Source organism: Polyodon spathula, chromosome 6, assembly GCF_017654505.1.
Source record: "Polyodon spathula isolate WHYD16114869_AA chromosome 6, ASM1765450v1, whole genome shotgun sequence".
Classification (NCBI taxonomy): Eukaryota; Metazoa; Chordata; class Actinopteri; order Acipenseriformes; family Polyodontidae; genus Polyodon; species Polyodon spathula.
The window spans coordinates 77000057-77129788 of NC_054539.1; the positions used below are offsets into that span (position 1 = coordinate 77000057).

Here is a 129732-nt window from a genome sequence, read left to right on the forward strand (position 1 = left end):
CTTTGCCACATTTGGTTTCTGCATAAAATAAAAACTATTTGTCTATGGCTGACCGGTGGAACAATCACTTTCTAGCAAGAAATGAATCAACGATGATGGAAATGAAACCATGTATTCATGTTTAATAAATTCAGTAATTCACTGATTTATGGTTGCCCATGGTGGGCTGATCTTAATGCTGTTCTCTTGCCCTGGGAATAAAGTGAAAAAATGTTTAATTAACAAATTGTTGGCAAAGATCACTTGAAAAAATAAAGTAAGGAACATGAAGCTTTATAAAATGTGATACAGCACGAGAAAATACTAGAGGAAGGTACTTTAAAATATGTGATACAGCACGACAAAATACTAGAGGAAAGTAATTTATAAAATGTGATACAGCACGACAAAATACTACAGGAAAGTAAATGTCCTATAGATCAGACAAACAGCTCATTTTTACATGACAGTGAGATCTGTGGATTAGAACACTTTTCTGCATTTCCTTTTCATAAATCAATCTTTGCACACTGAATTACACGCTGTTAGAGCCAACATCGTGCTATAATCTCAGAACACAAGCGGTTACTCAGATCACCGCACGCTTCATTCAGACATAGGGGTTCTGTCAGTAAGCAACACTCAATCCCACTATGTTAAGTACGTTGGTCTTTGTGCAGCAGGACAGGCTCAATGACCTTGCTCTCTCGTCAGTGAGACGGGAAAGTGGGAATTTTAATGGAAGGTTAGCAATTCCCAAGTGGTATAGATAAGGTCAACCCGTGTGCAGTACTATTTCAAATTCAGCACAAAGAGTAGGACAAGCAGCAAACATAGAAGATGAGGGAATGAAAAAAACTAAATAGCCAGAAGATGAATCCCTGGAGTTATGTAATAGCAATCTTGTGTGAATTAACATCTAGGATTCAGGAGGAAAATAGATGCGGTATTCAGAAGAGAGACCACGAATTGCAGTGATTTATGTACATGCAGCAATGTGTTACAGTAAACAATCTTTCTTAAACACACATTTTTAAACTAAACCGTTCTAAAATAGACACCCTGGTGTAAATGTTAGTATTATTTATACACTGTATGCAACAGTACATGTATTTAATAATATTAACAGCATAGCTGAATTCATTTTAGAAATGTAACATAAGCCCTTCACTTGTTCATTTTATAAGCACTCAAGGGAAAACACCAAAAACAATACATTATTCAATAAAGAGTTACAAACATAAACAATATTGTTTAACATCCATTCCATTCATACGTTTTACAATAAGCATTCATATATTTTACATTAAACCTGTTTCCTCTTCACAGGTTTGCAGTTAACCTGCATGAATACTGTCTTTGTTTAAAACATGATCGTTAAACTATTCCATTATCCTGTGTGTTACTATTATCACTGTCATTAGTATTCTCTAGTCCCTAATTCTTACCAGTAGGATTACCGAACACGATATGGCTATATATAACAAAACACTGATCCCACATGTAAACGACTACTTCATGAAAGGAATGGTCCTAATCTAAACACAGCAATACACCTGTAGGACCATAAGAGTATTTAAAAGGTTAACCTTTGCTGTAATGATGTAGCACAAGAAAGAAAATGAGAAGTTTGTAAGGAGTGTAGCTTGTAAAGAAACAGGTCCCTGGTCACCACAGTAACATCTCATACATTCATACGGCAAGCAAGGATGCACCTGGTTCTCAAAGTCAGATGTGACAAATGGCATAATTGTAATTAAGGGAGAAGCTGTTTTGTACAAGAGCTTTACACAGTCAGTCAAGAAAGAAGAGAGCAGCAGACAACAGCCTAACCGATTAGCTCTTCGTGTATTTAAAATGACCACCCCAGAATCGAGAAACTTGAAGAATACAAACAGGACGTAACGAGAAATGATATGACCTGCCGGCACCGGTCACATTTACAGCAAGAGATTCCCATCAGACACTGTGCGAGACTGGGTGTGTCTGACCAGGAACACAGACAAACTCTACTGCAAGTCGGCCTTCTGACACAAGTGGAACCACAGAAGACCTTGCATCGGCTCTGAAAGGCAAACATTGAGAATTCCCAGTTCAACTAAAAGAGATTTAACAGAATCTATGTGGGACTGTAATACAGAGGAGACAGAGACATAGAGAGAGACAGAGAGAGTGAGCGAGAGAGAGGAGAGAGACATAGAGAGAGGAATAGAGATAGAGAGACATAGAGAGATACAGAGGCATAGAGAGAGAGACAGAGACATAGAGAGACAGAGAAAGAGACAGAGATAGACAGACAGAGAGAGGAGAGGAGAGAGAGAGAGAGTGTGACAGTGTGACCTTAGGTCGCCGTACTGTAGAAACCAGGGGCCAGTGTAATAGCTGATGGAAATAATTTAACAGTCAGACAGTGAAAATAATTGAAGCCATCTACTTAATTGAAATTGTTGCTAAAATAAAAATAGATGGAATAAGAACAAACATAAGTGATGTTAAGTTTAGGTGCCGTGAATTCTATATTAAGGGATATATATAATTAAACAGACAGACAGACAGACAATCAATAAATATGGACTAGAGAGGAGAAGATTATTGCCCAGAGGGAAGACTATTGTTAACGACAGGACTGGAGGTAACAGTAGTCTTCCCGAGGGGCATTTCATTTTCCACTATGGCTGAGTCTGCAGTACATATTTAATATATGAAACAGTCAAGATAATAAGTGAGGCAAGGTTGGATAGTAAATATGACTTTAAATATTTGTTTTAAATATAGCTGATACAGCATAAGAAAATAAAGAAATAAAGAAATAAATAAAATGTTTTTGAAGTTCATTTTTTGTATGCTCTGTGTATTAAATATTTTTGACAGCTTTGTGGATGACAAACACACTGTATTTTGAAAGGGATTACAGTAACTGCTTATGATGAGACAGAAATAAATATATTATTAACTTTAGACCTGCCATATAACATGTAAACATGCATTAGTCTAGCGCTAACACTCCAACCTTATAGGTTCATTCATCTGAATAAGGACGTTTTCCACGAGCGAGATCCATACTTGCCATATAAAGCTCACTGGAGTTGTTAAATCAGCTTCTTTAATGAATGCTGAAAGCAGCACCTGCCTTCAGTCTGATCTAGTAAAATATTCAGATGAAAATGTGTGATTTGTTTCATAATGACGTTTGAGTTTGCCCACCTGACAGATACAGGTTTCCCCACTGTTTTCAGTGAAAGCAAACTTTTTCTTCCAGTCTGGTTTAAAGCCTCATACTTTCATTTATTACTCTTGGAGGGTTTGCTCAATGCCAATGCCAAGTGATGAAATATCCTTGCAGTGAACCTTCAGGCTCAAAGAAACAGGAGAGAGAAAAGGGGAGAGAAGATCAGGCAGCGTGTCTCCTCATCATGGTACAACGGACCCTAGAGGCCAGTAAGATCATCAGGGAGCGTGTCTCCTCATCACGGTACAGCGGACCCTAGAGGCCAGTAAGATCATCAGGGAGCGTGTCTCCTCATCACAGTACAGCGGACCCTAGAGGCCAGTAAGATCATCAGGGAGAGTGTCTCCTCATCACTGTACAGCGGACCCTAGTGGCCAGTAAGATCATCAGGGAGTGTGTCTCCTCATCACTGTACAGCGGACCCTAGTGGCCAGTAAGATCATCAGGGAGTGTGTCTCCTCATCACTGTACAGCGGACCCTAGTGGCCAGTAAGATCATCAGGGAGTGTGTCTCCTCATCACTGTACAGCGGACCCTAGAGGCCAGTAAGATCATCAGGGAGTGTGTCTCCTCATCACTGTACAGCGGACCCTAGTGGCCAGTAAGATCATCAGGGAGCGTGTCTCCTCATCACAGTACAGCGGACCCTAGTGGCCAGTAAGATCATCAGGGAGTGTGTCTCCTCATCACGGTACAGCAGACCCTAGAGGCCAGGCTCACGTGCTGGTATTTCTCCTCAGAGGCCAGTAGCTCGCCCACATCCACTCTAACCCTTCTGTGTGTACCAGGCAATTGACTTGTTGACGTGGTTTCCAAGCACATTCCCCTTGTCCTCGTGCTGGAGCAAGGGGGCAATTACTGCATGTGAAATGAAAAAAATCTAAATCACCCCAACAGTCAGCTAATTTTATACTAATGACAATTTAAATCCATACAACAAACAATGCAGCTGAAAGGAAAAACTGAAATTTGAAGACAGAAGGAATGGTTCAAGCGGGTCCTTTCTCATCCATTGCTAATTAGACAGATGATGTTTTTGTATCTGGCTGGCTGCTAGGACTTCTAAACTGCTTCAGAACTGCCTCAACAATTGGATGATGTCATTAAGCTAAGCTGCTGTTAAGCCAATTACAGCGGAACCAATGGAATTGTATCCATTGGAATTCCATGCAGGCAGATCATGTGGATGGGATTCAGAAATCCCCCTCAGCAAGCCCGGCACTCTGCTGATAGTTTCTCTCAAATTCATTTCTGACTTTGCACCCTTGGGGAACACCGTCTCTTTCTGCACCCAGACTCAGAAATTCTTTCCCTTCTCTGCATGTCTTATTGCTGAGCTGTCACAACAGCTGTAACTGTGCTCTCATCTACACTCCACAAGGATCTCTGAAGAGCAACCTTCATTTTCACCCAGCAAGCTAGTTTATGATGCATTCAGGATCTGTAGCTGCAAGTCTCTTGATACAGGTATGAATTTTCAGCATCATATACAAGCAGAACAGGTGTAATTCAGAACAGCAGAAAGCAGTCATGCTACACATCTTCAACTAAATCTGAAACCGCACGCTTCACAATTTCCTTCTGTTTCAATTCAAACAGCCAAATTAAAATACTGACATTGCCAGTTTGTTACTAGTCCACACTTTAAACATATAACATGACTACTGTTGTTAAGAGAGTCGTTCTGCTAGTAGGAAATGCTGCTCTGAGACCGACGGGTGCGATCAGTCGAATCACTTTGTGCATAGTGGTCAGGTGACCTGATTGACCCCCGCCCCTTATTTTTTGAAGGCATAATACATGACAAAGCTGAAGAACATGGCACAAATAACAAAAGAAAGCTAATTGAGATGCTACACAACTACGCCCAGCAACAAAAGGGTTAAAGTCCAGAAGTGGCCTGTTCATTATTTGATATATTTATCTTCCAGCCAGCACATTAATACAAATCTCAGGCTCATTGTATTAAGCATCCAAGCTGCATACCCTGAGGCACACAGGATCAAGAGAGACCACGTCAGGGTACTGAAACAACACAATGGCATTGCTTTTGCTACTATGATTAAAAAAAAAAAGAGTTTTCAAAAGAATTAAAATGGAGGTGCATACCTGCACAACTGCATGGCATGTAAGGGATCTTGTAAAAGATCTAGTTCATTAAGAGTTCCTGTTGTAAAGAGGATCATTATGTTTTGTTGCCGATCTTCATGTTTGGTTTCGTCTTCAGGAGAGGGTTACCATGGCAACAGCCCACGGCTTGAGATCATGATAAACGAGATCCTCAGTAATGCTGCAGCTTCACTTGGCTATACAGCTTCCTTATCAGCAGAATTTGCAAACGGAAGAATGAACAGAACTAATTGAGGCTGCTTACCCAAGAGGCGGCCTGACAGAAGGTGTATTCAGAGAAATGATTAGAGGCTGCCCCAAAGGTCGGGACATCTGGCTCATCTGCAAAAAGAATCGCATTTTTAAAACGGTGACACTAATTTTGACTGACGTCAAAAGGCCTTAAAAATACATATTTGTAGATGATTAAATTAAAAATGAATAAATAAAATAAACAAATATTCAATCAATCATTTTTTGTCTTGTATTGCAATGTGTTTTTATTTTAAGGAAAATAACAAATAAATAAATACAAAACTATACACAGAAGAGACGATTGAAACAGTTCACACTTCTTCCTTATGTATTCAGTACCAGTTATCACTGGTTGTTTAGGTAACTAATGCATAAATCATTAAATATATATATATATATATATATATATATATATATATATATATATATATATATATATATATATATATATATATATATATATACACACACACACACACACACACACACACACACACACACACACACACACACACACTCTATTGGGGATTGCCATTAACAACATGATCTGGATTGGTACAGGTAATTACGAAACTCTTCAGATAGAAGTACCATTGTATCAGCTGTACTGCTTTCTAAAGAGATAGCTTCATCTTAATGAACAAACAGCTGACAGCACTCCAGCCGTCTTACAAAGAAATATCTCTCTCCATGAATGGAAAGAAAAGGAAACTTTAGCAGGGAAGTGACCCGAGGCACAGAGCCCCATGGCTGAAAGCTTACACATTCTCATGGTATCTTCAGGGCAAGCAGCGCTGCAGAAATCCCTTCAGTACTGTGCAACATGGGTTTACAGAAACAACCCAGAGGTTGTGTCTTGCTGTAAAATGGTCACATACTTGCTTTTTATTCAAAGGAACAGAATAAGGAGAGTCTTAAAATACATTTCCAGAGTTCACATTTCCCTTAAGAGATTAAATGCAAGAAGACAACCACACAATTTTCTCATGTGCATGAGAAGGTTCGTTAGGGACTGTTTTTCTATTTTATCTCCATGAACTGTTTAAGAATTTCCACCTTTTGAGGGCTGGTGTGTAACTGTAGTTTGTTATTCCTGTAATAAATCACAAAGTACTTTCTGAACTTCGTGCTGTATTGTTAGTGACCATAAGGACCTCAGGATTGATGTCAGTTTGAGATAACAACAAACCTTTATTTATGAAGGCTCACACACTTCTGTAACGTAAAAATACCATTGTACGAGTTTAGAATAATTCGCATTTTTAAAGACGAAGATTACCTGTGAAATGGTTTCTTCGTACATTGATGAACTCCACACACCGAGTAAACTCCCAGCCTCCATGTTGCTTCGGTCAGGAGAACAAACTGATCTCTTTACCAGAGAACCTTGATATAATTCTGGGGATGTGGTGGGTGGTCTCTGTCTTGCGCATGTTAAGAACATAAGAACATAAGAAAGTTTACAAACGAGAGGAGGCCATTCGGCCCATCTTGCTCGTTTGGTTGTTAGTAGCTTATTGATCCCAAAAATCTCATCAAGCAGCTTCTTGAAGGATCCCAGGGTGTCAGCTTCAACAACATTACTGGGGAGTTGATTCCAGACCCTCACAATTCTCTGTGTAAAAAAGTGTCTCCTATTTTCTGTTCTGAATGCCCCTTTTTCTAATCTCCATTTGTGACCCCTGGTCCTTGTTTCTTTTTTCAGGATGAAAAAGTCCCTTGCGTCGACACTGTCAATACCTTTTAGAATTTTGAATGCTTGAATTAGGTCGCCACGTAGTCTTCTTTGTTCAAGACTGAACAGATTCAATTCTTTTAGCCTGTCTGCATATGACATGCCTTTTAAGCCCGGAATAATTCTGGTCGCTCTTCTTTGCACTCTTTCTAGAGCAGCAATATCTTTTTTATAGCGAGGTGACCAGAACTGCACACAATATTCAAGATGAGGTCTTACAAGTGCATTGTACAGTTTTAACATTACTTCCCTTGATTTAAATTCAACACTTTTCACAATGTATCCGAGCATCTTGTTAGCCTTTTTTATAGCTTCCCCACATTGCCTAGATGAAGACATTTCTGAGTCAACAAAAACTCCTAGGTCTTTTTCATAGATTCCTTCTCCAATTTCAATATCTCCCATATGATATTTATAATGTACATTTTTATTTCCTGCGTGCAGTACCTTACACTTTTCTCTATTAAATGTCATTTGCCATGTGTCTGCCCAGTTCTGAATCTTGTCTAGATCATTTTGAATGACCTTTGCTGCTGCAACAGTGTTTGCCACTCCTCCTACTTTTGTGTCGTCTGCAAATTTAACAAGTTTGCTTACTATACCAGAATCTAAATCATTAATGTAGATTAGGAATAGCAGAGGACCTAATACTGATCCCTGTGGTACACCGCTGGTTACCACACTCCATTCTGAGGTTTTTCCTCTAATCAGTACTTTCTGTTTTCTACATGTTAACCACTCCCTAATCCATGTACATGTGTTTCCTTGAATCCCAACTGCGTTCAGTTTGAGAATTAATCTTTTGTGCGGGACTTTGTCAAAAGCTTTCTGGAAATCTAAATAAACCATGTCATATGCTTTGCAATTATCCATTATCGATGTTGCATCCTCAAAAAAATCAAGCAAGTTAGTTAGACACGATCTCCCTTTCCTAAAACCATGTTGACTGTCTCCCAGTACCCTGTTACCATATAGGTAATTTTCCATTTTGGATCTTATTATAGTTTCCATAAGTTTGCATATAATAGAAGTCAGGCTTACTGGTCTGTAGTTACCTGGTTCAGTTTTGTTTCCCTTTTTGTGGATCGGTATTACGTTTGCAATTTTCCAGTCTGTCGGTACCACCCCTGTGTCAAGAGACTGCTGCATGATCTTGGTTAGCGGTTTGTAAATGACTTCTTTCATTTCTTTGAGTACTATTGGGAGGATCTCATCCGGCCCAGGGGATTTGTTTATTTTAAGAGCTCCTAGTCCCTTTAACACTTCTGCCTCAGTTATGCTAAAGTTATTTAAAACTGGATAGGAACTGGATGACATGTGGGGCATGTTGTCAGTATCTTCCTTTGTAAAAACTTGTGAAAAGTAATCATTTAACATATTTGCTATTTTTTTTTCTTCCTCTATGATTTTGCCATTTGTATCTCTTAAACATTTAATCTCCTCTTTGAATGTTCTCTTGCTGTTGTAATATTGGAAAAACATTTTGGAATTGGTTTTAGCTCCCTTAGCAATGTTCATTTCTATTTCTCTCTTGGCCTTTCTAACTTCCTTTTTGACTTGCATTTGCAGTTCTGTGTACTCTTTCTGTGTACTTTCTTTTTGGTCCTTTTTTAATGCTCTGTAAAGTGCCTTTTTTCGCTGAATATTTTTTTTAATTGATCTATTAAACCATTTTGGCAATTTAGTTTTACATTTAGATTTGTCTACTTTAGGGATATAATTGTTTTGCGCCTCTAGTACTACATTTTTGAAGAACAACCATCCTTCTTCTGTGGGTGTTTTCTCTATTTTACTCCAATCTACTTCTGTTAGTCTCTGTTTCATGCCTTCATAGTTTGCTTTTCTAAAATTGTAAACCTTAGCTTTAGTCTTTACTTTTGAGGATTTAAAAAACACTTCAAATGAGACCATGTTGTGGTCTGAGTTTGCCAGTGGTTCTCTGACCTCTGTTTTAGTTATTCTATCTTCGTTATTTGAAAAGACTAAATCAAGGCATGCCTCCCCTCTAGTCGGTGCCTTGACAAATTGTGTTAGGAAGCAGTCATTTGTCATTTCCACCATTTCTATTTCATCCTTCGTGCTACCCACCGGGTTTTCCCATTTTATTTGGGGGAAGTTGAAATCCCCCATTAGTATGGCTTCTCCTTTGCTACACACATTTCTAATGTCATTGTATAACAGATTATTGTGCTCACCGTCTGAATCTGGCGGTCTATAGCATGCTCCTATTATTATGCCTTTTGAATTTTTGTCTGTTATTCTGACCCATATTGATTCGGTTTTATTTTCTTTGTCCAGGTTTAACACCTGGGCTTCAAGACTGTTTCTTATGTATAGCGCTACCCCTCCTCCTCTTCTGTCCTGCCTGTCTTTCCTATACAGTGTATACCCACAAATATTATATTCGTCCCCATCACTCTCAGATAACCACGTTTCTGTAACACCTATCACATCATAGTTACCTGTTAGTGCAGTAGCTTCAAGTTCTAGAATTTTGTTTCTGATACTTCTAGCATTTAGATAAATACATTTAATGGTTGTCTTACCTGAGTTGTTGTTCTTGTTTTGATGCGGTCTCCCTTCTGTTTTTTTGTTGATTTCTCCCCCCTTCCTTTCTAGTTTAAATGCTTCCGAACCTGCTCGAGGATCTTTTCTCCAAGTAGATTAATTATAATTCCGTTTTCCATAGCCCAACTGTAACTGGTAACTATCCAGGTCTACCTAGCATTAGCATTCTTTTATTCATATAGTAGACATTGGGTTGTGTGTTTGTTGAACTGGGATGGAACCAGTAACCCCAGTCCATACGGCCCTCACTGTGCTTCCCAGCCAAACCCGCGGGCTGGAATGCAGAACAAAGCCTACTACCTGAACCAAGTACATTGTGTGGAGCCAATGCTGTTCAAAAACAATGCTTTAGTCTTCATACCGCACTTTATAATTTCTTTTTGTTGTTGTAAAACAGTATAGTTCCTGGTCTTTCTGAGAATTGTGTTAGCATGCAAGCTGCTGGAATGGATGCTTCTTCCAACTCCTGAACATTCTGGCATGCAAGCTGCTGGAATGGATGCACCTCTGTGCTCCTGAACATTCCAGAACTGTGTTGGCATGCAAGCTGCTGGAATGGATGCTTCTTCATGCTCCTGAACATTCCAGAATTGTGTTAGTATCATTGCAGCATTGAATCAATCATGAGTCAATAAACACGCAGCCTGAGTGTGTCTGGAGGAGTCAACAGAGCCTCAAATTTTCTGAGTCATTACAGTTGCTGGGGTTTAGTTTCACCACTGGCTCTGCAGTGCTGCATGACATGTTTTTAAATAACCCATGCACATAAATGAATAGTGAAACAAACCAGTCTTTGTTAATTAAGCCAGCATGTAGAGACTCACCAGAATCATGTTAAATATCTGCAGATACTAAGTGGCTAATGAATACTTCTTTCGAAAACTACTGATTTATGTTAAACTGATCTTCAGCAATAAATGTTTAGTTTATATTTTTCAAAGATCTATCCCATACAGTACAAGATTTAAGATGTTTATTATGCTGCATTTTAGTAACATGTACACTATTGTACATGCATATAAAAGGCACAAACTGTCACATGTATATTACTGAATACAAATGCACACATAGTGCCACACAGAATACAAATTGTGCTGAAAAGGTATTTTTTTTATGTACAGTGAGAAGTGCTGCAGTCCATTACTCATCTAGCCTGGAATATATGTATGTGACAGAAAGGTGTGGGCTGCTGAATGTTAGACAACACAGGACAGACTCGCAGTGAGAGAAGGGAAGGATCTGTTTGGGAAAACAGGACAGACTCGCAGTGAATGTAGGGAAGGATCTGTTTGGGAACACAGGACAGACTCGCAGTGAGTTTAGGGGCAAGGTCTGTTTGGGACACATTTCAGTTAGCATTTTTTATATAAAACTATTCTTTAAATAGACTAATCCAGATACAAGTAGCTCTGTTCCAAGGTGTGCATTATTTCTTATGGCTGAAATCACTTCTTATACCTTGAGCAAGGTGAGAATAATATCTGAATCCTTCACAGTCACCCCACATGCCATGCCATTGCAGACTGAATGCTTGGAAGTGATTGCATGTTAATGAAAGACACAACAGTAAATCAAAAGACGAAGGGCATAAACGGCTGCTACTGCCGAGGCACCTCTTACATATGTTGCTCTTCAGTACAGTAACTAGCATGATGCATCTAGCAGATTAGTACTCCTGCTTATTACATCTCATTTATTGTAAAGGCAATTCATTTAGCAAAGCCTCTTTTCACACTTCATTGCTTAATTGATAATTAACAGTTCATTGTCTGCAGACCCCAGCAATGCAGTATGCTGATCCTAATGGGGTATGATTAGATCTACTTTCTCCGCGGCTGTATGGATGAGAAAAGGACTTTTGTTTAAAAATTGCACAATACCTTTCTACAAGGGCAAGGCGCTGGCACAGATCACAGCTTCCGCTCCTTCAGCACTTCACTCTCTGCAGCAAGTCTCCTGTTTCATCACTATACCCTTCCACAAGGGCAAGGCGCTGGCACAGATCACAGCTTCCGCTCCTTCAGCACTTCACTCTCTGCAGCAAGTCTCCTGTTTCATCACTATACCCTTCCAAGCTCCTGAGAATTATTAACACTGACTTGGAAAGAGCATGAGTCATTTTTGACTTGGGTGCTAAAAGGAAAATGTAATGAACTTTTACAACAGCAAAGCTGTAAATACTTCTGATGTTGGCAGCTACCCGCAGAGATTCGCAGTGACATTGAAAGACGTTGGCACATATTCTACAGCACTGATTGTTACATCATGAACGGGGGATTTTCAAAAGAAAACATTGTCTATTTCTTTTACCATTATTGACACTGTGTACTGTTTTGCATGTTAAACTTTGTTAATCTGAAATAGTTACATTGGAAAATAATATAACTACATTGATGTAATATGCAGATGTTATGGTTGATAATGCAGATTGAGATGGTATGCTTTTTACAAATACACATTTTTAGAGGCTAACACGACCTCTACTGAATGCTGTATATTATTAGTTTTACTTTTTATTATTATTATTCCTTGCCATTGCCATTTCTTCACAGTAAAAAGCGGCCAGACACGTTTACATAAAGTAATAATGAGGTTTACTTGTGCCTTATTGTAGCGGAACGAACCAAACAAAAACTGAAATTTAACTTAACACTAACTTAGCATTTTAGAATGACATCCCTTATGAAATTGTTCTACAGAATTCTATAGAGGTTCCATAGAATTTATGGAAAATGTGAAATCTCTATAGAGGTCTATAGAAATCTCTATAGAGCATTCTGGATTCTCTATAGTTCTAATGACGTTGAGAAAACCGCTGTAGAATTCTATAGGGAGTTCTGGAGTCTCTATAAAGTTATATGGATGTTCAGGAAATCTCTATAAAATTCTATAGAGCACAACATAATTTATGGAGTTCTATAAAGAATGATCTCCATAGACTTTTTTTATAGATTGCAGTTTGATTAAATATTAATGAAGCAGGGAATATGTGTACAGTTGCTTGCAATAATTCACCCTCCCTCCCTCTTTCCAATAGTGTAGCACAATGAAAACCTGAATATTTAAACATACTAAAAACAATAATTCACCCACCCACCCGCCGTCCCTCTTCCCACTAGCAAGAAAGTTGGATTGGACTCGAAAGAATTGCTTAAGAGAAGTTCTTTTTCAGTTATACCTGCACTCAGAATACTAAAGCATTGGAGTTCCAAATTCACTGAAGGCACAAACGTTAAATTAAAAAGTGGACTCCATGTTTCTCTCTCCCTAATTTATTTATTCAATAGAGCAAATATAAAAAGACATCATGTACAGCGATGACCATCACAGTTTTATAATATCGAATGATATATATATTTTATATAATATAGACCATCTTATATATATATCTATATATATATATTATTATAATGATATATAAATATAAATTTATCCTAATTTTGTGTCAAATGAAACTTGCTGAAATTACGCTCATATATATAATTAATTATGTCTCAATCCTAAAATTATAGGACGATGCAAAACATCTGGCTATAGAGGAAATAAAAACACAGGAAGATCCACATTTGCTGATAATTAATAACAATGCCAATATGTAGCATTACTACAAATTCAAATGTCTGTTTCAATTGTATTTGGTATCTTGCACAAATACTGCTTCCCATGCATCTCCATGTAGAAACATTGTCATAAGAAACCCGAAGGCCTTCTAGCTACCAGGACATCACTTTGTACTACTTCATAAATGAAAGTAGTTGACATTTTCAGTTGTCTATCTCAAACTAACGGATAACGGTTTCTTCTTTTTAGGATGTTTACAAAAGCAAAGCTTTCATCTGCTGTCGTGAAAGAACACACACAGGAGCACTGACACACTGACTTTACAACAACGAAATCAACTATATGCCCAACTTTACCATCACTCATCTCAATAGTGTAACAGTTTCTTTTCTTTGGACGCAAATACTGACTGGATGTGTACAACTGTTTGTTAATTACAGCTCTTTTACAAAATCTGCCAGCTGTTTTGTGCAGTCTGTGCCCCTGTAGTTCTTCTATTGCAGTAACTTAGAGTCAAATGATCTTTTATAACTGAACCACCCAGAAAAGTATTATTGTCATGAGACCATGAAGCTTGAACATTTCGGTTTGTTTCTTGTAAAAAGAAATAAGGGTCTCATTACATTCAGACAAATCTAGTGCCGCAAATTTTGGTAGCTGTTTGAAAAGATACATTTTTCTAACTATTTGTAGTGGCATCCTTGTGCACCATGTATAAATGATATAAGTTTACCATGGCTATTTTCAAATGGGAAAGTGAATGTCGCTCATAAGGGTCCCCATGTTTTAACAGAGGAACTTCAACATTAAATGTACATTGTAGCTGCAAAATTATTTTCTGTATAAAACCTCATTGAATAGCACAGATTTAGTCAAGGCAAGCTCACAAGCAGCAGGTCTGCTGGTGACACTGACTTTCCTAATAAAAGATGAACACTGCACACAAACAAGCTGAAATGTTCCCGATATACGCAAGGGAGCTAATCTAGCAGTAGAAGTAAGCTGTAGTATAGAAGTCAGTTTCGCCACTCAGATGCCTTCCAGTATTTTCTGGTTGTTATTGACTGTGGTCTTCAAGAAACTGTGTTTGGTAGCTTTATAGATTTTAAACAACTATCAGCTAGCTCAGAATTTCTGCCAATATTCCAATCTCTGTCATGGTATTCTGGGATCTGTTCAGTTTGTTCTTCCTTATTGAAAGGATAAACTGACATGTCCGTGTCCTTTTACAACCACTTCTCCCTCATGAAGACACCAACCACAGCCATGCTTACCATTAAACTGACTTAAATTCTGCAACAGGGTACGGGCCACAGAGTCACAAGAACACACGCTACTTGCAACCTTAGTGATAGGACTAATTCCATCAACGTCACTCCAGATTGTACCTTCATTATGCAGCTTTTCACATTCATCTACAAATGGTTGTAAACATGTGGACACAACTGGTTTTGAATTGCCAAACCATAATGCTGTTACTAATACATTATTCCACCTCTCCCAACGTGGTCGCTCATTAACTATACATTGCACTGGCCATACAGATTATTGCGAGGATATAAGGACAGCCACACCATCTGTATTCCACAAGAGAGAGAGAGAGACATTATCCTTGTTTTTTAGAAAACCATTCTGTATATATTTAATATAACATGTGCCATCGTAAATATCCTTAACATTATCAGTAGGCTCTCTAGAGGATCTATCTAACAGCAGTTTATAGAGATGTTGATTTTGTAACAACTGTTTGCTAATGGCAACACAATGAAAAAGTTCCCATTCTGCAAAGTATCATCTTTAAAGAAATGTTCCCTACAGACTGGACAATTTTTCAATGCCTCTTTTCCTATATATGTGTTACAGTGCACACAATAAAAATGATACTCAATTACATTGCTCTCTGACCCACAGGCTTTGTTAAATAGATATTTTGTGGCTGGTAGTTTATTCGGTAAAGACAGAAGACCTTCTAAATGTACACCATTTATGTTGTGTCTGAATATACCAAAACAGCAAACAGGCTCTGATTTTTTGTAATTGTTGCTCCCTCAAATAACCGCTCATCTCCTGCGTTGATATCTTCTTCATCTGTGAAATCATAGACCTGATTGATAGATAACAATAGATTTTATGTTGCAAGATTTGTATATCTCCTAAAATTGTGGATTTTACAGTTCTACATTAAATGCAGTTACACCTTCAAATGGCAGGAGGACATTACCTAGTATCTTTTTATTTTTAAGTCTACTATTAAATTCTTAATTTTCCCTGATCTATTACTCAGCATTAATAATTAATAAAGTATCTAGATCAGTACATTTTAATTAGTATTTATGTAGCAAGAATAGTTAACAGTATTTTCCTCCAAAAAAGTTCAAGCCTACAAAAAATGATTACTTACTCTGGCCAATTTCTTCAATGAGAATGAAATAAGACTGAGCTGTAAAGGTTTTAGCACTCCTATGTTGAAAAGAGTAAGGCCTACTATTCACACAGGACTAAAAAACAGGGGGGCCTCTGCTTTGGCCCAACTCTGAGCACCACTTGTTTTTTATAGCTGTGCAAGTAGTAGACTACTTCAGTCAAACACTTTGTGTTGAACAGAGTTACTTGCACAAGGTTCCTCGTCCAATGAATCGAACTCAGGCTCTTCCTGTTCGTTAAGGCACCAACGTTTTAAAGTGTTTCTTGGAACATCAATGCTTGGATCCGTAAGGTATCGCTTATATGGGCCGCGTTTATTTGAAAATGTATTTCTCTGTTCTTGCAGAAGGCTATCATTTTCAAGAGATAAAGAATCCACAGTGGGGGGCATACTGAAATAAACATGAATGTAAATTGTAAAAGACCGTCAGTTAGGACTATTATAACTATAAAACGATGAATGTTTACTACCAAGGCAGTTGTATTGTATTGCCAAATATTAGAAATACATATAATATTTTTCCTTATATTTTCATCAGAAATACCAGTTCAAAACATTGTCTTGTGAGCTAATTAAAAAATATGTCAGAAATGTCAAATGGGATGAATATTGCAGTCACTGTGGTTTAAATTGATATTGATGCATAGCAATGAAATCTACTTTCCAATTAAGCTCACTGGGGCTGTGCATGTCAGACTCTGCTCAGGCAAGCTGTTAGAAGCTAGCAGCTGAGTGTGAGACTAGTTTCCTGTTTTCAGCTGCAGTTCGTTGTTCAGAGACAGAGCGTGAGAGCTATGATGTGATAAATTGTACTTTTGAAGATGAAGTTCTGACTGTTTCGTTTATATTTTTGTATTTCAATAAACTGCTACTATTGATTACGTTTAGTTGTCTGGGGTTTGTGTTGGTGTGCATAGTAATTCCTTGACCTTTACATGTAAATAATATTTTTAATTAGAACTAATCAAGTTAAACAAAACTAAAAAAACTCTAAATTATATGTATTATTTAATTGTTCCTACAACAGTAAAAGAAAATGACCTGTTCTGCTTTTTACATTATTCCCATGGCAGCTTTGCTCTGAACAAGTTTACAGAAATGAAAGAAAATATTACTTTGATACTATGCAGTGTGGGTCTGAGCCTGGCATAAATTCTCTCCTCACCCTTGGAGCATGCAGATAAACACATCATTTAAAAGCAGCTTTGTATTACACTAGGAATCAGCATGCTGAAACACACAGCACTGTATACAGGCTTTCCACAACACAGGCAACCTTGTTGTTGTTCCTTTTCTCTCCTGCAATTACACTGTCAGCCTGCTCTCTTCCACGGTTATCACTGCTTGTTACAACAAAGTATTTACCACACTGTGGTTGGAACACTGAAACAGGACTAGCAAGCCTAGAGCAATGGTAATACAGTTTGCATGCATAAACAGAGATACATTTAACACTGACTACACACAAATGTGCCAGGCAACACAAAACAGAAAAGCGGAACTGAAAGAATTCAAGACATACACCGCATGGAAGTTTGCATGGTTCCATCAAAGACATTCATGCTTTATGCATTTCAATTTAAACAATAACTAACAGGCTCAAGATCTGGAAGGCCTGGTTGGTTTTAGCTCTTGACCCCTTTGTCGCTGCAAACCTGTGTCACATGACCCCAAGTGGGACACACTATGTTTAGAAGATGGGTCTAGGCTGATACATTCCAACACCTTGTAAAATCTGATCACAGGTACATCCAGGCTGGTACAGCAAAGACACAAAGTAAAAATGAAGCTGATCACAAAGGGGGCTGATTTGAAGGCAGGGCAGTGTATGTTACACACACCCAATGCAAGTTTTAATATTAGCGAGATATACTGTTCCAAAACTGAATAAGTTCTCTGTAAAACAAGCTGTCATGTCTTACACATTGGGCTACAAGCTCAGAGGATTTAAATGATCTCAACAGAAAACAGATGCCGTTGGAAGATTAACTGGTCCTTGGTATGACAGTGATCGTCAATCTTCTCTATCCTCTTGCATCTCTCCCATCTCCTTATGCACAACACAGTATCATTTCTAATGATTTAAGGGAAGCCACTGCTGATAAAATGACTTTTACAGAGTTTATGTAAAGGCAATATTTTAAAGTTTCTCTAAATGAGGTGCCAAAAGCTATAGTGGGATAAACATAACTTCCAATAGGTTTATATAAGATGCATCACTCCTTAAGATACATGAATCTGTGTTTAAAACAAACAGTTACTCCATTACCACCATAGAGAGAGATGCCAGGTGCTCACAGTCCTAGATGCCTTGCACTGTAATGAGCAGCAGTATGAGCTTGTAAATGAGCAGCAACATGAGCTTGCATTGGCTTGCAATGTAATGAGCAGCAATATGAGCTTGTAATGTACTGAGCAGCACTATGAGCTTGTAAATGAGCAATAGTATGAGTTGCACTAGTTTGTAATATAATGAGCAGCAGTATGAGTTGCACTAGCTTGCAATGTACTGAGCAGCAGTATGAGTTGCACTAGTTTGTAATGTACTGAGCAGCAGTATGAGTTCCACTAGTTTGTAATGTAGTGAGCAGCAGTATGAGCTTGCACTGGATAGCAACGAGCAACAGTATGAGTTTCACTGGCTTGCAATGTACTGAGCAGCAGTATGAGCTTGTAAATAAGCAGCAGTATGAGTTTGTAATGTAATGAGCAGCATTATTAGTTGCAGTGGCTTGTAAATGAGCAGCAGTATGAGCTTGCACTGGCTTACAATGTACTGAGCATTGTAAGCCAGTACTGAACATTGCTAAGGGAGCTAAAACCAATTCCAAAATGTTTTTCCAATATTACAACAGCAAGAGAACATTCAAAGAGGAGATTAAATGTTTAAGAGATACAAATGGCAAAATCGTAGAGGAAGAAAAAAAAATAGCAAATATGTTAAATGATTACTTTTCACAAGTTTTTACAAAGGAAGATACTGACAACATGCCCCACATGTCATCCAGTTCCTATCCAGTTTTAAATAACTTTAGCATAACTGAGGCAGAAGTGTTAAAGGGACTAGGAGCTCTTAAAATAAACAAATCCCCTGGGCCGGACGAGATCCTCCCAGTAGTACTCAAAGAAATGAAAGAAGTAATTTACAAACCGCTAACCAAGATCATGCAGCAGTCTCTTGACACAGGGGTGGTACCGACAGACTGGAAAATTGCAAACGTAATACCGATCCACAAAAAGGGAAACAAAACTGAACCAGGTAACTACAGACCAGTAAGCCTGACTTCTATTATATGCAAACTTATGGAAACTATAATAAGATCCAAAATGGAAAATTACCTATATGGTAACAGGGTACTGGGAGATAGTCAACATGGTTTTAGGAAAGGGAGATCGTGCCTAACTAACTTGCTTGATTTTTTTGAGGATGCAACATCGATAATGGATAATTGCAAAGCATATGACATGGTTTATTTAGATTTCCAGAAAGCTTTTGACAAAGTCCCACACAAAAGATTAATTCTCAAACTGAACGCAGTTGGGATTCAAGGAAACACATGTACATGGATTAGGGAGTGGTTAACATGTAGAAAACAGAAAGTACTGATTAGAGGAAAAACCTCAGAATGGAGTGTGGTAACCAGCGGTGTACCACAGGGATCAGTATTAGGTCCTCTGCTATTCCTAATCTACATTAATGATTTAGATTCTGGTATAGTAAGCAAACTTGTTAAATTTGCAGACGACACAAAAGTAGGAGGAGTGGCAAACACTGTTGCAGCAGCAAAGGTCATTCAAAATGATCTAGACAAGATTCAGAACTGGGCAGATACATGGCAAATGACATTTAATAGAGAAAAGTGTAAGGTACTGCACGCAGGAAATAAAAATGTACATTATAAATATCATATGGGAGATATTGAAATTGGAGAAGGAATCTATGAAAAAGACCTAGGAGTTTTTGTTGACTCAGAAATGTCTTCATCTAGACAATGTGGGGAAGCTATAAAAAAAGGCCAACAAGATGCTCGGATACATTGTGAAAAGTGTTGAATTTAAATCAAGGGAAGTAATGTTAAAACTGTACAATGCACTAGTAAGACCTCATCTTGAATATTGTGTTCAGTTCTGGTCACCTCGCTATAAAAAAGATATTGCTGCTCTAGAAAGAGTGCAAAGAAGAGCGACCAGAATTATTCCGGGCTTAAAAGGCATGTCATATGCAGACAGGCTAAAGGAATTGAATCTGTTCAGTCTTGAACAAAGAAGACTACGTGGCGACCTAATTCAAGCATTCAAAATTCTAAAAGGTATTGACAGTGTCGACCCAAGGGACTTTTTCAGCCTGAAAAAAGAAACAAGGACCAGGGGTCACAAATGGAGTTTAGAAAAAGGGGCATTCAGAACAGAAAATAGGAGGCACTTTTTTACACAGAGAATTGTGAGGGTCTGGAATCAACTCCCCAGTAATGTTGTTGAAGCTGACACCCTGGGATCCTTCAAGAAGCTGCTTGATGAGATTTTGGGATCAATAAGCTACTAACAACCAAACGAGCAAGATGGGCCGAATGGCCTCCTCTCGTTTGTAAACTTTCTTATGTTCTTATGTTCTTATGAGCATCAGTATGAGTTGCACTAGTTTGTAATGTAATGAGCAGCAGTATGAGCTTGTAAATGAGCAGCAGTATGAGTTTGTAATGTAATGAGCAGCAGTATGAGCTTGTAATGTAATGAGCAGCAGTATGAGCTTGTAATGTAATGAGCAGCAGTATGAGCTTGTAATGTACTGAGCAGCAGTATGAGCTTGTAAATGAGCAGCAGTATGAGTTTGTAAATGAGCAGCAGTATGAGTTTGTAATGTAATGAGCAGCAGTATGAGCTTGTAAATGAGCAGTAGTATGAGTTTGTAAAATGAGCAGCAGTATGAGCTTGCACTGGCTTGCAATGTACTGAGCATCAGTACGAGTTGCACTAGTTTGTAATGTAATGAGCAGCAGTATGAGTTTGTAATGTACTGAGCAGCAGTATGAGCTTGTAAATGAGCAGTAGTATAAGTTTGTAATGTACTGAGCAGCGGTATGAGCTTGTAAATGAGCAGCAGTATGAGCTTGCACTGGCTTGTGTAATGAGCAGCAGTATGAGTTTGCACTAGCTTGTAATGTAATGAGCAGCAGTATGAGCTTGTAAATGAGCAGTAGTATGAGTTTGTACTGTAATGAGCAGTGGTATGAGTTTCTAATGTAATGAGCAGCAGTATGAGCTTGTAAATGAGCAGCAGTATGAGCTTGTAATGTAATGAGCAGCAGTATGAGCTTGTAAATGAGCAGTAGTATGAGTATGAGCCAGTATGAGTTGCACTGGCTTGCAATGTAATGGCCAGGAGAATATTCAGATGATCCACGTGCTCTCAGGGGAGTTCTTTAACATCTTCACCACTGAACTGCTATCACTATGAACTTGAAACAAAATAACTGCATCTTTCCTAAATGACATTACAATAAGTTCTTCAAAAACGTAGTACTAGAGGCGCAAAACAATTATATCCCTAAAGTAGACAAATCTAAATGTAAAACTAAATTGCCAAAATGGTTTAATAGATCAATTAAAAAAAATATTCAGCGAAAAAAGGCACTTTACAGAGCATTAAAAAAGGACCAAAAAGAAAGTACACAGAAAGAGTACACAGAACTGCAAATGCAAGTCAAAAAGGAAGTTAGAAAGGCCAAGAGAGAAATAGAAATGAACATTGCTAAGGGGGCTAAAACCAATTCCAAAATGTTTTTCCAATATTACAACAGCAAGAGAACATTCAAAGAGGAGATTAAATGTTTAAGAGATACAAATGGCAAAATCGTAGAGGAAGAAAAAAAAATAGCAAATATGTTAAATGATTACTTTTCACAAGTTTTTACAAAGGAAGATACTGACAACATGCCCCACATGTCATCCAGTTCCTATCCAGTTTTAAATAACTTTAGCATAACTGAGGCAGAAGTGTTAAAGGGACTAGGAGCTCTTAAAATAAACAAATCCCCTGGGCCGGATGAGATCCTCCCAGTAGTACTCAAAGAAATGAAAGAAGTAATTTACAAACCGCTAACCAAGATCATGCAGCAGTCTCTTGACACAGGGGTGGTACCGACAGACTGGAAAATTGCAAACGTAATACCGATCCACAAAAAGGGAAACAAAACTGAACCAGGTAACTACAGACCAGTAAGCCTGACTTCTATTATATGCAAACTTATGGAAACTATAATAAGATCCAAAATGGAAAATTACCTATATGGTAACAGGGTACTGGGAGACAGTCAACATGGTTTTAGGAAAGGGAGATCGTGCCTAACTAACTTGCTTGATTTTTTTGAGGATGCAACATCGATAATGGATAATTGCAAAGCATATGACATGGTTTATTTAGATTTCCAGAAAGCTTTTGACAAAGTCCCGCACAAAAGATTAATTCTCAAACTGAACGCAGTTGGGATTCAAGGAAACACATGTACATGGATTAGGGAGTGGTTAACATGTAGAAAACAGAAAGTACTGATTAGAGGAAAAACCTCAGAATGGAGTGTGGTAACCAGCGGTGTACCACAGGGATCAGTATTAGGTCCTCTGCTATTCCTAATCTACATTAATGATTTAGATTCTGGTATAGTAAGCAAACTTGTTAAATTTGCAGACGACACAAAAGTAGGAGGAGTGGCAAACACTGTTGCAGCAGCAAAGGTCATTCAAAATGATCTAGACAAGATTCAGAACTGGGCAGATACATGGCAAATGACATTTAATAGAGAAAAGTGTAAGGTACTGCACGCAGGAAATAAAAATGTACATTATAAATATCATATGGGAGATATTGAAATTGGAGAAGGAATCTATGAAAAAGACCTAGGAGTTTTTGTTGACTCAGAAATGTCTTCATCTAGGCAATGTGGGGAAGCTATAAAAAAGGCTAACAAGATACTCGGATACATTGTGAAAAGTGTTGAATTTAAATCAAGGGAAGTAATGTTAAAACTGTACAATGCACTTGTAAGACCTCATCTTGAATATTGTGTGCAGTTCTGGTCACCTCGCTATAAAAAAGATATTGCTGCTCTAGAAAGAGTGCAAAGAAGAGCGACCAGAATTATTCCGGGCTTAAAAGGCATGTCATATGCAGACAGGCTAAAAGAATTGAATCTGTTCAGTCTTGAACAAAGAAGACTACGTGGCGACCTAATTCAAGCATTCAAAATTCTAAAAGGTATTGACAGTGTCGACCCAAGGGACTTTTTCAGCCTGAAAAAAGAAACAAGGACCAGGGGTCACAAATGGAGATTAGAAAAAGGGGCATTCAGAACAGAAAATAGGAGACACTTTTTTACACAGAGAATTGTGAGGGTCTGGAATCAACTCCCCAGTAATGTTGTTGAAGCTGACACCCTGGGATCCTTCAAGAAGCTGCTTGATGAGATTTTGGGATCAATAAGCTACTAACAACCAAACGAGCAAGATGGGCCGAATGGCCTCCTCTCGTTTGTAAACTTTCTTATGTTCTTATGTTCTTAAGTTCTTAATTTACCATTTTAACTTCATATAATATATAATAAATAAAGTTATATAAAAACATTATTTAAAGCAAGCATGGATTTTTATTTCAATGATAAAAACAGCATTACTGTTTTATATAGCGCATTTTTAAACTACATGTGAATGTTTTACTCTATTTACATGGTTTACTGTAAGATAATAGGATTTTCAATCAAATATAAAGTGGTAGCTATGCTGACTTTACCATTAAATGATGCAAAGGAGCACTATTGAAGGTTCAAACCTTCGTCTGTAATGTGTTCTGAATCTTCAAAGGTCAGAATGTACCCTTCGTTGCAGCCCTACCGCATATTAAGGTCTATTAAAGTTTCACTTTCTCAGCTTCAGGTCTGAAGGGACACACTGCACTACAGGCTGAAACTCCTCTAAATAAGAGCGCTAGAAAGAACAAGGAAGAGGATGTGTGACTAGAGGAGACTAAAATGTTAAAGCCTTTCATAAACTGGGCTAGTGCACCAACGTGTTTATCCATACGGTGCTGCTTTCCTTTACTGTGCTCATTTTGTTCAAAAAGCGTCTTTCCAATATATTTCCATAGTAAACTGAAAACCATAAAAAAGTTAAGGAAATCCTTTGCACAGTGCGAGTTCCAGTTGAACCATTTCTGTTGCAGTACATGCATCATGCATGGATACAGGCATCGCAGAATAGTGTTTTGGACAAGCGGAATACTGGAATGCATGACAGGAATGACAGCAAAGATCAAACCAGCAAAACATGTACATACATACACACACACATACATCAGTGTGTATTATAAAATTTCAACGGTTTGTATTTACAGTAAAATCACCAGCCTTCTGCAAACATTACATTAGGAAATTTACACCAGAAAGTCGACTGACTTTTGTTGGACCTCGTTGAGACCGCCTTGACACATTTCCTTGACATATGGTACATCTACATCAGGGCTGCACAACATCCGGCCCGCGGGCCAGACAAAGCCCGCTGGCTGCTTTAGTATGGCCCGGAAGGACTTTTACATTATAAATGAAAAACGGCCCGCGCCTTTAAGAAAATACATACTGTCAAAAAAACCCCTAAAATCCTAAATTCTACGTCAGCCACCGCTCGGTGGAAACAAGTAGCCTTCGAAAGACAGAACAAACACGTGACTCGCTCCTAGTCTAATAACAGTGAGTGAGAGTGGTAGAGGCCTCAAAATGCCTTATATCCTGGCAGCCAATACAACTACAGCATAACTTGACAGACAGAGGTGATTCAAGTTTAGAAGTGCTTGGAATACACAAGTCCAGTCCATTTAGGTGGAATTCTGTCATGTTAGCCAATAGTAATACAGTGCAATAGACCTTGGAAAATATGAGGAAAGAGTTGGAAACAGATGCCAGTGGGAGGCTAAATGGAAGACAGCGGTTCACGCTTATGGTTGTTGCTCTGCGATTATTTGACGTAAAATATTTTTACACTTTCACAAAATTACGGTAGGCTGCCACCGTAGCTTCTGAAAACAAGTAAAAAAAAAGAAAAATTGATCTTGAACACAGAAAATTGAACCCAGAGTGGACAGAATTTTTTTTTTGCCGAGTCCAAACCCAACGTCCATAAGTGCCTCGTTTGCCTTGAATGTGTCGCAGTTGCCAAAGAATACACTATACGGCGCCATTGACACAAAACATCCCAAATACAAAGAATACACTATACGGCGCCATTGAGACAAAACATCCCAAATACAAAGAATACACTATACGGCGCCATTGAGACAAAACATCCCAAATACAAAGAATTGCTGGGAGAAGCATGAACAAAAAAAATGGAGTCTCTCAAAATACAGCTAGTGCTGTGTAGGTGAATGCAAGTACTGTTATTCATTGTGAAAAATTACCATAGCTTAAAACTGGTGTTTTATTTATTGATAACTTGCAAAAGTATTCAGACCCCTGACCAATTCTCTCATATTACTGAATTACAAAAGGTACATTGAAATTTCGTTCTGTTCGATATTTCTTTTTAAAATATTGAAACTCAAAATCAATTATTGTAAGGTGACATTGGTTTTATGTTGGGAAATATTTTTAAGAAAAATAAAAAACTGAAATATCTTGCTTGCATAAGTATTCAACCCCCACACATTAATATTTGGTAGACCCACCGTTCGCTCCAATAACAGCTTTAAGTCTTTTGGGGTAAATATGTACCAGCTTTGCACACAGTGTTGGAGTAATTTTGCCCCATTCTTCTTGGCAGATTTGCTCCAGGTTGTTCAGGTTGGTTGGACGACGCTTGTGGACCGCAATTTTCAAATAGTACCATAGATTCCACTATGTAACACAATTTTTGTTCCTGGGTAGTAAGTGTTATTTCCTAATTGCTTATGCCTCAAAAGTATAGAAAATGGTTATTATTCCCCACAAACTTTGCTTTTGTGATCAGGACAGTGATATTTCAAAATAAATACAGTATAATTGTAAATCTCGAAAAACTACTCACTTCTAAATCTTTTGTAGTCATCTTTGTATTACTTTAGTATAAATACATGTTAATTTGGATTCATATGTTGTTTTTTTCTGACTTTATGTGAACGAAAAGACACACATTTGCCCGTTTTCCCATTGGAAATAGTGATATTTTGAAATCTCACTGTCCTGGTCACAAAAGCAAAGTTTGTGGGGAATAATAGCCATGTTCTATACTTTTGAGGCATAAGCAATTAGGAAATAACACTTACTACCCAGGAACACATTTTTTTTTTTTTTTTTTGTTACACAGTGCTCTCAATGGGATTGAGATCAGGACTTTGACTGGGCCACTGTAGGACATTCACCTTTTTGATCTTGAGCCACTCCAATGTTGCTTTAGCCTTGTGCTTGGGGGATCATTGTCCTGCTGAAAGGTGAATTTCCTCCCAAGCTTCAGTTTTTTAGCAGACTGAAGCAGATTCTCTTGCAGTATTTTCCTATATTTTGATCCATCCATTCTTCCTTCAATTGTAACAAGATGCTCAGCCTCTGCTGATGAGAAGCATCCCCACAGCATGATGCTGCCACCACCATACTTCACTGTAGGGATGGTGTGTCTTGAGGCATGGGCAGTGTTAGGTTTGCACCACACATAGCGCTTTGAGTTTTGGCCAAAAAGCTCTATCTTGGTCTCATCTGACCACAAAACCTTTTCCCACATCGCAGCTGGGTCACTCTCATGCTTTCTGACAAACTCCAGACGTGCTTTCAGATGGTACTTTTTGAGTAACAGCTTTTTTCTTGCCACCCTCCCATACAGGCCAGTGTTATGCAGAGCTCTTGATATGGTTGACTGGTGCACCATTACTCCACTCCCAGCCACTGAACTCTGTAGCTCCTTAATGGTTCACAGGTGGAGGCCAATGTGTGTGTGTGTGTGTGTGTGTGTGTGTGTGTGTGTGTGTGTGTGTGTGTGTGTGTGTATATATATATATATATATATATATATATATATATATATATATATATATATATATATATATATATATATATATATATAAAGTGAAAAAACTCTGCTGACAAAGACTGCCACCTTTAAAATGTGAAAAACCCCTTTGTTTAGTGTGCTGCTATTTTACATTTCAATTGCATACTGACTGAATGATTTCGCACGATTTCGCGTCTGCTCACATTATTCAGTCAACGTGCTTGTTATGTGGACGTGTGCTGTCTCTGCTCAACCAATATAATTTATTATGTATTTACTTAGCTGACACTCTTAATTCATTGATTTTGAAGTTAAATTTATGAATTGACAAATTGCAGTGACATTAAAGACTTAATTTTGACCCTTATTACGCTCCATAGGGGGATTCTGGTAAGTCCCGGCTCTTCTGGTTCTCCAGATGAAAGCAGTAAAGGCAGATTCAGAGAAGAATGAGCAACTAGAGCAACCGAACCCAGAGCCACTTGCAATGAGGGGAAACAATGCAAAATAAATAATACAAAACAATGAATCATAGATTCAGAGAAGAATGAGCAACCGAACCCAGAGCCACTTGCAATGAGGGGAAACAATGCAAAATAAATTAAAAACAATGAATCATATTTGAAGCAACTTTCTCTTCAATGGGGAAAATACTGCAGCGCTCCTGGACTGTATAGTATGAACCGTATATAAAACAACACAGAACACTATGGCCTTCCATTAACATGTAGGACTGGTGCCTATAGCTTTAATATGAAATCTCACTCAACCAACAATCACATCAAGCTTGCATGTCTGATCTTGCCTAATTCTGTCACAACTGCAACTCACATGTGCCACCTTGTGGTCTTTGTGAATAGTAGCTACTATTTATTTATTTATTTTTTTAAACTAAAAAATCCAATAATTACAAAAAACAAAAATTGAAAAAATGCCTATATATTTTTGCCCATCTTACCAGTGTATTTAAAGAGGATAGGCAGTATAGCACAAAATGGGCAATAATTAGAAATACAAAAACAATTATTAAAAACTGACAGTTTTTAAGATGGAGACCAAACGTGAAAGCTTCGCAGGAGGCATCTGCGCATGATGTCAGATCCATGAGTCTGTCCAGCAAGGTGTTCTAAACATGCATGAGTTTGTCCAGCAAGGTGATGTAAACATGCATGAGTTTGTCCAGCAAGGTGATGTAAACATGCATGAGTTTGTCCAGCAAGGTGTTCTAAACATGCATGAGTCTGTCCAGCAAGGTGTTCTAAACATGCATGAGTCTGTCCAGCAAGGTGTTCTAAACATGCATGAGTCTGTCCAGCAAGGTGTTCTAAACATGCATGAGTCTGTCCAGCAAGGTGTTCTAAACATGCATGAGTCTGGAACACCTTGCTAAGGATTCACTTAATTTCTTTGGATGATTACATATTCAAAGGCTTGAATTACAGTAGGATGTTTAAATAATTCATTATAACAATATAAAGATTTGCTTTGAGTAAGGGTTCTTCAACCTAGAAGTGAATGTGTCCTCTCTGTCAGTAGATAATATTAATATATAACAGCACCATCTTTAATAGACGGGTTCATCAGCACTTCACTCCCTGAGCTTCATTGGGATTCTACCATTGGGTGCGACTTCTTTCCTATGCATTGAGATCTACAAGCTTCCAAGATTGGGTTGCCTTTGGACAGGCATCGCAGCACAGAACCACAGCAACACAATGGCATTCTTTTGGTTCTCAAGAGTTCGGTTTTCATCTGTGACATTCCATTCGTGTTGATGACGTTCACTTATTATTATTATTATTATTATTAATTTCTTAGCAGACGCCCTTACCCAGGGCGACTTACAGTTGTATGAAAAAAAAAATAATACATATCAAGAGTTACAGTATAATTAAGAGCAAGATACAAAATACAATGACTTCAGTCCTAATAAGAGCAAATACAAAACATAGTATGATTGTTCAGTTTGCTGTCCAATACTGCAGCTCACTCCCCATGAGGAGACCAAGGTTGGGTTCCAATACTGCAGCTCACTCCCCATGAGGAGACCAAGGTTGGGTTCCAATACTGCAGCTCACTCCCCATGAGGAGACCAGGGTTGTGTTCCAATACTGTAGCTTACTTGTAGGACTGGAATTGCCCTCATCTCAAGATGGACCTATCCTGAAACTGCTACAAGCTCAATTCTTTTAGACAAAAATCTCTCAGAACTGATTAACAAGGTTCAGACCCTTCCAAATAACTATGCAATACAGGTCATCTTGCATATGTTAACAATCTCACATTTGATCAATAATCCTGTTACTCAATGATGGTAAGCCTTTGCTTCAGCCTCACCCTTCCCACCCATTGATATCACTGCCCTGTGTGACTGGCAGTCCCTGTTCGTCAACACATGCAGGATGCCTCCCCGCTGTGTGGAATTGCTGGTTCTGTCAGCTACCTGGAATGTAGCCTTCTGCTTAAAGGACTGCTTCATTGCTCTGTCTAGCTGTTAATGTGTTATTTATTTTTCTCTGGTAAAGTTCCAGCAGTGGTCAGGTTTACAGAGGCCTTTGATGGAATCACTGATGAGCAGCAAGCAGACAGTTTTATCGGAGGGAGGGAGGGAGTACAGGTGGGTGACATCACTCTAGGCTGCACGATGACTACATTAATTCTGTGAGGTACAGAAGGAGTGGAACTGAGATCATTTTTATTATGGAATAAGGTATTTCAATGAAACCAGCAACACAAATTAAAAGTTTTGGGCGCTTATCTTTTTAACAGTGTAGAAGTAGAACAGTGTTCGTACAAGTGGAAGAATTTTATATTCATGCAACACACAGTATGTTAAGACTTTCAAACCACAGGACCGTTTCTTTGTTGTTCTGGTGTTGCTATTTACAGATGTATGGTTTGAAGCAAAGACAATGTTTTCATTTTCAGGAGACACATATACAGCCGGACAGCAGAAAGTCTTCTCACACAAGCATTTGCTAATAGTTTCCAAACCACAGCAGAGAAAAGAACATAACAGCATGTCATCAAAACTGAATGAAACAAGCACAGCACTGTTCAACACATTTCTGAACATTTAAGTGCATCTTGAGTTCTAAGGGATTTGGGGATTCAGCAAGTTATCCCACAAATCCAGGATTTCTGCATTGCTAATTTTTACAACACTTGGCAAATGTTTCCCACTTTTACTGCAACGAGACTAGCTCTCTTAGTATTTTAGAGTGTTAATCAGTCAACAATATTTACCACAAAGTCTGGAACATTTTACTTAAATACAGTGTCAATATTAGGTTTGTCAAAGGCTACCAGTAAATAAAATGCATAGGTTTGGCTACATTAGGTATTACAGGATAATAAACACATTACTGACCATCTCCTTATGTATACTGGAAAAGGGGTGGGGCTCGACACCAAACTTCTCTTCCAGTGTCAACTCAAAGACCCAACTTGCTTGTATGGTACTGTCCAGCAGCAATACATGCAGTGCAGTGTGTGGTACTGCCCACCAACAACACATACAACTCCAGGCTCTTTTTCTGAAGCCACAGTACCTACAGTATAGGATTCTGCTGATATTTCCCAGCAGCAGTCTCATTTAGAAACACTGCTGTTGTCTTATCGGTACAATGAAGTTCAACAAGACACGCTGCTCAACATCCCCAGAAGAAAACAGATTGTGAGCTTACTTTGGCGAAGAGGTGGAGCAGATCTAAACCTGACATTAGCCGAGACACATCCTCGCTCTCCTCCTGTAGGTACAGCTGCAGCATCTCTGTCAGGTTCCCCAGTCCTTCCTTCATGTCTTCACTCATCTCTTTGATATCTGAAAAGAACAAAAAAAAACTGTGGCTAGAAATCAAAAACACAACAGCAGCGATATCTTCCAGACTGAATGAACTGAAACACAACAGCAGCGATATCATCCAGACTGAATGAACTCAACAAACACAACAGCAGCGATATCTTCCAGACTGAATGAACTCAACAAACACAACAGCAGCAATATGGTCTAGACTCAGTGAACTGAAACAGCAGCAGCGATATCGTCCAGACTCAATGAGCTCAACAAACACAACAGCGGTTAGAACGTCTAGACGACTGAATTAACTCCTCATTGCTGAAACAAAAGACAATTTGGTGTTTCAACAGACAAGTATCAACATACAGTATCAGCTTTCTGTGGCTGTTAAAATGATATTAACTGTCAAATCAATGCTTGAGCCAGATGTTGATAAGTGTGTGTATGTTGGGGGGGGGTGCTGAGCAAGCAAACAATTCCATCAGAATAATTTACTGCAGTCTTACTGGATTGCAGACGTTCTGTTTATCCTTGGTTCTGTTTAATTATAGGCTCACAATATATTTCGTTAACCCCTTTATAGAATCCTCTGCTTTTACTCTCATACAGCTCTTGTAATGAGGACAATGACATCTGTTTTCTTCACAACTGCAGTAAGTTTGCAAATGTTTCGAATGATGGGTTCAGACATGAGACTGCCCGCACCCTTACACTCAAAGTATTACCAACAGAATCCACCTCTGAATCAGTGTCAAGTGATGTGGTCAAAATGATGAGCAAAAGTGGACATGCCAGAAGTTTTCATCCGTTCATATTAAAAGTTCCTATCACTGAAGTCCTGCTACTGAGCCTTGTTTCAGTAAATACTTGTTTTCTGAATGGTGCCACATGCCTGTGTTTAGGCAATTTGGCAACTTTCTGTGCTGTTGGAACATCAATGAAGGTTCATGAAGGATAAAAAAAAAGACCATTAAACACTTACGAGATTCATGTTCCGACACGGAGTACAGCTCTTCTGAAGGGCAGGACGAATGGTTTAGCTGTGGCATGAAGCAAACAAATAAATAAAAAAAATGTAAAGGTGCTGATATTGAGAATACACAAAAAACTACATACAGCTAGAATAAACCAAATTCTGCTTTCTTCACTTACAACATTCCTATGAGTTCACTAACAAGAGTCGTGTTAAAGGTAGCCTGGCCCTGCCTCTGTGGTCCCCACTAAAGGAGTCGTGTTAAAGGTAGCCTGGCCCTGCCTCTGTGGTCCCCACTAAAGGAGTCGTGTTAAAGGTAGCCTGGCCCTGCCTCTGTGGTCCCCACTAAAGGAGTCGTGTTAAAGGTAGCCTGGCCCTGCCTCTGTGGTCCCCACTAAAGGAGTCGTGTTAAAGGTAGCCTGGCCCTGCCTCTGTGGTCCCCACTAAAGGAGTCGTGTTAAACACTTTATGCTGCATGAGTATCCATGTTGGGTTAAGCAAAACTAAGGTCGTCATGGAACCCAGAGGAGTTCACAGCGGTCAAATCAAACCGGATCCAGAGAGCTTGCTTTGCTTACTAATTTAAAGATGATCCTCCCAACAAGTCGCACAGAGTCAGCAGGGATTTGGGGCTGGCAACTTCTGAGGCACAAGCATTCCCTCTTGTGCTCCAGCCAGGCCTGCTTCTGAAAGAAAGAAGGGTTTGTGTTCAGGTTCAACACATACTTGGAGCACATAAAAACAAATGTTAACCCACAAGGTATGCAATATTGGAATAATACAATTCATGGATATGCTGGAAGTATCACACAAGTACACAATTCCAAAAGGGTTCCAGTTGGCTTCAAAAACCGTTGCCATAGTGTAGCAGACCGATCGTATAGATATAGTAAGTTGCCAGACTTGTACTGAAGTTAGCTGCTATAGCAGATTATCACTTTGATCAGAACTACATAATCTATATGAGGACCCCTAGGTTGTGCGTCGACTAGCTTAGGGTAAAGCAGTTGCTATTTATTACACGTGTCACATGATCACTTGCTATGTGTCACATGACTAGCTTAGGGTAAAGCAATGTTACAAATAGCAACTGCTTTACCCTAAGCTAATCACGTGACACATGGATGACATGTACCAACATATATGCCACAGACCAGCCAGCCATGTAACTATCTCCAGTCTACAGCTCCAGTCTGATAGGCAGACACTTCATGTGCTGTTTGGTCAACTCATTTCAAAAAGTGGCATGTCGACAGGATGGGCATCATATGAAGCAATCTGATGGGAGTTGGCATTAAGTCTGTTCTGTACAGTAAACATTTCAAGACAGCCTTTTGATTGCCAGACGATTTCTTCTTGTATACATCTGGTAAGAAGCCAAAGGGAGTTAAGCCAACATTCAAGATATGAGAGGATGACACCAAAGTGATTAATAATGCAGCCGGCCAATAAGACACTAATGAGGTGGAATATAAAGTTGGTTTGCAATGCCAGCTGTTGCTGCAGCTTCTCACATTTACACAACTGCTCTGTGCCAACAATGGAATCTCTGGAACCTGTCTCTCCTGGATGTCCTCTTTCCTATTTGGACACATACAGTCTGTTTTCTATGCTGGACGCAATGGCATTGCAAACCCAGTCACTTGTGGTGTCCCCAAGGATCTGTTCTTTGGCCCCTTCTCTTCAATATCTACATGCTTCCCTTGGGTCACCTCATCCATCAACACAACCACATGTTTCACTTTCGAAGAAGAAAGGAGAAATTGCATCTTGAATTACTTTAATCAGAAAACAGAGGACATTGGGGAAACACAGCAGCAGCCGCGTGTGTTTTTGTGATAACAAACAAGCTGAAACTGGGAGCAGCTGATTCAAATTCAGAGCCGTTTTGAGACACGGGCGAGGGGAGAAGCCGACAGCACAGCCAGAACGAGGCAGTAAACGAGGCAGTCTTCCCAGCGACAGCGAGTGGAAGCGACAGCGAGTGGGAGAAGTACAGCGTGGAAAAGTACAGAGCAGTTTCGAAGCAGAAAGGAGAAATTGCATCTTGAATTGCTTTAATCAGAAAACAGAGGACATTGGGGAAACACAGCAGCAGCCGCGTGTGTTTTTCTGATAACAAAAAAGCTGAAAATCGGAGCAGCTTGATTCAACTTCCAGCGCCGTTGTGAGACACGGCGATGAGGGGAGGAGCACGACGAACAGCCAGGACAAGGCCAGTAAAAGACGGCAGTCTTCCCAGCAGACCAGGAGTGGAACAGCGACCGAGAGTGGGAGAAGTAGAAAACCTATGCTGACAACACCCAGCTCTACTTAAAACTCGACCCTGGAAGCCTACAGTCTTCCAATTGTAGTAACAGGACTCTGAGCTTGATCTGCTGTTTCTTGCACCGAGGCAGAGTTACAGTTATAGCCTTCTGTATACTGTTCTTATGTGAAGTACGCAGAGCAACTAATACAGCAAACTCATTACAGGAATAACACTTATCTTTAGGAGTGACTAATACAACCAGCTTGTACAGCAATGACATTGTGCATTATCCATAGGAGCGACAATAACAATAACAGGGCTGCAATATTCTTCTTCTTATTTACTACAATGTTGTCCGATACTAGGCATATACAGCTGTACAATACAATTAGACTCCTAAGCAGGCTATACATATATCTGCATGATGTCAGGTTATAAGCTGTAGGACCAGCCATCAAATAAACAAGGATGACATAGACTAAATGCGCATTCTGAGGCTAGGGCTGAAAATAGGAGATCTGACTGGGTTGAGGGGACGGGTAACAGCTATTTCCTCCCAGTAGTACCAATAGACTGGAAAACTGAAAACATAATACCAATCCACAAAAAGGGAAACAAAACCGAACCAGTTAACTACAGACAAATAAGCTTGACTTCTGTTATATGTAAACTTATGGAAACTATAATAAGATCCAAAATGGAAAATTACCTATATGGTAACAGTATCCTGGGAGACAGTCAACATGGTTCTAGGAAAGGGAGATCATGTCTAACTAACCTGCTTGATTTTTTTGAGGATGCAATATCAATAATGAATAATTGAAAAGCATATGACATGGTTTATTTAGATTTCCAGAAAGCTTTTGACAAAGTCTAGCATAAAAGATTAATTCTCAAACTAAACGCAGTAGGGATTCAAGAAAATGGATTAGGGAGTGGTTAACATGTAGAAAACAGAAAGTAATGGTTAGAGGAGAAACCTCAAGATGGTGCGAGGTAACCAGTGGAGTACCACAGGGATCAGTATTAGGTCCTCTGCTATTCCTAAGCTACATTAATGACTTTGATTCTGGTATAGTAAGCAAACTTGTTAAATTTGCAGATGACACACAAATAGGAGGCATTGCAAACACAGTTGCAGCAGCAAAGGTCATTCAAAATGATCTAGACAAGACTCCGAACTGGGCAGACACACGGCAAATGACATTTAATAGAGAAAAGTGTAAGGTACTGCACACAGGCAATAAAAATGTGCATTATAAATATCATATGGGAGATAATGAAATTGAAGAAGGAATGTATGAAAAAGATCTAGGAGTTTATTTTGACTCAGAAATGTCTTCATCTAGACAATGTGGGGAAGCTATAAAAAAGGCCAACAAGATGCTCAGATACATTGTGAAAAGTGTTGAATTTAAATCAAGGGAAGTAATGTTAAAACTTTACAATGCATTAGTAAGACCTCATCTAGAACATTGTGTTCAGTTCTGGTCAACTCGCTACGAAAAGGATATTGTTGCTCTTGAAAGAGTGCAAAGAAGAGCGACCAGAATTATTCCGGGTTTAAAAGGCAAATCATATGCAGACAGGCTAAAAGAACTGAATCTATTCAGTCTTGAACAAAGACGACTATACAGCGATCTGATTCAAGCATTCAAAATTCTAAAAGGTATTGACAATGTCAACCCAGGGGACTTTTTCGACCTGAAAAAAGAAACAAGGACCAGGGGTCACTAATGGAGACTAGATAAAGGATCATTCAGAACAGAAAATAGGAGACACTTTTTTACACAGAGAATTGTGAGGGTATGGAACCAACTCCCCAGTAATGTTGTTGAAGCTGACACCCTGGGATCCTTCAAGAAGCTGCTTGATGAGATTCTGGGAACAACAAGCTACTACCAACCAAACGAGCAAGATGGAGCAAATGGCCTCCTCCCGTTTGTAAACTTTCATATGGTCTTATGTTCTATTAGGGTTAGGATGTCATTAGCTGGGCTCATGCAATGAAACGGCAAAGGCTATAAAGCCAGAACTGTAAGGCTCTGATCTTAATAGTTATCATCCTACAGACTGAGATTTATGGGATTCAGGCTTTTCGGTCCTCCAACTTATACTGTATCCCCATAACTGGCAAAACGATGTTTGTCCCGGGGTCAGGGATCAGACAGGTTTTCAGCCTCATTTTTGAACTCATGCATGTAGATTTCACATTTGTTGTTCATTACATTTCAAAACTGTCTCTTCATTCTTTACAGATATGGTCCTGTAGTTTCCTGATTCTCTTTGCACACTCACGCTACTCCAGTGCTCAACAAGAACATTTGCTTCTGCACTAGACGTGTATCGAGTGTCCAAATATATTACTGTACTTAAAAGTCAATAAGCCAAAAGGAGAAAATAAACTGTGTAGAAACTCAATGGAAAATCATTTCATGGAGCATTGGAAATCCCATTTTAAAAAGCCCTGTAGGTGTTCTGTGTCAATCTACCTGGAGAGCAGCATAGTAATGTAACCTATTGAGAGAAGAATAAAATGTTTGAAATATTTGCTGATTACTGACACTGGGAGCATTTGCTCCATGAAACTTGAATTGCATAATTCAACGAGACACACTGAAAATAAAAACAACAATCTGACTCAGAAGACAGCACAGGACAGATACAGGTAGCTACTAAATATCTAAAATGAACTGCGATCGCTCAGGTGGAAAAGGGCAAGCAGCTTTCAGAAACAGTTTTGGACTCCAGTGGTCCAAAATGCAAGACTGGACTACAATAATTCAAATTCTAAATTTGAAGTCTTTAATTGCTTTTTGCAAGAAAAGAGAATAAAAAATCTGACACACCAACAGAAAACAAAAGCAGCAGGTAGGCTATGTGCTTTACTGGCAGTCCAGGGTTTTCAATTAGCTTTACGATATGAGACCCATAAGGGCACCGATCTCATCGTGGGATGTAGCACCGAGGGGGAGAGTGCGAGAGGCCCCGTTCCCATTGGGACATTTAGAAAAAAGGGATTAAAATGGTGCATTCTGGTGCAATTTTGCATGGTTAAAGCATGTGCTCATCTAGTAGGGGTCTGCTTGTAGTGTCTGACAAAGTACTCCATTAGTTCACTGAAGGAGCTTTATTTCAGCACTGCTCACAGAAAGGCAACAGCCACAAGAAGAAAGATGGACTTTTAGTGCACCAAGGCCCCACAATACAAGACTGGCTGAAAATGTGTGTGGAATTGGTGATGGCACCTTTAATTTTGTACAGTAATATGAAAACAGCATGCTGCAGCTACAACTGTTCAGCATTAGTCATGTCCTGATCTGACAGCATGTAACACAAACAGCTCTTATGAGTACATGTTTTTTTACTGCAGTACATTTAATTTTTAATTCCCTTTGCAAGTATTTCTGTGTGTTCTGGGGCTCATTTCCAGACGGCAGAAGTACTTGGAGTTCACGATCATGATCACGATGAACGTGCGGCTGCTTCCAGTCTCTCTTGAAACACACTTAGTTATGGAGTAGCCTATATATAAGTGATAGTTTTCTTGTAAATCAAACAAAAAATGAGGCACTGGTTGAACACCTGCCATTTTTTTACAACGTCACAACAAAAAGGTATGCACGCTTTCTTGTGCATATGTATAGCTATTATGTACTTTATATTGCCTTGATGTATATTGTGCTGGAAACACATATATTTTTGGTCACAGGGCATCCAAGAGCATAGTTACCTGGCAACGGGCATCACAGTACCTGGCAACCTTGCACCTGGAGCACCGGAGGAGACTCTGCTTCCTAGAAAAATAAAGAGATACAAACTGAGTTTGTGTTTAACTGTTGTTATTATTTTTACTGTTCATTTAAAAAGCTCTGGGATGCCAATACATTGCACCTGAAAAGATACTGCAGCATAATTCAGAACTGAAATGAAACATGTTCATTCTGTACTGGCAGTATGAGTCACTTAGTATACATCACAGAAGCAGAAACAACATTATTAATTTGTTTGTTAATAGTTTACTTTCCAGATTAACATTCCAGAGAGAAATAGCTGGACACATTTTATAATATAATTTTCCAGCATTACCTACATATAACATGACAAATAGTAAAGCAAAGCAAACATGAATCTTGGTGGAATAGGATATTTAAAAGATATATGAGCTGAAATCTCCAGCAGTGTATGATGAGGAAACAGTTTTCTGAGGGACTGCAACCTGAGCTGAAGTCTCCAGGAGTGTATGATGAGGAAACCGTTTTCTGAGGGACTGCAACCTGAGCTGAAGTCTCCAGCAGTGTATGATGAGGAAACCGTTTTCTGAGGGACTGCAACCTGAGCTGAAGTCTCCAGGAGTGTATGATGAGGAAACCGTTTTCTGAGGGACTGCAACCTGAGCTGAAGTCTCCAGGAGTGTATGATGAGGAAACCGTTTTCTGAGGGACTGCAACCTGAGCTGAAGTCTCCAGCAGTGTATGATGAGGAAACAGTTTTCTGAGGGACTGCAACCTGAGCTGAAGTCTCCAGCAGTGTATGATGAGGAAACCGTTTTCTGAGGGACTGCAACCTGAGCTGAAGTCTCCAGCAGTGTATGATGAGGAAACAGTTTTCTGAGGGACTGCAACCTGAGCTGAAGTCTCCAGAGTGTATGATGAGGAAACAGTTTTCTGAGGGACTGCAACCTGAGCTGAAGTCTCCAGCAGTGTATGATGAGGAAACAGTTTTCTGAGGGACTGCAACCTGAGCTGAAGTCTCCAGCAGTGTATGATGAGGAAACCGTTTTCTGAGGGACTGCAACCTGAGCTGAAGTCTCCAGCAGTGTATGATGAGGAAACAGTTTTCTGAGGGACTGCAACCTGAGCTGAAGTCTCCAGGAGTGTATGATGAGGAAACAGTTTTCTGAGGGACTGCAACCTGAGCTGAAGTCTCCAGCAGTGTATGATGAGGAAACCAAGGGGACTGTGTCTCTGGACAGAAACTGTTACTTCACAGCAGGTTGAGCAGTGCTGTGAATTGGAGCCTTTGTGATGGTTATTTATTGACACTGTACTATGTCACGGCAGAACAACAGGGTTTTGAATCCCAATGAAAGTTAATTGCAAGCAATTCGACCTGTCATATAATTACCCAGAGATACGGACAGTTAAGAACTGCACTTACTGCATGTGCCTGCTCTGACAGATACAGTAATACCTGGTCATATACGGTTGAAATTGATAGGAAAGCATGGCTAAATCTTCCTTTATGAACATTTCTCATCCATTACAGTAATGTATAGCTTTAAAAAATGAAGTTTTTTTTTCTTACAGTATTTTAAACAAGAGTTAAATGTATACAGCATGAATTTATTCAGTCTGTGCATTCAAGTCATTATGTGATTATAAAATCATTTTGGAAGAATACAGTGAACAAAAATAATATTTTTCAACAGCAATTTCATTTAATGACTTGGCTAATTTTTTACCACAACTTAAAAGATTTTTTTAAATGTGCTACAAAGAATTGTAAATGGGACGAACCCATCATTTCATATCCCTTCAGCCGTCACATCCGATTAGAGTTCATTATATGCATTCATATAAATACGTGCATAGTTAAGATCATTAAGTAAGTTTATCAATGAAACTGCACCGAACGCCCAGCCTTGCTATTTACAGTGTTTGTCAGACAAGCAGTGGGAGTGCTCTTCTTTTCCTGCTCATGTTAACTAGCATCTGATTTGCTGGTCCCATCCTACCAGCGAATCAGTTTTGAAAATTCTTTGTTAGTACGCCCCTCTGTGTAATTCATTTAAACAAAAAGCCCGGCACCTTGAATCCAGAGCAGGACGACGGGCTTAAGAACATACGAAAGTTTACAAACGAGAGCAGGCCATTCGGCCCATCTTGCTCGTTTGGTTGTTAGTTGCTTATTGATCCCAAAATCTCATCAAGCAGCTTCTTGAAGGATCCCAGGGTGTCAGCTTCAACAACATTACTGGGGAGTTGATTCCAGACCTTCACGATTCTCTGTGTAAAAAAGTGCCTCCTATTTTCTGTTCTGAATGCCCCTTTGTCTAATCTCCATTTGTGACCCATGGTCCTTGTTTCTGTTTTCAGGTCAAAAAAGTCCCTTGGGTCGACGTTGTCAATATCTTTTAGAATTTTGAATGCTTGAATTAGGTTGCCGCGTAGTCTTCTTTGTTCAAGACTGAATAGATTCAATTATTTTAGCCTGTTTGCATACCTTTTAAACCCGAAATAATTCTGGTAGCTCTTTTTTTGCACTCTTTCTAGAGCAACAATATCCTTTTTCTAGCGAGGTGACCAGAACTGAACACAAAATTCAAGATGAGGTCTTACTAATGCATTGTACAGTTTTAATATTACTTCCCTTGATTTAAATTCAACACTTTTCACAATGTATCTGAGCATCTTGTTGGCCTTTTTTATAGCTTCCCCACATTGTCTAGATGAAGACATTTCTGAGTCAACACAAACTCCTAGGTCTTTTTCATAGAGTCCTTCTTTAATTTCATTATCTCTCATATGATATTTATAATGCACATTTTTATTGCCTGTGTGCAGTACCTTACACTTTTCTCTATTAAATGTCATTTGCCATGTGTCTGCCCAGTTCTGAATCTTGTCTAGATCATTTTGAATGACCTTTGCTGCTGCAACAGTGTTTGCTGCTACTCCTACTTTTGTGTCGTCTGCAAATTTAACAAGTTTGCTTACTATACCAGAATCTAAATCATTAATGTAGATTAGGAATAGCAGAGGACCTAATACTGATCCCTGTGGTACACCGCTGGTTACCACACTCCATTCTGAGGTTTCTCCTCTAATCAGTAGTTTCTGTTTTCTACATGTTAACCACTCCCTAATCCATGTGCATGTGTTTCCTTGAATCCCTACTGCGTTCAGTTTGAGAATTAATCTTTTATGCTAGACTTTGTCAAAAGCTTTCTGGAAATCTAAATAAACCATGCCATATGCTTTGCAATTATCCATTATCGATGTTGCATCCTCAAAAAAATCAAGCAAGTTAGTTAGACACGATCTCCCTTTCCTAAAACCATGTTGACTGTCTCCCAGGACCCTCTTACCATATAGGTAATTTTCCATTTTGGATCTTATTATAGTTTCCATAAGTTTGCATATAATAGAAGTCAAGCTTATTGGTCTGTAGTTACCTGGTTCAGTTTTGTTTCCCTTTTTGTGGATCGGTATTACGTTTGCAATTTTCCAGACTGTCAGTACAACCCCTGTGTCAAGAGACTGTTGCATGATCTTGGTTAGCGGTTTGTAAATTACTTCTTTCCTTTCTTTGAGTACTATTGGGAGGATCTCATCCGGCCCAGGGGATTTGTTTATTTTAAGAGCTCCTAGTCCCTTTAACACTTCTGCCTCGGTTATGCTGAAGTTATTTAAAACTGAATAGGAACTGTTTGACATGTGGGGCATGTTGTCCCTATTCTCCTTTGTAAAAACTTGTGAAAAGTAATCATTTAATATATTTGCTATTTTTTTTTCCTTCATCTATGATTTTGCCATTTGTATATCTTAGACATTTAACCTCCTCGTTGAATGTTCTCTTGCTGTTGTAATATTGGAAAAACATTTTGGCCCCCTTAGCAATGTTCATTTCTATTTCTGTCTTGGCCTTTCTAACTTCCTTTTTGACTTGCGTTTGCAGTTCCGTGTACACTTTGTGTACTTTGTTTTTGGTCCCTTAACGCTCTGTAAAGTGCCTTTTTTCGCTGAATATTTTTTTTAATTGATCTTGTATTCCTGTCAAACAAATGCAAATAAATTGTGCACGTTATTTTGAGTCCGATTCCCACACTATTTAGAAAAACACATGACACCAAGGACAACAAAATGCAAATATATAGTCTAACTAAGCAGCCTGCGTGTTTTTTTTTCCTTTTTTTCTTCCAAGTATGAACGTGTCCATTATAGTTCTTTTTTTTGACAGAAATTGAAAAAGACTTTGATAATTCATTGTTTTATGTTTTTCAAAAATCAGCTTTAAAAAAAACACAGAATAATGGAACTGAGTCTGTGATATGTCTATCCAGTTCATCTGTTCCAAAGCAGGAGTTGTGTACCATGTTTCAAAAGGAATCGGATCACACATTTCTAGCTTTTCATGACTACAGTTCAGCAATGCAAGCACTTCTTTATGTGTATGTGTAGGAACTCTGAGGTGTGGCCTACGTATGGACAGGGCCTCCGCTACTGGATATTCCCAGCAGGGATAAAAATAAATAATAATAATAAAATTTAGATTACTGCTATTGACAGTTTTTCAGGATTGTACGCTTCACTGGGCCAGACAACAACTTGCAGCACAGGTGCAACAAAAAAACAACAATTAAAACCAGGGCAGTTTTTTTATTGTTTATTGATGAACTGGAATTAATGCAGTTTTAAGTGTGTTGGGCCGAAAAGAATTTTAAAGTAATGACACAAAGTATCTCATAGTCTCTCAGTACCGGGCAGTCTTTCTAGGAAGCCTTCCCATTGGGGCTGCCACCTCCTTTTATTTCATTTTTTTACACTGCTGTTCAAAGGGGACAGGCGTAATCTGATTCATGTAATTAAATAGAAAACAAGACAAATCACCAAACTGATCGTGTTGCCAGTGTCAGGACAGGGCTGCTACTTTGAGAACTCACTTTTCCAAGTGCCGGATGATGCGTTTTTTTCTGCATCACTGCTATAGTGACTGATAGTTCAGAGCTGGATACACAAGGCAGATGTTGCCATGCTTCAGGAAGATTGTACCCTGCCCTCCTGCAGAAGAGATACACTTTTCATATGAATCCTTCCTGGCAGGAGTAATTCATTGCTAATGATTATTTCTGGCTTTCACATACTTCTAAGGAGTGTGTAATGTATAATTCAGCAAGTGCACCATACCTGGGATATACTATACTCCAATATCTTTCATTAACCCAACATAGATCAACAGTGAAATCTCTGATATCTTTCATTAAACCAGCACAGATCAGCAGTGAAATCTCCGATATCTTTCATTAAACCAGCACAGATCAGCAGTGAAATCTCCGATATCTTTCATTAAGCCAACATAGATCAACAGTGAAATCTCTGATATCTTTCATTAAACCAGCACAGATCGGCAGTGAAATCAGATATCTTACATTAAACCAACATAGATCAGCAGTGAAATCTCCGATATCTTTCATTAAACCAGCACAGATCAGCAGTGAAATCTCCGATATCTTTCATTAAACCAACATAGATCAGCAGTGAAATCTCCGATATCTTTCATTAAACCAGCACAGATCAGCAGTGAAATCTCCGATATCTTTCATTAAACCAGCACAGATCAGCAGTGAAATCTCCGATATCTTTCATTAAACCAGCACAGATCAGCAGTGAAATCTCCGATATCTTTCATTAAACCAGCACAGATCAGCAGTGAAATCTCTGATCTATTTCATTAAACCAGCACAGATCAGCAGTGAAATCTCCGATATCTTTCATTAAACCAGCACAGATCAGCAGTGAAATCTCTGATATGTTTCATTAAACCAGCACAGATCAGCAGTGAAATCTCCGATATCTTTCATTAAACCAGCACAGATCAGCAGTGAAATCTCCGATATCTTTCATTAAACCAGCACAGATCAGCAGTGAAATCTCCGATATCTTTCATTAAACCAGCACAGATCAGCAGTGAAATCTCCGATATCTTTCATTAAACCAGCACAGATCAGCAGTGAAATCTCCGATATCTTTCATTAAACCAGCACAGATCAGCAGTGAAATCTCCGATATCTTTCATTAAACCAGCACAGATCAGCAGTGAAATCTCCGATATCTTTCATTAAACCAGCACAGATCAGCAGTGAAATCTCCGATATCTTTCATTAAACCAGCACAGATCAGCAGTGAAATCTCCGATATCTTTCATTAAACCAGCACAGATCAGCAGTGAAATCTCCGATATCTTTCATTAAACCAGCACAGATCAGCAGTGAAATCTCTGAGATCTTACATTAAGCCAACATAGATCAACAGTGAAATCTCTGATATCTTTCATTAAGCCAGCATAGATCAGCAGTGAAATCTCTGATATCTTTCATTAAACCAGCACAGATCAGCAGTGAAATCTCCGATATCTTTCATTAAACCAGCACAGATCAGCAGTGAAATCTCCGATATCTTTCATTAAACCAGCACAGATCAGCAGTGAAATCTCCGATATCTTTCATTAAACCAGCACAGATCAGCAGTGAAATCTCCGATATCTTTCATTAAACCAGCACAGATCAGCAGTGAAATCTCCGATATCTTTCATTAAACCAGCACAGATCAGCAGTGAAATCTCCGATATCTTTCATTAAACCAGCACAGATCAGCAGTGAAATCTCCGATATCTTTCATGAAACCAGCACAGATCAGCAGTGCACTCCGATATCTTTCATGAAATCTCTGATATCTTTCATTAAACCAGCACAGATCAGCAGTGAAATCTCCGATATCTTTCATTAAACCAGCACAGATCAGCAGTGAAATCTCCGATATCTTTCATTAAACCAGCACAGATCAGCAGTGAAATCTCTGATATCTTTCATTAAACCAGCACAGATCAGCAGTGAAATCTCTGATATCTTTCATTAAACCAGCACAGATCAGCAGTGAAATCTCTGATATATTTCATTAAACCAGCACAGATCAGCAGTGAAATCTCCGATATCTTTCATTAAACCAGCACAGATCAGCAGTGAAATCTCTGATATCTTTCATTAAACCAGCACAGATCAGCAGTGAAATCTCCGATATCTTTCATTAAACCAGCACAGATCAGCAGTGAAATCTCCGATATCTTTCATTAAACCAGCACAGATCAGCAGTGAAATCTCTTTCATTAAACCAGATCATGAAATTTCATTAAACCAGCACAGATCAGCAGTGAAATCTCCGATATCTTTCATTAAACCAGCACAGATCAGCAGTGAAATCTCCGATATCTTTCATTAAACCAGCACAGATCAGCAGTGAAATCTCCGATATCTTTCATGAAACCAGCACAGATCAGCAGTGAAATCTCCGATATCTTTCATTAAACCAGCACAGATCAGCAGTGAAATCTCCGATATCTTTCATTAAACCAGCACAGATCAGCAGTGAAATCTCCGATATCTTTCATTAAACCAGCACAGATCAGCAGTGAAATCTATCTTTCATTAAACCAGCACAGATATGAAATCTCCGATATCTTTCATGAAATCCAGCACAGATCAGCAGTGAAATCTCCGATATCTTTCATTAAACCAGCACAGATCAGCAGTGAAATCTCCGATATCTTTCATTAAACCAGCACAGATCAGCAGTGAAATCTCTGATATATTTCATTAAACCAGCACAGATCAGCAGTGAAATCTCTGATCTATTTCATTAAACCAGAACAGATCAGCAGTGAAATCTCTGATCTATTTCATTAAACCAGCACAGATCAGCAGTGAAATCTCTGATATCTTTCATTAAACCAGATAGATCAGCAGTGAAATCTCATATCTTTCATTAAACCAGCACAGATCAGCAGTGAAATCTCCGATATCTTTCATTAAACCAGCACAGATCAGCAGTGAAATCTCCGATATCTTTCATTAAACCAGCACAGATCAGCAGTGAAATCTCTGATATGTTTCATTAAACCAGCACAGATCAGCAGTGAAATCTCCGATATCTTTCATTAAACCAGCACAGATCAGCAGTGAAATCTCTGATCTATTTCATTAAACCAGCACAGATCAGCAGTGAAATCTCCGATATCTTTCATTAAACCAGCACAGATCAGCAGTGAAATCTCCGATATCTTTCATTAAACCAGCACAGATCAGCAGTGAAATCTCTGATCTATTTCATTAAACCAGCACAGATCAGCAGTGAAATCTCCGATATCTTTCATTAAACCAGCACAGATCAGCAGTGAAATCTCTGATATATTTCATTAAACCAGCACAGATCAGCAGTGAAATCTCCGATATCTTTCATTAAACCAGCACAGATCAGCAGTGAAATCAGATATCTTACATTAAGCCAACATAGATCAACAGTGAAATCTCTGATATCTTTCATTAAACCAGCACAGATCAGCAGTGAAATCTCCGATATCTTTCATTAAACCAGCACAGATCAGCAGTGAAATCTCCGATATCTTTCATTAAACCAGCACAGATCAGCAGTGAAATCTCTGATCTATTTCATTAAACCAGCACAGATCAGCAGTGAAATCTCCGATATCTTTCATTAAACCAGCACAGATCAGCAGTGAAATCTCCGATATCTTTCATTAAACCAGCACAGATCAGCAGTGAAATCTCCGATATCTTTCATTAAACCAGCACAGATCAGCAGTGAAATCTCCGATATCTTTCATTAAACCAGCACAGATCAGCAGTGAAATCTCCGATATCTTTCATTAAACCAGCACAGATCAGCAGTGAAATCTCCGATCTATTTCATTAAACCAGCACAGATCAGCAGTGAAATCTCTGATCTATTTCATTAAACCAGCACAGATCAGCAGTGAAATCTCTGATCTATTTCATTAAACCAGTACAGATCAGCAGTGAAATTTCCAATATCTTTCATTAAACCAGTACAGATCAGCAGTGAAATCTCCGATATCTTTCATTAAACCAGCACAGATCAGCAGTGAAATCTCCGATATCTTTCCTTAAGCCAGCACAGATCAGCACTGAAATCTCCGATATCTTTCATTGTGTTCACACTGCGTCCGTTTAGAGCAGCGTTTCTCAACCCTGGTCCTGAGGACCCCCTGTCTCTACTGGTTTTTATTCCAACTGAGCTTCCAGTTAACTAGACCCCTAATTGAAATGCTACTTTGCTTAATTAGACCTTTTTGATTGTTTCAGCTCTTAACAGTTGCAAATTTCAAGTTAGCTATAACATTTTACAAGCAACTTGAACTCTGAAAACAATCTAAAATGTCTAATTAAGCATATTAGCAGTTCAATTATGGGTCTAATTAATTAACTGAGAGCTCAGCTGGAGAGCATCCCGAGGGGTCCCCAGGACCAGGGTTGAGAAATGCTAGTTTAGCGGGATTGGTCCACACATGGTACGGTTCGGTATGTTTGGTGTGTTCAGTCCATTGGAAATGCACTGTCTGCTTCCTTTGCTGAACCTCAATGGGAGCAGCAGCTGGACTCGGTCCTTCTGCACATGGGAAGTGAACTACACAAGGTAACCTGACTTGGAAGTAAACATTTTATTCCAAGGAAACAAGCAGAGGAAAAAAAAAAAAAAGTCTTTGGTAACTACAACAGGGTTCCCAGACATCCCGTGGGAACTGGGATTGTCACAGAACTACATTAGGGTTACCAGAATCACGTGGGAACTGGGATTGTCAGTTTCAGCCTTAATTTGTTGTCCCAGTCAGAAAAAACAAAAAACAAAAATAAATAATACAATAGCAAAACTGGGACAAAACTGCACCAGTGTGCTCTACAAGTTAACAGCAGAGTAATATTAGGTTGTGTTAGCACCATTCAAAAATAAAATAATAATGGTATGGATTATTTGTTTAATGATTCCGATTATGTATGCACCAGATGTTTAAATGGTCATGTCTGGTCAATGTTTCAAATTGTTCAACACTTGTTGACCAGGTGACAATACAAAGAAAACAATGAGTTGTTATGATCTGCAATAAATTCACAGTTTAATTTAATTATCGTGTTATTATATACTGTTATTAACGGATTCAGAGTTGCTATGACATCAGTGAATTGAAGAAAGAAAGAAAGAAAAAAAAAAAAAGACCCCAGTTTCACTGTGGAAAACTGGACAGCGGGAAAAACCGGTCAGACACCAAAATCCAAGCCGAACTGGACAAAACTCACAAAAATAGTAAAATATATTCAGTCTTTTCCTAAATTACTTTGTTTAATGCAGACATAGGATAACCATGCAGAATTGCGTAAACTGCATCATTCCCCTACTGTAGGCATTCAATACATGTAATCATTAAATTAGCAAAGTGTTCCCCAGTGCTTTCTTCCACAGCAACATGTAAGAATCTAAAACATGCCATAGTAAAAACCAGAGCAATACATCAATAGCTGCCATCTTTCAGTGGGTAAAGGACCCCAGGTCCAGCCCCTGGCTGTACAGCACTGACCTTTAAAAAATAAATAATAGGTTGATTGATTTGTATCCCTAAAGGAAATGCTTTGTGTAACTAACGATTATACAACGTGAATAGCGTAAATTACCAATGAAGCAGTATAATGCTGTTAATAATCCATATGGGACTGTATTTTCACTTATTTTGACATTTCCTCCAATTATCAGTTTTCAGTTCGCTCGCATGATAAGATTTGTGTGTTGAAGTGTCAATGTAAGGCAAATCAAACTTGTTAAATATCAAAGAATTGAGAGTTTGTTTGAAACACAGCCTGGAGGTTTACTTTCTTCCAGTTTCCCTATCTCCAAGCCAAGAAAAATAAGAGCTGCACAGACGACACCCGCACTTTGTGCAAAAAACAACAGCAAACTTACCCACCCCCCACCACCATGTGAGTTTCTAGGGGAAACATTGCTGGGTCATCTCTACCAACACGCTAAAGCCATTACAAGTCTAATGTTCTTCTAAAAACTCAAATCAAAGTGTATTCCCCGAGTCACAATGAATTCACAAAACTAAATGCAAGTATTCAAAACTGGACTGGACAAGACGTAGAAATGTAAGCACATGGCAGTAGAATAAAAGGATACACTGGGGTTACTACACCTCTAAGGTATATGTTCTAACACCTTACAAGAAGCTATATATTGTCATTCTAGAACACAACATCCTCCCTGTGTATAACACATGACTGAGCAGCACGTGTAACAGCCCATGCACAATGTCCACCTCTCTCATACTATCTGACCAAGCATTTCACATTTGTTTCAGTGCTGTTGTTTTCAACCTTCCATTAAAAAAACACATGAACTGCTCTGTTTAGCTTGATAAACAATCTCTACCATTAAACAGCAGCCTTGTTTTGTAATTCATTTGGAAAATATTAAATATTAAATATTAAATAAATAAATGGCTACGAGAACATCGGTCATGTCATGTCCTCAGCAAAACAGACAGATCAGTGTCAGCGAGTTCAGCATGGTCACAGAGAGGCTGTTCCCTGTTGCTCCTAAAAGTTGAATGATAGTCAAGACATAACCTTTGGTTTCAAAGAGAGAGTGTGGTACTTTGTATAGTGCGTTACACACAATTATGGTTTTGATGCCAAAACCACAATTTTACTTCTAGGCAGCAGGTTACCCCGCCTACCGCCGTCCTAAAGTCTGGCCTGTACAGTTACGGATGTAGACGCCATTTCACGCGCAAGCCTCTGCTCTGCCACCAGTATGTTGATGACCAGTTAATAAATGTGACCTCTTTGGATTAGTCTTCTATACAAGTAAATTTCTAGGTTGTCTTAACTGGTGCACATGGCAAAATGTTACATAACCTAGACTGAGGCAACCACTTTCTTTAACCAGGTTAAAACGCTTTAAGAAAGATGTAAAAAATTGTTGTTAGCTGAGCTGGTTCAGGAGATGAAAAAGAAGATATTTTTTCTTTAGAAAATATGCACATTTTAAAGACCATATGGGTCCCTTCATAAAAAAAAAAAAAAATTGTATCTGTTCAATAAAAGAGATCAACTGCAACTTGTTTCATCTGAGAAACGCATTACTTAATTCACACCTCCACAGACAGGGATGTCTGTAATGATGTGCCTATAATTGAGTACATATCAGATTTAATTCCAAACCTCACTTCTGAAGGAATGATTTTATGCTTCCAGTCCAAAATTTAGGGGGGAATGTCAAAAGAAAAGACACTTTTGCACATAAAATATATATATATATATATATATATATTATATATATATATATATATATATATATATATATATATATATATATACACACACACAATAATCAATATATATTACTGCATCATCAATCATCATTCACACCGGTGTTGCTTTAAAATATGCTGCTTTCAGGAGATCTATCAGCTGTTCATCCCTGTGAGACAGAGCACTCTCCATTGCTTTTGCCATTGCCTGACGTGAAGTTTTTGCTACAGCAGAAGAAAAAGGCGATTTTGGTTTTAACCAGCATTCCATTTCTTTTTTTTAACTCTTTACACTCAGCCCTATTTCCGCCTGTTTTTCACTGTTTTCATTTCTGTATGTTTAACTACTGAATAGTTTGTACTGCATGCATGTAACATATCAAATGAAAGGCCACAAAATGTCCTTTCATATTATGTAAGTTACAATAGGATCAGGCATACTATACGTGGTAGAGATGAGAATAAATGTTTAAAAAAAAAAAAAAAAAAAAAGTTTTTCCAAAATAATCATGTTTGGTCACGGAGATTATATATTATATATATATATATATAATATATATATATATATATATATATATATATATATAGTAAATCATAGATGGCTCAAAAAAACAACAACACTGCACTACAATGACGGCGCAACAGACTCAAAAGGAAACCTAAATTGTGAACTCTGTCACATGATGAGAGGTTTAAGTTCAGGTGATCGTAGTTCCGGCTAGGAGTACCGCATACACACGCTGAACACGTCTTTGGAAAGCCCCGAGTCTGCACTTTTAAACAAGCCACATAGGTGGCTTTTATGGTGCCTTAGTAATACGTGCCTAACCTTCAGTGCGCTATCATCTTTTTTTTCAAAACTGTTTACTTACTGCAGTGTACCGAGTTATATAATCCTTACAGAATTACGTACAAAAGAATAAAGTCTCGCAGCACTTAAATATCCGCCACTGACACCACTTCCATACAGGTTGTTGCAGCGTTGAGCATTCTAAATTGGCAGAAAAATAAAGCAGCTTGGTGTCTTCGAATACCTAAGTGGGATTTTCGCGCACTGAAAGTTGTAGATATGCGGGAGCAACTTGGAAAATGCGAGATTCACGAAATTCTGTGCTGAAATTCAAGCCTTGAAATGTATTTATCTAAATGCTAGAAGTCTCAAAAACAAAATGTTAGAACTTGAAGCTCCTGCACTAACGGGTAACTATGATGTGATAGGTGTTACAGAAACTTCATTATCTGAGAGTGCTGGAGACAGATATAATACTAGTGGGTATACACTGTATAGGAAAGACAGGCAGGACAGAAGAGGCTGAGGGTTAGCGCTATACATCAAAAATTGTCTTGAAGCCCAGGAAGAAAAAAAAAACAATGCAGTATCAATATGGGTAACAAAAATAATAGACAAAAATTCAATGGGCATTATAATAGGGGCATGCTATAGACCGCCAAATTCAAACACCAAGCAAAATAATCTGTTACACAATGACCTTAGAAATGCATGTAGCAAAGGAGAAGCCATACTAATGGGGGATTTCAAATAGTGGAAAAGACAAATGACTGCTTCCTAATGCAATTTGTCAAAGCACCGACTAGAGGGGAGGCATGCCTTGATTTAATCTTTTCAAATAATGGAAGACAGAATAACTAAAACAGAGGTCAGAGAACCACTAGCAAACTCAGACCACAACATGATCTCGTTTTAAGAGCTTTTTAAAACCCAAAAAGTAATGACTAAAGCTAAGGTTTACCATTTTAGAAAGGCAAACTATGAAGGTATGAAACAGAGACTAACAGAAGTAGATTGGAGTAAAATAGAGAAAACATTGAAAAAGAGAAAGGATGGCTGGTTTTAAAAAACTTAGTACTAGAGGCACAAAACAATTACATCCCAAAAGTAGAGAAATCTAAATCTAAAACAAAAAAAGTGCCAAAATGGTTTAAAACCAATCCAAAAAGTTTTTCCAACATTATAATAGCAAGAGAACATTCAAAAGAGGAGGTTAAATGGCAAAAACATAGACAAAGAGAAAAAATAGCAAACATATTAAATTATTATTTTTCACACGTTTTTACAAAAGGAGGACACGGACAAAATGTCCCACATGTCAACCAGTTCCAGTAAATAACTTTAGCATAATCGAGGCAGAAGTGTTAAAGAGACTAGGAGCTCTAAAATAAACAAATCCCCTGAGATCCTTCCAAAAGTACTCAAAGAAATGAAAGAAGTTATTTACAAACCACCAACTAAGATCATGCAACAGCCTATTGACACAGGGTTGTATCGACAGCCTGGAGAATTAAAATATATTACTGATCCACAAAAGGAGCAAAACTGAACCAGGAAACTACAGACCAATAAGCCTGACTGTTGTTATATGTAAACTTTATGGAAAACTATAATAAGAATGGAAAATTATCTATATGGTAACAGTATCCTGGGAGACTGTCAACAGAGTCAGTCTCATTGAAGAGACACACCGAAGATTGCAGCACACGCAGTAAGAGTCAGTCTCATTGCAGAGACACACCGAAGATTGCAGCACACGCAGTAAGAGTCAGTCTCATTGCAGAGACACACCGAAGACTGCAGCACACGCAGTAAGAGAGTCTCATTGCAGAGACACACCGAAGACTGCAGCACACGCAGTAAGAGTCAGTCTCATTGAAGAGACACACCGAAGACTGCAGCACACGCAGTAAGAGTCAGTCTCATTGCAGAGACACACCGAAGACTGCAGCACACGCAGTAAGAGTCAGTCTCATTGAAGAGACACACCGAAGATTGCAGCACACGCAGTAAGAGTCAGTCTCATTGCAGAGACACACCGAAGACTGCAGCACACGCAGTAAGAGTCAGTCTCATTGAAGAGACACACCGAAGATTGCAGCACACGCAGTAAGAGTCAGTCTCATTGAAGAGACACACCGAAGACTGCAGCACACGCAGTAAGAGTCAGTCTCATTGCAGAGACACACCGAAGATTGCAGCACACGCAGTAAGAGAGTCTCATTGCAGAGACACACCGAAGATTGCAGCACACGCAGTAAGAGTCAGTCTCATTGCAGAGACACACCGAAGACTGCAGCACACGCAGTAAGAGTCAGTCTCATTGCAGAGACACACCGAAGATTGCAGCACACGCAGTAAGAGTCAGTCTCATTGCAGAGACACACCGAAGACTGCAGCACACGCAGTAAGAGAGTCTCATTACAGAGACACACTGAAGACTGCAGCACACGCAGTAAGAGTCAGTCTCATTGCAGAGACACACCGAAGATTGCAGCACACGCAGTAAGAGAGTCAGTCTCATTGTGCTCATTGAAGAGACACACCGAAGACTGCAGCACACGCAGTAAGAGTCAGTCTCATTGAAGAGACACACCGAAGACTGCAGCACACGCAGTAAGAGTCAGTCTCATTGAAGAGACACACCGAAGACTGCAGCACACGCAGTAAGAGCACACGCAGTAAGAGTCAGTCTCATTGAAGAGACACACCGAAGACTGCAGCACACGCAGTAAGAGTCAGTCTCATTGCAGAGACACACTGAAGACTGCAGCACACGCAGTAAGAGTCAGTCTCATTGCAGAGACACACCGAAGATTGCAGCACACGCAGTAAGAGAGTCTCATTACAGAGACACACCGAAGACTGCAGCACACGCAGTAAGAGTCAGTCTCATTACAGAGACACACTGAAGACTGCAGCACACGCAGTAACAGAGTCTCATTGTTTTCCTTTAGACTAAAAAAAAAAAAGTGGGGGGGGGGGGGGGGGGGGGGGGTTAATTTACCCCTGAAAACAGAAGTGGTCTGCTGCCCAGGTGTTGAAAGGAACATCTGGATTTGGGGATTTACATCAGAAAAGTTTTACATCAGGTTTTATATGGAAGACATCATCTTATTAATACTCTTTTTAGGGAGGTAAGAAAAGCTAGCTCTCAAAGCATACCAAATTGAGATTTCACTTCAAGAATACCACATACACATTATAATGTGGAGTTCAAGATGATTAATGGTAATTACCCCTATCACTGCTACTTGTTTTTTGTTCCTACAATAAGCAATTCATTTTAATCAGAGTGCAAGAATTTGATAGTGATACGCTAATGAAGCTCACAGAACAAATCCTTTGTTCCCTGGCATATTTATTCTGTGTGAATAATAATAATACATCTATAAACAGAATGATGATGCTGTATGAAAACAACACCTCCGCAGTACAGGACAAGGTAATGCATTTCTTGTCAAATGTATGTAGGCTACGTAGTAGGAGTTGCTGCATAGTGTGTGACTTCATCTTGCCTGGTAATACCACTACACTATGTTCATCTTCATGTAGCAGTGTATTGTATTAATGTTGTCCTCTTTTACAGTTTTGTACCTATCAATGTGTCACCTCTAAATTCACACCACCATCATCAGGGCATCGTTTCTGATTCTGCGACCAGCAAATCTTACCGGACATTTGAATGGGTCTGGTAATCCCAAGGTTAGATTTGTGGCTCCAGCTTCCTGTGGTGCTGAATGTAACATTAAAACACACACTGTACACTCCCGCGTGCTTTATTGCACAGACACAGAACAGTTCAGATCCACTGTAGGATCCAGTCTTCCCCAAATGCGCAGAAGTTCAAATTATAATTTTGCTGACCACATAACGTTGGAGATCTTGAAAAATCGCTGTCAAGGCAGGGATCCTGTCCATACTGAAAATGGAAAACCTATTCCATCAAAATAATCAAAACAACATTCAAGATATTGTTATGCAGCATTCAATTCATTTTGCTATATATGCAAGTGTGTACAAATGTTTTTAACAATTAACAGCCAGCCACATTGCAGGTCTTTTTCCTAAATTCATAACACACAATCTGAGACATTTCACAATGAAAAATAGAAAGGGATGTCTTGGATTTCTTTGTGAGAGGACCTCTATTAAATTGTATTGAGAAGCTCATTCTTCGAGGTGACTGCACCGGTCATGCTTGATCATAGACCAATAAGGAGGTGGTGTCCGCTGCGGTTACACACTGCTGGAGGGCACTGGGTCGGGGTGATAAGTGATAGCAGTTGGAGAAGATGACCCTGGTGACCTCTGCACACACTCAATTGACCCCATCTCTGCAAATTCCATTAGAATGAACACATGCATCACTGCTCACAATCAGCAGTGCAAAAGCAAACCCATTTGTAAGCCTTCTACTTCGGATTCTGCTAAAAACGCTTTTATTTCATAGTAGGCAACAGCCTTTGCTTGTGCTGAGCCCTGCCAATGGCTTGCTGTGGCCAGTACAGTATATTATTCAAAGGGATTGCTGCTCACTGTGAAAAGGAGGGAGCTAGCATTGTCCTGTGGGTCTCTGATAAAATGATTATTAAAACCCATCTTATTTTCAATCTTTGTTGCATAAACCCATTAAGTTGCAACCAGTGAGCAACAACACAAAATCCAGCAAGTCAAGGGTCTGGTGAGATTGAAAGCAGGATTTATATTAACTCTCTATTGATCACTTGGAGCTGAAAACTGTGATAAAACTATAGATTTATTTATTAGCCACAGTATATTAAACTGGTTGCATTGTGCATTCTCAGAGTATTTAGAGGAAAAAAAACCTACATTTGACTCTTTTTATAATCTGTTTAAAGCACTATTTCCTTCCAAAAATAAATTTAAAATGAAAATCTAAATGATATGAACTTTGTTGCACACAGCCTTCCCTTTGAAATATTACTGGTACATAATAACAGCCCCTTTCATGCTTTGAATAAAGTCATGGTTATTTTTTAATATTTTATAGCCATGTAATGCCACGGTTTCGGGGCTCTGCTTGTTACTTGGCTCATGGTGGTGGGGAAGGAGGACTATGGAACCCTACTTCACCATTACAGTAAACATAGGGCCAGACTCAGCTCACTTCATAAACTAGTACAGTTACCACCCAGGCCAGACTCGGCTCTCTTAATAAACTAGTACAGTTATCACCCAGGCCAGACTCGGCTCTCTTAATAAACTAGTACAGTTATCACCCAGGCCAGACTCGGCTCTCTTAATAAACTAGTACAATAAACACCCAGGCCAGATACTGGTGGGAAAGACTATCCTAAAACTAACTCCCTGTCCCTCGGGCAGTTCAACCCCAGATTTACAAACCATCACTGGTCGTTGCGGCTCCCTTCTCCCAGAACAACCTGGACCAGACCTGAGGCTTTGCAGCACCAGCGCTCGGATCCCCGTGGCTTTGCAGCACCAGCGCTCGGATCCCTATGGCTGCTCTTTCCTGTAACCGCACAGCACGTAGGCTCCCCAGGAGCGTCAGGCTCCCCACTAAACACACAAATAATCTCACAATTACTTACATAAACACACTACTAAAACAACGAATAACATTAAAAAAAAACAAAAAAAACATGCACTTTGTCAATAAAAGTCTTCCAAAAAGGTTAATCAAAAATCAGAATGTCTGATCATGTTTTTTGTTCCCTTGGAGCAATACACCATTCACTATAGATATACTCAGCGAATAAAGAACTCTAGATGCACAATACATAAATGGTGCACGAAAGTATTGAAACCCTCTTGTCTTTTCAATGCTGAGGCTCCAATTCATGCTACAATTTCCAAGAATTAGAAAAGGTGAGTATCTATGTAATTTGACTGAAATTTCTTCAATACTCGTATTACAAAAAGTTTGTGTAAGGTCAACCACTTTTCTTTGTTGTGTTTTTATGATGGATGCTGTACTTGGTACTACTGTACACGGCAGCAATATGTTTTGAAAACACATTAATTTTGTGTAACTACTGTACATCATACACAGTTCATTACTACTATATTTGGCCTTGATTTCTTTTATTATTTTCCCAAATGTTGATCTTCTTATCGGTTAAGGATCAAAGCTGCAATCTTTGAAACCACAGCTCCGGTTCAAAGAGTCACCAGTCGTAGTATTAAGCAGGCGCTTAAGTAAGAAGCGAAGATTTGAAATCCCTCTGTTCTTCACAAAGCTACACATATATAACTAGTGCTGGGAGGAACCCGAGGATTTTCACATTCGGATATTTGCTCGTAACTTAAATATTCATTTGGATATTCATTAGTTTTCAAAAAGTAATAAAAAGCCATTAAAACTGATCAGAATGCAAGCACAGCAGCAGAGGCAGGGGAAGTGGCCCTGTGTGTGTGCCTTTATTTTACAGCAAGACGTTACAATATGCAACACTGTTAAAGCAGAAAAATAACTCGGGAGTAAAGAACACGTGTGTAGGCCTTGCTTTACCCCAGTGAATTAACTACAAAACAAAGGATGCCAAACAGCAGCTCAAGATAAACATTGTTTTGTTTATTCCAGAAACCAAGGATGCCAAATAGCAGCTCAAGACAAATGTTGTTTTGTTTATTCCAGAAACAAAAACATAAAAGCTGACACTGCATTTAATTTATTTTTTACTTTTTCATTCCTTGCTGTTACTTCACAGTAAACAGTAGCCATAGACAGGTTTTCATAAAATAATAACATGAGGTTTACTTCTGCCTTTTTGTAGCTGAACAAACAAAATCACTATACTTGCGCTCACATAATCTGGTTTGTTTACTTTTTGCTGTCAAACTTTTAAAACAGAGGCTCAAAAGCTGCTTTGCTGATTCTGTGATTTTTTAAATATATATATTAAATCTCACACATCACACAAAGTTCTTTTTCATTTGCCTTTTTTTTAATTGTTGTGCAAATTCTGGTGAGGTGATAAATAATTTCAAGGTATTTTTGTGATTTGTAACGAATACAAGCAGCAGACTTTTGTATCCCAATACATGTCTAAAAATATGTGTTTGAATATTCGGATATCTGTCCCAGCACCATATATAACAATATATTCTCTTACACTGTGTAAGGTAGGACAGTTTGTTTCAAAGTCAAAGGAAGTGCCGATCACAGCTCAAATACAGCCGGTTGAGCACACTGTAAGAGGAAGGGGTACGTCAGTCACAGACAGGCCTGAAATACAGAGACATACAACAATTCCAATGGGCCAACAGTAATTACACAGACCAAAAAAACAACTCTATTCTCACTCTGCCAAAACTCTTGTGATAAATTAAAAAATAACATCAAGAACAGCGCCACCGTGCCATGGTTAATGTTATGCCAACAATACAGAGCCAGTTCTTGTATTATGACATCAAAGAACATACATCAAAAAAGGCACGAAACAGATGTTGATAACAGCAAAATGCAATCTGTTATACTGTAGGTGAAACAAGATTCTGTAATATAAATCTCAAGAAGCACATTCCCATCCATGTTCAAGGTCATTCATTTCTGCTACTGATTATCAAAGTGTCAGAACCAGATCAGAAGTTAATATAGTAGGAGTAGGGCTTATTTCACCCCCCCCCCCCAGTGTTTTATCTAAATAATACTTTCTTTAAAGATGTAATTCATACCTGTTAAGCCATTGTTTCACAGGAAAATAAAAAACTAAGTGAAATCAATTTTACTGTGAACACGTTTCTCAGCTGTAATAGACGGATGGTTAACAGGTACCAATTTCACTCTTAAAAGGAGAGTATTAAAGTCGGGGTAAAACCAGAAACAAACCAGAAACCCCAAGTATGAGGAACCATAGGCCAATCAGAGCTCAAGTCTGATGTGCTTTAAGCCATGACAAATGATAAACAAACCCCATTTCCCATATTCAGATCTAGCACATTACTGTCAATATCGGTATTACAGTGGGTTAATTAAAATGCTGCATGTTTATTCTGAGAACTGTATTCCTTCACAGTCTCTTCACACAGCTTCATGTCATTTTAGCCGACCTGAAAACTGAACAGAAATCGTTAAATCATTTGATGATTTAACAGCTGCTGTGTTCATGTCAGCACAGGACAGTCTTTTACAGTTTAATGTTTTTGGAGCCAGTTCAGTGCAGGAATGTATTGAAAGCATTCCTGACAGCAGGCCCAAGTCCATTTGTTAGTTCACAGCTACTGCGTGAAACAGGAATATTCAATATTACACTAACAGGATCATTTGAATGATGCAGCATTGACAAGGGTTTGAGATTTCAGAACTTAGTACACTTAGACAAGATATATACCTAAATGATATACACTTATGGGGTCTGTCTGTCTGTGCACACACAGGCTAAACTGTAAATCAACAGTACCCAAACATCTTAACTTGTCAAATTGACTGGTATGTAGCAATCAGCAAATTAGCAAAGTGTAACAGAAAATAGTTTTAACTAATATCTCTCAAAAGGTCTGGCACAAATTTCAGGGGTCATTCAGAGTTTCATACAGTTGGGTGATACGAACAGCAATATTGGATTAATGAGATATAGCACATTCTTATTAGGAATTCACTGTCTGTTAGCTTTTACTATTCATTAAATATGTACCTTTTGGGATACAGAGTTCTGCTTCGCTCCTCGTATAGCAAAGACTGTCCTAGTTCTGCTTCGCTCCTCGTGTAGCAAAGACTGTCCTAGTTCTGCTTCGCTCCTCGTGTAGCAAAGACTGTCCTAGTTCTGTTTCGCTCCTCGTATAGCAAAGACTATCCTGGATATGCTTCACTCCTCATGTAGCAAAGACTGTCCTAGTTCTGCTTCGCTCCTCGTATAGCAAAGACTGTCATAGATATGCTTCGCTCCTCGTGTAGCAAAGACTGTCCTAGTTCTGCTTCGCTCCTCGTATAGTAAAGACTGTCCTAGTTCTGCTTCGCTCCTCGTGTAGTAAAGACTGTCCTAGTTCTGCTTCGCTCCTCGCATAGTAAAGACTGTCCTAGATATGCTTCGCTCCTCGTGTAGTAAAGACTGTCCTAGTTTTGCTTCGCTCCTCGTGTAGTAAAGACTGTCCTATTTCTGTTTCGCTCCTCGTACAGTAAAGACTGTCCTATTTCTGTTTCGCTCCTCGTACAGTAAAGACTGTCCTAGTTCTGCTTCGCTCCTCGTACAGTAAAGACTGTCCTAGTTCTGCTTCGCTCCTCGTACAGTAAAAGCAGACAAATACCACATATCAGCCAGGATGCAGCTGCTGAACCACTGCACACAGGCAGTAGATCAGCCAGGATGGAGCTTCTGAACCACTGCACACAGGCATTAGATCAGCCAGGATTGAGCTTCTGAACCACTGCACACAGGCAGTAGATCAGCCAGGATTGAGCCTCTGAACCACTGCACACAGGCAGTAGATCAGCCAGGATGGAGCTTCTGAACCACTGCACACAGGCATTAGATCAGCCAGGATTGAGCTTCTGAACCACTGCACACAGGCAGTAGATCAGCCAGGATTGAGCTTCTGAACCACTGCACACAGGCATTAGATCAGCCAGGATGGAGCTTCTGAACCACTGCGCACAGGCAGTAGATCAGCCAGGATGGAGCTTCTGAACCACTGCGCACAGGCAGTAGATCAGCCAGGATTGAGCTTCTGAACCACTGCGCACAGGCATTAGATCAGCCAGGATGGAGCTTCTGAACCACTGCGCACAGGCAGTAGATCAGCCAGGATGGAGCTTCTGAACCACTGCGCACAGGCATTAGATCAGCCAGGATTGAGCTTCTGAACCACTGCACACAGGCATTAGATCAGCCAGGATTGAGCTTCTGAACCACTGCACACAGGCATTAGATCAGCCAGGATGGAGCTTCTGAACCACTGCGCACAGGCATTAGATCAGCCAGGATGGAGCTTCTGAACCACTGCGCACAGGCATTAGATCAGCCAGGATGGAGCTTCTGAACCACTGCGCACAGGCATTAGATCAGCCAGGATGGAGCTTCTGAACCACTGCACACAGGCATTAGATCAGCCAGGATGGAGCTTCTGAACCACTGCACACAGGCATTAGATCAGCCAGGATGGAGCTTCTGAACCACTGCACACAGGCATTAGATCAGCCAGGATGGAGCTTCTGAACCACTGCACACAGGCATTAGATCAGCCAGGATGGAGCTTCTGAACCACTGCACACAGGCATTAGATCAGCCAGGATGGAGCTTCTGAACCACTGCACACAGGCATTAGATCAGCCAGGATTGAGCCTCTGAACCACTGCACACAGGCATTAGATCAGCCAGGATTGAGCTTCTGAACCACTGCGCACAGGCATTAGATCAGCCAGGATTGAGCTTCTGAACCACTGCGCACAGGCATTAGATCAGCCAGGATTGAGCCTCTGAACCACTGCGCACAGGCATTAGATCAGCCAGGATTGAGCCTCTGAACCACTGCGCACAGGCATTAGATCAGCCAGGATTGAGCCTCTGAACCACTGCACACAGGCATTAGATCAGCCAGGATTGAGCTTCTGAACCACTGCACACAGGCAGTAACTTCCTAAATCATAAGAATAAAGAATAAAGAGAAAAATACTTGCCACTTTTTGTTGTTCTATCAAACTAGCAATTTCCTGAATATAATAGAGAAAATATTAAAGCCAATACATGTAATGTATTGAACGTATAAGCTTGCCAGGTAATGTTTGATACAATTATCCATCTTTGTGTTAATACCCCTCCCGCAATGGCAGTTTTCTGGTATGTTTTTATAGTGCAGTCGTCACAGTGCTAATAGTCAACAGGATGGAGATGTTACAGTGAGACTCAAGAGGCTGATATTTATTTTCTGTTATTCAAGCAGACGGTTGAACAAATACAGCCAGTACTTAGATTTTCTAATATTAAAAAGTAGAGTAACAAGAAAAAGGAGTTTTTGAAGACAATGAAAAAACAAAGAATTATTGAGGGAATAATGCAAAGGGAGTGACATACAGGATCAGATGGAATGGCCTGAAAACAGGATATAAAACGCATGTGAAAACGGTATGTATGATTGTTATGTTAGGAGGTTAAAAACAACACTGCAGCGAAACCGGTTCTAAATGGACAGCACCAGCAATGGAACTTAACAGAGAAACCATAGAATACAGCTACGTACCGCCACATACTTCCCATTACAGGTAAAGCGGATGGAAATGGATCATTCCACAGTAAATATATTACAGGAGCAATATCATAGGGAATCGGGCACAATAACTCACAGTGTTCTCAAAGTGGAAGGTCTGGGACCACATGCTGACTGGTTAGAGATATTAACATGCACACAATTCCAAACCAGAAGCAGCTCCTTGCACAGGAATGCTTCATTGACTGCAGTTTTGTAATTGAAAGGGCGAGGCTGTTCAAGTTGGTTATCTTTACCTCCAAGTGTATGATCTGCAGAGTCCCCCGAGGCCTGTTCAAAGTACACTTCAGTGGTGTGTTAGTGGAAATGTCTGCAGCCTTTTAAATATTTTAACTTTGACTTTCCACTGCTGCTGAAAGGAACCAGCACTTGAGCATGATGGTCTGTTTGTTTACAGACTTATCTGGCACAAGAACAGATGCCTGGACAAAGGGCCTTCCCTGCCAGCTCTTCTGAGGATTAGGCACAAGGGTGGGATTTGAAAAAACAAAATGAAACTGAACAGTGTTTTTAATCTTCCACTAATGCAGTCCCAAGTGCTTCTAGCTTCTATAAATAAACATGTTAAGAATTAAAGTGGGACGAAAAGTACCAGGTCTGTAACATTTGGGTATCTGCTCAAGGGGCGCCCATTATTATTATTATTTTTTTTATTTGGCAGACACCATTAGCGACTACAGAGCAGAATACAAGGCTTGCATTGTTGCAGGTAAAGATTTGAGGCCAGAGTCTGGAACCTGCAAATCCCTGGGATTCTTCAAATAAAATCAAGGGCCTTGTAGCACAGTCCTCTGTGTTTGCAGTGGATCACCAATAACCTTACAGTATCACTTCTGTTCGAATTAATGACATTGTTGTGCTCACAGATTCCTGTCAACCCTTTCAACTTCTCCCTCTACTTTTGATGCTGCAGTTATGCAATAAAAATGCAATGATTTGCAATTGTTCTGCCATTCCCACAAAACTGCTTCTATATTAAATGAAAATTAGTGCTGGGAAGAACACTGGATTTTCATGTTCGAATATTCACTCAATTTAAATATTCGTTTGTTTTCAAGAAATAATAAAAGACATTATATTGCTCAAAATGCAGACAGCACAGCAGCAGGGGCAGGGGGGCATTGCATATGTGTGTGCCTTTATTTTACAGCAAGGTGTTACAATACGGTATGTAACACATTCAAATAGAAAAATATCCCAGGAGTAAAGAATACATTGTGTAGGACTTACTTTACCCCAGTGAAGTAACTACAAAACTAAAGGATGCCAAATAGCAGCTCAAGTTAAATGTTGTTTTGTTTATTCCCGAAATAAATAGTACATAAAGTTGACACTGCATTTTCTTTCTTTATTATTTGTGCCTTTTTGTAGCTGAACAAGCAAACGAAAACTTAACTTAAATTCAGCTTTAAACACTTCAAATAAAATGTGGAAATGGCACTGTAAAATGAACGGGAAAAAAACTCACTGTTTTAGTGCTCGTTTATTACATTCCACATAACAAAGTCGCAACAAAAATATATAATATATAAAATCTATATGAAAATCAATACACAACATTTCCAGGAAGCAGGACTCTGTTTAAGAGAGGCATTTCAGAATGATGTGCTTCCTTTTTTTGTCCGCAGATCAAATGTAGAATTTGGGGCTGGACCAGGTCTGTGATGGTACAGTCAGCTGGGTCAGGTTCACAGGGCTCGGTATACAGGCCGCAACGCTGGACCGGGTCTGTGCTGGTATAGTCAGCTGGGTCAGGTTCATAGGGCTTGGTATACACGCTGCAACGCTGGACCGGGTCTGTGCTGGTACAGTCAGCAGGGCCAGGTTCATAGGGCTTGGTATACACGCTGCAACGCTGGACCGGGTCTGTGCTGGTACAGTCAGCTGGGCCAGGTTCATAGGGCTTGGTATACACGCTGCAACGCTGGACCGGGTCTGTGCTGGTACAGTCAGCTGGGTCAGGTTCATAGGGCTTGGTATACACGCTGCAACCCTGGACCGGGTTTGTGCTGGTACAGTCAGCTGGGTCAGGTTCACAGGGCTCGGTATACACGCTGCAACGCTGGACCAGGTCTGTGCTGATCCAGTCAGCTGGGTCAGGTTCACAGGGCTCGGTATACACGCTGCAACGCTGGACCGGGTCTGTGCTGATACAGTCAGCTGGGTCAGGTTCACAGGGCTCGGTATACAGGCCGCAACGCTGGACGGGGTCTGTGCTGGTACAGTCAGCTGGGTCAGGTTCACAGGGCTCGGTATACACGCTGCAACACTGGACGGAGTCTGTGCTGGTACAGTCAGCTGGGTCAGGTTCATAGGGCTTGGTATACACGCTGCAACGCTGGACTGGACAGCAACTTAACTACAGCTTCCAAACTCTATACCCCCCAAACAACCTGAGAAACTTACAAGAAATCACCCAGGCCACACACACTGACTGAGTCAACCTGATTCTCTAGAATTCTTCAAGTGTCTGACAGAAACAAAATTACAGCAGTTAAATCCAACCTTCAATCCCCAAAAAACACTGAATTAAGGAGATATGCATCAAGTCTGATCTCTGTCCAAGTCTTGAATAGATCTCATTATGTACAAAATTAAATCACTGGCCAATTATCTTAAATCTGACATAACTGGGAAAAGTAAGAAAAGTTCAGAAAGTGATTAATTACACCAACATCGCAGGGGGAGTCTGGCACCCTCCTGATTACTGCTGGCGAGACTCGTTGTCTTCTCTTTCTACAGGCGATTATGAAGCTTGGTAATGGCTTCATTTGTTTGGACTTTCCCATTTGCATGCAGGCATTATAAGCAATACATCACAAACAATGCATTATATTCTTAGTGTTACAGACAGCTGGCAAACAATTTCATACCTCACAGGCTTTATTAAACATTAACATTTATTAGTGTGTAAAATGCAAAGCCAGTGCCAATCTACAATAAAGCTCATATTTCAAACTCAATAAACAGCCATGTCACCTTCAGGCTCAACACAGGACAGGTTCAGCCTCTGAATTTAAAAGAAGAATCTATTACTTTAATAGATTAAGACTCTGCCAAAAAGTGGCAGTAACGCCTCAGAGAACATGTCTTCTAGGACAATTTGTTAATTCATTGCAGCAGAGAAAGATTACATAGCGAGCAGCTGTACAAGAATGTGATGATAAGCATCAAGGAACATTAGCGAATCTGACCTCATTAAAATCATAAAGAATGAGAAGCTATCGAGCGGCGCATCCGGGACAGGTGCTCCTCGTGGAGTGCAGGATGCACCCTATAGCCTGGAGGTCGCCGGTTTGAGTCCAGGCTATTTCATTGCCAACCGTGGATGGGAGTTCCCAAGGGGTGGCGCACAATTGGTCGAACAACACCTGGGGGGGGGGGGGGGGGGGGGGTGGACTTAGGTCGGCCAGAGTGTCCTCAGCTCACCGTGCACCAGCGACCCCTGTAGACTGGCCAGGCGCCAGCGGGCTTGCCTATAAGTTCCCCAGAGCTGCGTTGTCCTCCGACGCTGTAGATCTGGGTTGGCTGCATGGCAGGCCTGCAGAGTGAAAAGAAGAGGTCGGCTGACGGCACACATTTCGGAGGACAGTGTGTGTTCGTCTCTGCCGCTCCCGAGTGGCAGTGGTGAAATGAGCTTAAAATACAACTGGATATTTCAAATTGGGAGAAAACAAAACTGGGTAAAATCAATTTGGGACTACTATTTAAAAAAAAAAAAAAAAAAAAAAAAAAAAAATCATGTAGAATGACATCTGTAATCACATTTGCTGTAATGATGTCGTTACTGATTTTAAACTTCCAATCTGTACACAGAAATACTGTACAGGTCTGCTCACGTATAAAATGCAGCACTCTCACTGGTCGATAGACACTACTAGAATTTCCCACAATGGCTGAAGGGCATCAAGAGACTGGTTACACAACGACCTTGGCAAGCAACAATTGAACACTTTAAATCAAAACCAAACTTATATAAAACAAAACCATACTTCATCTCTGTGTAATACACCATGTTTATAGCTGGGTGGCAGAACATTATAGCTGGGAGAGCTTTTAATAAAAAAATAAAATTGCATTACCTTAAATATATAATAGGACAAAGAATTTGAATAATAAGAAGAAATGGAATGATGAATACTAATACACCCTAATAAGTTCACAGGCTACACTGCTCCATTCACCCCCTGATCCTTTGCAATCTTTGTTTGTTTTCAGATCACACCACCCAATTCCTTGCTGTAAAAAAAGCCATTTACATAGCATCTGCAAGACGGGCAGCTGGACGGCGGCAGCCACTTACCCAGGCGGCATGCCTGGGCGAAAAGACCTGGGGGGAGCTCTGCTTCTGTTACGAGCAGCCCAGAGTTATATTCAGCGATATACTCAAGACGAGTTCCACAAAGGACAGAGCTAGCAGAAGACAGGCCCTGCTGTGGGAGTCACACCTTGTGATGTTTGTTATTCTCAGTTCACTCAGCCAGTTCTTCACTTCACTCTTTCCTGTCAAAAGCGATGTGCCAAACATTTAAGAGACATTCGGGGAGGAGATCACAACACTGAAAACATATACAGCACAAAGAACCTTGAAAGCTATTAGTGGAAATAACAAGGTATTCTCATCTGAAAATGCGAATATGATATACTCAGATCCTGCCAAGCGGCAAGTAGGAGATGTCATGAATAACCAAACTCTGGGAAGGCTAAGCATCACTATCATTTGGGGGCTTGTATGTGGTGAGGGAATCAAACTCCAAATACTAATGGTTTCAGGAACAGCACACCATTTTCTGCCAAACAAAAATAAAAGTTCCAGGGAGCCATCTGGATCATTCTCAAAAAGACTAGAGTGGCTGACTTAATTTTGCCCAATATTCTCTCTCATTCTGCTTTTGCTCATACATGGTTGCTAGAATTGATTGCCAATTCTGATCCTTCTTTTCCACAGTCCAAAATAGACTATGGAAAGGATATACTGTGCTTTTAACATATAACTAACTTTAATTTAGCTCTACGTTGAAAGCTTATTTGGAGCTGCAAGTAGGCCACATTAACAAAACACTTCTATTTCTTAAATCTGGCAAAATACACTGAACAGAAATATAAATGCAACATGTAAAGTGTTGGTCCCATGTTTCATGAGCTGAACCAAGATCACAGAAATTTTCCATACACATAAAAAGCTTATTTCTCTCATTTTGTGCACAAATTTGTTTACATCCCTGTTAGTGAGCATTTCTCCTTTGCCAAGATAATCCATCAACCTGACAGGTGTGGCATATCAAGAAGCTGATTAAACAACATGATCATTACACAGGTGCACCTTGTGCTGGGGACAATAAAAGGCCACTCTAAAATGCAGTTTTGTCACGCAACACAATGCCACAAATGTCTCAAGTTTTGAGGGAGCGTGTAATTGGCATGCTGACTGCAGGAATGTCCACCAGAGCTGTTGCCAGAGAATTGAATGTTAATTTCTCTACCATAAGCCGCCTCCAAGGTCGTTTTAGAGAATTTGGCAGTATGTCCAACCGGCCTCACAACCGCAGACCACGTGTAACCACGCCAGCCCAGGACCTCCACATCCGGCTTCTTCACCTGCGGGATCGTCTGAGACCAGCCACTCAGACAGCTGATGAAACTGTGGGTTTGCACATACCGAAGAAATTCTGCACAAACTGTCAGAAACTGTTGGCATCGTAACCGACTTCAGTCGGCAAATGCCCACCTGTGAAGTGTGTTCTTCACGGAATCCCGGTTTCAACTGTACTGGGCAGATGGCAGAGTGTACGGCGTCATGTGGGAGAGCGGTTTGCTGATGTCAACGTTGTGAACAGAGTGCCCCATGGTGGCAGTGGGGTTATGGTATGGGCAGGCATAAGCTACCGACAACGAATACAATTGCATTTTATCAATGGCAATTTGAATGCACAGAGATACCATGACAAGAACCCGAGGCCCATTGTCATTCCTTCATCCGCCGCCATCACCTCATGTTTCAGCATGATAATGCACGGGCCCATGTCACAAGGATCTGTACACAATTCCTGGAAGCTGAAAATGTCCCAGTTCTTCCATGGCCTGCATACTCACCAGACATGTCACCCATTGAGCATGTTTGGGATGCTCTCCAATATCCAGCAACTTCTCACATCCATTGAAGAGGAGTGGGACAACATTCCACAGGCCACAATCAATAACCTGGTCTCTATGCGAAAGGAGATGTGTCGCGCAGCATGAGGCAAATGGTGGTCACACCAGATACTGACTGGTTTTCTGATCCACGCCCCTACCTTTTTTTTTTTTTTTCAGGTATCTGTGACCAACACTGTATTCCCAGTCATGTGAAATCCATAGATTAGGGCCTAATGAATTTATTTCAATTGACTGATTTCCTTATATGAACCGTAATGCAGTAAAATCTTTTAAATTGTTGCGTTTATATTTTTGTTCAGTATATAATACAAAATATAAAAACAGCATTGTACATATTTTAATATTAAAAATACTTTTAGTATATAAAACAATATATTAAATTCCCATTTAAAGTTGTATTTTATTTATTTATTATTTGCAGACTGTGAGCTACAGTATTCAAAGAAAAACATTGTTCTTAAAGGTCTTTCAGTTCTATGAAGATATTCCCTGCAGGGAGTTAGACTGGAGAATGCACAGTGCATACACACTGCTGGGAGTCAGGCTGGAGAATGCACAGTGCAAACAAACTGCTGGGAGTCAGGCTGGAGAATGCACAGTGCAAACACACTGCTGGGAGTCAGGCTGGAGAATGCACAGTGCAAACACACTGCTGGGAGTCAAGCTGGAGAACACACACTGTATTGCAAAAGGATTTTCCTGGCTAAATATTTTAATAAAGCCATTATGAAATAACTACTACACTTTGAAATATAATGTCAACATGATGCATGAAGCATTTCCCAGAGAAACACAGGAGTAATTCTATGTAGGCTTGCTTAAACAGGGTTTCTAGCTGACTAGGATTAAAAAGTAATGACAAGTAATGGAAAGTATGTTAACGGCTGCACAACCTCCAGAAAAGCTATTTAAACCTTAAAAAAGGTGGTGTATCTGTATTTATTTATTTTTTTAATATGCACTTAAAGAAATAGCATTATATGTCCATGTGTTGCTATAACTGTTTAAATGACGTACCTCTAATTTTTATTTTCATTGTTACCATCCTGACATTGTGAGAGCTGTCCTCTAAATCGCTGCAGAAAGAGTGTTGGAAAACATGGATTGAGAATTGATTAGGGATTTGCTACGCATGTGGACTAGCAGAGCTTTACTGGTGTTCTTTTCTGAAAAGAGACTAATATTGCAGATAGCAGACTGTTTGGTTCAAATTGCATGTACTGCTAACCACTGATAGAGACGATGCGTCTACAAACTGCCCAACAATGACTGCAAGCTAATGAGATAACAATGCTGTGGACTAGAAGGGAACAGGCTCTAGACTTCAGAGAGATCAAAAGAGATAATCCCACATCAAAGGGGGTCGCAAGGAGATAACAAAAGGCAGATGTATGGACCTTTTGTCTCCAGGAGTGTGAAGAATGCACTGAGTTCAGAGGTTGTCACACCAGACTACACACACAGACACACACACATTAACACTCACACAATAAATTAAATTACCTTGACCATTGGTTAATGTCAGAGAAAGGGGAGGTGGACCATCTATACAGAAGGGTATTTAATGTCACGCAAACATTGTAATGTTGAGTACTCTGCTTGTCCTGTACCTGGGACCAGACTCCCTGCATATTTCAATAAACCTGGCAACTGATTGAAGAAAAGGACTCTGTGCATTTTCGTGAATCTACTTACTCACCATCTGTTTTTTGTAAGTTACTTCAAAGAGCGATAGTTAAATAAAATAAACAAAACTGGCTTTTCTGTTCCGTACCACATCATCGATCGTTACTGCTGTGTTACCTGTTTGACAGTGTGGGCAATAATCCTTACAGGATGTTAACAATAAAAACAATTAAAAGGTATACGATCTAAATAGTTGTAGCAACATGTGGGGACGTGCAACGCTGTATTTTTCAGAACCCCGCTACTTACTCCACGCTAGTGAATATATGGGGCTGTGGCAGGGCAGCGGAGGGAATGGCAGACTGCAGTTTAATAACATTTTTTATGTACATTTATTTACAACAAAATGAAGCAAATCAATTTAAAACAATAAATAAAACAAAACAAGCAAAGCAAGCAAGCCCCCAAGCTGAACTGCCTCCGTGGCAGGACACAGCGTATAACCTGCTGCTGAACAATCTCCCTAGCGCTGGTTCAGCTCCACCTATACACCATGTGACCAGGTATCACTGACTAGTAATTCAGCAATTTGCTCCTGGACACATTCTAAACATGGATTGTTTTGAATTCTTTCATTCAAAAACTGAAAAAAAGTATTTTAAATAAAGATACCACATAAGCGATAAAGAAAAATATACGTTATATATCAATTTGTCTTCCCACAGCAAACCATGATTTGCCTTCAGTTGAGGCTGCTTACTATCCAAGTTCTGAAAACTGGCTACAGTAAATCAAGTTCAGTTCCCAAACAAAAAAAATCCATTCTGTAAACCATTCTTACAAACCAGGTTCCAGGTAACCTTTCTGTGGGCTAACCTCAGATCTCAGAGCACACACTGGCTCTAAAGGGAACAAGACATCACAGGGGTCCAGATGTTTCCTGCGCCGAGTCCCGTATCTTTGTTACACAGGCGTTTCCTGCGCCGAGTCCCTTATCTTTGTTACACAGGCGTTTCCTGTGCCGAGTTCCTTATCTTTGTTACACAGGCTGAGACCCTTATCTTTATTACACAGGCTTTTCCTGTGCCGAGTCCCTTATCTTTGTTACACAGGCATTTCTCCTGTGCTGAGACCCGTATCTTTGTTACATAGGCGTTTCTCCTGTGCCGAGTCCCTTATCTTTGTTACACAGGCGTTTCCTGTGCCGAGTCCCTTATCTTTGTTACACAGGCGTTTCTCCTGCGCCGAGTCCCTTATCTTTGTTACACAGGCTGAGACCCTTATCTTTATTACACAGGCGTTTCCTGTGCCGAGTCCCTTATCTTTGTTACACAGGCGTTTCCTGTGCCGAGTCCCTTATCTTTGTTACACAGGCTGAGACCCTTATCTTTATTACACAGGCGTTTCCTGTGCCGAGTCCCTTATCTTTATTACACAGGCGTTTCCTGTGCCGAATCCCTTATCTTTGTTACACAGGCGTTTCCTGTGCCGAGTCCCTTATCTTTATTACACAGGCGTTTCCTGTGCTGGGATCTGTATCTCTGTTACACAGGCGTTTCCTGTACCGAGTCCCTTATCTTTATTACACAGGCGTTTCCTGTACCGAGTCCCTTATCTTTATTACACAGGCGTTTCCTGTGCCGAGTCCCTTATCTTTGTTACACAGGCGTTTCCTGTGCCGAGTCCCTTATCTTTATTACACAGGCGTTTCCTGTGCCGAGTCCCTTATCTTTATTACACAGGCGTTTCCTGTGCCGAGTCCCTTATCTTTATTACACAGGCGTTTCCTGTGCCGAGTCCCTTATCTTTGTTACACAGGCGTTTCCTGTGTTGAGTCCCTTATCTTTATTACACAGGCGTTTCCTGTGCTGAGATCCTTATCTTTGTTACACAGGCGTTTCCTGTGTTGAGTCCCTTATCTTTGTTACACAGGCGTTTCCTGTGCCGAGTCCCTTATCTTTATTACACAGGCGTTTCCTGTGCCGAGTCCCTTATCTTTATTACACAGGCGTTTCCTGTGCTGAGACCCGTATCTTTGTTACACAGGCGTTTCTCCTGTGCTGAGACCCGTATCTTTGTTACACAGGCGTTTCCTGTGTTGAGTCCCTTATCTTTATTACACAGGCGTTTCCTGTGCTGAGTCCCTTATCTTTGTTACACAGGCGTTTCCTGTGTTGAGTCCCTTATCTTTATTACACAGGCGTTTCCTGTGCCGAGTCCCTTATCTTTGTTACACAGGCATTTCTCCTGTGCTGAGACCCGTATCTTTGTTACACAGGCGTTTCTCCTGTGCTGAGACCCGTATCTTTGTTACACAGGCGTTTCCTGTGTTGAGTCCCTTATCTTTATTACACAGGCGTTTCCTGTGTTGAGTCCCTTATCTTTGTTACACAGGCATTTCTCCTGTGCCGAGTCCCTTATCTTTGTTACACAGGCATTTCTCCTGTGCTGAGACCCGTATCTTTGTTACACAGGCGTTTCTCCTGTGCTGAGACCCGTATCTTTGTTACACAGGCGTTTCCTGTGTTGAGTCCCTTATCTTTATTACACAGGCGTTTCCTGTGCCGAGTCCCTTATCTTTGTTACACAGGCGTTTCCTGTGCCGAGTCCCTTATCTTTGTTACACAGGCGTTTCTCCTGTGCTGAGACCCGTATCTTTGTTACACAGGCGTTTCCTGTGTTGAGACCCTTATCTTTATTACACAGGCTTTTCCTGTGCCGAGTCCCTTATCTTTGTTACACAGGCATTTCTCCTGTGCTGAGACCCGTATCTTTGTTACATAGGCGTTTCTCCTGTGCCGAGTCCCTTATCTTTGTTACACAGGCGTTTCCTGTGCCGAGTCCCTTATCTTTGTTACACAGGCGTTTCTCCTGCGCCGAGTCCCTTATCTTTGTTACACAGGCTGAGACCCTTATCTTTATTACACAGGCGTTTCCTGTGCCGAGTCCCTTATCTTTGTTACACAGGCGTTTCCTGTGCCGAGTCCCTTATCTTTGTTACACAGGCTGAGACCCTTATCTTTATTACACAGGCGTTTCCTGTGCCGAGTCCCTTATCTTTATTACACAGGCGTTTCCTGTGCCGAATCCCTTATCTTTGTTACACAGGCGTTTCCTGTGCCGAGTCCCTTATCTTTATTACACAGGCGTTTCCTGTGCTGGGATCTGTATCTCTGTTACACAGGCGTTTCCTGTACCGAGTCCCTTATCTTTATTACACAGGCGTTTCCTGTGCTGGGATCTGTATCTCTGTTACACAGGCGTTTCCTGTACCGAGTCCCTTATCTTTATTACACAGGCGTTTCCTGTACCGAGTCCCTTATCTTTATTACACAGGCGTTTCCTGTGCCGAATCCCTTATCTTTGTTACACAGGCGTTTCCTGTGCCGAATCCCTTATCTTTATTACACAGGCGTTTCCTGTGCCGAGTCCCTTATCTTTATTACACAGGCGTTTCCTGTGCCGAGTCCCTTATCTTTATTACACAGGCGTTTCCTGTGCCGAATCCCTTATCTTTGTTACACAAGCGTTTCCTGTGTTGAGTCCCTTATCTTTATTACACAGGTGTTTCCTGTGCTGGGATCTGTATCTCTGTTACACAGGCATTTCCTGTACCGAGTCCCTTATCTTTATTACACAGGCGTTTCCTGTGCCGAGTCCCTTATCTTTATTACACAGGCGTTTCCTGTGCCGAGTCCCTTATCTTTATTACACAGGTGTTTCCTGTGCCGAGTCCCTTATCTTTATTACACAGGTGTTTCTCCTGTGCTGAGACCCGTATCTTTGTTACACAGGCATTTCTCCTGTGCTGAGACCCGTATCTTTGTTACACAGGCGTTTCTCCTGTGCTGAGACCCGTATCTTTGTTACACAGGCGTTTCTCCTGTGCTGAGACCCGTATCTTTGTTACACAGGCGTTTCCTGTGTTGAGTCCCTTATCTTTATTACACAGGCGTTTCCTGTGCCGAGTCCCTTATCTTTATTACACAGGCGTTTCCTGTGCTAGGATCTGTATCTCTGTTACACAGGCGTTTCCTGTGCCGAGTCCCTTATCTTTATTACACAGGCGTTTCCTGTGCTGGGATCTGTATCTCTGTTACACAGGCGTTTCCTGTGCTGGGACCCGTATTTGTTACACATGGGATAATTAGCTAGCTTACACAGAGCATCACGGGACATGACTGGCACGTTTTAGGCATCTAAACCGCTTACAGAAGTGGGCAGAAATGTGGCGAACAGAATGGAATATAAATAACATTGTTGCATATCCATCACATACTGTGGTACTGAATTGGAATTGCATATAGAACAGTCAAGTATCCTCCTGCTGTACTGTTCAGTGCATTGGAACCTCCACTACCCTTTTGAGAGGTGGATGGAATCCATGGGAAAAAGAGGGTCCCAACTATCCTGTCCAATTACTCCCAAGACAACGGCTGTACAGCACAGAACTTGAACGGCTCTTTTACTTTATTTTAAATAGACCTATCAAAGCACAATATTGATTGATTATTGTGTTTGTTTATTTTAAAGAGAGGCTGACCTTTTTGATTATTATTTATATTAAAACAGTTCCTCTTTAAACACTATAGGTTTTACTGCATAGTTGTAGACAGCAGCTGGTTTAAAATGTATGCTTGAGCAGGGGGGGTGAATGCAAATGTCACAGACTATCTCAAATAACCCCCTTAGTATTTCTTTATGAGATGCCACGTCCCAAACAGGTCTTTTAGGAAAAGCCAGATGCATTAAAGTTTTGTAGCACAACTTCATCCATCATACCTTTGATGATGCCTCTATAGAACATTATGTGCCAAGGACACCTGTTCTATTCACAGTACACCCATAATCTCCATCTGTGCGCAGAATGTTTACTGTTAGTATGCAAATGCTGTGCATAGAGTGTTTTGGTCTATTCTCTTTACATACAGTATCTATTAGAACAATATGATTCCCTGTAATACAGTTACTGCAGAGATTGGTTATGCATAACAATGAAGCATCAATTACTGTTTAAAGAGCCAGTATCACATCCATATGAATTTGAACATAAGAAAAGTTACAAACTAGAGGCGGCCATTCAGCCCATCTTGCTCGTTTGGTTAGCTGTAGCTTAATTATCCGAGAATCACATCAAGCAGCTTCTTGAAGGATCCCAGGGTCTCAGCTTCAACAACATTACTGGGGAGTTGGTTCCAGATTCCCACAATTCTCTGTGGAAAAAACTGCCTCTTATTTTCTGTTCTGAATGCCCCTTTTTCTAATCTCCATTTGTGACCCCTGGTCCTTGTTTCTTTTTTCAGGTCGAAGTCGTCCCTTGGGTCGATATTGTCAATACTTTTTAGAATTTGTAATGTTTGAATCAGATCGCTGCACAGTCTTCTTTGTTCAAGGCTGAATAGATTCAATCATTTCAGCCTGTCTGCATAGACATGCCTTTTAAACCAGGAATAAATTCTGGTCACTCTTCTTTGCACCATTTCTAGAGCAGCAATATCTTTTTTGTAGTGAGGTGATCAGAATTGAACAGAATATTCTAGATGAGGTCTTACTAATGCATTGTAAAGTTTTAACATTACTTCCCTTGATTTAAATTCAACACTTTTCACTATATAGCCAAGCACTTTGTTGGTCTTTTTACACCTTCCCCACATTGTCTAGATGACATTTCTGAATCAACATAAACTTAATTTCAGTATCTCTCATATGGTGTTTATAATGGTGTTTATTGCCTACATGCAGTACCTTACACTTTTCATTATTAAATGTCATTTGCCATGTCTCTGCCCAGTTGAATGCTGTCTAGACAATTTTGAATGACCTTTGCTGCTGCAACGTTGTTTGTCAATCCTCTTATTTTGTGTCGTCTGCAAATTTAACAAGTTTGCTTACTATACAAGAATCTAAGTCATTAATGTATATTAAGAAGAGCAGAGGCCCTAATACTGATCCCTGTGGTACTCCACTGGTTGGTTATCTTGCTCCATTCTGAGGTTTTCCTTCTAATCAATAGTTTGTTTTCTACATGTTAACCACTCCCTAATCCATGTGCATGCATTTCCTTGAATCCCTACTGCATTCAGTTTGAGAACTGATCTTTTATGCTGGACTTTGTCAAAAGCTTTCTGGAAATCTAAATAAACCATGTCGCTTTGCAATTATCCATTGTCGATGTTGCATCCTCAAAAAAATCAAGCAGGTTAGTTAGACACAATCTCTCTTTCCTAAAACCATGTCTCCCAGGATATTGTTACCACATAGGTAATTTTCCATTTTGGATCTTATTATAGTTTCCATAGGTTTACATATAACAGAAGTCAGGCTTACTGGTCTGTAATTACCTGGTTCGGTTTTGTCTCCTTTTTTGTGGATCGGTATTACATTTGCAATTCTCCAGTCTGTTTGTATAACCCCTGTGTCAAGAGACTGTTGCATGATCTTGGTTAGCGGTTTGTAAATAACTTCTTTCCTTTCTTTGAGTACTACTGGGAGGATCTCATCTAGCCCAGGCTATTTGTTTATTTTAAGAACTCCTAATCCCTTTAGCACTTCTGCCTTTGTTATGCTATAGTTATTTAAAACTGGATAGGAACACTTGCTTCTGGTTACAAGCCCGGGACAATAACTACTGGACCACACTGCCAAGTAGTTGTTCAGGTTGCTAGAATATGGTCCTGCCTGGCGTGGCATGCAGCAAAGTCATCTGGAATTAACTCAATGGCCAGTCAATTTCATTTGGTATTTTTATACACCATTAAATTGTCATTTTGAAATGTGCTTGCCTGCTGCAGCAGTACCTACATACAGTAAATTAAATACCAAGACCACTCTGGGAGTGAGCACAGAACATAAAAGCACACTAATTTCCACCCAAGTAAAAACACAAAGGAATTGTATAACAAGTACATAGTGCTCGCAATGGAGGTGGTTATTTACTGTACAATGGAATTGTAGGAGAAAACAAGACTTGAAATCATAAGCGTGACATGATAATGCATGTACTACTGCCTGTGAAGCGAATTTATATTTGCTGCGTGTTAATGCCATCTAGTGGTGCCATTAACAGTATTTAAAAGATCTTAGGGCTGATCAACCTCTACACTGCCTGGTAAGACACAGATGCATAAAGCACTGGAGATTCACCCCTGGATTGCAGAAATGCCCTACAGTATTCATGGCTATCCTGGATTACCTCTGAAAACAGGGGATTTCCCAGTGCTGGGCAATGCTCCAATATACAACGCTCCAGTAGAATCCACTACCCGAAGCACTGGCTCTACTTCACAGTATTCATGGCTATCCTGGATTTCCCAGTGCTGGACAATGCTCCAAAAGAAAACAATCCAGTAAAATCCACTACCCGAAGCACTGGCTCTGCTTCAAAGACTTGAACTCAATGCCAATAAAGCAAGTGTAAAAAATCCTTCAAACTTGAGGATTACAAAAGGTTTCAGTAAAATGTTCTAATTTTAACTTAACATATGTGTGTGAAGCTGTTTTCTGCAACACCCTTATACTCAACAAATACTTCAGAAGTGAATTGGGGCTTGAAAAACAACCCAGCCTTGGCCAAGTCAGTCTTCTCTGTTAACTGCCAAATTGGGTAGCATGTCCAAGAAAATGGATCCCGACACTGAAAATTCAGACTCAAGTACGACTGGCAGCACAAATGAATTCAGAAGCTGAAATATCAGACCAAAGACACATCTGCAAAATTCTTAAAATTAAATTGTTTAATGAAAAATTACTAAATCACAAACAAACCTCTATTAACTGAGCAGTATATACAATATACATACATATGTTAAGTCCGAAACCTGGTGGTCTGACGAGTCTAGTTTTGCCCGGGCGAATCTAGTTTCGCCAAGGGCTTCTGGGCAAATCCCAAAGTTACCACTTTTTTTGGCACTCACCCACATCCAAATCGGGTGAATCTAGCACAGAATCTGGCACAGAATTTGAAAAAGACGACTGGGCGAAACCCGATTTTCTTAGCTCGTATGATGAGCTCCATACACAGAGTAAACTCTCAGTTTTCATGTAGCTTGGGTCAGGAGAAAAGCTAATCTGTTTCCCAGAGATCCTTTATATAATCCTTTTTTGGCACCAAGTAATTTCACTCATCTATAAAGCCTCCCTTTCCTATAGTACCTATGTCCAAATTTCTCCTGCGTATGCTTGCATTAGGACTAAGTATGTGGCATTACATACTTACATTTTCTTTGTCAGTAAGAATTTTCTTTCTTTCTCTTCCTCTTTTCCGTAAAGGAAAGGATCATAGTTATTCTTTTTTTCTTCACTCCATCACTGCTAGTTATTTCCCTGTGGCTAATCAGTCTTTTCACGCCTTCTGTGTTCAGTGTTTGGTTCTCCTTTCAGCATCTTATGGTAGAGAGGTTTGTCTTGTGTGCTGACATGTTAGACGCATCGACTCAAAAGGGCTCCTTCTCCCCCAGTTTTGTGTGCTGATAAATCTTGCGCTTCATCAGCTAAAATGTCAACTAAAACACAAAGCAGTTCTACAGCGTGTCGGAGCTCCACCCGGTCTCCCCCAAGGAAGAGAATGAGTAAATCCGTTCATTCCCGCAGCAGTAGGGAGACAGAAGCAGCGGCCATTACGAGACCCCTACCGAAGCTACCCAGCCGACAACTCCACAGGAATCTATGCCCCCCGAAACTAAGGATATTTTTTTTCAGTGGCTACAGGAGTTTGAAAACTCAAGACAACCTGTACCTTTGCAAAGGGTAACACTGGTGGCTGACACAGCCACAGCAACTTGGAGTGCACAAGACTAATATTATTGTGCTGACACCCGCAGTATGGGAGAGGATGACGTCATGGACTCCGCTCTGATGATGACGGGTCAGTAACTGGAGAAGGCGTCTCAATGGTACACACTAATGTAGAGGCAGTTTTGAGAAGGATTTTCTAATACTCAGACTTTAGTTAAGGAGGACGATTTCCTGAGCATCTTAGATGCAAAGGACATACAAGCCTTCGAAGGCTTTGAGGCTTTATGGAAAAAGCCTGCATGTGCTGCATCATAGCCACAAAATAGATCAATTACAGAGAGTACCTACTGGACACAAAGAACATCCTTTTAAAGCAGCCCAAAATATACACTATAATGTCGACACCAGCCACCAGCGCATCTTCCAAATCCCTCACACCAGCCACCAGCGCATCTTCCAAATCCTCCACACCAGCCACCAGCGCATCTTCCAAATCCCTCACACCAGCCACCAGCGCATCTTCCAAATCCCCCACACCAGCCACCAGCGCATCTTCCAAATCCTCCACACCAGCCACCAGCGCATCTTCCAAATCCTCCACACCAGCCACCAGCGCATCTTCCAAATCCTCCACACCAGCCACCAGCGCATCTTCCAAATCCTCCACACCAGCCACCAGCGCATCTTCCAAATCCTCCACACCAGCCACCAGCGCATCTTCCAAATCCTCCACACCAGCCACCAGCGCATCTTCCAAATCCCTCCACACCAGCCACCAGCGCATCTTCCAAATCCCTCCACACCAGCCACCAGCGCATCTTCCAAATCCTCCACACCAGCCACCAGCGCATCTTCCAAATCCTCCACACCAGCCACCAGCGCATCTTCCAAATCCTCCACACCAGCCACCAGCGCATCTTCCAAATCCCTCCACACCAGCCACCAGCGCATCTTCCAAATCCCTCCACACCAGCCACCAGCGCATCTTCCAAATCCTCCACACCAGCCACCAGCGCATCTTCCAAATCCTCCACACCAGCCACCAGCGCATCTTCCAAATCCTCCACACCAGCCACCAGCGCATCTTCCAAATCCTCCACACCAGCCACCAGCGCATCTTCCAAATCCTCCACACCAGCCACCAGCGCATCTTTCAAATCCTCCACACCAGCCACCAGCGCATCTTTCAAATCCTCCACACCAGCCACCAGCGCATCTTCCAAATCCTCCACACCAGCCACCAGCACATCTTTCAAATCCTCCACACCAGCCACCAGCACATCTTCCAAATCCTCCACACCAGCCACCAGCGCATCTTCCAAATCCTCCACACCAGCCACCAGCACATCTTTCAAATCCTCCACACCAGCGCATCTTCCAAATCCTCCACACCAGCCACCAGCACATCTTTCAAATCCTCCACACCATCGGGTGCAGACAGGAAAATCGATACTTTCTTAAAGATGAACTACACTGCCTCCACTTGCAATATGCACAACAATTAGAAATTATTCAAATTAATGACTTTTCCTTCAGTGGTTCATAGTAAGATGAGCATTAGCCATTGTATACCATAATTACGATAACTGCAGTGCAAGAGCTGTATCTATACCATAATGTATCTAAACCGCGGTAAACCTCAAAACCGGTATACGACCCACCCCTATTCGGCATCAAAATGTGCTTATTGTTTGCTGTAACAGATACGGAGAGAAATAAAATGCACTTAAAACAAGCATGCCATTGAAGTGTTTGATTCATCTAAAATGAATCCATGGGGAGACATAAGGGAGGCTGGGTAATCCTGCTCTACAGGGAGACAGAACGGAGGCTGGGTAATCCTGAAGGGATGATGGGTAATCCTGCTCCACAGGGAGACACATTTTCTGCTCATTCCTGCAGATCCTGCTGACACAAATTGCAGCACAAGCATTATAAAATTGCTGGAACCTTTAAATTTATTCAGAGGTCTCATTTGGCCGTTCTCTTCAGTTGGATAAGCACACTGATCTTTGTGCTTTGTTTCTATATTCTGTACTTGCTACATAAGAACATAAGAACATAAGAACATAAGAAAGTTTACAAACGAGAGGAGGCCATTCGGCCCATCTTGCTCGTTTGGTTGTTAGTAGCTTATTGATCCCAAAATCTCATCAAGCAGCTTCTTGAAGGATCCCAGGGTGTCAGCTTCAACAACATTACTGGGGAGTTGATTCCAGACCCTCACAATTCTCTGTGTAAAAAAGTGTCTCCTATTTTCTGTTCTGAATGTCCCTTTTTCTAAACTCCATTTGTGACCCCTGGTCCTTGTTTCTTTTTTCAGGCTGAAAAAGTCCCTTGCGTCGACACTGTCAATACCTTTTAGAATTTTGAATGCTTGAATTAGGTCGCCACGTAGTCTTCTTTGTTCAAGACTGAACAGATTCAATTCTTTTAGCCTGTCTGCATATGACATGCCTTTTAAGCCCGGAATAATTCTGGTCGCTCTTCTTTGCACTCTTTCTAGAGCAGCAATATCTTTTTTATAGCGAGGTGACCAGAACTGCACACAATATTCAAGATGAGGTCTTACAAGTGCATTGTACAGTTTTAACATTACTTCCCTTGATTTAAATTCAACACTTTTCACAATGTATCCGAGCATCTTGTTAGCCTTTTTTATAGCTTCCCCACATTGCCTAGATGAAGACATTTCTGAGTCAACAAAAACTCCTAGGTCTTTTTCATAGATTCCTTCTCCAATTTCAATATCTCCCATATGATATTTATAATGTACATTTTTATTTCCTGCATGCAGTACCTTACACTTTTCTCTATTAAATGTCATTTGCCATGTATCTGCCCAGTTCTGAATCTTGTCTAGATCATTTTGAATGACCTTTGCTGCTGCAACAGTGTTTGCCACTCCTCCTACTTTTGTGTCGTCTGCAAATTTAACAAGTTTGCTTACTATACCAGAATCTAAATCATTAATGTAGATTAGGAATAGCAGAGGACCTAATACTGATCCCTGTGGTACACCGCTGGTTACCACACTCCATTCTGAGGTTTTTCCTCTACAGAGAGGGCGGGTTTTAAAAGCATGGAGTATTAATGTTAATGTGGAATACGTGAATTGCTTCTGAAAGTCGTGCTACAGCGCAGGACACTGTTCTGGAATCTAGTGCGTATGAACATTCTGTGCAATTAAACATGGTTCACGTTGCCTGCCATAACGATATATTCATGTGTTGATAATTGTAACAGGATTGTTACTGAAACTGTCCTGTATGGAATACACCACAGATTTGACTTGCTTGGCATGTTTACCAGTTCTGTCTGGGGCAGTATACAGATGGCAGCAATACTGCGTATGTGTTTGTCTTTTTTGTCCAGTCCCCTTGTATGCATTGCTTTTATGGTGGTACTGTACATTACACTTGCATGTTACTAAAAAGGTACTTACAAATCTGTCTATTTCCATCTTTGCAATGTATTTATGGCTTTTTTCATCCAATTTCAGTTAAATTCTCGAACTCCACTGACTAAGGGGAAATAGACCATAAATAACACATTTGCCAAGCTGAAGTGATTTAAATTCAATAGATCTTTCAACACTTAAAGGATGTACTTTATTCTGTATACACCATCATAGTCTTTACATCCAATCAGATCACTTTGTCGCTGTAGGATATATGTCACTATAGACTACAGGTGTTGACTTTGGAATTGTTCGATATGGAACTAGTTAAACATTCCAAATTCTAAAATAAATGACTCGAGTGTTTAACTCCTCCTAGACAAACAAAACATCGCTTCATTTTGTGCCACATGTTAAAACACAGATTACATTCTTCCAATATCCTGTTCTTGTCAATTCCCCTGTTAGGACAGGAACACAGCACAAGATTTAACAAACTCATACACTGTACACGAGCCTGCAATCACATTGCTTGAAAAGAGTTATTCCTAAAGCAGAACTTTATTACACACTAATATTCTTGAGTGCCTTCAACTCGGTAGTCAAACTAGGTTATTGTAGGATTTAATTAAGGCTGAGGCGATGCATCAATGTATCGTTTGACAGCTATCAACTATCGAGCCTGTGTATTGTTTTAGTGTAAAGCATTTACAATTACTTTCTAAAGTAAGATGGCAAGAAAGAAAAGTAAAGAAAGTAATGGTTGTTATACTCCGGTAACACAACTAAATTTGCGTGACCATTTAACATGCTATATTTATATTATTTTCCAGTGTAACATGATTGTAGAAAGATAAATACAAACTTTACATGACTTTTTTTTTTTTTTTTTTTTTTAAATAATTTTAGTTGTTGCCAATTATTTTTTGTTATTTTCTACCAATTTGAAATGCCCAATTATTTTTAGACTCGGCTCACCGCTACCACCCCTGCACTGACTCGAGGATTCACCATGCAGCTACCCTGAGCTACAGCGTTGGAGGACATCGCAGCTCCTGGGCAGCTAACAGGCAAGCCCGCAGGCGCCCGGCCAGACTACGGGAGTCGCCGGTGCACGGTGAGCTGAGGACACCATGGCCGACCTAGACCCTAGACTGCTGCTCCATTGTCTAGTTCAGGCTGTGCAACCAGATTTCCATGTTCTCTATAGCTACCTGTCACAAAGACTGCCGCAGTGGGTGATGTCAGATCAGGAACCAGGAAATAAACAACACAGCGGTGGAGTTTGGTGAAGCGGAGCGATTGGTTTCACTCAGTGTTTAATAAAGAAACAAATAAAATGTTGTAAAGACAAAACAAAGACAAAAAGTCTGTACTGAGACTCGATTGCTAATCAATCTTCAATTGGAGTCGCGGTACAACTGCACGTGAATTAATAAAGTGCAATTCCCCGTGCTCGCATTTTATTACATTTTACCTGCATGTGAAGTGCTGTGCAATCCTTGTGCCTAAATACAAATATACATTTTAAACACTCGTATTAACAGACCCATTTATATCCCGTGTACCAATGACTATACACCAACATTAACACACTACACGTAACATACAACGCAAATAAATAGTCCAGGGGCGGGGCACTTTGCCACACTACCCTACATACTTTTATAATGTAGCGTTTTTATGCTTAATTGATGTTCCTCTTATTCTCTGCCTTGTTTTACTGTTCTGTGTGTTTGTTTTGTTTTTATTGATTTTCTTGCTTTCTCATTAATATTTGTCAATGTCTTTATTCATATGAAGTGCTTTGCTGTGGCTTACAATTTTAAAGATCTCAGACAGTGAAAAACATAAATGGAACAAAACAGTGCTAGCTGGATTCTACTGGCACTTTGTCATGTGGTTTAGCTTGTGCAATGCTAATTCGCGTGCTGTTAATTTATTCACCAGTTCCTATGTATACTAAGATCAAGTGCTAGTTTCTTTATTAAATGAGATGCTTTTATTAAATTAGTGATCCATATGTGTTCCTTTTGCAGCCCAGCTCTGATTATTGTAACAAGGCTGGCATTGTTAATGCTTTTTACATTTTTTAGGACAAATAAGAACAGCTGCTAAAAAAAATAAATATATGGCATTAAATGAATTTGATACATTGTTAAAGCCAGCATGTTTAGAAAAGGCAACAATTCAGCTGCATTGCTGGTGCTTCAGCAGATCAAATGTAATTTCAACATGGAGGCTAGTTTAATAAGCTGGTAATTTACCCTGAGAGCAGGGCTGTCCTAGGCAGTGATGTGCACTTCAGCCAGATTCCACCAGCAGGCTGTGAAATATCTTTCCCCTGTAAGTTCCTCTTAATTGTGTAATTGTCAGTCTAGTATTGTTGTTGGAACCTTGTGGAGGGCATGTTATTTTATCGTTTCTGTTACCAATGGATTGTTCTATTTTTGTTTGAACTGGTTTGTAATGTATTACAGTAATTGGGACTGGTGGCTCAGAGTATTTTTCTTGACTGGGAAACAGACTGAATGGCTGAAGTGGAGAATCACTGTAGATTTTACTGAAATGTAACGATGATTTTCAGCTCCTAAACCAGTAAGATCAGTCTACACAGTAAGTGTTGTCTGACTGATGAAACTTATTATGTCTGTAATATATACTGTGCACACCTGTCAATGCATTGGTTTCTTTATTGCAAAATCTCATCTACCACATTTGTATAATTTTTGTAAAAGCATTGTAACTTTATTTAAACCTTTCAGCAAACAGTAGTTGGCGATCATAACATTTCTGTAATACGAATAACCTACAGTACACGTCTCATCCATTGTGACTTATTGTATCGTTATCTATCTCCCTATTACCAACTTATTGTGGTTTACTGTTCCACAGATCAGTGAATAGGCAGACGAAATAGTTTTAATAGACATGAAAAATAAAAATCAGTGTATTGTGTTGAATGGCAAATTTCTCTATTAATATGGGTTACTACCCCTGGCTGTTCTAATGCTACCAGTGCTAATTTCAGCATTGAAAAAATACACTTGTCTGCTTGGGTCTAAATTTAAAACCTGATCCGAACCCGACCCAGCCAAACTAATCCGAACCTGACCCGAACCCGAGACCTTGGAATTAGTTACATACCTGACCCGACCATCTCCACAAATATCATAATTCCAAACATGCGCTATTGAAAGGAGTCTCTTCCTGATTTCCAGTTAAAACATAAATAAATAAAGAAAATATCACTCAATTAATCAGATCTCATTTACTTACTTTCCAAATAATCCAACGCTGCGTGATTTGAAAGAAGACAACAGACTTCTTCAAAACTTGTCTTTACCATAAATAGCCACACATTAAGATGCTTTTGCAAATTTGCATACTCATTTTGGACAAAAGAAGTCCTGCAGGACGCATACATCCCCTTTCAGTGTGAATTTCCTGTCTCTTGCTGTCATATTTCTTAATATTTTGCCAGGTTTGCATTGTACAAATTCACATGGACTTTTATTATCGCTGAATTCAACAATGTTGTAATTTTTCCAAACAGTGGATTTAGATGTATCCTTTCCAGCAATGGAACGTTCCACTGATACACATTTTCCTGTTTTTTGTTTGTTTTTTTAGATCATCGGCCTCAATATTTGTCAAGTAGAGAATCTTTCCTTCGTACACATTTTTGGTTAATTGACATGCACGGCAAGTTTTTTTTGACAGGCAGAAAAGGAAGCAGGAAGTGAGTTTTAGGAAGCACTTGGACACAGAGAAAAAAAAAAAACTCAGTTAATTAAAAAAATGCCATAATCCACTCGCTGATAACGCATGACCCGATCCGAACCCGTCGGGCTCGGGTTGAGTAATAAGTCTCTACTGTGTGGTATCGGCATTAGGGATGGGCCTGTGTAACATTTCCACGGTATGAGAACATAAAAAAAAAAAATAAAAAAATTTAAAATGTGTGCGAGTGTGCATATATATGAGTAATCCGTCGTGTATCCGCCCCATATTCATCCTACCCGTTTATCCACCATCATCAAGCTTTTCAGCAACGTTAGCCTACTTTTTCACTATGGATAAATTGTGTTCCAAAAAAGCTGCTGCATCGTTGTGGAACTGTAGATTACTGTGTAACATTGCAAGTAACTTCTTAAACTGTTGTATATATTAAATTGATTATATCAGTTTTATGCATATACAGTAGCAATTAAATTATTAAGTTTGTACCAGTTGGGGGTCAAGTCAGGGTAACAGCCAATCAAGAGGAAAAAAAATATATTTTTTTTTAAAGAAGCCATCACTGTCCGCAGCAGTTTAGTGTTGTCCATGGCTTATTTTAATTGTGTTGAAGAACATGATAGTGTCCACATTTTGTTTTAATTTAAGCGATGACTGGCACTTGCTCACAATCTGCCCAGCATTACTGCTCACTAGGGACTGATGTTGATGAGATACTTCTGACCAAAGGTACGATCTTGGTTGTTTTTTTTTCATTTTTACTCCGGGGTAGTTCAAATGAATAAATGCAGATTTTGTTTGTTTTGTAGGGTGCCATTTCTTGAGGTCACATTTATGCAGAATTCTGCGTTGCATACGCAGGACATTTTTTAATAAAAAGCAAAACAATAACAACAGTGCATTTCTAAAACGCAGATGTAGAAGACAACATTTCCCATCCCCATCCAGTAATTTAGTTTATGTTCCAAAGTAGTTTTATGCAATACAACGTGTAGAAATGGTCTCACTATTCCCTGCATCCTCTTTTTAAAAGCAGTGGAGGTAGCACTGCACACGCACCTGCTAAGTTTAAAACTGCAAAATTGTAAATAGTTCAGATGTTGACCATTACCGGCAGAAACATTGGTGCATATTCTGCAATGTTGATTTTTACGCTGTGAACAGGGGATTTTCAAAAGAAAAAGTTTCATGGTTGGGGCTCCCAAGTGGTGCATCCAGTAAAGGTCTGGGCTATTCCACAGCCGATCGTGGATGGGAGTACCCAGGATACATCTAAATCCACTGTTTGGAAAAATTACAACATTGTTGAATTCAGCGATAATAAAAGTCCATGTGAATTTGTACAATGCAAACCTGGCAAAATATTAAGAAATATGACAGCAAGAGACAGGAAATTCACACTGAAAGGGGATGTATGCGTCCTGCAGGACTTCTTTTGTCCAAAATGAGTATGCAAATTTGCAAAAGCATCTTAATGTGTGGCTATTTATGGTAAAGACAAGTTTTGAAGAAGTCTGTTGTCTTCTTTCAAATCACGCAGCGTTGGATTATTTGGAAAGTAAGTAAATGAGATCTGATTAATTGAGTGATATTTTCTTTATTTATTTATGTTTTAACTGGAAATCAGGAAGAGACTCCTTTCAATAGCGCATGTTTGGAATTATGATATTTGTGGAGATGGTCGGGTCAGGTATGTAACTAATTCCAAGGTCTCGGGTTCGGGTCAGGTTCGGATTAGTTTGGCTGGGTCGGGTTCGGATCAGGTTTTAAATTTAGACCCAAGCAGACAAGTGTATTTTTTCAATGCCGAAATTAGCACTGGTAGCATTAGAACAGCCAGGGGTAGTAACCCATATTAATAGAGAAATTTGCCATTCAACACAATACACTGATTTTTATTTTTCATGTCTATTAAAACTATTTCGTCTGCCTATTCACTGATCTGTGGAACAGTAAACCACAATAAGTTGGTAATAGGGAGATAGATAACGATACAATAAGTCACAATGGATGAGACGTGTACTGTAGGTTATTCGTATTACAGAAATGTTATGATCGCCAACTACTGTTTGCTGAAAGGTTTAAATAAAGTTACAATGCTTTTACAAAAATTATACAAATGTGGTAGATGAGATTTTGCAATAAAGAAACCAATGCATTGACAGGTGTGCACAGTATATATTACAGACATAATAAGTTTCATCAGTCAGACAACACTTACTGTGTAGACTGATCTTACTGGTTTAGGAGCTGAAAATCATCGTTACATTTCAGTAAAATCTACAGTGATTCTCCACTTCAGCCATTCAGTCTGTTTCCCAGTCAAGAAAAATACTCTGAGCCACCAGTCCCAATTACTGTAATACATTACAAACCAGTTCAAACAAAAATAGAACAATCCATTGGTAACAGAAACGATAAAATAACATGCCCTCCACAAGGTTCCAACAACAATACTAGACTGACAATTACACAATTAAGAGGAACTTACAGGGGAAAGATATTTCACAGCCTGCTGGTGGAATCTGGCTGAAGTGCACATCACTGCCTAGGACAGCCCTGCTCTCAGGGTAAATTACCAGCTTATTAAACTAGCCTCCATGTTGAAATTACATTTGATCTGCTGAAGCACCAGCAATGCAGCTGAATTGTTGCCTTTTCTAAACATGCTGGCTTTAACAATGTATCAAATTCATTTAATGCCATATATTTATTTTTTTTAGCAGCTGTTCTTATTTGTCCTAAAAAATGTAAAAAGCATTAACAATGCCAGCCTTGTTACAATAATCAGAGCTGGGCTGCAAAAGGAACACATATGGATCACTAATTTAATAAAAGCATCTCATTTAATAAAGAAACTAGCACTTGATCTTAGTATACATAGGAACTGGTGAATAAATTAACAGCACGCGAATTAGCATTGCACAAGCTAAACCACATGACAAAGTGCCAGTAGAATCCAGCTAGCACTGTTTTGTTCCATTTATGTTTTTCACTGTCTGAGATCTTTAAAATTGTAAGCCACAGCAAAGCACTTCATATGAATAAAGACATTGACAAATATTAATGAGAAAGCAAGAAAATCAATAAAAACAAAACAAACACACAGAACAGTAAAACAAGGCAGAGAATAAGAGGAACATCAATTAAGCATAAAAACGCTACATTATAAAAGTATGTAGGGTAGTGTGGCAAAGTGCCCCGCCCCTGTGTATTTATTTGCGTTGTATGTTACGTGTAGTGTGTTAATGTTGGTGTATAGTCATTGGTACACGGGATATAAATGGGTCTGTTAATACGAGTGTTTAAAATGTATATTTGTATTTAGGCACAAGGATTGCACAGCACTTCACATGCAGGTAAAATGTAATAAAATGCGAGCACGGGGAATTGCACTTTATTAATTCACGTGCAGTTGTACCGCGACTCCAATTGAAGATTGATTAGCAATCGAGTCTCAGTACAGACTTTTTGTCTTTGTTTTGTCTTTACAACATTTTATTTGTTTCTTTATTAAACACTGAGTGAAACCAATCGCTCCGCTTCACCAAACTCCACCGCTGTGTTGTTTATTTCCTGGTTCCTGATCTGACATCACCCACTGCGGCAGTCTTTGTGACAGGTAGCTATAGAGAACATGGAAATCTGGTTGCACAGCCTGAACTAGACAATGGAGCAGCAGTATAGTCACCTCATCTCCATAGACTCCTTTACAGAACTAGACGATGGAGCAGCAGTATAGTCACCTCATCTCCATAGACTCCTTTACAGAACTAGACGATGGAGCAGCAGTATAGTCACCTCATCTCCATAGACTCCTTTACAGAACTAGACGATGGAGCAGCAGTATAGTCACCTCATCTCCATAGACTCCTTTACAGAACTAGACGATGGAGCAGCAGTATAGTCACCTCATCTCCATAGACTCCTTTACAGAACTAGACGATGGAGCAGCAGTATAGTCACCTCATCTCCATAGACTCCTTCCTTGTGCTTCCTTGGATGAGATACTGGACCAGCTACAGCAGCAAACTTAGGGGAACAATGTCCATGCTAATGTACTATTACAGTGACATACTGAAATGTCCCACCACTGTGTATCAGCTTCCCTGAATAATTACAGTACAGCTTAATCTACCCTGTTCTGATTCTTCAGCCGACATGACATTTCTAATGAAAAAGAACCTCATGCAATTACACATGTAGAATGCCATCGCAGATTCAAATTCTCACAAGAAGCTGACATTTACAAAAAAAACAAAACAAAAAAACAGGATTTTGCTTTGTAAATTATCATAATTTGTTTATTTGTGCAATTGCTTTGGGGGCAAAAAACAAGCAAAACAAAGCACTTGTCACTTTCCATGTATCTTTTGTAACGTGAAGGAGAACAGATTCTATGTATCGTCTGTAACATGGAGACTGGAGGATTTTGTACATAAACTGATTCCATGTATCTTTTCTAATGGATACTGAAGTGTTTTGTACATAAACAGATTGTATAGGGATTTAAAAGGATGAGATCATCTTACCAGGTGTGTACATTAATGAGCAAGTAACTACATAAAGAAACTGTCACATGAGCTCAGTACAGAAACGAACTAGTGTAAACATGAATGACATACCAAATTTAAGGGAACAAGAAAAAGATCAATCCAAAGACCAGCTTCATAATTTTAAAGCCATGTTTTCTTTCTATAACCTTTCCTCAGAACCTAAGCAGATGTAATCTGGGATACCCTACACAGCACTGTTCAACACATGAAGATATAATCTGGGATAATGTAAAATGTAAAAGACATCGAGTTTCAAAGCAAGCACCCAATCTGTGTGCTGAAACAGGCATGCTTATATCAGGTTAAATGTTTTTAAGGTCAGTGACACTTAATTGGTCACCGACCTTAAAAACAGCATCAGAGGCTTCAGCTTTGGAGAACATAAAGCAGAACCCTGGCCGGAAACACTCATAAGATCAAGAATCCAGATTTCTGATGACTAAAACAGGAACAGCCTTAAAGCAATTACATGCTTCCCCTTTATTGCCAATGCACAAGCAACCCTTTGATAACAGTTTGGCTTTTAGAGTCAAACCAATGCAGTGTATCTTTGAAGTAAAGGTTAACTTGTAAGAGGAACCCGTGCAGCATCTCTAGCCCATATTACTGCCGTTGTGTAGCATTGGTCTTTCGAGAACAGAAAGGAGCAAATGGAAAATGTTGGAGTTATATACAAAGGGATTCTCATCTAAAATAAATAAAAAAGTTCTGCCTAGTGAGGCCGTCTCGAAGCAACATGGCCCATATCAGGTGTGTGTGCTCATTCACCAAAGCAAGGCTGATTACTTTGATTAGCTCAGGGCTCCCCCCAGGCCTTTCAGGTAGCAAGTGGCTGTCGCTGCCCGACTGAGAAAAACCTGATCTGCCAATCTTGCAGATGCTACTGTGCCTTTAACAATAAGGATTGATTGCGCCTCTAGCAGACCATTTGCATTTCGATGGGTGAAAAAAATAATAATTTGGAACCACATGACAGCTGTGTTACGTCGACAACATTTAACCAATCGGAGAGTTGAAGGGGCGGGTTTTCTGGTTTAAGCACTTTGAGAGGCTAAAACATTAAAATGACTGCTAAAAAAATAACCTATTTTCAAAGCAAAACTAGTTTCAATGAATGCAGGGTCATCAAAATAAGCCGGGGATCGGCGCAATCCACCACCTAATACTAAATTTGCGCAGGCTACTTTATTAAAAATATTACCATTATTTTAGGGTATTATCATTGTCCATTTTTTGTGGTATTATTGTACTATAAGATGATATAGTACATACAGTGGTTTGCAGAAGTATTTATCCCCTACCTATAATGTCACATTTTGTTGAATTACAAATAATTTATGCAGCTTTTTAAACTAAGTTTTTTATTCAAAGCTGTAGTGGTTAAATTGAACAGTTATATGAGGAGGAGGTTAAATGTCAGTAAAACTTGAAAAGAAAATTTATGAAATTAAATTTATTGGTTGCATAAGTATTCAGCCTTAAGTCAGTACTTGGTAAGTTCGTTGGGGATTGTTGATGGACTGCAATCTTCAAGTCTCGCCATAAATTTTCAATTGGATTCAAGTCAGGACTTTGACTGGGCCACTCAAGAACATTAATTCTCTTCTTGTTCAACCACTCCAGTGTGGCTTTGGATTTGTGCTTCAGATCATTGTCTTGCTGAAATGTGAATTTCCTCCCCAGTTAGAGTCTTGGCTGACTCATATAGGTTTTTCTCAAGGATTCGCCTGTACTTTGCCCCATCCATTCTCCCCTCTATCCTGACAAGCTTCACAGTCCTTGCTGAAGAGAAGCATCCCCATAACATGATGCTGCCACCACCATGCTTGACAGGTGGGATGGTGTTGACTGGGTGATGTGCAGTTTTGGGCTTGAAAAGTTGACCAAAAAGTTAGATTTTTGTCTCGTCTGACCACAAAACTTTTTTCCATATGGCTGCAGTATCATCTACATGCTTTTTCGCAAACTCCACATATGCTTTAAGATGAGGATTTTTGAGTAATGGCTTCTTTCTTGCCAGCCGTCCAGCTTTGTGTAGGGACAGGCTTATTGTTGATGTGTAAACACTGACTCCCATCTCAGACACAGAACTTTGCAGATCTCTCAAGGTCATTGTTGGCTTCAGAGTGACATCCCAAACCAGTTTCCTGCTTGCCCGGCTGCTCAGTTTGGGAGGGCGACCTGATCTGAGTAGTGTCTGGGTGGTATCATGCATCTTCCACTTCTTAATGATGGACTTCACTGTGCTGAGAGGGATAATCAGCGGCTTTGAAATTTTCTTGTACCCTTCTCCTGCTCTGTACCTCTCTACCACTTTATCCCTGACTTGTTTTGAAAGCTCCTTGGTCTTCATGGTTGCTTTGTTGGATCACTATGTGAGTTGCAGCTTGAAAGTTTTTATATACCTGAGGGAAATTATCTACAAGTTAAACCACTTTGAGTACACACAGGCTAAAACTATTTCACTAATTTCATGACCTTTCAAACAAACCATTTGCACCTGAGCTGATTTAGGACTGCAGTAGCAAAGGGACTGAATACTTATGCAACTGAGATTAATCTGTTTTGCTCTGTAAATCTTACTTATTTATATTCTATATGATTTTTTTTAACTTCAATCAATGTGGAGTATTTTGTGTAGATTCTACATGTAAAGTCTAATTTGAAAGCATCGTGGAGTGCCAACAAAATGCTCCAGTGCCAACAAAATGTGAAAACTTTGCAGGGGGGGCAAACACTTCTGCAAACCACTGTAATAGTTATACGTGTACACCCAAAAAAAAAAAAAAAAAAAAAAGTGTATTCCTTTGTTGTGATATCATAAAAATATGTATCCAGGTGCTTGTGAGAGATATTGGGGGTTTACGTATAGAAGCTGTACGCCTTTAAGAAGAAAGGCATGATGGGATATCAGCAGAACACTTTGTAGCTGACATACACATGCTTAAGTGCAGCGGTGCTGGATTATTACACTCTGGTACCATGCAACAGTTATAAATGAGCTTTTCTTTTTAACCCGCACTCCATTTCTTTTTTTTTTTTTTAACTCTTTACACTCAGCCCTATATCTGCCTGTTTTTCACTTTTTCATTTATGTATGTTTATACTGGATAGTTTGTACTACATGCATGTAACATATCAAATGAAAGGCCACAAAATTACCTTTCATATTATGTAAGCTGCAACAGGATCAGGCATACTACATGTGGTAGAGATGAGAATATATGTTAAAAAAAGCAATAGACTCAGAACCAAACCTACGCTGTGAACTCTGTCACATGATGAGAGGCTTAACTTCAGGTGATCGTAGTTCTGGCACGGAGTACTGCATACACACGCTGAACACATTGATGGAAAGCCCCAGGTCTGTGGCTTTTATGGTGCCGGAGTAATATGTGCGTAACTTTCAGTGCACTGGCGCCCCAAAATGAATGGGGCTCTCATATTAGTACAAAACAGTCATTTTTCATCTCCACTGCCTTTCAGATAGTGATGTGATGAAAGGCATGAGGGATTTCAGGCTGTGAAAAATCAGTACAATACAATAGCAGCCCTTTCTCCTCACCTAATAGAGACAATACTTTTGCTAACAATCAATATGTCAGTACAACAGATGACTGTAAGGATTCCCCATTCAATAATAAAACAGACCATTACCATCTTGGACAGCTCAATTCTTCTCTGTCAGCCATCAACAGTTTGTCTTTTTATTCCTGCCCTGGAGCTGGGAAGGGACTCGAATGGCTGTAGAAAGAGGTGGTTTAAAGTAATCTGTAAGTAGCAGCATTCTCAGATGTGTTTACTAGAATATCTGCCACTTTTGGAAAACAGAAAAGGACATGACATCAAGGATAGCTTCTTGATGTCACACTTGGTGGGAGCCTCTTTGGTGTTCACCGCATTGTCTGGTTGTCCACGGCTCATTGCTCAATTAGCGTAATGCAAAACTGGACGGTCTAGAGAGGCTGGCAAGGAAGACAGGCACTATATTCCACTTAGTCCATTCAGATAGTCTAAAGCAGTTCCAGCAATGTCCCTTGGTGAACCTGATCTGCCACAATGCAATACACATGCCTAAATATTACTCAGACACTAGAGCCAATGGCAAAACAATACAGAGGCAGTACATCTAAATCGGTTTTAACATTTGTTTTGACTTTATAGTTTAATTAAGTACTAAACATTTCACCAAATATTGAAAACAAAACACTGATGGTTAGGGTATAGACTGAAATATTTGTTTAGTCAGGAACCAACTATCATGCCATTTTCCAAACACGGATAAGTCTTTAACATTAGGGTCCCCACCCTAACCCCATACACCCCAACACAAATCATACCCCAGACCTACAGTGTGCAATATGACAATCAAACCCACATACATCAACACACACACACATCAACACATATCATAGCCCAGACCAGCAGTGTGCAATATGAGAATCAAACTCACATACCCCAGACCTAAAGTGTGCAATATGGCAAACCACTGGCAAACTCAGACCACAACATGGACTCATTTGAAGTGTTTTTTAAATCCCCAAAAGTAAAGACTAAAGCTAAGGTTTACAATTTTAGAAAAGCAAACTATGAAGGTATGAAACAGAGACTAACAGAAGTAGATTGGAGTAAAATAGAGAAAACACCCACAGAAGAAGGATGGTTGTTCTTCAAAAATGTAGTACTAGAGGCACAAAACAATTATATCCCTAAAGTAGACAAATCTAAATGTAAAACTAAATTGCCAAAATGGTTTAATAGATCAATTAAAAAAAATATTCAGCGAAAAAAGGCACTTTACAGAACATTAAAAAAGGACCAAAAAGAAAGTACGCAGAAAGAGTACACAGAACTGCAAACGCAAGTCAAAAAGGAAGTTAGAAAGGCCAAGAGAGAAATAGAAATTAACATTGCTAAGGGAGCTAAAACCAATTCCAAAATGTTTTTCCAATATTACAACAGCAAGAGAACATTCAAAGAGGAGATTAAATGTTTAAGAGATACAAATGGCAAAATCGTAGAGGAAGAAAAAAAAATAGCAAATATGTTAAATGATTACTTTTCACAAGTTTTTACAAAGGAAGATACTGACAACATGCCACACATGTCATCCAGTTCCTATCCAGTTTTAAATAACTTTAGCATAACTGAGGCAGAAGTGTTAAAGGGACTAGGAGCTCTTAAAATAAACAAATTCCCTGGGCCGGATGAGATCCTCCCAGTAGTACTCAAAGAAATGAAAGAAGTAATTTACAAACCGCTAACCAAGATCATGCAACAGTCTCTTGACACAGGGGTGGTACTGACAGACTGGAAAATTGCAAACGTAATACCGATCCACAAAAAGGGAAACAAAACTGAACCAGGTAACTACAGACCAGTAAGCCTGACTTCTATTATATGCAAACTTATGGAAACTATAATAAGATCCAAAATGGAAAATTACCTATATGGTAACAGGGTCCTGGGAGACAGTCAACATTGTTTTAGGAAAGGGAGATCGTGCCTAACTTTGAGGATGCAACATCGATAATGGATAATTGCAAAGCATATGACATGGTTTATTTAGATTTCCAGAAAGCTTTTGACAAAGTCCCGCACAAAAGATTAATTCTCAAACTGAACGCAGTTGGGATTCAAGGAAACACATGTACATGGATTAGGGAGTGGTTAACATGTAGAAAACAGAAAGTACTGATTAGAGGAAAAACCTCAGAATGGAGTGTGGTAACCAGTGGTGTACCACAGGGATCAGTATTAGGTCCTCTGCTATTCCTAATCTACATTAATGATTTAGATTCTGGTATAGTAAGCAAACTTGTTAAATTTGCAGACGACACAAAAGTAGGAGGAGTGGCAAACACTGCTGCAGCAGCAAAGGTCATTCAAAATGATCTAGACAAGATTCAGAACTGGGCAGACACATGGCAAATGACATTTAATAGAGAAAAGTGTAAGGTACTGCACGCAGGAAATAAAAATGTACATTATAAATATTATATGGGAGATACTGAAATTGGAGAAGGAATCTATGAAAAAGACCTAGGGGTTTTTGTTGACTCAGAAATGTCTTCATCTAGACAATGTGGGGAAGCTATAAAAAAGGCTAACAAGATGCTCGGATACATTGTGAAAAGTGTTGAATTTAAATCAAGGGAAGTAATGTTAAAACTGTACAATGCACTAGTAAGACCTCATCTTGAATATTGTGTGCAGTTCTGGTCACCTCGCTATAAAAAAGATATTGCTGCTCTAGAAAGAGTGCAAAGAAGAGCGACCAGAATTATTCCGGGCTTAAAAGGCATGTCATATGCAGACAGGCTAAAGGAATTGAATCTGTTCAGTCTTGAACAAAGAAGACTACGTGGCGACCTAATTCAAGCATTCAAAATTCTAAAAGGTATTGACAGTGTCGACCCAAGGGACTTTTTCAGCCTGAAAAAACAAACAAGGACCAGGGGTCACAAATGGAGTTTAGAAAAAGGGGCATTCAGAACAGAAAATAGGAGACACTTTTTTACACAGAGAATTGTGAGGGTCTGGAATCAACTCCCCAGTAATGTTGTTGAAGCTGACACCCTGGGATCCTTCAAGAAGCTGCTTGATGAGATTTTGGGATCAATAAGCTACTGACAACCAAACGAGCAAGATGGGCCGAATGGCCTCCTCTCGTTTGTAAACTTTCTTATGTTCTTAATATGAAAATGAAACCCACATACATCATAGCCCAGCAGTGTGCAATATGAGAATCAAACCCACACACATCAACACACAACATAGCCCAGCAGTGTGCAATATGAGAGTCAAACCCACACACAACACAAATCATACCTCAGACCTACAGTGTGCAATATGAGAATCAAACCCATACAAATTATACCTCAGATCTACAGTGTGCAATATGAGAATCAAACCCATATAAATCAGTACTGTACATTCCAAAGCAAGCTGTTGCTGAAATCAAAACAAATTCAGTCTTTATATGATATTCCACTTTCACACATGAAAAATGTGTTCTGCTGCCAACATCCGTCACCAGCTGATGAGAGTGTGGTGTGAAAGTGTCCCAGCTGTGCTGCGTTTCAGAACCTATTGAGCAAAGTGAGACTTCTGGTATACAGGGCGATTAGCAAGCACGTTTAACAAATCAATGCAGCAGATCTCATGTGGTAAACATACTTTCTAATCACGCTGTACATTAACAAAGGAAGATATTTAATATATTAATGTTGAAGCCATGCAGTACTAAAGGAAAGTGCATTATTTTATTGAAATGCCCAATCATGGAGGTGAGAACTCACTGTGGCTGGTCTCCTCATGGCCTCTTCAAGCCTCTGATGAGTCAGGGTTACCATAACATGGGGAAGCAACCCAGTACCAAGTCTCTCTCCTACCCCCAGAAACACAAAGACCAATAGAGCTCTCCCTATGGGTCTTAATTCAGCTAGGCTCCTCAGTGTGTTTGGGATATTAAGAAGGGAGCTGCTGATCACATGGCGAGCCACAGGAGACCGTGAAAGAGTCTTGTTTTTGTAATTCTGATGGAGATTTAGAACACTTCATTCTGTGCAAGAGGATGTATGTGGAACAATAGTGCCACCCAGTGGTCAGGCACTGCATCTGCTGCACAGCCACCTGTCTGCAAGGACTGGTAATGTAATCTTTATAGCAGAAAGATAATTACTATAAGAATGAGCGCAAGAGATTATGTAGCATTATGTAACATGCCATTGACTTTTTTTTTTTTTTTTTTTTTTTTTACAGCTTGGTTGTTAAATATTTCCTTATTATACTTGAGCTTCTTATAAAAGAATATGTTACACTATTTATATTTGATATTGCTGTACTACAAACATCGATCTACTCCGTGTATATATTGGAATCACAGTCCTCCACATTGTCACAGACAGACAGCGGTGAAGGAGCTCTTTAGATATGGGATGGGATATTCATTTGCTTCCTAAAACAGGATTATTTTGAACATATTCGGCTGGTTTTACAGACCCTGACTATCACTGGCCCTACACCCCCCTCTTGCCCTCTCTGCTCTTCCTCTACTGGCCAACTAGTCATGCCTTCCCTCCACTTTCCATCCTCCTGTTCCACCACTCCTCTTCCCTAGCCCCTCTGTGGTGGAACCAACTACCAATCTACCAATCAATACCCTACTCGCCCTCTCCATCTTATACTGTATTTTTGTAACAATTTGCATTTACTGTAAATTACACAATTTAAATATTGCATTGCAACCTTGTATTGCTCTATAACAAACATACTAAACATGATATAAACATAATATACACATAATAAACCAGAATAAAGGGTTCGTACTGCTGCTCTACAGAGTTTGGTTGCAATTTTAAAACTAGTGGATTGTTTGGGGGAAAAAAAAAAAACGATAATATCTTCTCATGTGTACACTTTCTTTAAAGCAGTGTCAGACTACAGTTACATGTACAACTGACACCTCTTCGAGAATACGAAGTAAAACAGGCAATAAAAAATAAATGAAATAAAAGGTTTTGATTGTCAGTTCAATTTGAGCCTCAGCACCAGGAATAAAAATGGGAAATGAACAACTCACATTGAATCTCTCTTGCGGACGATTTCCTTCATTTCTGTTCATTAGGACCTGTCTCTGTCTATTGAAATGGTTATCAGCTTGGATTCCCCAAACAAGCTGTTAATATTTCCATTGCAGCAGCTCTACAGAGCAGCTGTGGGACCGAACAAGAAGCCACAGCAGTTGATGGGATTTGAAAAGCAGAAGCTAGAAGTCAGAGATGGAAACCATCAGTCAGCAATTGATTTGCTGTTTATTTTTCAGGGTCGCAGATTTATTTCTCAAAGCACACCTTTTTTATAGACAATGGATGACTCATTTTAAGATTTTGCAAGATATTCAAACAGCAAATAATGGATCAGCAAGGTATAGTCAGCCAACCGATCAATTCCCGGAGAAAAGTAATCAAGCGGACCCTTAGAGCCTGAAGACTCTGTAGTGGTGCGAGAGCTGGAGGAGTGCAGTTTATATCTATGGGAGTCTCTGTAGTGGTGCGAGAGCTGGAGGAGTGCAGTTTATATCTATGGGAGTCTCTGTAGTGTTGCGAGAGCTGGAGGAGTGCAGTTTATATCTATGGGAGTCTCTGTAGTGGTGCGAGAGCTGGAGGAGTGCAGTTTATATCTATGGGAGTCTCTGTAGTGGTGCGAGAGCTGGAGGAGTGCAGTTTATATCTATGGGAGTCTCTGTAGTGATGCGAGAGCTGGAGGAGTGCAGTTTATATCTATGGGAGTCTCTGTAGTGGTGCGAGAGCTGGAGGAGTGCAGTTTATATCTATGGGAGTCTCTGTAGTGGTGCGAGAGCTGGAGGAGTGCAGTTTATATCTATGGGAGTCTCTGTAGTGGTGCAAGAGCTGGAGGAGTGCAGTTTATATCTATGGGAGACTCTGTAGTGGTGTGAGAGCTGTTTATATATTTACAGTTTTTTCAGAATAAGGTTGATAATATCAATAATCAGCTACTCTCTCCTCCCTGTCCTGGCTATACTGTTGTGTCAAGTCCTGTTTCACTGGTGGCTAGGTTATCTCATTGTCTACTGTTGATGTTGCCTACGTTTCTAAACTTGTCAGTAAAACGAAACCCCACTACTGGTCTCATGGATCCTATCACCACAATTCTAGTGAAGGCCTGCTTTTCAGCCTGGGGTCCTTTTGTTAGCACATTAATCAATGTCTTCTTAGTATCTGGTTCTGTTCCACCAGTGTTAAAGATTGCTGTTATTACTCCAGTTTAAAAAAACCTGGTCTTGACCCTGACGTTCTAAATAACTACCGGCCTATTTCCAATCTAGCTTTTTTATCTAAGATCCTTGAGAGAGTAGTCTCGTCTCAACCCCAAAATTATCTGCTGACTAATGAGTTACTCGAACCTTTTTAATCCGGCTTCAGAGCTAGGCATAGCACTAAAACAACCTTGGTCAGAATAGCTAACGATTTGCTTCTCACTGCAGATTCAGGGACCCTTAATATCCGTTTCTATTAGACCTCAGTGCAGCCTTCGACACAGTCAATCATAATTTATTGATTGAACGCATGTGTAAGCAAATTAGCCATGTTTTATTATTACTATATTGCAGGAATTACACACTTGACAATAACCAGTAAAAACACTGCATAAAAGGCAAATATATGCAGTATTATCTGTAACCCCTGAACACGTGAATGCTAGTTTTTATGTACTGTATGATGTTGTAATCAGATACTACTGAATGTTAGTTTGTTATAATTATGTACAATAAGACAATGTAAGAACGCAAAAGCATTAGTCACACACGCTCCGGTAAACTTGACAACCATCTAGTCGCAGTGTGAGCCCAGACTGAATGAAGCAAAGCTCTGTAGGATTTTGACCAATCAGAAAGTTTTGATATGGATGCCTGACCTTCCACAGGTTGCCTGCTAGAGGGACTAGGGGTGGAACAAGGACTATTTAACCCCAGAAAATGTGAATGAAAAGTTGTTCTGAGCTCATTGCCTGGAGTCAGACCCAGGGATCCTTTGGATTCCTGTACTGAAGATTATTATTTTGTGTGCTTTTTACTATTAGAAACCAAACAAGACAAAGAGCTTTCCATTAAACACAAGTGTGCAATGCAGAGTTCCAGAATCCGGCATTCCCCCGAGTCGGAGACAGGGCGGTGTGATAATGAGCGGCAGCAGGGGATCCAGCGTGTGAGCTGAGTGAGCAGCCAGCGTTTCCTGAGTCTGAGACAGCACGTGTGGCGATGCGACTCGGCAGCAGGGGATCCAGCGTGTGAGCTGAGTGAGCAGCCAGCGTTTCCTGAGTCTGAGACAGCACGTGTGGCGATGCGACTCGGCAGCAGGGGATCCAGCGTGTGAGCTGAGTGAGCAGCCAGCGTTTCCCGAGTCTGAGACAGCACGTGTGGCGATGCGACTTGGCAGCAGGGGATCCAGCGTGTGAGCTGAGTGAGCAGCCAGTGTTTCCCCGAGTCTGAGACAGCATGTGTGGCGATGCAACTTGGCAGCAGGGGATCCAGAGTGGAAGCAGAGAGAGCAGCCAGCGTTTCCCGAGTCTGAGACAGCATGTGTGGTGATGCGACTCGGCAGCAGGGGATCCAGCGTGTGAGCTGAGTGAGCAGCCAGTGTTTCCCCGAGTCTGAGACAGCATGTGTGGTGATGCGACTCGGCAGCAGGGGATCCAGCGTGTGAGCTGAGTGAGCAGCCAGCGTTTCCCGAGTCTGAGACAGCATGTGTGGTGATGCGACTCGGCAGCAGGGGATCCAGAGTGGAAGCAGAGAGAGCAGCCAGCGATTCTTGAGTCTGAGACAGCATGTGTGGTGATGCGACTCGGCAGCAGGGGATCCAGAGTGGAAGCAGAGAGAGCAGCCAGCGATTCTTGAGTCGGAGATAGAGCAGGTGGCGACGCAACTCATCGGCAGCAGGTCTGGTGTGTCAGCAGTGAGGCAGCAATTCCTGCGCTGGAGACAGAGCGACGCCGACGCGGTTCTCATTAGCAATACAACACAATAAGCAGCAGATGCAGCATGTGCGCGGTGAGGGACTTCCACAGACGGAACAGCGGCGGGTCCTGAGTTGGAGACGGCGCATCGTTGATGCAGTGCTCATCAGCAACAACACGCAATAAAATAACTAAATACACCACATCAAACAACGATATCAAACTACAACATGAAAAGATTACCTGGCCTTACTGATGCTGTTCTCTGCTGGTTTAAGTCCTATCTGTCTGACAGACAACACTTTGTAACTTTTAAGAAATTCTGCCACCTGTGTTTTAACCCATACAGCATCTGGGGAACATATTACATCTGTGTTTTTCAAATTACATTGACTCCCAATACGATTCAGGGTTCACTTTACGATCATGCTCCTCACATACAAGTCGCTCCATGGCACTACTCTGGGATACCTGCTTCATGTTTACTCTCCTGTCCGCACTCTCTGGTTATCTCTGACCACCTATTAGCAAGCTACAGTCCATGGGAGACAGAGCCTACTGTAGAGCTGCTCCTTACCTCTGGAATGCACTACCCAGCTCCATAAGAGATTCAGAGACTGGTGAGATTTTTAAAACCCACCTCAAAACACATATTTTTAAATTAGCTTCCAAGTATCTGTGTTAATGCTGTCTCTTTCTTGAATGTATTTGTATTGTTTTTTTTTATTACCCCCCCCCCCCCCCCCCCCCCCCCCCCAAATTGTTGGTCATCAACATATTTGGATTGACACTGAAGATCTCATTTAATTACAATATTTTCACAGCCACAACTTCACTCATGAGGATGTGCAGTTCATGAGGCAATAACTTTTTTTTTTTTTTCCTGGCAGTGGCAGCCATGGTTGGTGAAGTGGAATAAAGTTATGGATATATAACAATCTGAAGAGCCCACAAAAAACGCTCCTCCAGCACACATTTAAAGAGAGAAAAGAAGATTGCTGTGCATATCTACAACAGAATCTACATTTACTTTGAAATGCACAACACTGAACACAGAGACCTAGGCCTACGGTATATCAATGCCCTCAAATTTTGCAAGCATGTTGCACTTCCCATGACATGCAACACTTGCAGCGGTGTTTAGAACCTTTATATCCAGGTCAAATGTAAAACATCTCAATAAACAAAAGCTTGTTTGAGACAACAGTAGTCCAAATAGTTCTCATTCTGTATGATAGTAATCTAGAGGATACAAATAAAATAATACATAATTACAAAAAATAATTTACACCAGTATTTATAGCTTTTTAAAATAGCTACCATTTTCCTCAGATTTCTTTCCAGATCCCAAGAAGTATTTAAGGATTTAGAGATTTATAGAAACACAGCGACATTCAAGCAGAACCTAGTTGAGGTGACATTAAACACACCCCCTATGAAATATCAAAGCATGTTACCATGGTATTGGAATTTAGAACAGCTTTCCAATGGGGGACCAAACAGGTATTGGGTCGTAGTATGTTTCATAAATCCTATTTGTTTCTGTTATAAATATAACACAAATTGCTGCAGTCATAATAAAACACGCATGGTAATACCTGGAAAAGCAGTTCTCGCAGACAGAGCCTCTCCCTTTTTTGGAAACGGTGCAGGCGAAGGGCTCAGCTTTGTAAAGCAGCTCTCCAGGCTTCATGCGCTGCAGGGCTCGTAGTCCATTCCCTTTACCTGGGCTGCAGAATCGCTCGAGTCTCCGCGCCATCATCTTCCACAAATGATTGGAGCGAGCAGGGAGAGTGGCCGGCTGTTCTCGCGAGTGCTCTGGAATAAACAGTATTATTGCCTTCCGAGGCCGACAAGGGATATCAGCCATATCACGTGATAAGGGTTTTTATTTGATTGAATTTGCAGTCGTTATAGCTGAGGTTGTTTTATTTATTTCTAACTGAATGCATATCCTTGTCTATTATTTGTATTTTACTAATTCTGTGTAATGTGAACATTGTATGTCTACGTCGAACACAAACCAGCTTTGTATTGTACCGATGTAGGAATGGTGCTTTTATTTTAAATATGCACATGCCTATATGGTATTTGAGACAATTATAAATCTTACTTTATTCACCTTTTAAAATCTGTATTATCAGTGTTGTTTACCATTAGAGATTAAAGAACATTCAGAATGTATAGACTTTCTAAATAAGTGAAAATAACTACAATTCCCAGACACTCATGTGGTCGCTTCAATGTGACGTAAATGTTGCGTATTTGTGAAAGGCACACAGCGAGGCTAGGGTCATGCTGGCTCAATGTCACCAAGCAAGCACTGAACTAGGAGTAAGGAAGCATGGACTGAAATAGGTGATTCTGTTGCATACGATAAGGTAAGGTACTTAATAAAATTAATGATACCAGATAAATGGTGCTTTTTTATTGTACAAAAATAGTACAGCAAGTAAATGTCAGAATTGTTCTGTAACACGGTAGTACTGTACAACGCCAGTGTATGCTATCATATAGTCCGGTTTAGTTGTACTTGATTGAGTTAAATGATTTATAATGTTTTAAACTCGTTTTTTTTTTTTTTTTTTTTTTTTTTTTTTTATGCATCCATATTGAGTATCAAATGAGTTTTTGCACATTCGCCCAGGACCGGCCTGTGGGTATGCTCTTCCGCTTGTAGAAGGCGAAACTTCCAGCTATTTGAAGTGTCGCCCCATATATATATATATATATATATATATATATATATATATATATATATATATATATATATATATATATATATATATATATATATATATATATATATTTTTAACAACGTATTCGCGCACCAATTTCTTATAAATAATTTCTTACATAACCGAATAGAAGTTTAATGTGTTTTTACATACAGTACTCGCAAACTTTAAACCCTAACCTACGGTACTCGCAAACTTTAAACCCTAACCTACGGTACTCGCAAACTTTAAACCCTAACCTACAGTACTCGCAAACTTTAAACCCTAACCTACAGTACTCGCAAACTTTAAACCCTAACCTACAGTACTCGCAAACTTTAAACCTTAAACCTAACCTATAGTACTCGCAAAGCACATTCATGATGCTCTGGGGCTGGTTTTTCAAAACTTTGGTCATTGGATTTCCGCATTTGATCTGGATAATATTGTGAAAGTGGGTTTTTCCAAACATCAAAATGCGATCGTGATTACTGTGATAACGATGAAATGTTGCAATTGGGTTTTTCAGAATTTAAAGAGCAGATCACGATTACATTGATCCAAAATACCAGGATTATTGTGATCCTACTGCAGAGATGGATTTAGCTTTTAAATGATCATAGAACAGCGATATTTTGTTTGAATTGTCATAGCAAACGCACACTATATGTCAAAATCGAGTGTCGTAATATAAGAAAGTTTACAAATGAGAGGAGGCCATTTGGCCCATCTTGCTCGTTTGGCTGCTAGTAGCTTATTGATCCCAGAATCTCATCAAACAGCTTCTTGAAGTCCCAGGGTGTCAGCTTAAACAACATTACTGGGGAGTAATCAGATCGCTGTGTAGTCTTCTTTGTTCAAGACTGAATAGATTCAATTCTTTTAGCCTGTCTACATATGGCATGCCTTTTAAACCCAGAATAATTCTGGTCGCTCTTCTTTGCACTCTTTCTAGAGCAACAGTATCCTTTTTGTAGTGAGGTGACCAGAACTGAACACAATATTCTAGATGAGGTCTTACTAATGCATTATAAAGTTTTAACATTACTTCCCTTGATTTAAATTCATCACTTTTAACCATATAGTTGAGCATTTTGTTGGCCTTTTTTATAGCTTCCCCACATTATCTAGATGAAGACATTTCTGAGTCAAAATAAACTCCTGGGTCTTTTTCATAGATTCCGTCTTCAATTTCATTATCTCCCATATGATATTTATAATGCACATTTTTATTGGCTGCATGCAGTACCTTACACTTTTCTCTATTAAATGTTATTTGCCATGTGTCTGCCCAGTTCTGAATGCTGTCTAGATTATTTTGAATGAACTTTGCTGGTGCAACAGTGTTTGCCACTCCTCCTACTTTTGTGTCATCCACAAATGTAAGTATTTTGCTTACTATACCAAAATCTAAGTCATTTAATGTAGATACCTGTGGTACACCTCTGGTTACCTTCCTCCATTTTGAGGTTTCTCCTCTAATCAGTAGTTTCTGTTTTCTACATGTTAACCACTCCCTAATCCATTTCCTTGAATCACTACTGCGTTCAGTTTGAGAATTAATCTTTTATGCTGGACTTTGTCAAAAGCTTTCTGGAAATCTAAATAAACCATGTCATATGGTTTGTAATTATCCACTGTCAATGTTAGTGCAGGTTAGTTAGACACAATCTCCCTTTCCTAAAACCATATATACAGTCTCCCAGGATACTGTTACTATGCAGATAACTTTCCATTTTGGATCCTATTATAGTTTCTGTAAGTTAACATATATAATAGAAGTCTGGCTTATTGGTCTGTAGTTACCTGGTTCAGTTTTGTCTCCTTTTGTGGATCGGTATTACATTTGTAATTCTCCAGTCTGTCGGTACAACCCCTGTGTCAAGAGGATGTTACATGGTCTTGGTTAGTGGTTTGTAAATAACTTCTTTCAATTATTTGAGTACTATTCAGAGGATCTCATCCAGTCCAGGGGATTTGTTTATTTTAAGAGCTCCTAATCCATTTAACACTTCTACCTCTGTTATGCTAAAGTTATTTACAACTGGATAGTAACAGGTCGACATGTGGGGCATGTTGTCTGTATCCTCCTTTGTAAAAACTTGTGAAAAGTAATGATTTTATATATTTGCTGTTTTTTTTCTCTTAGTCTATGATCTTGCCATTTGTATGTCTTAGACATTTTGGAATTGGTTTTAGCCCCCTTGGCGATGCTCATTTCTGTCTCGCATGATCTTTCTAACTTCCTTACTGACTTGTGTTTGCAGTTACAAGTACTATTTGTGTACTTTTTTCTTGGTCCCTTTTAAATGTTCTGTAAAGTGCCTTTTTTCGCTGAATATTTTTTAAAAATGTATCTTTTAAACTATGTTGGCAATTTTGTTTTAGATTTAGATTTGTCTACTGTTGGGATGTAACTGTTTTGCGCCTCTAGTGCTACATTTCAAGAAAACAGCCACCCTCTTTCTGTGGATGTTTTCTGTATTTTACTCTAATCTATTTCTGTTAGTCTCTGTTTGATTCCTTCATAGTTTGTCTTTGTAAAATTGTAAACCTTAGCTTTAGTCATTACTTTTTGGGTTTTAAAAAGCTCTTCAAATGAGACCATGTTGTGTTCTGAGTTTACCAATGGTTCTCTGACCTCTGTTTTAGTTATTCTGTCTTCATTATTTGAAAAGACTAAATCAAGACATGCCTCCCCTCTAGTCGGTGCCTTGACAAATTGTGTTAGGAAGCAGTCACTTATCATTTCCACCATTTCAATTTCATCTGTCGTGCTCCCCATCGGATTTTCCCATTTTATATGGGGGAAGTTGAACTCTGCCATTAATATGGCTTCTCCTTTGCTAATGTCATTGTATACAGATTATTTTGCTTGGTGCCTGAATTTGGCGGTCTATAGCTGAAGTAACTTACAAAAAAATGATGGTGAGTAAGTAGATTCAAGAAAATGCACAGAGTCCTTTTCTTCAATCAGTTGCCAGGTTTATTGAAATATGCAGGGAGTTTGGTCCCAGGTACAGGACAAACAGAATACTCAACATTACAACGTTTGCATGACATTAAATACCCTTCTGTATAGATGGTCCACCTCCCCTTTCTCTGACACTTAACCAATTGCAAAGGTAATTTAATTTATTGTGTGAGTGTTAATGTGTGTGTGTCTGTGTGTGTAGTCTAGTCTGACAACCTCTGAACTCAGTGCATTCTTCACACTCCTGGAGACAAAAGGTCCATACATCTGCCTTTTGTTATCTCCTTGTGACCCCCGTTGATGCCAGTGGGATTATCTCTTTTGATCTCTCTGAAGTCTTTAGAGCCTGTTCCCTTCTAGTCCACAGCATTGTTATCTCGTTAGCTTGCAGTCATTGTTGGGCAGTTTGTAGACGCATCGTCTCTATCAATGGTTAGCAGTACATGCAATTTGAACCAAACAGTCTGCTATCTGCAATATTAGTCTCTTTTCAGAAAAGAACACCAGTATAGCTCTGCCAGTCCACATGCGTAGCAAACTGCTAATGAATTCTCAATCCATGTTTTCCAACAATAGCATGCCCCTATTATTATGCACTTTAAATTTTTGTCCATTATTCTGACCCATATTGATTCTGTGTTATTTTTTCTTCCAGATTTAACACCTGGGCTTCAGGACTATTTTTGATGTATAGCGCTACCCCACCGCCTTTTTTGTCCTGCCTGTCTTTCCTGTACAATGTGTAATCACTAATATTATATTCATCTCCATCAGTCTTGGATAACCAAGCTTCTCTAACACCTATCACGTCATAGTTACTTCAAGTGCTAACATTTTGTTTCTGAGACTTCTAGCATTTAGATAAATACATTTTACCTTTGTTGCCCTTGTGGTCTCTCTTCTGTTGTTTTGTTGATTTCTCCCCCCTTCCTTTTCTAGTTTAAATGCTTCTGAACCTCCTTGAGGATCCTTTCTCCAAGTAGATTGGTTCCATTTTTACTTAAGTGCAGTCTGTCCCGCCTATATAGATAGTCCTTGTTGTAGAATGTGGTCCAATGTTCAAGGAAGGTGAAGCCTTCTTGTGCGCACCACGATTTCAGCCATGTGTTTTGATTATTTATTTCCAGCTGTCCATATGCTCCTTTGCAAGGTGCCAGCAGTATCCCAGAAAATACCACAGTTTTGGTATTTTCTTTTAATGACCTCCCTAGATCTCTGCATTTGTTTTGCAGGGATCTTGGTCTGTCTCTTCCAATGTTGTTTGTACCGATGCGGACGACTACTACATGGTCGTCTGCTGCTCGTTCTAGGAGCCTGTCCACGTTCTCAGTGATGTGTGACAAAGGATCCTGGAAGGCAGCACGTTGTTATAATAAGGGAGGGGCATTCTTAACACTGAACTTGCTGTGTTTCTCAATATGTCTGGCACTCACTGTTAATTTAAGTTCTGTATCCATGCAGCAAAAAGGAAAACATGTATTTAGTGGCATAGCTTTAATAGGTTTTTTTTTTTTTTAATGCATTTACATACGCCTTGTTAAAGCTTGTCGGAGATGCTGGACTCCCGATCGGCAATGAAGATGTCTAAAAACACACATGCTTTTTCAAAAGCTTTATTTGTATTCAATTTAGATTTAGTTATTTAATTTCTGCTAAGTAGACATAAATAAAATAACCATTATTTTGCATGGGTTATATGTGCACTGACATCAAAAGTGATTTTTGTTAAAAAATAAATTAAATAAATAAAATAAAACAACAAACAGTTGTGTATTACTTATTACCACAATCTTGTTTATTTTTTAAATTAGGCAATATCATAAATAATGGCCTCTTAAAAAAATAAAATAATAATAATAAAATAAAATGCTGTGGTTTTTAATAGCATGTTTTAGATTCTTACATATTGCTTTGGAAGGGGGGGGTGCTTTGCTAATTTAAGTGTACGTGTTGAATGACTTGCAGTAGGAGAGTAGTGCAGTATTCAGTTATGCAACACTGCACTGTTCTACTGTAGACATTCCTTTGAGTTTTCTAGCTCTGCTTGGATTTTGGTGGCGAGCTTTAGTTTCTTGCATTGTCCATGTAATTAAGGTTAACACGTTTGCAGAATTAAAAACTGGGATTTTTCTTGTTTTTCTTCTATTCGCTGACACCAATAAAATACAGCATATAAAATAACACAATGGTTCAAAATTAACATTGGTGTATTTATTACACAACTTATTATTTTCTTTTATATTGTCTCCTCATAAAATGTTAAATGTGCAAAAAGCTAGCTTTTAAAAAGAGATTTGCTATTAATATTACGATTTAAACGTGATAAACACATAATCAGAATAATTAAAATTCATGTGATTTGTTTATTTTTGAATGGTGTTAACACAGCTCAATACATTGGCTTATTCTGCTAGTATTATCTTGACGAGCACACCGATGCAGTTTTATACTTAAAAATAAAAAAGGTTGATACATAACGGCAGTGAATGTTTTTCTGGTACACGGTACCGGGCCATACCAGCTTGCTTTTCACCTCTTAGGCTACTTCAAAAAACTGGATTTCATATTCAGGATTATTTGTTACTAAGTAAATGATCCAGCAGTGACAGTTTCTGAAAAGCCAGATCTAAATAATCCCGATAAAAGTAGTCTCGATCACAAAATATGGGATACAAAATCCGGATCACTGTTGTCCAGATTCAAAGTTTTGAAAAACGTTCCCCTGGGTATGTTTTCAGAAAAAGGACAACACCAAGTTAAGAGAAGCTGGCTCCCCTCTCGCTTGTTTCTGGCATGTTGTTGTGTTGTGTCTTTCCTGACTCTTTCCCTCACCCAGCCCCTCAGTGCTGGCCTTGTGGGATGAGTATTTACACTCTGAGGCACTGCTCAGTTTAGCAAATTTGTCTAGTTTTGAGTTGAATAATTTCTTATTTTATGGCCTAAAGATAGCAGAAATGTGATGTTTTAAATAGCATGTGCAAGCCTGTAAATACAGGTTCTACCCCATCTTCAGATATGACGTTACTGGAGATCTTTTCTCTTTTCAGATTTGAAAGCCAGGCATCATGTCTGCCAACAGTTCCAGACTCCTGATCTCTGCAGTAAGGACTGTCCGCTGTCAGTCCTGTGGAGCCCAGCCTCTGAGACTCGCACCCTTGGCCAGAGCCTATTCCATCGACAGCCCCACCCTGATCGGGGGCTCACAGAAATCGCAGGCTATTCAGAAACTGGAGAAGCTTTCAAACAGCCACAGCTTAACCCATAGGAACCTATCAGCAGTGGCTAGTTCATTAAAGGGGCAATACAGACCGTTGTCAAGGTTTGACTTCCTGGATGTCGGGGAGGTAGAAGAGAACATTAAGAAAGCCCTAACCTGCCGCGGCCTTCGGCGGTTCATTGTCAATCCAGACATTGCCAGTCTGATTGCTGATCACCTGGACAGTGACCTGTCAGAAAACAGGGCTGTAATATTTGAATGTAACCCTGGTATGTGCCTACTCTGTTAACACATCCAGTTTATTGCTGCTAGCTGGAGTCATTCTGTGAGAGTTTCTGATTGTTTTGGACATGTCAATGTAAATTTCAGTTATGAAATACTCTTTCTTGGTCACCAGAAATAATAACCTGAAGGATTCAATTGGGTGTCATTTCTGAGCATTTACACAAAGTCTTTTATTATTTTGGTGAAAACAAAACTGAGCGACAAACAGTTTGAGAATGCTTTGAGGCCTTGAAGTATGTTAGTTGTGTTTGGTTCAAATTAAAATGAACTTGTGTTTTTCAACAGAATGGGTGCAGTGTGGTTAATGTTTTTGTTTCCATTCTCAGGTCCTGGAGTTCTCACACGAACACTGCTTAATGCCGGTGCCCAGCGAGTGGTAGCACTTGAAAGTGAGAAGACCTTTCTGCCAGACCTGCAGGTACTGATTCACCAGCACGCTCTTCACTCATTCTAAAGAGGGTTTAATGGTTCTTTTTATGTGGTCTAAAACCTGAAAAGTAGCCTAAAAAATACAAATAAACATGATTTATGATATTAAAAATGAGATGTACACAATGCACTGGTTTAGTTCATACTCAGTGGAGTGGGTTTAGTTTATCCTCAATGGAGTGGGTTTAGTTTCTCAGTGAAGGTTTAGTTTATCCTCAGTGGAGTAGGTTTAGTTTATCCTCAGTGGAGTGGGTTTAGTTTATCCTCAGTGGAGTGGGTTTAGTTTATCCTCAGTGGAGTGGGTTTAGTTTATCCTCAGTGGAGTGGGCTTAGTTTATCCTCAGTGGAGTGGGTTTAGTTTATCCTCAGTGGAGTGGGTTTAGTTTATCCTCAGTGGAGTGGGTTTAGTTTATCCTCAGTGGAGTGGGTTTAGTTTATCCTCAGTGAAGGTTTAGTTTATCCTCAGTGGAGTGGGTTCAGTTTATCCTCAGTGGAGTGGGTTTAGTTTATCCTCAGTGGAGTGTTTATCCTCAGTGAAGGTTTAGTTTATCCTCAGTGGAGTGGGTTTAGTTTATCCTCAGTGGAGTGGGTTTAGTTTATCCTCAGTGGAGTGGGTTTAGTTTATCCTCAGTGAAGGTTTAGTTCATCCTCAGTGAAGGTTTAGTGTATCCTCAGTGGAGTGGGTTTAGCTTATCCTCAGTGGAGTGGGTTTAGTTTATCCTCAGTGAAGGTTTAGTTTATCCTCAGTGGAGTGGGTTTAGTTTATCCTCAGTGGAGTGGGTTTAGCTTATCCTCAGTGGAGTGGGTTTAGTTTATCCTCAGTGAAGGTTTAGTTTGTCCTCAGTGAAGGTTTAGTGTATCCTCAGTGGAGTGGGTTTAGCTTATCCTCAGTGAAGGTTTAGTTTATCCTCAGTGGAGTGGGTTCAGTTTATCCTCAGTGGAGTGGGTTCAGTTTATCCACAGTGGAGTTTAGTTTATCCTCAGTGAAGGTTTAGTTCATCCTCAGTGAAGGTTTAGTGTATCCTCAGTGGAGTGGGTTTAGTTTATCCTCAGTGGAGTGGGTTTAGTTTATCCTCAGTGAAGGTTTAGTTCATCCTCAGTGAAGGTTTAGTGTATCCTCAGTGGAGTGGGTTTAGCTTATCCTCAGTGGAGTGGGTTTAGCTTATCCTCAGTGGAGTGGGTTTAGTTTATCCTCAGTGGAGGTTTAGTTCATCCTCAGTGAAGGTTTAGTGTATCCTCAGTGGAGTGGGTTTAGCTTATCCTCAGTGGAGTGGGTTTAGCTTATCCTCAGTGGAGTGGGTTTAGTGTATCCTCAGTGGAGTGGGTTTAGTTTATCCTCAGTGGAGTGGGTTTAGTTTATCCTCAGTGGAGTGGGTTTAGTTTATCCTCAGTGGAGTGGGTTTAGTTTGTCCTCAGTGAAGGTTTAGTTTGTCCTCAGTGAAGGTTTAGTTTATCCTCAGTGAAGGTTTAGTTCATCCTCAGTGAAGGTTTAGTGTATCCTCAGTGGAGTGGGTTTAGTTTATCCTCAGTGAAGGTTTAGTTTATCCTCAGTGGAGTAGGTTTAGTTTATCCTCAGTGGAGTGGGTTTAGTTTATCCTCAGTGGAGTGGGTTTAGTTTATCCTCAGTGGAGTGGGTTTAGTGTATCCTCAGTGGAGTGGGTTTAGTTTATCCTCAGTGGAGTGGGTTTAGTTTATCCTCAGTGGAGTGGGTTTAGTTTATCCTCAGTGGAGTGGGTTTAGTTTATCCTCAGTGGAGTGGGTTTAGTTTATCCTCAGTGGAGTGGGTTTAGTTTGTCCTCAGTGAAGGTTTAGTTTATCCTCAGTGAAGGTTTAGTTTATCCTCAGTGAAGGTTTAGTTCATCCTCAGTGAAGGTTTAGTGTATCCTCAGTGGAGTGGGTTTAGTTTATCCTCAGTGGAGTGGGTTTAGTTTATCCTCAGTGAAGGTTTAGTTTATCCTCAGTGGAGTGGGTTTAGTTTATCCTCAGTGGAGTGGGTTCAGTTTATCCACAGTGGAGTGGGTTTAGTTTGTCCTCAGTGAAGGTTTAGTTCATCCTCAGTGAAGGTTTAGTGTATCCTCAGTGGAGTGGGTTTAGTTTATCCTCAGTGAAGGTTTAGTGTATCCTCAGTGGAGTGGGTTTAGTTTATCCTCCAGTGAAGGTTTAGTTTAATCTCATTGAAGGTTTTGTTTATCAGCGATATTTAACACAGAACACAATTAAACTTCCAGTTGAATAAAATATTATTATTATTATTAGTATTATTATTATTATTATTATTATTATTAATAATAATGTGTTTATTTATCTATGTATTTATTTATTTATTAGCAGACACCCTTATCCAGGGCAACTTACAGTTGTTGCAGAATATCATGTTACAAAATATCACATTAAAGAGTATCACATTACAGATAAGAGCAGTTGTAAAGTACATAAAATCGGTAGCAAAAAAGATCAAATTCAAAGAAGTCTGGGCCATTATTGCAGCACTGTTCTGTCCTGGCCAGTTGTTATTTCATTGAATTCCCTACAATGGCTCTCTTACAAAGCTTCCTAACGCTATGCTGTTGTGTGCACAGGCATTAGAGAGCAGTCTGGATGGCCGGTTGGAAGTTGTGCACTGTGATTTCTTCAAGCTTGATCCAATTGGTAAAGGACCCATGAAGCCACCTGCCATGTTCACAGAGAAACTCTTCAATGACCTGGGAATAACAGAGGTTCCTTGGACTGCAGGTATTGGTGGTGTATCCTCCCCACAGATCTTGTGCCCTTAGGTTTAAACTGAGATAAATACTGGAATCCTGTATTATGGAATCTACAGCCATAACCTTTACAAAGGCAGCATCCTCATAGAATTGTCACTGTGGGGGGATGACCGCCATCACAAAGAGGTCCATCTTCTGTTTCAGGTAGGGGTACAACTAATGATCTAGTTTGGGTACATTTTTGTACAACTACAATTAGATGCAAATTTCCAGGGAACTTTATGAAAGTAAGTAGATCGTGCTCTTTTTGTTTACTGTGCTGCCCTTTGCATGAGTGCACAAAATGTTGCTTTCTGACAGGTTTGCTGTGGTGGGTTTTGTGTTCGTCATCTTTTTTTAAATCTGTACTGAACATGACATCCAAGTGTAAACGCACTTTCAATCCGAGTCAAGGACCATACTTTTATTTATCTCTGTGGATTCATATAGATTTGTTGCAGTAAATCAACTATTTTGCTGTATGTCTTGCTCTTTTGAAACAAAAGATTTTTTTAAATGTATTTTGTCCTATCTTTTTTATTAGATGTTCCTGTGAAAGTCATTGGGATTTTCTCCCAGAGGAACGAGAGGAACATGCTCTGGAAGCTCATCTATGCTCTCTATGAGCGCCTCTCCGTGTTCCGGTACGGCAGGGTAGAGCTCATCATGTTCATCAGTGAAAAAGAATACACGGTAGGGTGACAGCTAGGAATTGGTGATCTGACTGCTGTTGGCAGTACAGGCTGGGGGACTAATCATATTTTACATTCAAAATGTTCATTGAATATTTATTTGTCATTAATTCTAGAAACTGACTGCCAATCCGGGGGATTTGAGGCAGTACCAGGCTCTAGGTGTACTCTGGCAGATGGCTTGTGACATACAGCTTCTACATAAGGTCAGTACTGTACAGATTCAAGATGGCAACATTATCCTATTGTCCAGCAGTCCTTGGGCAAGCACTACAAAGTTATTTTTCCACCTATAGGACTGTACTAAACTGCATGCAACCAGTTTACTGGTGTGGCAGGACAAACTATACACAGTAGAAACAGAAGTATGTGCTTAAACTTTATACATACCTAGGTAGGTCACGGAATACCGTGGTATAGACTGCCACGGGTTTGAAACCGCAACCATTTTTCTATACCATGGTTACTGAGTTCACGGTTTACTGTAGTATGCAAAAGTAGTTCACGTGTTCCTGCCTCTACCAGCTCCTAATTCCTGCTTGTTAGTTTTGAACTCCAAAAAAAAAAAAAAAAAAAAAAGTTTTAAACTGCGTGGTGTTCAGCATGGGACGCAACATGTAGCTGACAAGTTCAGAATTGCACCTAACTAACAAAATAGGTTGAACAGTGGCAGTTCCATGAACATTATCTTCACATTTCATTTTTTTGCCATTTAAGGTAAAGCTGATGAGTTAATTAAATGTATTAATAAAGTATCACCTGTACAGAATTGATTATGACTCTTTATTTAACATTATTTGTAGCACTATCGTGTTTCTCAACTGCAATTCTGCACAAAATACTGAGATATAAAATACATTTTTCCTACAAAATAAACGTTTTGTAGATAAAATGTAACTACAGTAAGCGCACTTAAACAGCTTCACACAGCTTAATGTTAAGTAACAAAACTTATTTTTTTTAATTCATAGTTGACAACTGTTTCTTTAAATAGCCATTTAAAAAATATATTTAAAAAATAACATTCTACCGTGGTATGATGATAACCACGGTTTGTTTTTTGACGGTTGTCATACCGTCAAAATGTAATGGCGCGACATCCCTAGTAGCAACAGTAAAACATTTTTGTCCTAGCGACTACGTTGGTCCTTGTTTCAGGTTAGGAGTGTGTGTGTTTGAGCTAATATACCTATCGATAATATTGTTGTATTTACTAGAAAACACACCTGTTTAGACAGCATCTGTAAACCTCACAACTCTCGACTGTAACTGACTATATGGCACCCAATTGTACCAGTACTTGCATCAGCTTGTACTTGTACTGAACTGCTCCACACCTCGCCATATTCTACTACTGCGCTTAATTATAACCACTTCCTGTATCTTGTATTTGATTTTACTCTTATAGGTACCAGTATTCACGTTTTTTGTAATTGTTCTTATTTCAAATCATTCTCATGCATTTATCATACTTACTACATGCTCTTTCTGGACTTTACTCGTATAAGCAGTTATTTATAATATAAAATAACTGCTCTGTCGAACCCACTCTTACATGTAATTATTTACTGTATTCTCTATTTTGTGCTGTTATTTGAATGTGATATTCTGAAATGTGATACTTTGCACTGTGATATTTTGTAACAGTGGTAAGTCCCTGGATAAGGGTGTCTAAGAAATAAATAATAACTGTAGAATAGCTACTATATGTGTAACGCCCCAGTTAAGCTGCCTACTGGGTGTTTTACGCATTGAAAATATATATGAATTGTGCATTTTGGTTAAAAGACCATAGTTTGGTCTTGAATTTCAGCTCAGACACTCCCTTGCTGTGCAAATGCTCATCTCTTGAACTGCTGCACAGTCCTGTTACACAGCAGATTAAGGCATCTCCTACAGTCTGAAATGTTGCATTCATTGCATTTCTGTTCCTAGGAACCATGGTCTTCATTTGTAACAACATCCAAGCATGGGGGTCCTGCAATTCCACGAAGCATGGTAAGTGTGGGACGTTATGTCATTGGTACTGGAGGCTGGTGTGTGTATACTGGCAAGTCTGTCATTTCTACTGGAGTCTGTGTTCTGTGTGTATACTGGTAAGTATGTCATTACTACTGGAGTCATGTGTGTGTGTTTATTTATTTATACTGGCAAGTCTGTCATTGCTACTGGAATCTGTGTGTGAGAGTATACTGGTAAGTGGGTCATTGCTACTGGAGTCTGGTGTGTGTATACTGGTAAGTATGTCATTACTACTGGAGTCTGTGTTCTGTGTGTATACTGGTCTGTGTGTGTGTATACTGGTATATATGTTCTGACAGTGCTACTGGAGTCTGTGTTCTGTGTGTATACTGGTATGTTATGTCATTGCTACTGGAGTCTGTTGGGTGTGTATACTGGTATGTTATGTCATTGCTACTGCATTCTGTGTGTGTATGTGTTTATACTGTGTATATGTTATGTCATTGCTACTGGAGTCGTGTGTGTGTGTTTATACTTTGTATATGTTATGTCTTTGCTACTGGAGTATGTGCGTATGTCTGTGTGTGTGTTTATGTTGTGTATATGTTATGGCATTGCTGCTGGAGTCTGGGTGTGTATACTGGTATGTTATGGCATTGCTACTGGAGTCTGTATGTACTGGTGTATATGTTATGTTATTGCTACTGGAATCTGTTGGATGTGTGTGTGTGTATACTGGTATATATGTTCTGGCAGTGCTACTAGAGTCTGTGTTCGGTGTGTATACTCGTATGTTACAGCATTGCTACTGGAGTCTGTTGGGTGTGTGTATACTGGTGTATATGTTTTAAAACAATTTCATTTCGGGCATGAAAAGTTTTCAGTTTGACAGTAAAAAACAAAAATTACCAAAGACGAAAGTGTTTATTATGTGACAAATCAAGCGACCAAATTCTGTGACCACCTCCAGATTTTTATTTGGACATTTGTGGATTGAATTGGATCTTCTACATTAAGACCGGGATAAGTTACACGACATTGATGTATTAAATGAGCCGCACATGGATGCAGTATCTTCTGATATTGCATTCCTCCACACACAGTTTAATGCAGCCTGGAAAAGGACACCTTTACTGACATGATGCATCATGATGTTGCTGTGTGAATGTTTTCATTTCTTTTGCTTTTCTTTCTCTTGAGCAGTTCACAAATGATCATCTGTGTCTGGTCAGGATGACCCCACGTAGAGATCTTTTTACAGGCACCTTGACCACCTCCAATTCAGCAACACTTGTGATGATGATTAAACAGTGCCTGGCCAAACGTAAAGCTAAACTGGTTGACAGACTAAAGTGAGTGTGTCACACACCTTAACTTATGAGGATAAATATGATCTGATGTGTCAATCATGCTTTTCATGTTGCTATCGGGGTAGGTGACAAAGGCATGGGTACCACAACATACATAGTCCAGCATACAAAAGAAAACATGCTGGACTTTGCCTCAGAGGTTCAGTAGCTTTATAATTAGCTTCTGATTTTCGGTGTTTTCTCTTCTACTCTCGTTTTAAAAAGTCAATTGATCCCTGTTAAGCCTTTCGTGTATCTCAGTCACACCTGAGAAGTGTGTTAAAATTATTTATTTACAGGGTTTTCCTATGAAACAGTAAATGGGTTTTTAAATCATAAGTCTTCCCGCAGTGCAAAAACGACGGCTTGGCAGCAGCACGTTTCGGAGGACGCGTGCTCCAGCCTCCGTTCCTCGAGTCGGGGGGGGGTGCGAGCGGTGAGTCAAGGGTACAAATAGTAATTGGGCACACTAAATTGTGGAGAAAACTGGGCTAAAAAATTGAAGACAACTACATTTAAAATAAATAAATAAATAAATAAATAAATAAATGAAGACTGATTTTAAACTAAAAGGTTAGAAGTTGGTGGGTTTTTTTTTTCTTTCATAAATAATTACTGTGATTCCGACCTATGGTGTAGATTTCAACAAAGATATTTTATTCAATCCAGTCGAACAGTTGGGTATTATATTTTCTTAAGCACAGGTCATAACAGAATGAAAGCTCGAGTATGCATTGTTATACCATTTCTTAACCAATCGGAAAAAGACATTCCCCTTGAATGACCTTTCTTAACCAACCAGAAAAGACAATGACATACTGATGCAAGTTTGACAAGCCTCTTATGAACCAATAATAGTATTGATCATGCTGAGCCTGACTCACAAGACAATAAAACTGTAGTTCAAACGGGAGGAAGAGCTTTGAAGTTTAAACTGTGAGAAAGAGGTGCCATTTCCCTTAATACACAGGAAAGAATGGAATCCCCTTTTCAAGTTGTCATAAAATGTTGGGTACACTAAAAACGTCTGCTTACTTCACTAATATTAAACCCAGATTGTCTTTTGCTGACTCAATCTAAAATAAAACGGTTCATCTTTTAACCCTATAGTTTCTAAAGTGCATGGTTCTCCAACAAAGGCTTGGCCAAAAAGCCAATTTAGTTGTTTCATGTAAATTAAATCAGTTGTACTGTTAACCACCCAGCTGTATTTTGGCAATTTCCATTTTAAAAATACTTTTTGCAGATTTTTCATTCTTGGCCCTCAAATAAGCAGTTTGGACAGTTTTCAAAACAATTTTTGCTATATTTTTTAAATACATCCTTTTTTATTGTGATTTATAATAAACAAAAATACAGTATTTCAGTAGAACTTAAATAACAAAATAACGTGTTTTCAATTGTAGCATTATAATACAGATCACAACATAACATCTTTTTTTTCCAATGGCAGCATTATATAAGTGTAAATAACATTATTTTCAAATGGCAGCATTATAATGACATTATAATACTTGTGCAGGCATATCACTTTTTAGAGAAATTGTGCGTGATAGATTTCAAAGCAAACCCTCATCAATGATAATGTATTTATCTAGCACATTTACATCAGAAAACTTGTGTCAAATTCTCAATCGCATCATTTGCAGTATCTTTTCCAGTTTCAGTCACAGATGTATAGCGCAGTGATATGAATTATTATATGTGACGTTTAGGTACAATAAATAAATAGGGTGTTTTGACCAGTACCAAACCTGACAAGGTTTCCTTACAACCTGTAACACCAACAAATAAATAAAGAAATTTCCTCGTTTTATTCTCTGTAGATGTGCAGGCATCCTCTTTTCACTCTCAGCTGTGTGTATACAGATGACCCGGTCTGTCAAGCACATTTCGTAAGGACTGAATACAGTTTTACAATAGTTTTTTTTTTTTTTTTTTTTTTGAAGCACATTAAAAAGACCTGTTAAACTTTGCAGATGCACATTTAAGCGCCTACACGCTATTCTCACGGGAGTGACATTCGACGTGGAACTCGCAAGTTGAGCAGCTGGGTGGTTAACACAGTTCTCGGTTGTAATTTGAGATACAGGAATGGCTCAGCTCTTTTATAATTCAAATTCCTTTGATGGGCGAACGTACTGTACATGTAGATGTAGGATTTAATTGATGTGTTTTCATTGTACTGTATTAAGCATGGCCCAGCTAATAGCCTTCATTTGCTTTGTTTTCATTGCTTTCAGGTGGCATACTGTAAGGTCACATGTTTTGCATGAATTAAAAACATAAGAACAGACCCTTCAATGAAATTTCAATTGTGTAGAATTAAATTGTTTTACCCGTGCTGCTGTTTTTCAGTGCAGGGACGATTATGCAAGGTATGGTCGAATAACCAAGCTGACAAGTCATTTAGAATAGGAGATTTGATTGTTGGAATTGACAACTTAATGCCATGTTGTTCACCCTTTGCCTGTGTCCTGCAAAACAAAATATATTGTTACTGAACACAAAGAATACCCTGAGTGAATGGCCCCAGTGGGTTTGTGTCGGTGTTAAAAGCACACACCATGCTGTTCCTCTTGCTCTGACACGTTTCTGTTGTGTTTCATGTGTGTAGCTCCTGGAGTCCTGGCAGTGGACCGAAGCTGCTGAAACAGCTGGAGCTGCCAGAGGACATTTTCACAGGCCACATCTATCCAGAGGAATATAAACATCTCTTCCAGGCCATGGAGCATTCAGAGGAATTTCTCCAGAGCTGGTTGTATGAAGAGATCCTGGAAAATACTCAGAACACTGGCTTTCAGTAGAGAGTATTTTGTCTGAGCACACAGCAAGTACAATGAGGGGCTGATTCTGTTACCCTGAACCTGCTGGGATAAATTGCATTACAGAGAATCACCCCTGGTTTGCATCAGCTAACCTGCTTTCATTACCCCTAAAGACAAGTGGCTGATTTAGTTCAGATGGATTATGTAGTGCTGGAAAACACTTTGCAAGTCCAGCTGTGGCTTATCCCGGTATACGTTAAGTCAGCCGCTTGGCACGGCCTTTTGCAGTGTATTGGTACTTCAAGGGATAATGAGCAATTCCTTTCTAATTTTTTTGCTAATTGGTGCAAAACCTTTGCTAGTAGTAACAAAGAAAGGGAGTTTGCAGGGCCAGGTGTAACATTAACGCTATGAGGTACTTCTAGCTGAATCGTTATGACAATAGGAAATATTACTGGAAGCCTTGGTTACTTATAGTCTAAAATTACTGGATCCTTGTTCTTGTCATAACTCCCTGTTGTAAATCCAGAGACAATTCTGATGTATTTTTCATATTGGTAATCAATCTCCTTTTCATATTCACCTCCCTGTGTAGACTCCAGTTCATAGCTCTAGATAAGAGCAGATTAGTTAGTTTGGATTGAATTATCAGTCTTAGTGCTGTTAACTTCAATTACGTACAAGTGGTGGGTGCTGTGCAGAAGATGCACGGTTTCAGATGTTGGTTTTGTTAACCTTGGTACACTTTGGGCTGGCTTTTAATTCTCTAAATGGCAGCTATGTTTAGATCCGCCTCAGTTTCAGATAATTAAACTGTCCCTCTTCCTTGCTATAGCATGAAGTTTATTTCAAAGTGTCTGCAAGCATCAAATAATTATATATCCAAACCAGCTTTCAGAAAAAGTTTAAATAAATGAATACATGTGGACTACATCTAGAAAACCGTCTCATTATGTCTTATTTTTATGTGAAATGATATTCTGTGCAAAATCCATAACACTGCTGTATTTACATATTATGTATGTTGAAACAGTGCATATTTTATGTATGGACAGAGAAAATGAACTCCTATTAAAAAAAAAAAGAAAAAACTTTTTTGTAAACAAATTTTGTCTTTTTGGTAAATCACTTTGCTACACTAATACAACTCAGAGGTCTGCAGGAGACACCGCTAGGGACGTTCTGCAGCAACATGTTAACACTTAGTCCAATTGGATACCGCTGTTCATAATACGCCATTTCCAACCCACCATTATTATAGTTGCTACTACCTTAGTGTCAGGTTCAGTTTACCCTTTAACAATGTCAGTATTACAAGTAAACTCGGACACTATTTAAGTTGAGATGGAGGTGTCAGATTTGACGACTTGAGCCCGGTAGTTAGCCAAGCAGGTGTCTCCGTGCCACAGCCGAAGCACACCCTTTCCCCGATACGCTCCTGGAACCCCGGTTGGGCTTGATCTTAAATTCCAAATCGGTCACCCTCCATGAGGACTAGGGCATAGAGCTGAGTGGAGTTACGGGACTGTGGTATCCAGAATACCATTCGGCCCATCTTGCTCATTTGGCTGTTAGTAGCTTACTGATCGCAGAATCTCATCAAGCAGCTTCAACAACATTATTGGGGTGCTGGTACCAGACTCTCACAAATCTCTGTGTAAAAAAGAGCCTCTTATTTTATGTTCTGAATGCCCCTTTATCTAATCTCCATTTGTGACCCCTTGGTCCTTTTGAATGCTTGAATCGGATTACTGCATAGTCTTCTTTGTTCAAGCTAATTCTGGTCGCTCTTCATTGCACTCTTTCTAGAGCAGCAATATCCTTTTTGTAGCGAGGTGAACTGAACACAATATTCTAGACAAGGTCTTACTAATGCATTGTAAAGTTTTAACATTACTTCCCTTGATTTAAATTCAACACTTAGCTTCCCCACATTATCTAGATGAAGACAATTCTGAGTAAACAAACTCCAACATCTTTTTCATAGATTCCTTTTTCAATTTTAGTATCTCCCATATGGTATTTATAATGCACATTGTTATTGTTTGCATGCAGCACCTTACACTTTTCTCTATTAAATGTAATTTGCCATGTGTCTGCCCAGTTCTGAATGCTGTCCAGATCATTTTAAATAACCTTTGCTGCTGCAACGGGGTTTGCCACTCTTGCTGTTTTCGTGTCGTCTGCAAATTTAACAAGCTTGCTAATCACATGAGTTGGGCAGGAAATACTTGCAAGTTAAAGGTCAAGACGTGCATTCACTCCAGACAGTATTACAGTCAAATAGTCAATGATTTAAAAGATAAATCCATTAAGATTATTTATCATTATTTCACATTTGTTTCATGCTGTACATATATCTCTGGCAGCCTGGTATGCAAAACAGGGAAAGAAGCGCTGGACCTGGGAAAGAATTTGTCAGATGTCAAAGTGGATACAAGAATGTAGTGATGAAGCCAATTTCCTTAAAAACAGTAGACCTGACATTTCCAACAAAGGATTTAAATGTGGAATTGGTCTCAGATGCGATCAGAAACACCTGTCTGTAGTAGTACTGCTTTTTTTTATGTTAACCTGTTAAACCCCCAGCCTCCCACAGGCAATTTCTGCCTGAAGGGCTATGGCTTTAAATAAATCATATTATCTTCCAAAGTATGGACACCGCAGACATGGTTCAGGGCTTGAATTCAAGGTAACCCCCTGGCCATTAGGACTAAAACCTCAGATTTGATATAAGCCTTACTCAGTACCACACTGGAAGGAGAGATCCAGAAAAAAAAGAAAAAACACTTCATTTGTTTATATTCTATCGTCATTTTTTCACCTTGTAGCACATGAAGAGAGCCAGATTTTTTTTTTTAACCAGTGCTTCCCCAGCATGTCTACTACACTGGATAAAAATTTGAAACTGATTGAATAAAGGGATCAAATTCTACATTAGTTTTTACCAAGCTAAGCCCAAGGGTCCCCAAACCTTTCCAAAAATGAATATTGTGTAAATCTTTATGGCCAGTCATACGCTAGTTTCTTGAGCAAGTTCTAAAAAGGATGTTACCTTCTGGCATCTCACATGCTATACATTGCCACATGAATTAGATTCTGTAATCCTCTTTTTTACTTATTTGTCCAATATTTCATTCAAAAGGTGGCCTTTTTGAAGAGCTTTGGGGTGCCTGAAATGTATCCATGATGAGTATGCATGACAAATACTCTCAGTTCATATGCCACAACTGTCAGGCACATTGCTCTCACATAACTGTGTGTTTGTGCAGGAGAATGTTGCTACCGAGATTTTTTTGTAGCTCTGAATTTTCAGTAACTGACTGTATTTTTGTTACTCACTTGCTTGAAAGTATGTAAATGTCAAGAAGCAAAATAATGAGATTTTTTTTTTTCAAAATAAAGTGGTTACACTCATTCAAGCACTGCTGACAGTAAGAACATATGTTGATTATTGGATAAAGGTGTCTGCTAAATGTCTACAATAATAATAATAATAATAATAATAATTCCTTTCATCTTTACTTTGATTGACATGTAAGAGGGCGAGGTACGCTCTGAAACCGAGTATGGGCTGAAAAAAAACATTGAGTAGTGGACACATAGAATGAGTGACAAAGGGCAATGCCTAACTGTCCTTAAACCAATAACCCACTCGAATGGCACTTGTCTATAACTAATAACCTATTGATTGTTTTATCAACTTTGCACCAATAAATCGGGGTGTTGCCAGACTGAAAACACCCTGAGTTTTCTAATCTTATCACTGTCAACAAGTAAGACGAATGTTTGTCTGGGCGTATCATCACTACCGAAATCATCTGCATATCTTAAGGCTGTCACATGATCTTTTTTGTTCCTGGGTAGTAAGTGTTATTTCCTAATTGCTTATGCCTCAAAAGTATAGAAAATGGTTATTATTCCCCACAAACTTTGCAAAGTTGACTACAAAAGATTTAGAAGTGAGTAGTTTTTCGAGATTTACGATTATACTGTATTTACAGTCTTTTGTAGTCATTTTTGTGTTACTTTAGTATAAATACATGTTAATTTGGATTCATATGTTGTTTTTTTCTGACTTTATGTGAACGAAAAGACACACGTTTGCCTGTTTTTTCATTGGAAATAGTGATATTTTGAAATATCACTGTCCTGGCATGGAAATTGGGGCTGCAAGTGTCGCCAGACTGCTACCACTCTCCACCTCAGGAAAAGGAGGTGGAACTTGAGCTACAGCCACAGGAAGAGGTTGGCTAGGAAGCCCTTCTCGCCAGCATGTGAGTGCAGTATTGCTGCTGCATCTGTGGGGAGTGGGTCCATTTCCCAGTGAATTGCCCCTTCCCACCAGAGCAATGCCTGCTGTGTCCACCCGCACTACAGCTCATGAGGTAGGAGCCCGAACGTCCTGCGCCTGAGTGGGAGGAGCCAGAACGTTCTGCGCCTGAGTGGGAGGAGCCTGAACGTCCTGCGCCTGAGTGCACAGCCCAAGAGGGGGGAGTCGGTGCATCCACAGCCCAAGAGGGGGAAGGCCGAACTTCCACAGCCCAGGTACCCACCAGCAGAGGGAGAATGTTTCACCTTCGCAGCCAGAAGAGGAGGAGCCCCTGCCACCTTCACCACATGGAGAAGAGGAGCAGGAGCTACCTATGCCTCCACTACCACCTGGAGCATAGCAGCAGGAGCTGCCTCTGTCTCCACCACCACCAGAGGAAGAGAAGAAGGAGCTGCCTTTCCCTGCACCCATAAAAGGGCCAGGACAGGATGCTGGCAGTCCTCAGCAGCCCCTGCATAGGTTGCTGAGGGGAGCACGGGGGAAAACCGGCCACAGTGGCTGCGAAGTGGGCCAACCCCAGCACCACTGCTAGTCCTGGCTGTCCCCCTGCAGTTTCCTTCTGAGGGTCCGCTGCCGTCATCGCCTGAGGATGCTTGCCTTGCCCAAGGATGCATGAAAGAGAAAAGAAATTGAAAACTAAACGTATAGGTTCAGTGCCGGTGATTGCCCAGCTTGACCTGGGTTTGTTTTGTTTTGCTTGTGATTTATTTTTGTTTACGTTTTTTATTTGTGCTCTGTGAGCAAGTGTTTCTTTGTTTACATTTTTATTTTTGTTATTGAAAATAAACGGCGCGCAGCACGTCTTTGTCTGCAGTACCTTACCTCTGTGTTTTGCTTCCTCATTCTGGCCTGACGTCACCACTCGCCAGTCTGTCACAAACAGGATTTTAAAATCAACTAAAATTTACAGGAAGCCAATGCAAAGAAGCCAGCCTTGGGGTGATATGGTCCCTTTTTCTAGTTTTAATCAATATTTTAGTGCAGCATTTTTAATCAGCTGTAAACGAGACAATAAACATGTTGGGATGCAAGAAAATAATGCATTGCGATAATCAATTCTGGAGGATACAAAGGCATGTACTAGTCTTTCAGCATCTGATGTAGAGATTATAGGTCTAAGTTTTGTGATATTTCCCAAATGATAAAAAAAGATGATTTTGTAATCATTTTTATATGCTTCTCAAATAAAACAGTAGGGTCGAAAATCACACCTAAATTTTTCATTTCTAGTAGAGGTTTAGAAGGTAGTCTGCTGAAATCTACGCCAAATGATTCAGGCTTATCTAGCTGGTTTGATGAACCCACTAACAAAACCTCAGCAAGGTGGCCACTTAAGGACAGAAAGGCGAAAGGCTCGGTCTTTTCAAATTCGTTGATTCCGGGAAAGCGGCAACCCATCTTTCAGCATGAATACGAGGGATACACAATAGACTCGATTCAACTCAAGGAGCTCTTTTCTATCGACATGCTCAGCTCAACACAGAGGTCTTACTGTACCATGTTGAGAAGGAAAAAGAGAAATGGCTTCCTCAGGATGATAGTTGTATTCCCTCAGTGGTTGGGACCGGATGCATCATCCCAGGAATGGGCCTATTGGCAGCTCTGGTATAGAGAGCTTAGCAATACCTACCCAATGGGCAGGCATATCCCATACATAATGTTACTGGTGGTCATCTTTGAATTGAAAGGGAACCGCAGTTTGATGCAACAGCCATAAATTAGGGTCCACTCCTCAACCTTATAATAATAACAACAACAACAACCATATATACATATACAATATTGTCAACAACATATATATCTATATATAATGTATCTATTCTATATATATATATATATATATATATATATATATATATATATATATATATATATATATATATATTATTTAAAATAGTTTGCATAAGTTCACAAGTACATTGATAAACGTAATATCAAAATAGTGTGAACAGGAACAAAACACAAAATATATCATATAACTATACGATATTCAGCTTGCAAGACAGACTACACACAGCCACAAGCAGGTTCGGTCATACTGAACACTAAACTAGTTTTAATTTTATGCATTTGAACTAATTGTTTGGGAAGCCCTTGTGAAACAGTTACAGTCTTTGTAACAATGCAGCACTAAATATGGAAATAATACTTAAGAAGAAAAACAGTGGTTCGCACCTGCTCCTACAAAGAAAACAGGAATGTCCACCTCTGCAATCCATTCAGCCTTGATATAACCGTGTTCATTAGAAGAATACAGAAAAGCAATTTCATACTTTAAAATCCATGTGTAACCCAAATCTCTTAGCCGAGTCGTGTTGGGAATGCCCACAAAGCATGTCACGGCTCCTCCAGCGATCTAAACAATTTACTCATCTTTATTTTAACAAATAAAAAGAAAGATTTCTATAAAGGGGAAATCCTGTGACGTACCCAGCTTCCCTTAAAGTTCAGGCGGACTGTGCAGTTCTCTGATGCCACAGCCAAACGTGTCTCCACAGCTCTGCCGCCCAGAATCAGGTGTCTCTCATTTAACTGGGCAAATCGACTCTGCAGCTAATTAAGGGCAATTGGCTGCAGCAGTAGAGCCACACACTCCCACCTATTACATATATAACATATCATAACCTGTTACATGATGTAGTTATTCTTGTATGTGTGCCTGTTTTTAAACATCCATCGCTTTGCACTGAAATTAAGCATCCCATTGTCATTGTTTGAATTAGTGTCCACTATAAAGCCATACAGATAAATAAAATAAGGAAATGCTAAATTAAACAGTTTGTTTAATATTATAGTTGTCTTTGACGATGGTTCCAGTGGATCTATAGCTGGACTGGGGTGTTTACGTTTCAGTCTGTGTAGCTTCAATTTTTCTTATTCTTACTGTGATTGGCTGCAATGACAACAGGGATAGCCAGAGATTGGATAATGTTTGCTGGGTTGGTTTTTCTTGTGTACAGAGTTTCCTAGTAATTGAAGTCATCATACTCATTAGTGGAGGTTTTAGGGGAGGCTGGAGGGGAGGCAGACAATCTGTGCATTAAAATTGCTATGCATATTTTTACACATTAAAATTAAATGTAGTGCATATTTCTGTTTTTTTAATGTGTTAAATTGGTAGGTACGCAGGCTATCTGGAGCACTGCCTGGCAGTATCCACTGGTGGTGGAGAGTGAGCTTGTCTGCAGTGCCTGACAGTATCCACTGGATGGAGACAACGAGCTTGCTTCCAGTACCTGGCAGTATCTAAAGAATGGAGACAATGTGTTCGCTTGCAATATGTGGCAGTGTCCACTAGAGGGGGACAGTGAGCTTGCTTCTAGAACCTGGCAGTATCCAGTGGAGGTGGTGAGCTTGTCTGCAGTACCTGGCAGTATCCATTAGAGGGGGGCAGTGAGCTTGTCTGCAGTTACCTGGCAGTATCCACAGGATGAAGACAGTGAGCTTGCTTGTAGTACCTTGAAATTCACTAGAGGGAAGCAGTGAACTTGCTTGCAGTACCAGTCAGTATCCACTGGATGGAGACAGTGAGTTTGTTGCAGTATTAGTCAATATCCACTGGATGGAGACAGGGAGTTTGTCTGCAGTACCTCGCAGTATCTACTAGAGCGGGAACAGTGAGCTGCTTGCAATACCCAGCAGTATCCAAGAGGGGGACAGTGAGCTATCTTGCAGTACCTGGCAACATCCACAGAGGGAGAAAATGAGCTAGCCTGAATTATCTGGCAGGATCCACTAGAGGACAGTGCGGCCCTATTGCGTGTCTCACAGTTCAGAGAAAGGCAATTCCATGTGCAACTCTGCTCTGCTTTGCTCTAGCTACAATATTCAGCCTGTCCGGGACCCGTCAGGACACAGCAGCGAACACTTAACCACAACATTGCTCGGCAAGCCCGGCAGCTGACCGACCCCAAGAGCATCCCAAAGAGATCACAGGATTTCAACTGCTAGACTTCGTTTGTAGTTTCCTGCATGCTAGCAGATTAACCAGTAAACCCTCTACATTGGCACAAGTCATTTTCTCCATCTGGCGCTAAAGTGGACAACGGTTCTCTTTATATCAATGAATCAATCAATATTTATTTTATATAGTAAAAAAATGCATAATACAATGGAAAGTGCATAATACATGATAGCAACATAATACATGAAATAGTACAGTAAATACAAAGTGAATAACACATGATAGTAACATAATACATGAAATGCTAGCAGCAACACAGCAGCTAATAGCCGATATCAGGCTTAAAGAACATGGAAAGCAAGAGAGAACGTAAACCTGGCAGTGTGTGAATGCGCCTGTGCCTCCTCAGCGCTCTGGACTGGTTGAAGCTCTTCCCACAGGCAGGGCAGCGGTACGGGGTCTCCCCCGTGTGAATGCACTGCTGGTTGCGCAGTTGCTGCAGGCGGCTGAAGCTCTTCCCACACAGACTGCAAAGACACAGTTTCTCTCCAGTGTGAATGCGATGGTGCAGTTTGAGGGCCCCGGCTGCACTGAAGCTCTCCCCGCACTCCGGGCAGCTGTACGGAGTCTCCCTCTGCGTGAGTTGCTGCTGGATCCCCAGGTGTCCTGAACCCCGAGCAGTCTTCCTGCAGGCAGGGCAGCGGAGTTGCATCTGCACCTTGTGGATGCGCTGGTGTGATCAGAGGTTTCCCAGCTGGATGAAGATGTCTCCACACTCAGGGCAGTGGTAAGGGGGGGTCCCCTGTGTCTGCTCTGTTTGGGGTAGGGCGCTCTGTCTGGCTGAAACTCTTTCCACACTCGGTGCACTGATGCTCTTCCTTCTTTTCATGCCTCTGAAGGTACTGAGCA

The 129732-nt window shown here is 39.8% G+C and overlaps 3 protein-coding genes across 4 annotated transcripts in view; 1 reads left to right on the forward strand and 2 right to left on the reverse strand.

Moving 5' to 3' along the window:
• LOC121317655 (histone-lysine N-methyltransferase SMYD3-like) overlaps positions 1 to 12145 on the reverse strand; it is a 161831-nt gene extending 149686 nt beyond the window's left edge. For both annotated transcript variants that reach the window (XM_041253824.1, XM_041253822.1), the window contains exon 1: positions 11756 to 12145. The gene's annotated coding sequence lies outside the window, so the exon portion shown is untranslated. The remainder of the gene's footprint in view (positions 1 to 11755) is intronic.
• Positions 12146 to 30515: 18370 nt separating this feature from the next.
• Positions 30516 to 103273, reverse strand: LOC121317749 (histone-lysine N-methyltransferase SMYD3-like). The gene is made up of 5 exons (XM_041253893.1): positions 103048 to 103273; positions 37622 to 37685; positions 32216 to 32323; positions 31647 to 31704; positions 30516 to 30688 (listed from the first exon to the last, which is right to left on the reverse strand). Exons 1-5 carry the CDS (start codon positions 103209 to 103211, stop codon positions 30516 to 30518), a joined length of 567 nt encoding a protein of 188 aa, XP_041109827.1. The 5' UTR covers positions 103212 to 103273.
• A 432-nt stretch (positions 103274 to 103705) lies between these two features.
• tfb2m (transcription factor B2, mitochondrial) lies at positions 103706 to 121676 on the forward strand. The gene is made up of 9 exons (XM_041253825.1): positions 103706 to 103830; positions 110188 to 110626; positions 110969 to 111060; positions 113651 to 113804; positions 114360 to 114508; positions 114624 to 114713; positions 116443 to 116505; positions 117673 to 117821; positions 120436 to 121676. Exons 2-9 carry the CDS (start codon positions 110206 to 110208, stop codon positions 120623 to 120625), a joined length of 1308 nt encoding a protein of 435 aa, XP_041109759.1. The 5' UTR covers positions 103706 to 103830; positions 110188 to 110205; the 3' UTR covers positions 120626 to 121676.
• The last annotated feature ends 8056 nt before the right edge of the window (positions 121677 to 129732 follow it).

What these genes read in the sequence shown, in the direction of transcription:
- tfb2m (XM_041253825.1), top strand. Translation starts at nt 110,206, where the DNA reads ATGTCTGCCAACAGTTCCAGACTCCTGATCTCTGCAGTAAGGACTGTC. An exon ending in TCAGTGAAAAAGAATACACG is followed by an intron (nt 114,509 to 114,623) that starts GTAGGGTGACAG and finishes CATTAATTCTAG; the next exon opens with AAACTGACTGCCAATCCGGG. An exon ending in ACATACAGCTTCTACATAAG is followed by an intron (nt 114,714 to 116,442) that starts GTCAGTACTGTA and finishes TTCTGTTCCTAG; the next exon opens with GAACCATGGTCTTCATTTGT.
- LOC121317749 (XM_041253893.1), bottom strand. Translation starts at nt 103,211, where the DNA reads ATGATGGCGCGGAGACTCGAGCGATTCTGCAGCCCAGGTAAAGGGAAT. An exon ending in TGCGAGAACTGCTTTTCCAG is followed by an intron (nt 37,686 to 103,047) that starts GTATTACCATGC and finishes TTATTTTTCTAG; the next exon opens with GAAGCAGAGTCTCCTCCGGT. An exon ending in GGAGGATCATCTTTAAATTA is followed by an intron (nt 31,705 to 32,215) that starts GTAAGCAAAGCA and finishes TTCATGCCACAG; the next exon opens with CTAAACCATTCGTCCTGCCC.